This window comes from Cryptomeria japonica, chromosome 4 (genome assembly GCF_030272615.1).
Source record: "Cryptomeria japonica chromosome 4, Sugi_1.0, whole genome shotgun sequence".
Taxonomy (NCBI): domain Eukaryota; kingdom Viridiplantae; phylum Streptophyta; class Pinopsida; order Cupressales; family Cupressaceae; genus Cryptomeria; species Cryptomeria japonica.
In genome coordinates, this window is record NC_081408.1 from 606,360,108 (window position 1) to 606,504,286 (window position 144,179).

The window sequence follows — 144,179 nt, forward strand, 5'->3', positions numbered from 1 at the left end:
ACTCGTTCCCCTGAATTCAATCATAATATTTTCTTGCTCCATTAAGGTGATCAAAAAATAATTGTTCCTTAATCTCCCACTTAATGTGATCTTCCCCTATATATTTGATCCCCTTTTCCAAATTAACCCCTTCATTAGCAAGGATATCTGCTACCTTGTTACCCTCTCTAAAAGTATGGGTTAAAATAATGATAACATAGTTATTAAGGATAGTCTTAGCATTTTTAATAATATTAGCAATATTCCAGGAGACTGAACTAATCCCTTTGAGGGCTTGTATAATATTTAAGGAATCCCCTTCAAGCCAGATTTTTTAAAATTTGAATTCCTGGGCTAACTGGAGGCTCTTAAGCATGGCCATAGCTTCAATCACATGGTTGTTTTGGATTCCAAAAGGGGAAGCAAAAGCAGAAATACACCTTCCTTGAGCATTTCTGATAACTCCACATCCACTAGCCTTTCCAGGGTTCCCTTTGGTAGCCCCATCAAAATTAACCTTTATCCAGTCATTATCAAGGAACCTCCAAACAATGTTTTCTCTCTTCTTCTTATTATCCACTCTATAGACCTTATCAATTAGGTTCCATTCAGTAATAATTCCTTTTTCCATATCATTCAAATTTATAATAGCCCATTGCTGATTATTCTTGTGAGGGATGTTGATGTTCTCCTTTATAGCCCTGCATATTTTTTCAAAGACAACCTGAGTATTATACTTTTCTTCCCTAAATATCTTGTTATTCCTTTCTTTCCAAATGCCCCAGCATATCATGGGGAGGGTCAGGGACCATAGGTTTTTAATAATTTGGCATTTGGTAGGAAAATTCCATTGCCATATTATATCCTTAATGCTTTTGTTCATGACCCAATTAATTTTCCATTTTTCCCATATTTTACACCAGATTTCCCAAGTGTAGGAGCAATGAAAAAATAGGTGATCAACTGATTCCTCCTCCTTCTGACAGAGCTCACATCTGTTAGGGAAATTGAAGCCCCTTCGAATTAAATTATCAATAGTAAGGATACTATTATGGGAAGCAAGCCAAAAGAACATGTTGACTTTTGGGATCAAGATGTTGTTCCAAACTTTATTCCAAAAAGGATTGCGGATTTGAGAAAAAGTGTTTTTATAAGCAGAAGAAACTGTGAATTCACCTTTAGGGTCACTTTTCCAGAGGAAAATATCATCATAGTTGTTGTTAGGGGAAAAGGACAACAACTCTTTCTGAAGAGAGGAAAGACCAGGATGGATGTCCTCAAGATTGACCCATTTATTCTCCTTCCAATAGTCACAAACCATCAGCCCAAACCTCCTTTTACATTCTTCAATGACTTGATTGTTGTTTTGATCAAATAAGGCTTCATTCTTCATCCAAGGGTCTTCCCAAAACCTTATTCTATCACCTTTTCCAAGGATCCATCCAGCTCCAGCTTTTGCAACTTTTATGGCTTTGTTTACACTATTCCAGATGAAAGATCCAGCCGAGATATCTTCATCATTGAGGATCCCTTGGATAGACTGATTCTTAATGTATTTATCAAACCAAATTTGGCTCCAGTCTTTCTTAATGTCAAAAGCTCTCCATAATTTCTTGGCAAGAAGAGCTTTATTAAAAGTTTTAATAACTTTAATCCCCAACCCTCCTTTGTTCTTTGGTCTACACACCTTGTCCCAAGCAATCAAAGGTATTCTCTTCTTGTCTTCAACTCCTAACCATAAGAATCTCTTCTGAATTCTTTCCATAGTTTCAACAATTTTTGCCTAAATACCAAACAGATTGAGGGCATAAACATGGAGATTTTGAAGAGTAGCTTGGAGGAGCTGCATTTTCTCAGCTTGAGATAACATTGAACCTTTCCATCCAGCAAGTCTCTTATTAATTTTATCAATGATCATATTCTAGAAAGAGTTTGGGGGAGCCATCCCTAACAGAAGACCTAGGTAGGTAGAAGGTAGCAAGACCACTTTACAACCAATTATATTGGCTATTCTTTGTTGTCTTATGACTGGAGTATTGAGAAAGTACATAGCTGATTTGTCCTAGTTAACCAGTTGACCAGTTGCCAAAGCATAGGAGTTGAGAGCAATTTTGAAGGCTTGAGCCTCCTTGACTGAAGAATATCCCATGATGATAGTATCATCAACAAACTGTTGATGAGTGCAGAACACATTGGCAGAAGAAGGTTGAAGACCTTTGATAATTTTGCTTTGTTTCAATTTATGAATCATTCTACTCATACTTTCAGCCAGAATGGTAAAAAGGATAGGTGATATGGGGTCTCCTTGTCTTAGCCCTCTAGATTTTTTAAAAAAAATTGTAGGAGATCCATTAACCAAAATAGAGAACATAGGAATAGTGATTAGTTCTCTGATTATTTTGATAACCTTACCATCAAAACCAAAAGCCCCCATGATTTTAAATAGAACATCCCATTCAACTCTATCATAAGCCTTAGCCAAATCCAACTTTATCAAGAAACCTTCTTTCTTTGCAGTGCTGAGAGAGTGTATGTTCTCATGAACAAGAATGATTGAATCAAGAATCTATATACCAGGAAAAAATCCTTTTTGCTCTTCAGATGTGATGAAGGGAAGCATCGCCAACATTCTTGTCATCATCACTTTGGATATTATTTTATAGAAAGAGTTGCATAGACTAATAGGCCTAAATTTTCCCATAGAATCTACCCCAGCAACTTTGGAGATTAAGGCAATAAAAGTGGAGTTCAACTCCTTAAGGATTCTTCTAGACCCAAAAAATTCTTTTACCGCATTAACCATATCCTTCCCCACAATATTCCAAAATTCTTGAAAGAAAAACATAGGGAATCCATTAGGGCCCGGAGCTTTATCCCCTTGAAAGGAGAAGACAACTTTTTTGATTTCTTCAGCAGATAGGATGGCAACAAGGGTCTTATTCTGAAAAGAGTTTATAATATTAGGAATATTGTTGACAAGATTGAGTTGATGGGTCTGGTCAAGCTCCTCATTACTAGACAATAGCTGCTTGAAGAATCTAACAGCTTCATCCCTGATTTCATCCTTATTTGTCAGAGTGTTGTTCTCAACAGTTAACTTGGTGATTCTATTAGCTGCCTTGTGTTTTAGGGAGGTCATGTGGAAAAACTTAGTGTTTCTGTTCCCTGCCTTCAGCCATATAGCCCTGGATCTCTATCTCCAATATATTTCTTCCCTTGAAATTATGGTATGAATAATGTCAAGGACCTTATCTTCCATGGCTCTGGAATACTTTGTGTAGCCCTCTTTCTGGATGGAGATTTGAATCTGGTTCAGTTCCTCCTTTATCTTTTTCTTTGAATCAAAAATATCACCAAAGACCTTTTTGTTCCAAGTCTTAATGTTGGTTTTGACATGTTTAAGTTTTTTGGCAACTTTATACATGGTTGTTCCATTAATATCAAGATTCCACCATTCAGCAATGGACTTTTCAAGATTGGGGTGGGATATCCACATCTTTTCAAAGCGAAAGGGGAATCTTTGATTTTGCTTAGAGTTCTCAGCAACAAAGGAAATGGGATAATGATCTGATCCAATTCTATCAATGACAGAAAGGGAACAACTATGAGAAAGAATCCAATCATTAGAGAGAAGAGCTCTATCAAGTCTTACCTGGATAAGATCTTCCCCATCTCTTCGATTTGACCAAGTGTAGGAGGCTCCACTAAGATCCAGATCAATGAGAGCATTGTCATTGATAAAGTCGACCAGGTCGGACCTGCTTTCAGGTTGAGCTTGACTACCTCCAAATTTTTCTCTATCTTGTAGAGGAGTATTGAAATCTCCCATAACAATCCAACTGTTCATAGAGAAATTTTTCCTTTTTTGCTGAACTTTTTCCCAAAATTTACTTCTAGCATGTTTGGAATTAGGGGCATAGATGTTAGTTATAACAAATTCCTTCTCATCAAAAATATTTCTGGCTTTTAAGGATAGAATATTGCCATCCTCTTCAATCATGTCTCCAGAAGTTGTGCTTTTATTCCAGAATATAGCAACTCCTCCAAAGGCATCATTTGAGCTACTACCACAGACTCCCCCATTTTTAAAAAACTTAATTTTCTCCACTTTTTCTTTGCTCATTTTAGTTTCTTGAATCAGGATAATATCCGGATTTTGATCTCGAATAAGATTCCTTAATATATCCTGTTTATTGAGACCATTTAGGCTTCTGATGTTCCATGATATTACCTTCATTTTAAGACCTGGGGACAGGACTCCTTGATAGTTCTCTGCCTTCCATCAGCTATGCTTTGTTTATACTCCTGGTCCCTGTGCCATTTCATGGTTTTGCATCCTGGTGGGGATCTTGATGCCCCAAAATTTGCCTTAGATCTGGTTCTGGTTTTTACTCCATTAGGACCTCCTGTCTTCTTGGTCTTAATTTTCTTTTCATTTTCTATCATGTTTTCTTCTTGTTGTTCTGCCCTGGATTCATCTTGTATGTTACTCCAAAGCTTTTCTCTCTTCTGGGGTGAAGTGGTCATATTTACTTCTATGTTCTGGAATAAGGCATTTAAGTTTGCTTGCGGTGATCCAAACTTGTTGCTCCTTCTCATTTCTATTTCCTATTCCTGAAGCTCTTTCCCTAAATAGGGTTCTTCTTTCTCTGAAATGGGTTCATTTCGTTCCTCATGATGTGAGTCAGTGATATCCTCAATCTCACCATCCTCAAGGGTCTCTGTACTGATTTCATCCTCCTTTTCTTGCAACTAAAGGGCTTCAAAGGTATTACCTATTTTGATCTCAAACTCCTTAGTTTCATTCTTCTTGTTCCCCTTCAAAGTAGGGTCTTTAGTTAAGTCACTGGATTCATTTTCCTGATTTTCTGTAAATAGATTTCCACTTTTTTCTTCTGCCTTATTGCAGACTTTGTTGTTATTTTTTTCTTTCCATACCGGTTTATTAATATTTTTGTCTTTAATCATAGGTCTTTTAGGGTTGCTGGGACAAGCCTTACCCCAGTGACCTGCTTTTTTGCAAGAAAAGCACACAAAAGGGAGAGATTCAAATTCAATGGTTTGTTCCCATACCCCAAGTTTGGAATTTATATCAATGGTGCTTGGGAGATCCATATTCTATGAAATGTTGACGCAGATGCATGCATACACAAGTCTCTTGCGAGCTACAGTCATTGGATCTATCGCAATAAGCTCCCCAAAGGAGTTAGCAATTTCTGAGAAAACATCCTCCACCCAGTATTCCAACAGTAGTCCAGGTAGTCTTACCCACACCGGGGCAGATTCAAAAACGGAATCATTTAGTTCCATGTTAGGGGTCCATTTTCTTAAAGAAAGAGATGATTTACCAAACATCCAGGGGCCTCCACCTAGAACTGCTTCCAAACCTTCCCCGCATGAAAAAGAAAACACAAAAAAACCCCTTGGCAAGGTAGAAACTTCAACCTGTCCTTTCATTCTCCATTTTCTTTTAACAAAGGATCTAACATCCTCAATATTAGGTCAGGGTCTGACAAATTTTCCCACCAAAGAGAGAGTCATTAAAGAAATGCTATGCTCAATAACCAAATCAGGAACCTCTATCACAAGTTTACCTATTCTATTGTCTGATATATCCTTCACAAAGGGGAGAGAGGATTTACCAGATGGTTTACTAGAGGCATGTCTAGCGAAGAGGCTATTCCATGGTTTAGGTATTCATCCCTCCTTGGTAGTACCTAAAACGGCCTGCACCACCTCGGGACAAGAATCTTGCATGTTTTTTAACTTTTTAGGATCAGGAGGAGGGTCCCATGTTCGTGGGTCCCCATCCCGTCTTCCATCCTCATCATCAGCTGTGTGTCCTTGAGTTGCAATGGATACAGACCCAGAGGACCCAACATTGTTGTTCCCTCCATTTCCTGAATTCAAATTTCCCCCTGCAAACGTTGTTCCCTCCGCTATTCCCTCCATGCTATTATGATATCACTTTGTTGAATGTTGTGCTTGGATGTTTTACTTGTTGTGGATGCTTTAAAATCATTTTGGATTGCATACATGGTTTTAACTAAACTGGTTGATTGTTTTTACCGGTTTGTATATGAAGTGCTATTATTTTTGCTATCACTGATTCACCCCCCCCCCTTCTCAGTGCTTTATAAGTCTATCAAACTCTTGACTCCATCATTGGTAAAATGACTGATTTTTAATTAAATGGTTATGATGGAAGTAATCAAAAATTAGAGTTTGCATTCAGAGCTTCAGTTTCAAACCCATCGGTAAGGAAAAGAAGAGAAGCTAGTTACAGTCATGAGTCTAGATCCAGTAGAGAAGTTGATGATAAAGATAGTCTGATTGAGCTTGAAGCATTATTGGCCAAGCAGTTACCAAGAGGTACCCATAAGTACAAAGGTAAATTACCTTTGAAGTGTTTTCCATGTAACCGGATTGGACATATTGTTGCTAACTGTCCAAATGGAGATAATGAGAAGAAACATGAGAACTATAAGAAGTACAAAGGCAAAGGAAAAAGAGATTGTCTCATTGTTGTGGATGGAGGAATTATAGATGAGGAATCTAAAGAAGATGAAAATGAGGAAATTGTCTTTGTTGCCATTAAAGAAGAAATTTGGTATGGGAGATTCTAAACCGATAACTACTCCTATGACTACAAGTGAAAAATTGACAAGAAAAGATGTTTCTGCACCGGTAAATCCTACAAGATACAAATCTATGATTGGAGGTCTTCTTTATTTGACTCAGATTAGGCCTGACATAATGAATGTTGTTTGTATTCTTTCAAGATTTCAAAGTGATCCTAGAGAAAATCATGAGAGTGCAGTGAAAAGGATTTTTAGATACTTGCAAGGTACATCAGAATATGGTTTATGGTACCCTAAGGATGATAACTTTACTTTATGTGCATATACAAATGTTGATTGGGTTGGAGATGATGTGGACCGAAAAAGTACTTCCGGTGGAGCTTTCTTTCTTGGAAAGAGGTTGGTTTCATGGATCAACAAGAAACAATCATGTACTTCTTTATCTATTGTTGAAGATGAGTATGTTGTTGCTACTACTAGTTGTACATATGTGTTATGGATGAAGCAAATGCTAAAAGATATAAAGGTGGAGTGTAATGCACCAGTAGTTATTCACTATGATAACTCAGCTGCTATTGATATATCAAAGAATCTGTTATTTCATTCTAAGACAAAGCACATATCTATCAAGTACAACTTTTTGAAGGAAAAGGTGGAAGCAAATGAAGTTAAACTAGTTTATGTGAACACTAAAGAACACATTACAAATATTTTCACTAAACCTTTGCCTAAAGAATCATTTGAGTACCCGAGAGATAGATTAGGGGTTTCTGGCCCTCCGATAGAGAATTGATTATGCGATTTGGCATCAGTCTGGTATGCATTATCAAAGATATTTTTCATTATAGCACTGATGTGGGGATGCTACTGCTCAGTGGGGATAGTCAACTTTGTGATTCAGTGGTTTATGTTTTTGCTTTGATATTTTTGTCAGATTTTTGGCTTTGATGTCAAAGGGGGAGAGATATTGATGTGAAAAAGAAAAAGTAAAAGGGGGAGAGATATTAAAAAGAAAAAGTAAAAGGGAGAGATATATGTATATTTCAGAGCTTTGTAGAGATATTATTCACAGGGGGAGTTTGGTATTTTCATTGCTATATCTTTGAGTAGGAGATTGTTGGTTGTCTTCCATTGGGGGAGACTAGTTTGGAATTTCTTGGTACTTAGATGTTTTTCACATCTAGTGTTTCCATCAATGCCAAAGGGGGAGATTGTTGGCCATTTTTAGGAATTGATTATGTGTTGCATTGATGTTTTGTCATTGATGCCAACACTAGCTATTTGGATGCTTTATCGACACTCTTCTAGTTCCAGTAATTTGAGTGGTTTCGGGGTTGATTTGGATCTAGAATGATCTAGTAGGCTCCAATATAGTTTGGTTATGGAACTCACTTATTAATGATACTCATGTTCACATCCAGTAAGTTAGTTTTGCTCTGATGATCAGATGCTATCCTGTTTGCTTAGAAGCTTGGTTTCTAGTTTTGATGACGGTTCCACCAATAAAGATTTTGATGAAGATCTTTGATGAATTGCATAATTGGTGTTGGTGTAGCTTTTGGTATGGTTTCTAGATGTTGTTGGTGATCATGTTTGAGACTTGGTGAATGGAGATCATTGTTGTAGCGTGTGGACCTCTATTGGGTCCCGGTTGGTCTAGGTTGTGGACCAGTTTAATGAAGCGTGTGGATTGGACCTCTCAATACGTGTTTGTGATGTCCTATGTGTTGGATATTATTATTTAATCTTAGGCCAACATGTTTTGTAACTATGTAATTGGTTTATTGTCTTGTAGTCAATCCAATTTCTTATGGTCGAGGGTTTGTATATATATTGTAAGATCTCATTGTAGATCATCATCGAATAAGATTATGGTAATGGAAAGAGATGTAATGTGAGAATAATGTAATATCATTCAGGTAGAGGATTTGCTCGATCATTGTAGATTGAATTGGGTTTATGTAAGAGGATTTAGTCCTCTGATATTGAGCTTAACCGGAACTATACTCAAGCATAGGAGATGCTATCTTTTGCAGTTCAACACTTCTTCGGATTGTAGTCTGGATTTATATGTAGTTAGTGAGACTCCTTTTGTGATGATAAGTGCACTATAGGTTGTTGGCCTCCTAAAAGTGTAGGTCCCTCAATTGTAATTCACATACTTACTACAGAAGTATTATCTCGCTGTGGGTAGGCTTCCCATCATGGGTTTTCCCTTACTAGGTTTTCCACGTATAAATTTTGGTGTCATGTGGATGGTATTTATTTTGTGATTATTGTTTATGCTTAACTTGTTTAACTGCTATTCTGGTATTTGGTTTAAGCATTCTAGTATTAAACTTTCATTTGCTAATGGTTCCAGTAATCTATGACAACTGATTTAGCCCCCCTCTCAGTTGTCTTCTGGTTATTTGAATTGGCTAGCACCTACATATCACCTCATACCGGTGATATCATATGTCAACTTAGAATGTACTTCTCTTCTTTATGTCGATTCAATCTTCTTCATACCAGTTGACATACTCTACCGGTAACCTGCAATATTGGTTGACATCAATGACAACTCAATGCCAACAGATCAGACCTTGTATAGATTCATGATTGGCACTCTATTGTATTTCACAGCTTCAAGGCTTGATATTGTGCAACCAGCATTTTTGGTAGCCATATTCCAAGCTAATCCAAAGAAATCACATATAAATGTTGTTAGAAGAATCTTTAAATATCTGTAGGGAACACTTAGCTATGGCTTGTGGTAACCAAACAAAGAACATTTCACTTTACAAGCCTTTACTGATTTTGATTGGGCAGGTTGCATAGATAATAGAAAGAGCACTAGTGGTGGAGCTTTCTTTCTTGGAGATAGATTAGTGTCATGGCACATTAAGAAGAAAGACTCCATCTCTCTTTCTACAGCTTAATCCAAGTATATATCTGCTACCACATGTTGTTCATAAGTTTTTTGGATTAAGCAGACAATAAAGGACATCTAGGTAGAGTATGTAGAGACAATCTTCATCAATTGTGATAATTCATGTATAATCAACATACCCAAGAACCCTATTATGCACTCAAGGACAAAACAAATAGCAATTAAGCATCATTTTCTCAGGGAGAAGGTTGTAGAGAAGGAGGTAAAGGTTGAATATGTTCCCACAAGTGAGAAGGTTGCTTACATTTTCATAAAGCCTCTTCCAAAAGATACATTTGAGTATCTAAGATACAATTTGGGTGTTGTTCCACCTTCCTTCACCACTTAAATGCATTATTGAGGTCTATGGTTCAGGTGGAGCATACTATTTTACAAATTTTTCATCCTTAAACTTCATGTACAATCTTAGGGGGAGTTTTGAAATTGTTATGAGCAGTATTAATGCTACTTTATATATTGTAATAATGGTTCATATAGTGAAATATATTGGCAATTTAGAGGAATTGATTATGTGTTGCATCGATGTTCTGTCATTGATGTCAACACTAGTTGTTTTGCTGTCTATCGGCTTCCGATAGAGTGGTTGGCCTATGATATTGATCTGGAGACCATCTTTGGTATTCTCTGATTTGGTTTGGCTTGTGGTATTGGCTTGGATTTTTTATTCATGTGTTCTTGATGCATATCACATTCAGTTGGTGTGGGATTTGATGATCTAGATGCTATCATTTGTTCTAGTAAGCCTTTTGGTCACCAGTAAGGGTTTTACTGCCAACGCTTTGATGAAGATCTTTAGATGAATCTGATAAATGGTGTTGGTGTGGCTTCTAGAAGGTTATTAGAATGCTAATTATTATCTTATTCATGTTCTAGTTGATCGATGGTGTTTCATTTGGCTTATGGAGACCTATTATAGGTTTTGTCTTATTCTGCTAGGTTATGAAGTGGTTTGATAACATGTTGGTTGATGCTCCTGATGCGTTACCCATTGGATTTATTGTTTGGATTATGTTGTTTCGGTCTTAAGACAACTTGGTTTATCATTGGTTTGTGGTATTATGTAACGGATCTATTGTATTATCTTTTGGGTGGTCGACCTAATTGTTTAGGTCCTGGGTTGGTATAAATATGATGTAAGATCTCTTTGTAGATCATGGTCTTATGGGATATAGGATTATCTATGTGCAAATAATGTTGTAATCATATGCAAAGGTTTTGGTCAATCATAGGTGATCGAATTGGGTTTTTTAAAGAGGTTTAAGACCTCCGGTATTGAGCTTAACTAGAACTGTACTCAAGCATAGGAGATGCTATTCTTGCAGTTCACTCATCTTTCCAGATTGTAGTCCCAATTTCTTTGTAGTCAGTGAGGCTCCTTTTGTGATGAGTAGTGTGCTCTAGGCAGTGTGACTTCCTACATGTGCAGGCCCCTCTTATTGTAGTCACATACTTGCTACAAAAGTATTATCTGACTGTGGGTAGGCTTCCCACCATGGTTTTTCGCTTTACCAAGTTTTCCAGTTACAAATCTTGGTGTCATGTGTTATGGATGGTTAGTTAATTATTCTGTAATTTTTGTTTATGCTTAACTATTACATCTGCTATTTTGGTACTTGGTTTATGCATTTTTATAGAAGGTTTTGTGAGCTTAAAGTTTTATAATCTTTTGACAACTGATTCAACACCCACCTCTTAGTTATCCATCGATTATCCTTTTTTAAAGAAGGTTAACCGCTCGAGGAAGATCCTATGACAACTAATAATTCAAATGCATCTATTTTTTGGAGAGAAACCCCTAAACTTGATTTGATAAGTTACATATGGAATATTTAGATGGAGACTCATTTGAGATGTATTGGGAAAGAAATTTGGGAGAGCATGAAGAAAGGCTATACTCCTCATAATCCGGCATCCCAAAAATCCTCCTCTGGCAAGCCTGGATAAGGACATTAAAAATGATTGTGGAGCAAGAGAACCACCCTTGAGCGCACAATTTGATCAGTAAATTATGGGATTAACTGACCAATATAATGCAAAGGATATATGGTATAAGTTGCAAGCTTTGAATGAAGGTGACCCTATTGTTAAAATTGCTAAACTTGATGGTTAATAGGTAAGGTATGAGAACCCAAAGATAGAAGAAGACGAAAGGATTACTTCTTTCATAGAAAGAGAATGAAATTGTTATGGGAATTTAGTGTTGTTGTGGATCTTTGAGCAAAGATGAGATTGTTTCTAAAGTTTTGAGAGATTTGCCACCGACTTAAAAAATGAAGGCTACTCCAATTAATAAGCTGAGAACAATGGATAACACTTTTGTTAACCAAGATAATTTGGTTGAAAATTTGTCTGCTTTTGAGCTTGAAGAATTTGGTCATCAAAGAGCTACAAAGGTTGAATCTGATTTTCATGCACCTATATCATTAACTAGCAAGAGTGATTGGAAATATTTATATGTGAAGGAACTGAATGAAATGAATAAAGAAGATGAAGAGTTTGAACAACTGGAAGCCCTATTTTCTAGAAGAGTGCCTAAAGGTCCTATTGAAAGTAAGTATGAAGGAAAATCGTGTTTTAAATGTTTTGCATGTAATAAGATAGTGATGAATACTAAGAGGGGTGGGGGTGAATTAGTATACCTAATAACTTCAATAAACACTTAAATAGTTTAACTGTTGACTGATGAAGAAGGTTAGAACAAAAACAAGCCAGATAGAAAATAAAGCATTCACCCAAAAAAGTGCAATCACCATAACCCAAGATGTTTTTGAGGTGGAAACACAAATGGGAAAAACCACATTGAGTAAACTCACAAGTCAACTATCTGCATAATAGTAACCAAACCGGTTAAGGTCATACCGGTTAAGGTCTTACAGTGTTCTTCACCAGAACAAATCCTGCTAAGAATTCAAATCTCTGTTAGGAGATAAGTCCTGTTAAAGACTACCCTATTAAAGGATTTCAAATTCACAACTTTGAATCACCTTGTTAGAGATTTTAAAAAAGGCTTGGTTGGGCCTACTCGGTTAAGGGTTTCAGACTTGTCGAAGATATTAGTAATCAACAAGTGAATGATCTAGATAGTAGCACAAAATGCTTGATTAGATCCTTGACAATTCCTTGTTAATGTATTCAAGCATTACTTTAGTCTTCTTATGTCTTGCACTCTCAATCTCAGTCATGAGATTCCTTTTCTTGATCAGACCTAATCTTTTTACAAAAGGTTTGCACATAACAACTTCTCTTCTATTTTTAAAACCCTAGACATGATGTCCTTATATAGGAACTTGATTTCATGTCAGTCCAATAAGATTAGACTATAATTTCCTAGGTATAGTGCATCTAGACACATTTGGTAACATGGCACAAAACATCGGCATAGTATCAGTGGATGGTAACTCATCACACATTACATGTATACCGGTTGATTACATATACCAATCATTGGTTAACAAGTTAAGACAAGAAAACTAGAACATAGTTGTTCTGATCAAAATATTAGCTATCGCTCGGGGTCTTCGTTCAGCTTGAGATCTTCATACCACTTGGGATCTTTGGTCATACTAAGACTGGTAAGCATTTTCTACACAACACCGATAGTCTCCAACAAACAAAGACTATACATACAATACCGGTTAGAACAACTATCGGTTGAGAATAATACATTCATCGAATAAGTGTGTGTCCATCAATGACAATCACAACTAAACATCATCAAAATACCAACAATATTTCCCTTTGGCATTGATGGCAACACCTAGGGAAATTTTTGACATCCAAGTGCTGAAACAAAAAAAAAGCCATGAGCAAAATTACTCCCCCTAAGCATATACACTACTCCCTTTGCAAAAATTAGAAGTAAGTGCAAAAATACTCATCAAAATTTGAAGATAGATACACTACTCCCCCTTTGCCAACAATGACAAAGTAAATGCAAAATTTTGCCAGTTTGCATAATGTAAAAATAGAGTATGTGTTTATGACAATAAAGAATAAAACTTTTGAAAAAGAAATTTAAAGTTTTGGAGGAAATCCTTCATGTCTGAGGACCACGAATCAAGAAGTGAGGCAACAATTTCACTCTTGGTCTTCATTTGGAAGGCTAATTCTTCCATCGCATCTATGGTGCTCAACTCCTCAGTCACAGTGATAGCTTCTAAATTCAGAAAGCATTTATGAAGAACCTGCAATTTTGGCAATAGGAGCAGCTGAAGGTCCTGCAAATCTCGAGTTTGATTATAGATCTCTGAGTCAAGCTTTGCAATCTGGTACTGATACTGATGAAAAGTGTGTCCATAGGCTGTGAATAGATCATAGGGCAGTTTGAAGTTGTCGATGTACTTCTATAACTCTATTTGTAATAGTGTCTTCTGTTTCAGAGCATCGTCACAAAATAGGTGTGATTGACAAATTTTAGTCAAGAGTAGGTGACCTTCACCCATAGCTAAACTTATATCATCTTTTTGTTTAAGAAATTTTTCTTGGTCATCATTCATGTGTTGTACTAAGGCAACTACGAGTGCCTTTTCATGGCTTTTCTTTGTAGTGGCTTGCGCAACATCTTCCAAACATTGTACCTAGTCATCGACTATAGTGCAAATTAGTTTGAGATTAGCCAGCAAGGAGTCGGTACTGGGGAGATTACTACCAGGAATTAGATTGGAGAGGGTGTCAATGACAAACTGAATGAAATCCTTCTCTTTCTTTTTCCTTAGTTTTTCCAATCTCTCCTGCACTAAATGAATGCTTCGTAGTAGCTCAGTTTCATTAGCCAATTGGGTTAGACAGGCAAGAGTCAAATCAGTGGAACTAGTGGAATCAACCTGCTTGGCTTGATCTCCAGTTGCCTTAGAAATTTGTTCTCCTTCTTTGGTCTGGACCTCCACTTGTCTTCTCTTCTCCTCTTCTTCTCTTTCTTGAGCTACCTTGGCAGCCTTCTCCTCTTATTTCTTCCTCTCTTTTTCTCTTTGTTTCTCCTCTTCCTTCTTCTTCGCTATTTATTTCCTCTTTTCTTCTTCTTCCCTTTTCTTCTTCTCCTCTTCTTCCTTCTTCTTCTTTTCCTCTTCTTCCTTCTTCTTTTCTTCTTCTTCCTTTTTCTTTTCCTGTCGTGCTTTTTCCACTTGCTCTTTCTCTTGTTTTTCTTTCTCTGCTTTATCTTTTTCAAGTTTCTCATTTTCCACTTTCTCTTCATTTTCTTTCTCTAATCTTTCTTTTTTAGCTTCCTCCTAATATGGAGTGGTATCCTCCATGTTTAGTGCATCAACATCAATGGGGTCATTTTGTTCTGCTATTTTTTCACCCATATCATCAAAGACTACATCGGGTTTGGTTGTGGATAGATCAGGCTCTTTCTCAGCTAGCCGATTAGCTTCGTATACTTTTTGCATGTTGGCAACAGTTTTCACCTTCAAATGGGTGTCTTTTTCCACTTCAGAAGATTTGCCTTCGAGTAGCTGAAGTCTTCTTCTTCGCATGAAGAAAATGCCTTTGTTCTTGTCAATGATTTCAAACAATTCTAAATTAGAGACATCTGGAAAGTATTGAGCAAAATATTTCTCCCTAATGTTTTGCTCTTTTTCAATGACAATGCGCCATTTGTTGTCCAAAGAATCATACAAAGATTTAGATGTAACAAATTTAATCTCAGAAGGTGACTGATCATTTATGCATAGATATTTAATAAGTTCTTGTTCAACATCCTCCTTTTCATTATCATTGAAATCATCAAAATAGTATTTTAAATCATCAAGGACTTTTCTTCTAATATTGTGTATGGTCCTTTGACAATGTGTCATAGGTTTGTAAGAAGAAATATCTAATTTTACTGGTGCAGAGATTGTCAGTACATTACCAGTTGTTTTCATTTTCTTGGAAGATTTCCTTGTCTTCTTTACTTCTACCTCTAATTTAGATTCTTCTAGATTTGGTGAGTTGTTCCTGGTTTTCCTTTTATGTTTGAACACTTTTGTTGGAATAGCCTCCGGTTTCTTTTTAGCAGGTAAGGTCACTTTGGGTTTAGCAGCAAATGTAACCGGTGCCGATGCTGATGGTACTGCTTTACCCTTTATCTCCTTTGGTATCTCAGTAGATTTGATCCTCTCTAAATAAGTACCGGTCCTCTTCTTTTTGGGTTCCAGTGGTGAAGCTAGTAGAGTTGAGGCATATCCTATCAATATATCATTTACCACCTCATAGCCCATAGACCCAACTACATCTTATCTGGGTTTGACTACTTCCATTATGCATTCATCTGTTTTGATGGTGAAACAAATGTCATCTTCATATTTCTTAACTAAATCACCAGATATTCTCATTCTTTGGTTCATTTTTAGTTTGAATTCATCAAAATACCTGTTCAAAGTCTCTAGATATGTAGTTCCTACTACTTGCAGACTCTCCTTTATTTGTCTAGTAACCGGTAGATCAGTTGACCATTCAACATCACCGACTCTAGGAAAGTAACTTTGAAAGTAGAAAAATAAACCAATAAGTAGTTGACCAAACTTAAACCTCTAAGTTTTATCTGATTTGACTGACTTCAGGTTATCTATGACTTGTTTCTGCATACAAGTACATAGATCACATTCTGCATTTTCCTTCATCATTCTATAAGCGGCATGCACCACAGTTGAAGGAACAAAATTCATTTTGCTAGCATAGAATATTCTATATCCAATTACCATACATGCATATTTCACCAAATCATCTCTAATGGTGTTGACAGTCATTGCTCTTTGGTCACTCATTGAACCCGTGAGCTCTGTTGCTTTGGATTTAGGGATTTTCTGAAGAACAGGCACTTCCCCAATATTGCAGAATCCGGTCACGGCATGAATTACCTCCGGTGTAATGCCATGAGTTTGTTCAAGGTACATCTTGTCACCGTGAAACCTATTGAGGATGATCTTGATGTGTTCCTTGATAAATTCTTTGAGAAAGTATACTGAATTGTGCAATTTCTTCTTCTCTATTATGATATATTCAGGTTTAATCTTTTTATCCTCTCCACAGAATAGACTCAACTGGGAGTGAATTACTAGGGACCCTAGGTCTTCTAGTTTGCAATCAATATATCCTAAAACATCGCCTTCGACAATGACTCCAGTGGGAATTTGAGATAGGGCATTATATCTGATCTTAAGAAGCTAAGGTGTGTCCTCAGGTTCAATAGAACTAGACGAGACATTAGATGCAGATGCCATATCAAACGGATTCCAAATGACAAGAATGTTTCAACAAGAAATACCTTTATTCTCTGAGCTTAGGGTTTGCCGATGACGAGCAAAACACACTTCTTCGGATGCTTGATTACCACTTTGACTTTCACACTGATAGTATGAAGTGGTTGCAAGATTTAAGATTCCTTTCTGAATTCTTTTTGAATGCGAGATGAATTGCTCTGGTTGCGCTTTTCAACTTAAACAAAGTTTCTCAGAAACTAGGTAAGTAGAAATGATGACAAAAGTCACTTTTAAACACGCTCCCACCTACCATAATAAATGCATCACTATTAGGGTTCAAACCCTAACTTTACTTTTTACCACTTCTATTCTTTTGTCAGTTGACAGGTAACAACTATCGATAAAAGTGTTTTATTGATAAACTCCAGGGGTTTCTAAATATTTATACCGATACGTTCCCCCTAAGCTTTTTGAAGCTCAATTTACTAATTCATGGATTTCCACATGGTGCGGAAACTAGTACATCATGTGGCTTCTCTTCAGATTTATTTTTCCAAGTTTTGTCCATATCTGCCTGAACGGTTTCAACATCAATCTTCCCTTCAGTGTTGATTGGTATGTCTCCTGATGGATTATTTCTCAGTCTACATGCTCTGGCGGTGTGTCCCGATTTGTTGCAGTGATAGCATACCATTCCAGGTGTTCTCCATGGTCCGTTGTTCACATTTCCATTCTTCCTTCTACATGTTGTAGTAGTGTGACCACTACTACGATAGATTAGACAGGTTGCTCTCCAACTAGTTGCCACTTCACAATAATTTGACCGGTGGTCATGGGTTCTATACTGGTTTGGGTTCTAGTTTATAGGAGGTTTAGGGACAACTCCATTGGATCTTGGTGGATAATTCCCAGAGTTGTTCATAAATAACCTGCACTCAAAAGATCTATGCCTAAACTTGTTGCATGTATAACAGTGACCATTAAATCTACCAGGTCTAGCCACATTGTTTTGAAAATAAGGAAAATTATTGTAAGGCTTGCTCCTACATACATTGGCAGTATGTCCTTCCTAAAGACAGTTGAAGTAAACAGGTTTAAACTTTTTCTTACCTTTACTTCCGCTGTTGTCCTTAGGTGCTGATTGCTTCTTCAGTGCATCATTCTTGGTTCCAGAGGTTTCACCTTCCTCGTATCCAGAGAAACAAGGTCCAGTGGTATCCTTTGATGGCTTTACCGATTCCCGCTTTTGCTCTAGCTTGACAACAGTCCGATTGAACTTAGCAAGTATTTATTTTGTCTCAACAAGTTCCTTGGAAAGAGCATCATTGCTCTTCATCAAGGTTTCATTTTGAGAGATAGTTGGATTCAGTTCAACTTGCATTTCTTCTTTCTCTTCTTTACCCTCCTACAGATAGATGGTAATGGTACCAATTTCTTGCTTTAATTTAAAGACCTCATGCTCCTTGTCTTTTACCAAATCTTCAGCTTTTCTTATGTTTTCCAGTTCCTAACTCATCTCGATACTCAATCCTTATAACTCCCTCCTTAGGTTAGTTTTGGATTCATTTAATTTATCCACTTCTCCAACTAGGGCATCCATGTTTGCTTAATCAGAAGAGTTGTTTTCAGTAAGTTCCAACAACTGCTCAACAAGCTCTCTTCTCTTGGCTAAAGAGGCTTTGAACTTGATCTTGAGTTCATCAAAGGCTTTTTCAGATTCAGCCAGATGGTGAGTGAGTTCCCTCATGCTATATTCCCCCATATCTCCTTTCAGTTGGTTAGAATTATGGAAAGGTTGTCTCTAATACCAATTGATGAATACTAAGAAGGGGGGGGGGTGAATTAGTATACCTAATAACTTCAATAAACACTTAAACAATTTAACTGCTGATCGATGAAGCAGGTTAAACAATAACTTGATTAGAACAAAAATAAGCCAAATAGCAAATAAAGCATTCACCCACAAAAGCGCAATCACCATAACACAAGATGTTTTTGACATGGAAACCCAAATGGGAAAAACCATGGCAAGTAAAACTCACAAGTTAACTATCTACAAAATAGTAACTAGATCAGTTAAGGTCAGACCGGTTAAGGTCTTACAATGTTCTTTGCCAAAATAGATCCTATTAGGAAACCAGATCTCTGTTAGGAGATAAGTCCTGTTAAAGACTACCCTGTTAAAGGATTTTGAATTCACAACTATGAATCACCTTGTTAGAGGTTTTATAAAAGGCTTGGTCGGGCCTGCCCGGTTAAGGGTTTCAGACTTGTCGAAGATATTGGTAATCAACAAGTGAATGATCTAGATAGTAGCACAAAATGCTTGATTAGATCCTTGAAAATTCCATATTAATGCATTCAAGCATTACTTCAGTCTTCTTATGTCTTGCACTCTCAATCTCAGTCACGAGATACCTTTTCTCCATCAAACCTAATATTTTTACAAAAGCTTTGCACATAATAAATTCTCTTCTATTTTTAAAACCCTAGACATGATATCCTTATATAGGAACTTGATTTCATGTCGGTCCAATAAGATTAGACTACAATTTCCTAGGTACAGTGCATCTAGACACATTTGGTAACACAACACAAAACATCGCCATAGTGTCGGTGGATGGTAACTCATCACACATTACATGTATACTGGTTAATTATATATACCAATCATCGGTTAACAAGTGAAGACTAGAAAACTAGAACATAGTTGTTCTGATCAAAAGATTAACTACTGCTCGGGGTCTTAGTTTAGCTTGAGATCTTCATACGACTTGGGATCTTTGGTCATACTAAGACTGGTAAGCATTTTCTACACAACACCGCTAGTCTCCAACAAAAAAGACTATACATACAATACCAGTTAGAACAACTATCGATTGAGACTAATACATTCATCAAATAAGTGTGTGTCCATCAATGACAATCACAACTAAACATCATAAAAATACCAACAAATAGGTCATTTTTCATCTAGATGTCTTGAGAGGATCTCAAGATTTGAAGAGAGAGCTAGAAGATCTTTTAGGCCTAACCATGATTATCATAACAAGCATAAGTATAGGAGAAACAAAGACAAATCATGTTACTATGCAGATGAGGAAGGTGCAACTGATTCTGATGATGAACCGACACAAGATTCAGCTAGTGGATCCGATAGTGGTAAGGAATGGGTATTTTTGGCTATTAAGGAAGATGCTCCGATACCTGTTATTCAAAACGAGGAAAAGGCCTTTGCTACTATAATTGAAGACAAGGATTAATGGGTGATAGACAGTGGTTGTTCACTTCATATGACTAGAGATAAAAGGAATTTTTTATCTTTGCAAGAATTTGATGGTGGACTGGTTAGATGTGGAGATGACAAAGCATGCATGATCAGAGGAAGAGGAACTATATCATTGGATAGTAAGCATAATACTGATAATGTTTATTATGTTGAAGGTTTAAGGTAAAATATTTTGAGTGTAGGATAGTTGGTGAATAAGGTATTTCAATTACAGTTAAAGGATGGAAAATGCAAAATCATTAATAAATCTAGTTTGGAGATTGCAACCGGTACATAGACTAAAGGTAACATCTTTCATTTGAACTCTAATGAGAAGACATGTTTGATTGCACACATTGATGAGAGTTGGATATTGCATAAGAGGTTGTGTCATGTGCATTTTGATTTCATTGTAAATATCTGTTCAACTAAGGCTGTTAAGATATACCTAAGATTGTGAAGCCTTATAATCCGGTATGTAAGGAATGTCAATTGGGAAAGAAAGTCAGAACTTATTTCAAGAGTATTCAAGATAAATTGAACTATGTTCTTGATCTTATTCATACTGATTTATGTGGTCCCGCTAGAATAAAGTGTTTTCAGGGTGATAGATATTTTATGCTAATCATTGATGACTATTCTAGAATTATGCGGGTTACTTTTTTGAAGGAAAAATATGAAGCTTTTGAAAAGTTTAAGATCTTTAAAGTTAAGTTTGAGATAGAGACATGGTTGAAGATTAAATTCTTAAGGTCAGATTAGGGTGGTGAATTCACATCTAGTGAATTTAACAGTTACTGTGAGAAGCATGGGATAAGGAGACAATTGTTTTCCCCCTCAAACACTTCAACAAAATGGTGTTGTAGAAAGAAAGAACATAACTATCTTGGATGCAGATAGAACTATGATGATGGAAGCTAATATACCTCATATATATTGGAGAGAAGCTACGAGCATGATGGTATACACATTCAACAGAGTTTATATCAAAGGAGACATTGGTAAGACACCTTATGAGTTATGGTTTGGTCATACACCTTCAATTAAGTATTTCAAAATATTTGGTAGTAAATGCTATATCAAGAGAGATGTTTCCATTGGAAAGTTTGATCCTAGATGTGATGAAGGGATATTTCTTGGTTATTATAATGAAAGAAAAGAATATAGATGTTATAACAAGAGATTACAGAGAATGTGGAGAGCGTTAATGCCAAGGTGGATGAGCTGTACAAAAGTCAAATCAAAACTTATGAGAGAGAACCGAAAGTGGAGATGATCATAATTGAACCAGTAGCACTTGTACCAAAATATAATGTTGAACCAGTTACTCTAGTAGTATCAAAAAATTCAATAGTGACTGAAGATCAGAACAGGGAAACAAAAAGTTAGAAGACTCCTTGGTATGTAAGGTTAAATCATTCAGAAGATCAGATCATTAGAGACAAGAACAAAGGAGTAATGACAAGAAGAAGGTTTGCAATTGATGAGGTATGCTTAATTTCTCAAGTTGAACCGACATCAGTCATTGAAGCTTGTAAAGATGACTATTGGATGAAAGCTATGGAAGAGGAATTAGATCAGATTAAAAAGAACAAAACATGGACTTTAGTTCCTCGACCTAAAAATAAGAATGTTATTGGAACTAAATGGGATTTGAGGAACAAATTGAATGAGGATGGACAAGTTGTGAGGAATAAGGCTAGATTGGCATGTAAAGGATATTCTCTGAAGGAAGGAATTGATTATGATGAGACTTTTTCTCTGGTAGCTAGGATTGAAGCTGTGAGATTATTTCTTGCTTATGTTGCCCATAAGAAATACAAGGTTTATCAGATGGATGTTAAATGTGCATTTTTGTAAGGAGATCTTGAAGAGGAAGTTTATATTGAGCAACCTGATGGTTTTTCACTTTCAGATGATAAAAATATGGTTTGTAGGTTAAGGAAAGAGTTATATAGATTGAAACAAGTTGTTAGAGCTTGGTATGCCAGATTGGACAAATATATTTTGAAGCTTGGTTTCACTAAAGGTAATGTTGATAGTAACTTATATTATAAAATCAGTGATGATGACATATTTATTATTGAAGCATTTGTTGATGATATCATTTTTGGAGGTGAGGATAAATTATGTCTAGAACTATCTAAAAATATGAAGAATGAATTTGAGATGTCTATGATTGGGGAGATAAAAAATTTCTTAGGTTTGCAGATTACTCAGAATGATAAAGGTATTTTCATCTATCAAAATAAGTATGCTAGAGAGTTGTTGAAGAAATTTTGTATGGAAAATTCTAAACCGGTTGGTACCCTTATGGTTACAAGTGAGAAATTGATAAAGAGAGATGCATCAACTCTGGTAAATCCTACAAGGTACAAATATATGATTGGAGTGTTGTTATACCTAACTTAGACTAGACCAAATATAATAAATGCTATTTGTATTGTATCAAGATATCAGAGTGATCATAGAGAGAATCATGAGTATGCGGTGAAAAGGATTTTCAGGTATTTGCAAGGAAAAATTGAGTATGGTTTGTGGTATCCTAAAGATGATGACTTTACACTATGTGCATATACATATGCTAATTGGGCTGAAGCTGTTGATGACCAGAAGAGAAAATTTGGTGGAGCTTTCTTTCTTGGAAAGAAACTTGTTTCATGGATCAACAAGAAGCAATCATGTACTTCTTTATCTACTGCTAAATCTGAGTATGTTGCTACTGCTACTAATTATACACAAGTTTTATGGATGAAGCAAATATTGAAGTATATAAAGGTTGATTGCAATGAACTGGTAGTTATTCACTGTGATAACTCTGTTGCTATTGATATATCAGAGAATCCGGTATTTCATTCTAAGACTAAGCATATTTCTATCAAGTATAATTTTTTGAAGGAGAAGGTGGAAGCAAATAAAGTTAGACTGGTTTATGTGAACATTGAAGAGCAGATTGCAGATAACTTCACTAAACCTCTACCTAAGGAATCATTTGAGTACTTCAGAGACATATTGGGAGTTTTTGCTCCTCTGGTAGAGACTTGAGTGATGCTAGTTGGCATAAGTTCAGTATACATTTATCAGTGCTATCATTCATTTTGGATTGATGTGTTGATATCACTCCTCAGGGGGAGTAGTCAGCTTTGTGGTTCAGAGGTTTTATGATTTTTATTTGATGTTTATGTCATATTTCTAGGATTGATGTCAAAGGGGGAGAGCTATATGTGAAAAATGGAGCTTTACTATGATATCATTCTCAGAGGGAGTTTGGTTTTTGATTCATAACTTCATTGTCATATCTTATTGGAGATTTTGTTGGACATCTTCCATTGGGGGAGACTTGTTTGGCATTTTCTTGGAACTTGGATGTTTTTCACATCTAGTGCTGCCATCAATGCCAAAGGTGGAGATTGTCGGCCATTTGGAGGAATTGATTATGTGTTATATTGATGTCAACACTAGTTGTTTTTTTCTCTACGGACTTTTGATAGAGTGGTTGGACTATGATATTGATCTGGAGACCATCTCCAGCATTCTCTAATTTGGTCTAACTTGTGGTATTAGCTCAGATTGGTTATTTATGTGTTTCTGATGCATATCACATTCAGATGGTTTGGAATTTGATGATCTGGATGCTATCATTTGCTCTAGTAATCCTTTTGGTCACCGGTAAGAATTTTACCAACACTTTGATGAAAAGATTTTGATGAATCCGATAAGTGGTGTTAGTGCAACTTCTAGAAGGTTATCCAGATGCTAATGGTTATCATGTTCATATTCTAGTTGATTGGTGATATGTCATTTGGCTTATGATGACCTCTAATAGGTTGGATCTTATTCTGCTAGGTTATGGACCAGTTTGCGTAATGTGTTGGTTGATGCTCCCGATGCGTCACCGGTTGGATTTATTGTTTGGATTATGTTGTTTCGGTCTTAGGCTGACTTAGTTTATCATTGGTTTGTGGGATTATGTAACAGATATATTGTATTATCTTGGCCAACCTAATTGTTTAGGTCCCATGTTGGTATAAATATGATGTAAGATCTCTTTGTAGATCATGGTCTTATGGGATATAGGATTATCTATGTGCGAATAATGTTGTAATCACATGCAGAGGTTTTGGTTGATCATAGGTGATCAAATCGAGTTTGTGAAAGAGGTTTAAGACCTTTGGTATTAAGCTTAACAAGAACTGTACTTAGGCATACGAGATTCTATTCTCGTAGTTCACTCATCTTTTCGGATTGTAGTTTGGATTTCTTTGTAGTCAGTGAGGCTCCTTTTGTGATGAGCAGTGTGCCTTCCTGCATGTGGAGGACCCTCTTATTGTAATCACATACTTGCTGTAGAAGTATTATCTAACTATGGGTAGGCTCCCACTGTGGTTTTTCCCTTTACTAGGTTTTCCACGTACAAATCTTGGTGTCATGTGTTATGGATGGTTGGTTAATTATTCTATAATTTATGTTTATGCTTAATTGGTACACCTGCTATTCTGGTATTTGGTTTATGCATTCTGGTAGAAGTTTTTTTGAGCTTAAATTTTTATAATCCGCTAACAACTGATTCACCCCCTCTCAGTTGTCCACCGGTTATCCTAACAGAATCTACATAAATATCAATTGACAGGCATTGCCTAGGCTAAACGTCTATAGGGGGAGAGGAAGTGTACAAGTTTTATGGTAGGTGGTATGCAAGTCCCTTTATCATTGTTGTCAAATGGGGAGAATGGGTTGCTTGTGTGTGTGTTGACATCAATGCCAAAGGGGAAGATTGTTGGCATTATTGTCATTGATGTCAATAAGTAATATGAAGAAACAATGTAGAAACAAAAAGTGTTGCAGGTTGCAGAGTTATCATGTAGAAGATCTTGTGTGTGTAGGGCTTTGGTTGATGAAGATGTAGTGGAGTGATCAGACAAGATGCAGTGGAGAGTTCAGATGGACAGACTAACATCTCGAGCCAATTTGGGTCTCTGTCATTGCCCTCAAGCTTAGGGCTTAGGGTTTATGAATTTTTTGATCAAGTCCTCTTGTGAAAACCCTTAAACCTGTTATATTTTACGTTACCTTTTTGACTTAAGTTCAAGGGTCATCTAGTCGTTGCGAGGGACCATGTCCTTTTTCCTTCCTTTTTCTAGGCTTTAACTTGTTTGGTTTGCCCCTTTGTTATTTTTTTCTGAAGTCTAAGTGATTTATTTTATTTCCCCGTGGGTGGGCCCCTTTGTTTCCTTTGCTGAAGTCCCTACACTGCCATGATGACCTGATTTGGCCATCCTTCTCATCACGCGATTGCAAGGAGCTATCATCTGTCTCAGAGCAGCCAAGTGTCACAATGTTGTTGACCGAGGCAGACATAAAAAGGGGTGTTAAATCACATTCAATGGGAATGAGTTAAAGCTCAGGCAAGTAAAGGTGCATCTTTTCACACATGTTGAAAATAGACACAAATGTTTTAATCAAAACCCAAAGGCTCTTGATGGTTGAGCAGTTAATGTTGGCGCTCACTATGGCAGGGAGATTAAAGTGCGACTTGGTCCCCATGATCTCGTGATTGAAGGTGCAGGGACGTTAATCTTTGCGACATCATGGGATGATGCCATGTGTCCATGCCGAGTGGTTAGAGTTGAAGGTGGGGCTACAGAGATGAGTTGTAAAGCAGTTTTTGATGTAGAGTTTTCCTATTGGCTAAGAGGGGTCATTTGCCAATGTGGAGGTCAATATCGGATTGACCATGTGATCTGGACAACACGTTTGCAATCCGATAGACTCAGTAATCAACGTAGAAGTCAACCAAGTATGACTAGAAATGCTGAATGACAAATTTGATGCCACAGATGCATGTCGATAGATACGAAGGCTTATGTGGCCGCTGACTGACATTGACCAAATGAAGTGGATGCAAAAAATGAAGACAAGTCGACCCCAAGTGGTAGATAGTGAAATCCGATATGTAGAGGCTGATGCTTACAAAGATGATGGCTGATTTACTGAGAAGGTTGATGATCTCTTTAGGGCAGGTCAAGAGAGGGTGGAGAAGACATTAATGGTGAACCAAGTGGAGATTTTTGTAGGGCTCGAGGTGATCGGAAATGGCAGAACTAAATCTGTAAGATAGATTGAGTTTTATAAATATAGAAAACTAAGTAAAGAGAATAGTTAGAGACCAGAGAAGAGTCATTTAATACAGATGGATGATTCAAGAGAGAAAATTTGATTTGTTGTTGACCAGATCCTTAGAGGAATAATGAATAATTTTAAAAAAATGCAAATTTGGAAGGAAAGACATTCTCTGGTGAAAAACTGATAGAGCGGGGCAGTAAATGCAATAAGATAGAGTTAGTTGTTACTGAAGAGACAAATATAGACGTGAAGTACTGCAGAGAGGGCATTGCTGTCTAGAAGTTGTTGTTGATCAGATAGTGGTTGTAATGCCAAGAAGAGTTGAGAGTGAGAGGTGTGAAGTGTGGAAGTGTGAGAGAGAATAGAGGGTGTGAGATGAGAGTTGTTGCAGAATCAAAGATAGAAAGTAGAAAAGATCAGCAAACAGAGTGCAGAAGAAAAAGACTACAAGAGGCCCAACAAGAAGTTGAGCAAAGGTAGAAAGAGTAGCATAAGAAGAGAAGACAAGAGAAAAGTACAAAAAGAAGAGAGAAGAAAGACATAGGAGTAACCCGTAAGGTGCTGTAAAACTTCATTTGTAGCGAGGTATCTAATTTGTATTATATTCAATTTTTCTTTGTAATCTCTGAGTGGGTGCTCAGAGTAGGGGTAGGTGATCCTTTGAGTAGGTTGTCATAAAACTAGGGGTTGGTGCTCCTTAAGTTGGTGCTCAGAATATTAGGGGTTGGTGCCCTAAAACATATTGTAAACTATTATTTACTGTGAGGCTAGATTGGAGCAATAGACTCCAATAGCTATTCTCGGCGAGGTTTTTCCCATAGTGGGTTTTCCTCATAAATCTGGTCTTATGTGATGTTCTCTTGTATGTGTGTGTGTATGTTTGCATTACATTTCTAAAATATGCACACCAAACTTAAAGTTTTAAAATAAAAGTTGATTCAACCCCCCCTCTCAGTGTCCATTTGTGTTCAACAAATGTATCTTCCCACAAAGTCCTAACATTTTTTGAAGAATATAGTTGAAAAACCATCCGAGAAAATGAGTTTTATCTAGAGATATAGAGATAACCACTTCCCAAACCACTTTCAATGAAATTATATTTAAAATAAATTTTTGTTAGGACAACTAAAGGAAGATAGCCTAAAAAAATATTTTCTCTTTTTGTTTTAAGATTAACAATCTCTACATCCACAACAATTGGTCTAGATAACATATTGGAGAAAAATAAATAGCCTCCTCTTGGATCTTTTCCTCTTCATCAATTACTTGGACTAATTTTCTTATTTGGTAGATAATTTATAGCATTTGAGACCCTCCAAATATTAGTGGAAGCATGAAAGAATTTAGTGTTTCTATCCCCCTTTTTCAACCATGTTTCTTGCAATTTTTGCCTCCAATAAATTTCTTCAATGGAAATAATTTATTCTAAATCCACATGGAGCCTCTTTTTCCTTTCAAATGTTACAGGTTTGGTTCTAGAGTGAATGATATGTTCGTAAATCTCTTGTATTTTTTATTGGATCTTCTATTTTTTCTCAAAAATATTTTTGAAACAACCTTGATTACAATCCTTAATTTTTATTTTAATAAATAGGAGCTTCTTAGACAACTCAAACATCCTAGAACCAATCACAAAAGGTTCCTTTTACCACCAATCTTTAAAAATAATAATAAAAAATTCTCTCTCTAAACCACATTTCTTCAAATTTAAAAGAAGATTTATGTTGATTCTTTCTTGAAAGTATTGGAACCTCATTCAGACAAGATAGAATTTGAGAAAAGGTACTCCTTTTCAATCCATGGAAGAGAGAAAATAAATCTATCCATTCTATCAACAATGAAACAAAAATATTTCCTTTTATTTATCCATGTAAAAAAACCCTTTGAAGGAAAACCATCCAAGAAAGCATTTTCTTAAATAAAAACATTAAAGTCCTTCATTGTTTCAATCATTGGTAGAAAAACGCAAAATTTTTCTTTCAAAAAAGTAATTTAATTGAAATCCCCTCCCAAGATTACTATCTCTTCTCTCAACAAATTTGAAATAAAGGTCATGGAATCCCAAGCACACTTCTTATCTAAAATTGAGGTTGGTCCATAAATATTAAATATCAATAAAGAAACCCGAAAATGATAAATCTTAGCAAAAATCTATTTTTTCTTAGAGTCAATTAATTCTACTTATCCCTTTCTTCTATTCCATAACATGTCAAGACCATTCAAAGCTCTAATCAATGAGAGTGCAACATAGTTACATCTACTTCATTTCTTAAAAATGTATTTTCCTCTCTTTAGATAATTCAGTTTCTTGTAACAAGACTAGTTTAGCCACACTTGAAACAATTTATTCTTGATTAAGAGTCTTTCATTAGGGGCATTAATGCCCATAATATTTCATTATAGAATATTCATTTTCCTCGAGGAGAGCAACATGCCCTCCTCAGTCTCAAATTTATATCCAAAGTTGATTGGATTCTAGCTTTGATTTCCACACCATTTTATTATGGTTTCAATAGTCATAGATTCACCAATATAACCGTTGTCACCACTAGTACAAAAACAACAATATATGACTAAAAAAACTACCAAAAATTACAAATAAATGACTAAATTTGATCACGTGACCACTGGTAATTTATTGCCAGTCATAAATGAATTTGATCACGTGACCATTGGTTGTTTTGACTGATCAATTTGGTCATCGATTTGGTCATCAATTTGGTCATCGATTTAGCCATTGATTTAGTCACTGATTTAGTCACTAATTTAGTCATTGATTGTTGTTATCTAGTCATTTATTTAGTCATGATAGTCACTAATTTAGTCATATATTTAATCATTAATTAAGTCATTGATTGTTATTTGGTCATTAATTTAGTCATATTAGTGATTTATTTAATCATATATTTAGTCATTAATTTGGTCATATATTGAATCATTAATTTAATCATTGATTGTTGTTAAATGGTCATTTATTTAGTCATCATAGTCATTAGTTTAGTCATATATTTACATCCATTGGTAGTATATTTTATCATTTTTATTTATTGGTAGTATATTTAGTCATTTTATAATACAAAAATAATATAACATTAAACTCGAACTAGATAATAAAAGAAAATAAAAATATTGCATATACGAACAAGCTACATGTTAGAATTAAAATATTGATTCAACATCATGATAAACAAAAATAATGTGCAATATAAAATATAATGAAAATATATATATTTATCAAGTTATAAGATGTCAAAGCTTCCTATACAATAAATGTGTATACAATGTGGAAACGTATTTTAATGCACTTAAACTTCACTACTTCTAATGACACCACCACGGTGTTTATAATTACATTGCTAGAGAAACGTATAGCCTGTGCACTGTTTTTGTTTTGAGATGTAATGACAAGTAATCTTCCAATGAAAATTCTTCATATAAAGCACGGTTAACTGTCACAAGATATACAATCTGAACTATAACCTACAAATGCATGAATTTGATGCCACACTGATGAACACCGCAATCCTAGAAGTGTTTGGCCATTTAATGGCACACTAACGATCACCACAATCCCAGAGGTTTTTGGGAATTATTGCAAAGAATCCTCCTTTTTTATTTGCAAATAGAAATACCCTAAAGAGCTATGAAACAAGATGGCCAAACACACAAAGGATTCAGTTTAGTAATTAATGAAAGCACGGTGATGGCAGATCTCTCCTGCACTTCTAGTGAGCACACCAATCTGCCCCATGTTTTCTACAAATTCTACGAATCCAGGAAAAAAGTTGTCAATGGAGCCTTCAATTAGTTGATCAATATAATATCTGAAGGTGGCATCAGTAAGAAGTGCAACATCTGATTTGAAAAGTCCCCTTCTTTTCATCAACAACTCATAGTAACTAATATCAAAAGTCCTATGGCTTTCAAGGTCCATTTCAAGTATTGTGGTATTGTCAGTTGAGCTCTTGCACTTGTATTTCTTCAGGTTGTCTAAATAATACTTGTCCATGGAAGGGTCCACGTCTGAATATCCTTTTCCACTGAAGTTGTAAAGACTTTTGCTGAAAGTGTTAGGCCTGTAAGTAGCAATTCCAATGGATGTATGTGCACCTGAAAGGTAGACAAGATCCTTTATATCCAAGCCCTTTCTTGAAAAATAAGCAATCAGCTGGGAGATGTTGAAAGTAGGAGGAAGTATATTTGCTAGTGCTTCAAACTCATCAACGTTCCAATATGGTCCTCCGTGTTGTCGAACACCTACAAATTTTAACATTCAACTTATTAATCAATTTATAAGTGAATAGACATCCACTATTCTTGCTTTTAGTTGAAGAGTTACTGAACAAATTCATGCACAATACAAAGCAATTCGTGAATGATATTCAAAAAAATTATGAAAAAAAAATCTAGAATAATTATATTTCAAAAGGATCTTTCATGCTGTCAAATGTATACAAATTTCAACTCAATTTATAAATTAAATTAGAAATCAATTCATAAGTGAATCCTGGTCAGAGTGTTAAATGCAGTTCAGAGAAGATCACAAAAGACACCAGATCCACCAACTAATTTGTTCAACTTCTAATGTATTTTGTATAAACTGCTCAATTATATGAGCTTCAGTGAATAAATGTTATTTAACTTCATATATTGTAGATACAGAAACAAAAAACATATCTAGATCAAATAGAGGCTTCTTAGAAACATACTATAGCGCCTAGAGCCTTAAGAAAAGTTTAAAAGCGATCTTAAAGACTAGAATTTCTTTGTCATGCCCCCATTGACAGCATTACATCACAGAACCAATTGCAACATTACTAACCAAAACCTAGACATCAAAATATGAAAATAATAATTTTCCATGTGGAAGATGGACCCAGATAAAAAGAACAAATAGTTTAATTAAAAGGAGGAGCCAACCAGTTAAGGATTTATAATTATCAAAAAGGGCCGACTCAATATGAAGATGAACAAAAATCAGATTAAATTGTGTTAGGGCCGGCTTGTTAATATTTAAACTGAATTAAAATTTATAAGTTTAGCCTCAGAGCCGACACTCATCTGAAAAATGACAAAGGGATGTGTATTTAAGAGGTAGAAAGGTGCAATTACCTTCAAGCAGAAATCTCATTATTTAATAAGATAAAAATTAAGGATAAGGAAGGGCGATCTGGTAGTTTAAGAGACAAACAACATACAACTGCTATAACTAAATTGACCCCAACAGTTGGGTATCATTTAAGGATGCAATTAAGCTTATAAACAAAGGGTAACAATTGAAGAGACATGTCCATTGCCTAGAAAGAAAAAGAACCCAAGTGACATTTCTCCTCATAGACACATTAAGATATTAAATGGACTACCAAAGAAAAGAGGCAGCATGCAAATAGAGTAGGCTAATTACAAGCAGACATAAATGAAATATTACAACAGACGTAAATACATTATGAAGGAGATTTGGAAGGTCGAATATGCAGACTTGAAGGATATCCCATGAAGGATCAATAAATAATCTGACCTGAATAAGATAAACATTGGACTTAGAATTTGGAAATAGTATCCATATAAACATAAATTTGATGCATGGCTGGCACCCTCAAACTACTAAGTTCATATATGATATGAATCAAGGAAGACAGACTGAAGAAGTACAATCATAAACATTTGATCCACAAGAGTCTTCACATTCAAATAAAAAATATATTAACCAACAACCTAGATATCTATCTAAATAGTGTGGTCTGAAATATAATGCAATATGTCTTGGCCGAATCATTATTGCAGAATATTATGTTACTACAATTATATCTATTCCTATGTAGATGTTCATGTTATAATTTTGTCAATAGAATAGATATAATGATTCCTCTAAAGCTAAACCCAATCTTCCACCCCATTAAAGAGGGGAGATGTAGGCATATAAGGAAAGCAAGTAGCCAGGTTCCATTCGAGTTAAGTTAGGAGGCCGGATCATGAATGCACTTCTATGCCCCTTAGGAGGTTGAATGATTGATGTACTTCCATGCCCCTTAGGAGGCCGAATGACGGATGTACGACCATGCCTTTGAATTTGATGGATAGGCTCAAGGCGCCTTGTATGATCTCCCATGGGCTTCATAGTGTGGATGAGTCATTGGGTAAAGCCTGAAAGGTAACCCACATGTATTTATGATTATTAGGATGACGAATAGATTTCTATTTGTAACTTGTTGGATTATATGTTTATCCTTTGATAACTAATTTGATTGCAAGTTCTGAAATAAGACATTAAGTCAGCAAATCACATTTCTAAATAGGGGACATTACAGAGATGCTTCATTCCTCATTTAGGTATTTTAGGGCAAACTGAGTTAAACGTTAAACCCTAATAAGGGACATTACAGAGATGCTTCATTTGATACATATTAAATATGCTATGTTTGTTTCATTTTGTTTAACATTCACACTTTAACTATTTATTTTGTAGTAAATTTAATTATTTTAATATGGTACACCTTTTATTATTATTATTATTATACCAATATGAGGTTGTTTAGACGCTTCTAGAATATGAGGTTGTTTAGATGCAAAAGCAAGATGATCCAAGATGCTCTAAATTTAACATACCTAAAAGTAAGAAGATATACATTGTAATCCATATGCCATGAACACTACAATACAAAAAATCAGAGGGCCAGCCACGGTAAATATGATGGTTGGTGCAAAATCAGAAGCCTTCATGTGGATAGCAAGATGCTCGAAATTCAAATATTAACAAGTCGGCCCTAACACAATTTAATCTGATTTTTGTTCATCTTCATATTGAGTCAGCCCTTTTTGATAATTATAAATCCTTAACTGGTTGGCTCTTCCTTTTAATTAAACTATTTGTTCTTTTTATCCGAGTCCATCTTCCACATGGAAAATTATTATTTTCATATTTTGATGCCTAGGTTTTAGTTAGTAATGCTGCAATTGGTTCTGTGATGTAATGTTGTCAGTGGGGGCATGCCAATCTCAAAAAACCTTCCATTTCATAGTTAAAAACTTAAAAAGTACATTTCAAGCAACCAAAATACATATCATAATGGGAAAAATGTTTGTAATCGAGTCACTGGGGGCATGACAATCTTAGAAAAACTTCCATTTCATAGTAAAAAAGTACATTTCAAGCAATCAAAATTCATATCATAACGGGAAAAATGTTTGTAATCGAGTATCATGAAAGTGAGTTGTCTAAGATGCTGCCTCTTCAGGCATTGAATTATTAGTATTTTTGTTAGCTACTATGTCATCTATAATGTTCTAACTGGCAAGTTCTTATTCACATGTGGTTTTCTTTGGTCCCTATTTTGCCACACCATCTATATCTTCTAGGAATGTATTGTTCCACAATATAAATTTGCACGAAAAACTAGAAGAAAAATTGCATGTAATATGGAGTATGATAGAAAGTTTGGAGAGATTTTAAGAGGGTTTTGTTACTTTCTTTTTTAAATTTACATTTTTTTTTTAACTTTGCTGCTTTAGGAAGCATTTAGCATATCATTGATGTTTGAAACCTTGAAATCGAGATTTGGTGAATCTTAAAAGCATTTGAACTAAGATTTCATGATTTTCTTCATTTTTTGAATAGGTGGATCAATTCTCTTTGGTTGGGTTTGTTATTGGATATACATTTCCTATGTATAGATTTTATTGGAGTTGAGGAAAAATCAACTCTACAGCTCCCAAAGATTATCTGCATGCAAACCTGTCACAAAAGGATAGAAGCAAAAAAAACTATGGAGGCCAGAGTACAAAGATCCAGAAAAGGGGAGTCATATTGATTGTGCAACAAGAATGCAATTCAATAATTACAGTTGTTATGAAAATACAAAGAGAGAATCTTTAAGAGGATACTCAAAACCCTAAAGGAGAAAAACCCTAAAGAATTATAAGATTCTTAAGTTTAGCTTAAGCATAAAGTATAATAGAGTAATAATTAAATAAATAATTATTAGCTAATAAAAGATTACTCTAACACCCCCCCCCTTAAGATGAACTTAGGGAGTAGCTAAAAAACAACTAAGGACTAAAAAAAAATGTAAAAAATGCAAGAAAACAACAATGGGTCCCGACAACTAGGCTTGATGAGGTACTCGAGTACAATAAAATCTCTGTAAAGTGGAGAAAAATGAGAAAACCCTATGGGAACAAAAATCCTCTCCAAGAAGAGATGAAAGCTCAAGTGAAGGACTAAGAAGCCTCCAAACAAGAGTGTTTCAAAAGATAGGAACAAAAAAAAAGAGCATGAAGAACACCACTGAAGCATGAAATAGCTGCAAACATTGTCGAAGAGTAACTGCTGGTCTGAAGAACCTCCACTGAAATAGAACATGACCAGTTAGAGAAGACTGTAATCTGCATGAGTGCCCTCAAATGACACTGCTCGAATCAGATGGCAAACAAAGGCAAACAACTGAACTCAAAGATACACATGATGTGAAACACCAAAGCCTGAAGGTTGATCAATTGAACCAAGGAAGCATTAGAACCAATAGGACAAATCTCCCCATAATGTTGAAAAGGGAGAGGGATAGGTACATCAAAAAAAATGGCCAACAAGAACTGCATGACGAAGAACCAGGAACATCGAAGGTGCAAAGAAAGTACAGTGTCGTGGAAGGAACACTCACTTAACACACATCATGAGGCTAATGTCATGGAAAGAACACTCACGTGACAAAGGTAGATGGAAAAAAAAGGGCAAACATCAACCCCCCCATGGCACTTTATAAGTAGTGCATGTACAATAAGGCACAAGATGTGCAAGATCCTAAGTATACAATGCATGGTGGCACTTTATCTCAATGCGTTTGCATAAATAAAATTCTACAATGATCAGAAGAGACATAAGACTGGAAACAGAAAGAACAGCAAAAGACGAGACATCCTACTCAAAGAAAGAGATCCCAGGACCTGAAACATCCAAGATATTCACTAAAGTGTTGAAAAGCAAAAAATTGAATAAAATATACTTGGAGCAGAATCTGGAAAGAACACTCATATTAATGGAAATTACATAGAACAAGCTTTCCAACAATATAAACTTTTCAAAAATTGGAGTTCGAATGCTCAAATGATGTCTCCCTGAGTGCAAAAAGGAACCTCTGACTTTGACAGCAAAAAAAAGTCATAAAAAAAAAATAAAAAATTCAAACCTCTAGATCTAGATAGAGCTCGAAAAGAGATTTTCGAAGATATAAGGTTTGTCGAAAAACGCTTCCGTATGAGCAAGTTACAACCAAAAGAAAAAAATCCCTCTTGTAGGGCATAAAGAGGGTTAAAATTTTTGATGATTTTTTTTTTTTTTGACAAAAATTTTCTAACGCATTTGCAGGTACAGCCGTACGGATTTTCGTGCCTAAAAAATGTGCCAATAAAATATCATGCCCTAGATGCCCCTGTCACCGAAAATAAACAAATTATAAATCAAAATTCATAGAATCAACCTCCTGAATCCAACCATGAGGTCCTTTTTGCACCACAATGTACCAAAAAATTAGCTACCCCCAGAAATGGAAAAAAATAATTGCACAAACCCGTGAATACACAGATATGAAGAATAAGGCCCAAAATCTCTCATGAAGAGAACATGGCCATGCAGATCTAGAGCTCTGATACCATATTGGAGATGAGGAAAAATCAACTCTACACCCCCCAAAGATCACCTGCATGCAAACTTGTCACAGAATGAGAGAAGCAAAAAAGCTATGGAAGCCAAAGTTCAGAGATCCAAAAAAGAGGAGTCATATTGATTGTGCAACAAGAATGCAATTCAATAATTACAGTTGTTATGAAAATACAAAGAGATAATCTTTACAAGAGGATACTCAAAACCCTAAAGAATTATAAGATTTTTAAGTTTAGCTTAAGCATAGAGTATAATAGACTAATAATTAAATAAATAATTATTAGCTAATAAAAGATTACTCTATTTCTTATCTTGTAATTGCATTGTGTTCCATTTATACAATCCTATGATGATTTGAGTCACCCATAGGCATTACTATCGATATCATTCATAGATAACATAGGCATTAAAGTTTTCTTATATTTGTTTTTACTTATTTATATTTTCAAGTAAGAAAAGAAATGTTAAAAGGAAATATTGTCATGTTTTGGTCCCAAGTCAACTCGTTATTTTATGTTTTGCATTTCTCATTTCATGGTAGCAAACGTTGTTATGAGGAATAAATATTCCATTAATGTGGCAAACTCTCTTCAAATTACCTCTAGACCATGACTGTTTGATTCCTTTTGTTTTTAATATGTAGCTAAACATAAATGAATGGTTCTTTAGCTCACTTAGTTAAAGAAAATTATAAGGAAACACTACCTTATCATCTAGAAAATAATATTCTATTTTTTTTGTATTTTGGACAGATGAATATCTCCATTTGTTAAAATTACAGTGAATTTGAAGGGTAAATTTTGTTACAGTTTTTTTAATTTGGATTTTACTCCTGATTATGCTAAAAAAATCATCAACTGAAATATTTTGTTTGTCACTATGGAGTTATTCTCGTTGGGAACGTTTATCTGATACCTGAAGCTCTTTACTTTTATGCATAGTAGTACAGGAAAGTGGATAAGTAGTTTGAAATGGAGTCCAATTTTAAATAAGTGAACAAATCTTGTCATGAAATTGCTTAGAAAATTTCAACTTCAAATTTATAGGAAGATTTTTCTACATGGTCTTAAGATTTCTCTAAATATTAGTCCACCTCAGCATTAGATTTATTGTTAGACTACTCCTTTTCAGCTTCTGATAAATTTGAAGATTATTAATCTCTAGCCTCAGAATGTTCATCAACCTTACATTCATCTAAATTTTATTCCCCATTGGTGTTAGATTCATGCAAGTTTTCTTCCTCTTCAACCTCAGATTCATGCATAGTCTATTCCTCAACAGACAAAGGCAAATCTGAAGATGAGGGTTTAAATGAATTTACAGTAAGTGAAGAAATATAGCCTATTCATTGTGCAACTATGAGTATAGCTAAGAAAGCATCGAATGCATGTCTTCCATTTCCTATCGGCATGGGTATTGATTCCCTTTCAGAAATAATAAGTTAAGTTTCTAAAGAGAGGTTGGACTCTCCAGAATGTCACAAGGTTCTTCAAAATATGCATGATTTATCAGTGTTGTTGCTCATCAATTCATCATTTTTAGACATTTGAACGAATCTGACCTTCAAGATCCTAGTTTGGCATCTGCAATCTATTTGAGTGTCTTATGCAAAGTAGACTTGTAAATCAACAGATGTATGAATTATTTATTTATATTTTTTAATGTTAAATATTTTGAAATTTGATATCTTTTATGGAATTCTACAAATGTTTACAAAAATGTAGATATGCTAGTTTCAAATATTATTTAAAAAAAATCAATTATATCTTACCTATTCTTAAGGTGGATAGATCCTAAAAAGAAATTGAACTTGGTCCCCTGCTTTTGAGAACAATATATTTATTTTATTTTGAATCTATATATAGAATTGATACGTCACTGTAAACTGGTGATTCAGTTCATCCTGAATTTATCATGACCAATTTGAAGCGATATTCTATGACTCTAATGAGTAAGCTCATCCAAATAAATTTTTGAGCAAATTTCAAAGTAAAACTTTAATGAAGCCACAATGAACTTATGTTGATGTCTAACTTGTTTCCTAGATGGTTTACACTAAAATAGGATTTTTGAAGTTTTCTATTTTTGGTTTCTTGTGGAAGAATGTTTCCCAGGGTAATGTGCAAAGATGTCTAGTTTTGTATAGTTTTGTCTACAAAAGTCTTTTATCTCTAAGTAATTTTGAATAAAAGAAAAAGAAAATTTTTTAAAAATTCAAATTTACATATACTCCATGGTGTTTACAGGGAGTTGACACAACAAGTTATGTTGCTTTACATCCAAATCTGAAGGGAGTCAGTCACAGGTACTTTTCTGAATGCAACGAGGCCACAACAAATCCATTTGGCAGAGACCGAGATATCGTGCAACTTTGGGATTTTAGAAATAAGCTTGTTGCATTATGTTGGAGGCACTCACTTTGAGCTTACCACACATCCTCAATTATTGCAGACTTATATTTGAAGGAAATCCTCCCATAAGGAAAATTGTCCACTTTCCTTTTATTTTAGTCCAAGTTTTTTATTTGGAATGATAAACAATGCTTGCACTTGAATTCATTGTTGTTCTTTATTACTTCTTTTATATACTAAATTTGTTGCCATTATCTGATTAATTTAATCTATTTATTTATGCATTCCTTGAAATGTGAATCATGAACATTGAGTATTACTGCATTAGGTATACTATTGTGGTTGCATTTGTAGTTTCTAGAAAACTTGAATTATTTTATGTGCATGGACTATTACTATAGATTCAATTACATAGACTATTTTCATTAACAAATTTGGTTCATTTTCTTTGATTATTAGATGGGGAGTTCTGGTTCAATCCATATAACATGGAATTGAAATTCTTGTCAAATGATTACTCAGATTTCTTTCATTATTGAAAGAAAATGATTACTCAGATTGCTTCTATTCTTGAAACAAAATAATTTTCCAAAAAGAATCTACTGAGTTTATTTATTTATTTTTTATATTGTAACTATGAACTTATCAAAGTGTTCTCCTATTTGTTATTGTGTCCAGAATGTTTGCAAAAAAAAAAAACCAAAACCAAGACTGTTCTTCCAGTCTTTGTCAAGAACTATGTTTTCTTACAAGTGTTTACAAAGGGTCCCATGTAGACATTTATTCTTAGTGCCAACTGAATCTATTCTAGGATTTATTTAATGCTAACTCAAGTTGTTCCTGGTTTTAATCTATCTTGGATTTATACAACTCCATCTTAGATTCTTCTAGAAGCATGCAAGGAAAAAAATTCCAATTGCTTTTCCTAAAAGCTAGCCAATCGTTCTTATCTTGCAATACATAAATGTCTTCTACACTCACAATACTTTCTTCTTGAATTCTTATCCTATCTTAGATTCTTATGCACTTTCTTCTATTTATGGTGCAACTAAATATATCCCAACCTTGGTGCTTTATTGAAATGTTCAAACTATTACAATTCTGGTGCCAACAGGGCTAGATAATATGCAGTAGTCTATTTTAGAGGATGCATATGTTCAATACCCACTAGAGGAGTATGACTTTAAATTATTTATTTGCATCAACACTATAAATTCTCCGAAAAAATGATGTTTTCCAAGAAACAATGACTTGATATTGTCTAAACTAACTATCAAAACAACAGAGCAAAATCATCCTGGCCAAGCATAGACATATCCAATGCCTTCAACTTCCCTTGAAATTTTAAAGCAAAATCCTAAAATCCTTTTGTATGGAAGAACCAAAATTGACCTACAAGATCTCGATTGATTTTCCAGAAAGATAGTTAGCATTCCATTTCAGATGCTGCCACGTCCTCTTCATACACAAAATGTGGAAAGGTGTGATCTCTTGTTAATAGTTATGTGAAGTGAAATGCTTCTCAGTAGAGGCAATGAACTTACTTTTTCTACAAGCAAATTGATGAGCTTTTCCTCCTAAAGGATAATAGCTTGTTATTTTATATGTAACTAGATATTGATTACAAGGACCCTATGTTGTAACTTTGTACATCAAGAATCCCGTGCTCTTTAAATTCTTGAATTTTTTATAACCTTTATTCTGACCGTTGTTTAGTTTGTTGGTTGGTTGTAGAATCTCTAGAACCTCTTTGCACAACCTATCATCGAGAAGTTACAAGCCTCTGGATTCCATCTCCATAAAAATCCCACATGCCTCTTTCTCTTTGCTTGCATTGCTACATGCCTTGATCAAACTATGAGTTTGTAAATCACTGAAATCTTGCAGTCCATTTTATTTCCATAGCAAAACTCAAGGTTTAGCAAAGTTTTCCTAGTATGTTTACATGTATATTGAGGCCACGTCTATGTTTTACATACATGACTACCAAGCTACTGGGAACAATAACATCTAGCAAAAACTTTGATAAAATAAAAAAACAAAATTGTTCTGCCATTCTTTTGGCAGGAACTTCGCAGCTCTGCAGCTCTTGTTTGATGGTGACAAAGCTTGCAAACATTAGAATATTGTGAGAAGAAGGACAAGAACAAAATAAGTAATTGCTTTAAAAAACTACACGTTCAAAGCCATATCAAGTCAAGTAACATCGGTAAGACACTTTAGATTTGTCTATCACCATAGCTGAAACAAATGTTGGAGTAGGAGCCTACCTCACTAATCACATGCCAAATTTGTATCAAAACTACTAAGACAGATAGAAAATTCTTGAAATGTTGATATTAGATAGCGATAATTCATTGTGAAAATTTCCTTTCCAACCATGCCAAATTGAAGAATAACCTTGTCATGGTCACTTTGAGACATAGGCTGAGTGGGATCAGTAGCTGAAACAAGCTAAAAATTTCTTAACAGAAGAAATTGTAACACGACCTCATAAATTCAAGTACCACCACTGTGGCTGTTCATGCAAAATATGACAAAATCATTTTACAATAAAATAAAATAGAACAAAAAAAAATGATCCAATTGCATACAAATTTCAAACAATAAAATTCATTCAAACTCTTGTAACTTCTATAATTTCAAGCTCCTGTGATACAAATTCACAAATATAAGATTCATCGCCACCATAACAACTAACTTACCCCAAGATTCTACATAATTTTTTCCTTCAGTGCTACTGGTGAGAAAGAATGGGCAAAGTTTGCAAACAAATTTTACAAAACCCTACAATGGGCAAGACAATAGCTCAAAAAAAACCCCAAAACATTCACTTCCTACCACTCCTCTACCTTTATCGCCTATTAGTTGAAAATGCATGTTTATTTTGTCTTAATTTTTAAATTAAGACAATTAAAGTAATTTTAATTTTTAATTTAAAATAATTACAATAGTAATTTAAGTATTTAAGATGAAATATTAATTTGGTCTTGAAAAATATCTTAAATAACCCTTTTATGCAATAGTGCTTATTCACTGATTTCTATCAATTGATAGTATATTCATTCATTATTAGAAAGATTATGAATGTTGAATTATTTAAAAAGATGTTTGTAAAATCTTTAAGTAACTTTGATACTTTAGCATAGCAACTTATATTACACTCATCTTGTTTCTGTGAACTTACCTACCCATGATAAAATCTTAGCTACACCTTGGCACCCTGCTACTACATTTTAAAGATACTAAAATGGACACACCAACTCTTATAGATATATTTAATAAGCCTCGCTCAAAGTACAAAAAAATCCCCTATAAAGCCATGGAGATTAACCCCACAGGAGAATTTTCTAAAGTACTTGGAGACCGTATTTATATATATGAAAGATGTTGTAAGATATATTCATACTCTAATCATAGAGATTGATCATAAATTTTTTGAAACCCTTAGCATTATCCTACTCTAACCTAACACAAACAATTATCTTCCCTATTATAGAAGAATTATAGAGAAGAAGTTGGATTTATGGAGGAAATTTTTATTCATCACACAAGACAAGTGGGTCTACATAATTTTTTGAGCCATTTTCATGATGAATACATATATGTAAGCAAGCCTCATTAGATCAATAAATAAGTAATTAGGGTGGTATAAGAATATGGGCACAATAAGAAATATCATCAAAATAAAGCAACAAAAAATATGGAGGTCACTAGAATCACAAAAGATACATGTGATGGAAATTTTTTGGATGTTACCAAAATTATAAATCTGACTATTAAATATTCAACCATGTCCATCACATACAAGGTGTATTATACAAACTAGGATGACTCTTCTACCACCACTACCATCCATACTACTTAATACATATTCATAGAGGGGAAGGATATCAATCTATGTTTATCTGGTAGGAGTTACTTGATAATATTCACCACAAAATGAAAATCAAGACAAGAGTTTCCACGGGTAAATAGAGAAATAAAATTATAACCTTATTACTTTTGAAACTCAAATTATTAATGTAATCTTTCTATGCCCTTAATTTGCACAATCCATTAGGGCTGTGGTTGGAAGTTTTTTAAATGGGAGTTAAAATAATGTATATTAGTGATATATATATATATATATATATATATATATATATATATATATATATATATATATATATATATATATATATATATAGACATATATATACATACATACATACATACAAGCATACATACATACACACATACATACAAACATATATGTATATATATACATATATACATACATACGTACATACATACATACATACATACATACATACAAACATACATACATACAAAATGTATGTATGTATGTATGTATGTATTTGTGTATGTGTGTGTGTGTGTTTACATATATATGTGTGTGTGTATATATATATATGTATGTATACACACACACACACATATGCAAATATATAGATATGTATGACTATATGTATATATATGTGTGTAAATATGTGTATATATATACATACATATATGTATGTATATATATAAATATACTCACACACATACACACACACACACACACACATATATATACATATATATATATATATACATATATATATATATATATATATACATATATATATATATATATATACACACACACACATATATACATATATACATCTACATACATACATATATATATTTACACACACACACACACACACACACACACACATGATGGACTTATAAAGAACTGAGAGAGGCGGGGGTGAATCAGTGACACCAAAAACAATACTACTTTGAACACTGACGGTAGAAATAGTTAACATGTTTAATCAACAATATGCATGCTATCCAAAATGATATTAAAGAATCCACAATAAGTAAAACATCCACCATAACACAAGTGTTTATACATGGAAAACCCAAATGGGAAAAACCATGGTGAGATGAGAATCACAAGTTGACTATCTACAGTAATAGGTAACTAATCGATTAAGGTCTACAAAGGTGCTCTGCTAGGAGCGAATCCTATTAAAGATCCCAAAGCTCTGTTAAAAGCTATACCCTGTTAAAAGTAGTACCCTGTTAGGAGTAACCTCGGTAGAGGATTTTTGAATCCAAACTAATGGATCACCTTGTTAAAGGATTTGTACAATGAAGCTTGTTAGAGCTTACCCCGTTAGGGGATTTAACTATTGTAGTGTTTAGAAAACAAAAGGTGTTGTGATCTAGAAGTAGCACAACTTGTTTAAATAGATCCTCTTCTACACATTCAAAACTGCATAACCATCATACTTGTGCAATGTCTTTAACAACTTAACACTTCTATCTTCGTATCAAATCATCTCATATCACATATATTGTCATATCAACATAGTGTCATTATATAGACATTTTGATTTCATGTCGGCCTTAAAAATTATATCACAATTTCCTAGGTGCAGTGTATCTAGACAATCAAACATAACTCATCACAAATTACTGCTAAAATTTGTCGGTTAGGACAACTCATCACACAATTAGTGAATACCAGTTCGAACACTGATACCTGTTGGAGTTAACCATATCAACTTGTAAACCGATTTTCCTTCATTGCATCTTTGATAATCTCCTTTGGATCTTCAAGTTGGTGTAAGGTCAATCTTGTATATATTAGTTGTCTATACGTAACAGTTTGACACTCTCTAAACCATTACAAATAAAACTTCTAATACTAGTTGCAATACAAGTGACTTTGAAGTAATACTGGTAGACAATGTGATCATATGTGTGTGTATACATGTTCCATCAATGACAATATATGAAGTCATTCATTACAATCATCATCAAGCCAACAATCTCCCCCTTTGGCATTGATGTCAACACTTAGAAAATTTACAGCTATACAACTAAGTGTTCTAACAAAAAAAATATACACATATCAATCTACTCCCCCTTAACAGGTCATACAAAATTTTTCACAATACACATATACATATTTCTACTCCTCCTTTGACAACAATGCCAAATTGAAAAGCAAAATACATATATATATATATATATATATATATATATAGTAAAATGTTTACATATACAAAAAATTGAAAATTTGAATCAAGATGTATGAACTGTAATTTTCAGAATAATGTCACTAAAGTTATTCTTCAATTGAGAAAAATTATGTTCTCATGTCTCCAACAAGTTTTCAGTGATCTTAATTGTAGTCATGATCAGAGTACAAAACTCTTCCATAGCATCAAGTGTACACGTCTCTGGAGTAGCCAAAATGGCTTCTACATTCTTGTATGCTCTTTGTAACATATCCACTTGTGGTCTAAGTAGATTCTTTAACTCCTTTAGAGATCAGAGTCTTTATGCCTGTTCACAATCATAGGTATCTAACCGGTTTTGCATATCATCCACATATTTGCCAAAAGAAAAGATTGAATCTTGTAACAGTACATAGGCACTACATATCTTTACTAGTTCTTGCTTGGTCTCTATTCGCCTTTGATTGGTATTAGTACAAAAGAATGAAACGTTAGATGTAGATGCAAGAATTCTCTCTCCTATTTCAATATCTTTTCTTAACAAATCTTTATTAAGAGATAGAGAGATTCTTCGTATAGCAATATCTTTCCTGATCTGTTCTCCATGCTTCTTCCTGTAGCTCTTCTCAACATAGGTCTGTGTTGCTTCCTCTAGGGACTTAAGTTGGTCAATGACATCAACAACCAACTAGCCAAGCTTGCCAATGGGAGTTGACAAGTACCCTGTAGCAGTTTCTGGTAGAAGGCTTGATAGAGTATCATGACATTTTGAATGGTTTCAGCTTCCATTCTCTGTTCTTTAAGCCTCTTCTCATATGCCCTAGATTGCATGATTGTTGTAATCTTCATTAATTTTGATGCACTCGTATTGTCAATATCTATAGGCCCTGTGATGCCTAATGAGTCATCATCATCTTCATCAGCCTATTGTTTGACTAATACTTTTACCGGTTCAACAGATTTCACCATCTTAATTGTCTCTTCCTTTTGTTCTTTCTCCTTTACCTGTTTAGAGGTTTGGGTAGCCTTTGAAATAGGTTGGGGTTTCACTGGTTGTTATTTTGCCAGTGGGGGTGGAATATCCACTCTTGGTTGAGTTGTCGGTATCTCAGTAATTTCAAGTGGTTGCATATCTGGTGAAATAATATTTCCAAATAAATCTATAGTATCTTGTATATCGTCAACAAAAATTGCCGATTGGGAAGTATTGTCATCCGGTTTCTTGATATGAGAGACAACATCAGCTTGCAATATTTCTTCCTCATCCATTTCTGGTCATACTGCAGGCTCAACTTGCTCATCATTAGAAGACTTTAATTTTTTTGCATTCGTTGAATATTTTGAGCTATCTGATGAGTCTTGACTTCAACAGATTGAATTTTCTCATGCATTAACTTCAATCTTCTTGCCTTAGACATAAATTATCTTTTGTATTTATCAAGTAAAGCAATTAATTCATTCCTTGATAATTCAGAAAATATTAAATAAATACATTATCAATAATTTGTTGGTCTTTGTCAACAACAATTTACCACTTATTTGCAAGAATAGAATACAAAGAATCAGAAATATCATCTTTAACATCTTGAGGTAATCGATTATATTGACATAAATATTTGATTACCTGTTGAACAATTTGCTCCTTCTGATCTTCATCAAATGAATCAAAACATTTCTTGACATCCTCAAATCTATTTCTTCCCAATGATTTGACCATCTTCTCAAAATCAGTCATTGGCTTGTAAGATAAGATATTAATAGGAACAGCTGCCTCTGGCACTTCTTTCATTGGTTTAGTTGTTTTACTAGTTGCTTTCATTTCCTTGGGTTCCTCCTTGGTACCAGTATCGTCAGATTCTGCTTGGAGAATCAGTTGACGACCTCTCTTATTTGCTACAGTCTGCTTCGTCGCAGCCACTTTGGGTACCTGCTCCTTTTTTATTTGGACACTTCATGTCACTCTAGTACTTTTTGTCACTGGAGGTGCTTGCTCAACCTTGTTCTTCTTACCTTTATCACTACTTATTGGAGCACTACTGGTTTCAGCTTTTGCAGTTTGCTCCTCAATAGTATCGAGTCTTTTCTTCTTTTTATCCACTGGAGATGCCAACAAGTTATTGGCATAACCGATCAATAAGTCATAATTGATTTCATAGCTCATGTCTTCCATTTCTTCTTCTCTTGGCTCAATAGCTCCCATCAGACAAAAATCAGTGGTTCCTCTAAAAATGATGTTCTTGGCAAAGTTTCTCACCACATCCTCAGGTAGTCTTACCCTCATTCTCATTTTCTTCTAAAATTCATTGAAATATTTATTCATTGCAGCCGAGAAAATTTTCTTGACATCCTTAATGTTGTTCTTGATCTGGGTAGTTACCGGTAGGTCTTTAAACCATTCAAGGTCACCAATTCTCGGTAGGAAAATTTAAAAATAAAAGAATAAGCCAATTAATAACTGACCAAATTTAAAATTCAGACAATTTTCCTTCTTGATAGACTGAATATTTAACATTAATTGGCTCCTTATGGCCTCACATAGGTCATAATATGCATTCTCAACAATCACTCTATAGGCATTATGCACTGCTGCAGATGGCACACTATTCATTCTACTCGAATAGAATATCGTATAGCCTATAACCATAGTAGCCAGTTTAACCACTGGGTCCTTAATGTTATTGACATAAAAAGCATGCCCATCAGAGGTAGATGAGGTTAAAGTGGTTACAGTTTCTTTTGAGATTCTCCTCAGCTTGGGAACTTAACTTCACTAGTTGACCAAAAAATAGTAACAACTTGAATAGCCTCCTTGGTTATAGTGTGTGTCCTTTCCAAATACATATTTTCCCCATGAACATGACTGAGAATGATTCAGATATGTTCCTCTTCAAAATCCTTGAGAAAATAAGTTGCATTATGAAAACCCTTCTCATAAACCCTAATATACTTAGATTGAATCTTTCCATTCTTATCGCAAACAGATTTCAACAGAGAATAACTTAACAACAATCCTAAATGTTCAATTTTACAATCAATGTAGCTATACAAATCACCTTTCACAATTACACCATTAGGAAATTGAGATAAAGCATTATGAGACTCAATTGGTTCCGATTCTACAACCTCCATCAGTTCTAATGTGATCATTAGTCTCTCTACTTGCTTAGATGATGAAGCCATTCAAATAAACTAGATTTGAAACAAGATTTACAAAGAAATACGTTAATTCACACGCATTGCCTTGGTTATCAGTTGATTTCTCAAGTGCATACTGATGGTATGATGAAAGAATAAGTATCTGGTAGAATATTGAGAGAGTGGGGGGGGAATTAGTATACTGAAAAACTGATACAAAGTTCCCAAACTCAAATTCAATCACACAAAGTAAACATATCACAGTCAAGATCAATATTCTTAAGAATACTTGACATCAACCGGTTTGACTGTTATGACAACTTAACAGTAAACAACTCCAATCTTGTAAACATCAACAATGCTTAATTATATCTCAACATATTCATCTCTCAAAGCTTCTAGTTATCATGTCTTATCAGAAGTTAATCAAATCAAAAAATAAGATCATAACCAAAAAAACATTCACCACTTGACCCAAATGTTTATACATGGAAAACCCAAATAGGTAAAAAACCACGATGAGATGAGACTCACAAGGATAGCTATCTAAACTCTTCTGAAGTTCGCCCTGTTAGGAGCCAAGCCTATTAAAGCTTTACAATAAATCTTGTTAAGAAATAATTCCGATTAGGAATCACCCAGTTAAGGGATTTACAAATATGTCTTGATGAAAAGCACAATACCCTGTTAGGAGTAACCTTGCTAGAGGATTTAAGAATCCAAGCTAATTGACCACCTTGTTAGATGATTTAATAAGTAACCAAGCTTGTTAGAGCTTACCCAGTTAAGGGATTTCACTTTTGTTGTAATTGTTAGAAAACAACAAGTTTTCTTGATCTGTCCGAATAGCACTACATTTTCTTGATCAGATCCTTTTAAGCTTCAATCTGCCTTTACTCAAAGTGCAGATCCATTCACCAGTTAGCCAACTACATACTCAACAGGTTTCTGCCAATCTTGCCAACAACTTTTACAAACAACTTCATCGACCTTAAATACAAATCAATTAGGGCAGTAACACAACAAAAACCTAATTCTCATCATCGAGATTACAAACAAGTCAGAACAATCTTGACAATTAGAAATTATAACAATCTCTTCACATTCTTCAAGAAAATTCCAACCGCTGCATGATAACCACTTCATCAGACTTTGTAACTCATCACGCGCTATGCATTAGATGCAATCCACTTTGCTCCTTCCCTAGACAAAAAACAAATGCGCCAAAACAATCTGAACTTATCCTCATACAATGATCACACGTCTCCATCATTACTGCTCATCAGATAATAAACCAACAAACTTGATCAGTTAGGATTTATCAACTGATAGGGTTTACCAATTACATTGCATATAAAGGTTTAACCCTTTACATCGGTTTACCGGTTCAACTCACAAACTTAACCTACTGGTTTATGACATCTTCCACAAAGCTCTTCCTATTGGTTACTAGCCAATATAAAAAACAACAATATCAACAATAACATGAATACCATTACCGGTTCAATTGACATCAATGACAACATGTCATTAATGCAATCTATATGCAAAATGCCAACAAACTAAAATACCAACAATCGCCCCCTTTGGCATTGATGGCAATATAAATATCAACGCCTCTGATTGTTGTTGAGATTGGTGAATAGGAATCTTGGTTTACACTACCAAGTATTCACCTTCCTCTGTCTGTCTTCAACCCATCGCTAGTTCACTTAATCAAATATATAATTCATCTCTTCAATCACATAATTCTTCTCCCCCTTTGAGAGAAATGCCAAAGTGAAAGTAAAAACATGTAATTCTGCTCTCACTATGCATCAACAACATAATGCAACTTGATACTCCCCCTGTGGAATACATCCACTTCTTCATCAATCTATGTAAGATTCTACAAGTAATTCAGGGACTGATGCAATCAGCATCATGCTCAACTAACTTCATGAAGAGGGACAACCCCCAATTGACTTCTAAAATACTCAAAAGTGGTCTTAGGCAGAGGTTTGGTAAATATATCTGCAAGATGCTCCTTGGTAGAAACATGCTTCAAGATAAATTTTTTAGAAATGTTTATTGCACTTGTATTATCACACAAAATCTTTATTGGTTATGAGATTTTCATCCTAAAACCTTCCAAAATGTGTCTCATCCAAATAGCTTGTATGCAATTCATATAAGCTTCTACATACTCAGCTTGAACAGTAGATTGTGAAGTACAACTCTGCTATTTACCACTCCATGAAACTAGCCTTCCTCCTAGAAAGAATGCTCCATTGGTAGTACTCTTCTGGTCATCAATATTTCCTACCCAATCAGCATCCGTGTATGCCTTCAAATCAAAATTTCCACCATATGGATACCATAACCCATAGTCAACAGTACCTTTTAGATATCTAAAAATTCTCTTGGTTGCCATCAAATGTGATTCCTTTGGATTCTTTTGTAATCTAGCAACAATACCAACTACATGGACAACATCCAGTCAACTATGAACAACATAGTGTAATTTGCCAATCATTGACCTATATTCCTTTTCATCTAGAGACTTAGATGCATCTTCCTTGGACAACTTACAACCTGTAACCATTGGGGTTCCATCTGGTTTACAATCACTCATACCAAAAGTCTTCAAAACCTCTTTCACATACTTAGATTGAGTAATGAAAATACCAATCTTCATTTACTATATCTACAAGCCTAATTTTTTTAAATTTTCCCTACTAATGACATCTCAAACTCAGTCTTCATTTCATTTGCAAAACTATTGCTCATGTCATCATTACCTCCAAATATAATGTCATCAACAAATACTTCACTAACCAGTATTTCATCTCCTTCAGACTTGAGATAAATATTGTTGTCATCACTGGTTGTAGTAAAGCCTATCTTCATCAAATGTGTGTGAAGCCATTCATACCATGCTCTGGGTGTCTGCTTTAATCCATACAAAGCTTTATGAAATTCGTATACCACGTCTTCCTTATCTGTCAATGCATAACCATTAGGCTGCTCTACATAAACCTCTTCTTCCAACATCCCATTAAAAAATGCAAAATTAACATCCATCTAGTATACCTTGAACTTCTTATGAGCTGCAAATGCAAGTAAAGTTTTGACACTTTCCAGTCTTGCTACTTGTGCAAAAGTTTCTCCATAACCTTCTCCTTCTTCTTGCGAATAACCTTTGCAGACTAATCTTTCCTTGTTGCAAACTATAACACCATCTTCATTTAACTTGTTTCTGAACACCCATTTAGTACCTATAACATTCTTGTTTACTGGTTAGGGTACCAGGGTCCAAGTGTTTTTCTTCTCAATTTGATCGAATTCCTCCTCCATAGCTTTAACCCAATGATCATCACCAAATGTCTCCTTAGCACTTCTAGGTTCAAAGGTGGAGATCATGCAAGAGTTCTCTCTTATTCTCCTTCTAGTTAGTACTCCTGCATCCTTATCCCCAATAATCTATTTAGGATTGTGATTTAGTCTCACCTACCTAGTGGTGCAGAAGCACCAAGTGAACCAAGTGTACCTCTTGGTTCCAATGACCTATATGGGGTCAAATATGAACATTTTTAATTATAGATGGTTTCTTGTGTTAAATAAGGTCTAATGAGATCAATAGCATGGTAATAAGGTCATTTGACCATTCATGTAACCAAGTTGTCTAGTTGGTCCTAAGAAGGTCTTGATTTGGAAAATACTTTGCAAAATGGGTCAAATTGATGTAATAATGTACAATTTGGGTTCTAAAGGTCCTTTCATGTCTATTTGGACCTATTTGTGTTATTAAAATATCATAGGTTGGGTCTAGGAGTTAAAATTGGCAAAATTGCTCACATTGTCAAAAATGCTTAAAGCAATTTTTGCATTATAAGAGAAATTAGGAGTTTGTTTGTTAAAACAATTACAAAAGGTGGTTGTAATTGATGAGGAGGCTTATAAAACCTATAAAAAGGCCTATCCTCATTCATTCATGGTTTTTGTTGATACATGTGAAGAAAAATCAATAAAAATTGAGAAATTCCTGCACTAAATTCTGGAAATCACCATATTACAGTCTGTTCATGCTCTTGGTTCGCCATTAAAACTCATTGATCGATCTTTATAACTGATTTTTAATTGAAGGGGAATGAATTTAGTTTCTTGTGCCTTTTGTTTCATTTTATTTGATCAAGTATTGAAGGAGAAATCATAACTTTTGTGAAAACTGCCAAAACCCTGCCTAAGGTTAACCCATTTTGGTAAAACAAGAATATATTTTGTTTTAACCGTTGGATCTTTCTAAAACTTTGGGAAAAGTTCTGTATCTAACCTATCTACAATCTTACTAGAGAGATTGGATTTATTTTAAATATGTAAAAATTTATTGATGACTGTTCATGACTGCATTTTTTTGCTCCCTGGAATTGGACAGGGTACTTTCAATTGTTGGCATGTATACTCATGAATGCAGGTTATATATGGCTATGGAAGGAAATTGGAGATAGTATTTAAGTTGTTTTAAAACCATCACACTATGGTTCTATGGTTTTTGGAGAAATAAAAAAAGCCTAAATCATGACTGTCCCCATCTTGCACATGACTGTCCTAAAGTTGATGTTTGTCCCATGAATAGAATTGAGACAACAAAGAGTTGTAATGTTGCCTTGGGTGATTTGAGGGGGTTGAGTCAATTATTTTGTAAATGGAAGGGAGTCTCCATAATATCTCTATGAAGGTCTTTGGTTTGGTGTGTGTCTAATGGGCATGAAGAGTTGTGTGAGTAAGTCATTGGTAGTCCTCATTAGGAAAGGCCTAGTGTTGTTGGCCATTGAGGGAACCTATCATGTATGGAGTTGAAATATTTGATATTGGGTCTTAACATGTTGTTGTGACCTATTTAAGGTATGTTCCATGATTGGATGAGGTTTGTGGAGTAGAAGTGTGTCATTGGTGGGCTAAAGCACATTGAATGGGGTTAGTAGCCTAAAGTGAGTTTGTGAGTTTGTGAGTTTGAAACCTCTTGACTTAGGTGAGTTAGGAAAAGGACCTCCCTAAGTGGTTGAGATTGGTGGATGCTCCATATCACCTAGGAATAACATGATCATTCTCTTCAAGTTCAACTTCTTCATTATCATCTTCTTCTGAATTTGTTTGTTCCGGTTGAACAAGTACATCAAGATTTGCTTTACCAGTTTCTGATTTAACAGTTTCAGGTTCCAAAAGCCAAATGCAAGGATCTTCATCCTTTTTCTCTAAATTTGTTCCTTCAAAGACTTTAGGACATTCATCTACATGAACATTAGCACTCTCAACAATTTTCTATGTCCGGTTGTTGAAGCATTTATAGGCCTTACTCTTGGTGGAATAGCCAAGAAATATGCCTTCATTACTCTTAGTTTCAAACTTTCTTATGTAATTACCTCTTTTAATAAAACATTTGTTTCTGAATATCTTAAAATATCTAACATCAGGTGATCTCCCATACCAGTATTGATAAGGGGTCTTGTCCTTTCCTCTTTTCACCAGAACTCGGTTAATTGTGTAGACAGTTGTACTTATAGCTTCTTTCCAAAATGTTTTCGCTACACCTCCTTGTATCAACATAGTCCTAGCAGCTTTAACCACTGACTGGTTGTATCTCTCTGCTATACCATTCTGTTGTTGTGTCCTTGGTGCAGAAAGATGCCACTTGATACCATTCCCATCACAGTACTTAGAGAATTCCTCAGAAGTAAATTCACCGCCTTGATTTGTTCTCAAACATTTTATCTTTTTGCCACTCTCTTTCTCAGCTAAGGCCCTAAATGCCTTGAATTTAACAAAAGCTTCATTCTTATCCTTCAAGAATGTGACCCACATCATCCTTGAACAATCATCAGTGAAGATCATGAAATATCTGTCACCTTGAATGCTTCTTGTTGGTCCACATAGATCTTTATGAACCAAATCTAACAGGTTCTCCGCTGAGAAGGACTTGCTCTTGAAAGTTGAAGAAGTCATCTTTCCTAATTGACATTATTTACAAAGAACATTAACCAATTTGTCCAGCTGAGGCAGACCTATTACTATCTTAGATTTGCTCACTTTAACAATATTGTCAAAATTTATATGACAAAATCTCCTATGCCAAATCTAGCGATCATCTATCTTTGCAATCAAACAATTGCTAATTTTAGGATTAAGATGAAATAGATTACCTCTGGTCTGTTTCCCATTTGCAATCAATTCACCTTTGTTGAGAAAGATTTTGCACATACCATTTCTAAACCCGAGTGGGTATCCTCTGTCATTAAGTTGTACCACACTCAAAAGATTGTGCTTTAGGCCTTCAACCCAATAGACATCATCAACATTGCTCTTCCCATTAAGAGAAATAACTCCCTTACCTTTAACCATACATGGTGAGTCATTTCTAAATCTAACAATAGCGCCATCTAATTCTTTTAGGAAAAGAAATTTGCTCTGATTACCGGTCATGTGATGTGAACAACCACTATCAATGATCCAATCATCAAAGTTATCCATCCTGGATACCAGTGCCTTCTGATTTGATATTTCTTCCTTAATAGCTACAAACACAATATCTTCACTTGCATCATCATCAGAATCTTTATCAGTAATACCACTGTAAATAGCTACAAGACAATCTCTCTTGCCTTTACCCTTATACTTCTTAAATTTGTCTCTCTTGTATTCATTTTCACAATTAGGGAAATTAGTTTCTATATGACCAATCTTGTTGCATGCAAAACATTTTAAAGGTAGCTTACCTCTAATTTACCAGTGCCTCTAGGTAGTCGTTTTGCCAACAATGCTTCAAGTTCCACTAAGCTATCTTCGTCATCAACATATTTGCTAGATCTAGATTCATAGCTATGGTTGGTATCTCTACTTCTTCTCACAAATGGGTTAGAGACAGAAGATCTGAATGCAGATTCCGATTTCTATAGACTACCATCATAGCCATTTAATTCAAAAGCAGTAAGTTTGCCAATAATAGAGTCAAGAGATACCTTTGTCTTGTCAATCAATTTCAGCTCCTAAATAGCTACAACTCGGATAGCATAGACTGGTAGCAAGGTTCTCAATACCTTACTGATCACTATGACATCTTCCACTTTCCCTCCCGCACTCTTTATTTCACCAACTATCTCTTTTATCCTTTGACCATACTGCGGGATATTCTCACCTTCAAACATTCTCATGTCATCAAACTTTCCTCTTAGATTCTCCTCTTTAGCAATCTTAACATGTTCATCACCGCTATAAATCTCTTCAAGTTTTTTTGATACTTCATATGCAGTTTCAAGACCATGGATATCTACATATTCAACATCAGATAGAGAACTGATAATAGCCTCTAATGCTTGATTTTCTTGTTGTTCTTTCTTCTAATCATCAATCAGGGTTCTAGTCAGTGTAATATACTTAGTTTCTATATGATCCCAATACTGACTACCAAGACTCTTAATGTAAAACTTCATTCTGTCGCTCCATATTCTATAGTGATCTTTGTTGAACTTCAGGCCTTCTTTCTTCATCATGATATACAAGATCTTTTCCTCAAGTTGTTAGGCTTTTAGATTAAATGGGACCTAAGAAGCTCTGATACCAATTGATGGCATGATGAAATAATAAGTATCCGGTAGAATACTGAGAGGAGGGGGGGTGAATTAATATACTGAAAAGCTAATACAAAGTTACCAAACTCAAATTCAATCACACAAAGTAAACATGCCATAGTCAAAATCAATATTCATAAGAATACTTGACATCAACTGGTTTGACTGTTATGACAACTTAACAGTAAACAACTCTAATCTTGTAAACAACTCTAATCTTTAGCACACTCATATGTTGAGTCCAACTTGATAAATATTATTCTTCTACCTAAATATAATCTCATTTTTTGTAATAAACTAATTTGGTATGGGCACAAATGGCTCATCCTCCTTAACCTCAAATTTCCAACTATCTTCATATGCACTAGAATTTGTTCATTTTTTATACTACCCACCACCACATCACAATATTTATCATCTGGTTCCATTGAGTCTTGGATAAAATATTCTTTTGTGTTGGCTAACCCATCATACCACACATTAAGTCTCTTTGTAAAACTAAATGAATACTCATACTTTGGATCCCTAAGTACGTGGCCTCCCATTGTTAAATGTAACCCTTGCATTAATTTTTTTTTCTTTCCTTAACAATAAAATTATGTTAACCCTTACTTGTCACAACTAACATATATTAATTTTTAGGATTTCATTCCTTTCCCTTCATATCCCCTTTAACCTTAATAGGAATATACATCACACTCCTCTTGAGCCTCTTTATAGTGAGCATCTTCTACTCTTTCATATTTGTAATAGCTTCCATGACCATCTCTACCCTTGTAGTGGAGATCACAATCATATCTCTTATTGTCAGAATAGTTCATATTATCTTCTTTATCTCTACAATAAGTCTTCTCTATCATTGCAATACTAGTTACCTTTTCCTTGATCTTATAGTCTTTGTACCCTATCACTAAATTTCATCCCACTTCTTCTGTTATCTTTTCTTATTCCTCCATGTGGTTCTCCTTATCCTCCTATTTTTAGTTTAGATTATTCTATATATTCAACACCACTTGGTATGACTCCTCAACTATCTAGATATTTGAATAGATACCCAAGTCATCTTGATGGATTCCCTCAATCCATTTGCAAAGTTTTTCACTTTCTTAACACATTCCTCATGATTCTCTGGCATAATCATTATCTTGTAATATTCCTGAGTGTCCTCATTTACAATCATCTCTCATTATAATATATTGTGTAGCTTCTACCATAGTTCCATTTGGTAATTGGCTAGAACAAATTTAGATTTTAGTTTCTCCACCTTGTTATCCCATTTAGAAATGCCAAGAATTTCATTTATATTCCTTTCAAACTAGACTTCTTTATAGCATATAACTATATGACCTTTCAACTTGGTCTTTATAAATTTCACCCTATCTAGGTTTATAATATCCTCATACTAAAAATAGTCCTATAGATCATTGATCCATATTGTAAACTCCTCATGATTATCCAAAATAGTTTGTGATGTTCACTCTGATGAATACTAAGAGGGGGGGTGAATTAGTATGCCAAAAATCTTTGCACGACTGATAGTAAACCTGTAAAACAATTTAGTAGACAAACCGGTTAACAAACATGAAAACCAAATAGCTAATAATGCATTCACCCACAGAAGCACAAACACCATAAGACAAGAGATTTTGACGTGGAAACCCAAATGGGAAAAACCATGGTGAGATGGAACTCACAAGTAACTATCTACAGAATAGAAACCAGACCGGTTAAGGTCTTACAATGTTCTTTACCAAAACAGATCCTATTAGGAATCTCAATCTCTATTAGGAGATAAGTCCGATTAAAGACTACCTTGCTAGAGGATTTTAGATCCACAGATGTGAACCACCTTGTTAGAGGATTTACAAGAGGCTTTTGGGCCTACCCGGTTAAGGGCTATAGACTTGTCAAAGATGTGAGTAATCAACAAGTGTTTGATCTAGCAAATAGCACAGATTGCCTGGTTAGATCCTTGATAGCTCGATCTTAATACATTACAACATTACTTCAAACTTCTACCCATTCATACTCTCTCTAACTCTTCACCTACCTTGAACCCTACTAACAACATCAACCTCAACAACAACAACCACATCAACAATCTAAAACCCAAGACATGATGTCCTTATAAAGGAATTTGATTTCATGTCGGTCCAATAGGATTACAATACAATTTCCTAGGTTCAATGCATCTGGACATATCTGGTAACATGACACAAAAAGCATCGCCAAAGAGTCGGCACCATTAAATGATCGGTGGATGGTCACTCATCACAAAATGCCAGTTGGTAACTCATCATAGAGTATTACTGGTTCATACAAAATACCGATTGCGGGTTTGTCAAAAATGAAGACTGGTAACAATGTGTTATGCTGCTTTAATCCCTCATACCGCTTGGTATCCACGAACCACTTAGGGTTGACATGCCACTTCAGACCGGGAAACACATTTTGCAAAACATCAATAGTCTAAAGACTATAATACAACATACCGGTTGGGACAAATAGCGGTTGTTCTCTAACTCATACATATAGAGAGGATCTTAATGCAAGTGTGTGTCCATCAATGACAATCACAACATAAACATAAAAAATGCCAACAATCTCCCCCTTTGGCATTGATGGCAACACTTAGGAAAATAAAATTTTGACATCTAAGTGTTTTACAACAAAATCATGCCATTAGAAAAATTGCTCCCCCTAAGCATATACACTATCCCTTTAACAATACAATGTATGACAATTTTGCATATAGAAATATTTAGAGCATATATCAAAATTTTGATACCAGATACTTTTCCCAATACTTCTCCCCCTTTTCCAACAATGACAAAGTACTGCTGAACAAACCTGTTTCCATTTGATATTAAAATAATAAAATTTTATAACAATAAGGAATAATACCTGTCAAAAATAGATTTGAAGTCCTACAAAAAATGTTTCATTGATAAAGACCAGGACTCAAGTAGGGAGGTGGCTACTTCTTTCTTTGTTTTCATCTGGGAGACCTGTGCTTCCATGGCATCAACTATGCTCATCTCTTGTGTAACTGTCAAGGCATCTAGGTTCAGATAAGACTTCTAAAGAATTTGCAGACATGGGAGTAGAACCAGTTGTAGCTCCTACAAATCTCTAGACCGTGTGCTAATCTCTTGCTCCATTTTTGCTGATTGGATGTGAAACCGGTGAACAGTTTGCCCATAAGTTGCAAAGGAATCATAAGGTGGCTTGAATGTGCTCATGTAGGACTGTAAGTCTGTTTGAAGCTTTTGCTTCTGAGCTAGCACATCATCATAGAATAGATGGGGTTGACAGATTTTGCTAAGTAGCAGATTTCCCTCATCCAAAGCATCCCTTATATCCTTTTAGTCTTTTTGCAGTTTAGATCGGAGCTCATTCAACTTCTTCACCAGAGCAATGTTAAGAGATTTTTGATGCTCTTTCTTGACATTTGCCTTAGCTACCTCTTCCAGGCTCTGCACCTGATCATCCACAATTGTGCATAGGAGCTTAAGTTTGGCCAGTGATGATTCAGTGCTTGGAAGGTTAGTACCAGGTATCAAACCGGTAAGTTTGTCCACAGCCACTTGAATAACATCCTACTCCTTCTTCCTCCGTATATTTTCAAGGCACTCTTGAGCTACCTTGATGCTCTGCATTACCTCCGATTCACTTGCAGACTGGAGATTGATAGGACTGGTGAGATCAGCCGGTTTGGCTTGACTCCCGGTTGCCTTTAGAGTCTCCATCTATGTGTACTTCTCTGCTTCTTCTGCCTTATCCTCTTCCACTTTCTTCTTCTCCACTTCTCTCCTCTTCTCTACTTCCTTGTCTTCCTCTTCCTTCTTCTTCCTCTCTGCTTCCTTCTTTTTCTTTTGTTCCTTATCTTCCTCTTCTTTCTTTTTCTTTTTATCTTCTTGCTTCTTTTTCTCCTCTTCATTTTTCTTCTTCTTCTCCTCTTCATCCTTTTTCTTCTTCTCCTCTTCATCTTTCTTCTTCTTCTCTTCATCTTTCTTCTTCTTCTCCTCTTCATCCTTTTTCCTCAACTCTACCTCTTCCTTTGTCGCTTCCTATCCTATTGCCTTAGATGGTATCTCCTGGGTAACATCTTCTCCATCCAAGGAATCGACATCAATAGTGTCGATTGGTTCAACAACCGGATTTCCTTCATCATTAGATACTTCACCCGGTTTGAATATAACCAGTTCTTTCTCATCTTGCCTGTTGACTTTAGCCACTCAATGCATCTTCAGAGCATCTAGAGCACAAGTGTGTGTATCCTTGAGCACTTTCTTACCTTTTCCTTCTAGTAACAGGAGTCTTCTTCTTCTCATGAAGATAAGACCTTTGTATTTGTTCATTACATCGAACAATTCCGAATTTGATACATCAGGAAAATGTTCAACAAAAACTTTTTCTCTCATTTCCTGTTCCTACTCTATGGCAATGCGCCATTTATTGTCTAAGGACTTATACAAAGAATCCGATGTTTCAGATCTAATTTCTGAAGGGGACCAGTCATTAACACATAAATATTGAATTATTTCTTTTTCCACCGCCTCCTTTTCATCATCATTAAAGTCATCAAAATAATCAATTAAATCATTCAATACTTTCCTCATAATGTTTTTGATAGTTCTTTGACAATGTGTCAAAGGTTTGTAGGAGGAGATATCAATATTTACCGGTGCAGATGTGTAAGAAAGCAAAGGTGTGCGGAAACGCTTCCTACGCTAATCTTGAGAGGACGATTTTGCAAATTTCAACTTAACTATCATAGAGATCACAAGAAGCAAATAAAGTAGAAATAAAACAAGAAACACATAACACAATGATTATTGTGGGGAAAACCCATACGGGTGAAAAACCCCACACTCTAAAACCTACATAGTATATTAACAAATCAACAAGAAATTATAATACACTTGCAATGCAAGTTCTTACAAGAGCATCACCTCAACTCAAGCTCAGAGAGACTTCATTAGCATCCTTCTAGCACCCAGCCTTGCAAACCAAAACTCCATGATACAAACTCCTCTCCAAGCCCTCATTATATAAGAATTTTACAACCTGGAAACCATTTGTGGTTTTATAATACCATGGGCAAAACCTCCATGACATGTGTTGCCCACCCTTGACATTTGTTTTTCCAAGATAAGAAAACCAGGTTAAAAGTAGTTACTCACGTCCAAACTCTTATCCCCTATTTTTGACCCTCATAACCAACATGAAATGTGTCATATAATCTCTAAAAATGGCCCTCCTATATTATACTATGGACAAGGCATCTTTTAACAACTCTTATACCTTTTTCCAAGGCACCGACACATGGGAAATCTCCCAACTACATTTGGAACAATTTACCAAAAATTGCAAGGTTGAGACACATGTATCGCAACATTCTCCCACTTGTCGAATACCTTGCAAGAGTTAGGGGATCCATATTACCATGGACTCAACAGTCAGGGGCCAAGAGGCCCATAGACTCCGAACACCATCTGAACTTCTCTGTGCTCATGGGCTTAGTTAATGAATTAGCAACATTCACCAAAGTTTCTACCTTCTCCAGCGTCACCCTGCCATCCTCAACCATATCTCTCACAAAATGATATTGTACATCAATGTGTTTGGTCCTGGCATGAAAAGTTGGGTTCTTTGCTAGGTAGATTGCACTCTGACTGCCACTATAAATTGTCACTGCACCCTGTTTAAACTCTATATTTGAACACAATCTCTTAAGGCAAATGGCTTCTTTGCAGGCATGAGTAGCTGCCATATACTGTGCCTCTATAGTGGACAAAGCGACCACAGCCTATCGCTTGCTCATCCAGCTAATTGCACCACCAAATGATGTAAACACATATGCACTGGTGGATCTTCTTCTATCAACATCACCAGCCCAGTCCGAATCCACAAAGCCTCTAATATGCAAGGAATGTTCATTTCCTGTTCCATGAAAACATATATAGTACTCCGTGGTACCCCACAAGTATCTTAAAACTCTTTTTACTGCATCCCAATGTGCTCTTCTTGGATTAGACATATAACAGGAAAGAACTCCCACTGCTTGGGCAATATCTGGTCTTGTACAAACCATAGCATACATCAAACTTCCAACAACACTTTGGTATGGTACTCGACTCATCTCTTCCATCTCCAATGGGGATGTAGGACACTGTGAACTAGAAAGCTTTGTTCCCATTGTAACAGGAACACTCAATGGTCTAGAATCTTGCATATTAAATCTTCTCAGAATAGTACCAACATACTTACTCTGGCCTAGCCAAAGCTTTTTGTTTTGTCTATCTCTTACAATCTCCATTCCCAGAATGTGTCTTGCTACACCAAGATCTTTCATATCAAATTTTGCCAAGAGTTGAGATTTTAATTCTACAATCAAACCTTTTCCTTTCCCAATAAACAACATGTCATCAACATACAAGGCAATAACCAGGAAACGATCACCATCAGATTTGAAATATATATAGTGATCAGATTTAGACTGCACAAACCCCAAACTCAATACATATATATCAAACTTCTGGTACCACATCCTAGGACTTTGTTTTAAACCATACAAGGATTTCTTCAACTTACAGACCAAATTACTTTTACCTTTTACCACATAGTGCTCTAGTTGTGTCATATAAATTTCTTCCTCCAAATCTCCATGAAGGAAAGCAGTTTTTACATCCATTTGTTCAACCTATAGATCATAAGCTGCTGCAATAGAAAGTAAGAAATGAATGGATGTCATTTTGGATACAAGAGAAAAAATCTCACCATAATCTACTCCCTCAACCTGGGAGTAACCTTTTGCAACCAAACATGCTTTGTACTTCTCAATTCTTCCATCTGAACCTATCTTCCTTTTGAACACCCATTTGCAACCAACAGACTTTCATCCTTTAGGCAATGGTACAAGGTCCCATGTGTCATTCTTCTTAAGGGCTGCCATCTCTTCATCCATGGCAATTTTCCAAGACTAAATCATTCATACCAAGAGCCTCTTCTACAGATTTCGGTTCATCAATATTAGCATTCAAAGCAAATATGCATCTCCAATCATCAGGAGAATATCCATACCTTTCAGGTGGTTTTCTTTGTCTAGTAGACCTTCGAACAAGTTCAAGTTCAGGTTCTTCTTCTTCCTCTGATGATTCAGAACTTGTAGAGCTTTCATCAACTTCCTTTCTTTCTAAGGGCCTCGATTCAACTTTTTCAGGTGTAGCAGGCAGTTGAATCACATCTTTCTTTTCTTCCTTTTGTTCTGTCTACACTGTAACAGAAGAAGACTTAGTTTCTCTAAAAATAACACTTTTGGAATAAAATACCTTTTGTGCAACAGGATCCCAAAGCTTGTATCCTTTCACACTATAACTGTATCCAATGAATATACATTTAACAGCTTTGTTATCCAATTTTGTCTGCTTCTCCTTTGGCACATGAGCATATGCCTCACAACCAAAAACTCTCAGATGACTAAGTGAAGGCTTGTGGCCCGACCACGCTTCCATTGGCATTTTATCAACAAGAGCTGATGTAGGAGACCTATTTATTAGGTAGCAGGCAGTGGCTACAGCTTCAGCCCAGAACTTTTGTTCTAGACCAGCACCACTTAGCATACTCCTAGCCTTCTCCATCAAGGTCCTATTCATTCTTTCTGCAACTCCATTCTGTTGTGGAGAATACGGAGTTGTCTTCTATCTCTTAATACCACAATCTTTACAAAATGTATCAAAATCATTGGAGCAATATTCACTGCCATTATCTGTCCTCAAACATTTTATTTTCTTTCCAGTCTGCAACTCAACCATTGCTTTAAATTCTTTGAAACGACTAAAAACTTCAGCTTTACTCTTAAGAAAATAAACCCATGTTCTTCTACTAAAATCATCAATGAAAGAAACATAATAAACTGATTTACCAATAGAAGAAACATCAACTGGACCAAATACATCCGAATGGATTAGATCCAAAACACTTGAAGACTTATAAGAACTGGAGTAAAACTGAATACGGTTTTGTTTTCCATAAATACAATGCTCACAAAAATCAAATTCAAGATTGCAATTATTCAACCCATTAACAAGGTTCTTATTTTTCAAAGTTCGTAGACCCTTCTCACCTATGTGGCCGAGTCTCAGGTGCCACAACATTGTCTTCTCTGCAAGCAACTTTGATTCGGTAGACAGAGCACCCTTGGGTACCCAAAAACCATGACCATCTGTTGAAAGAGACACCCTCTCCTTTTCCAACATAGTCTTTATCATAGTCTTATCAGAAGTGCTATTGCACTCAACTGTGCATGCATCAAGCTGGTACAATGTACCCATTCTGCTTCCTCTTGCTATTACCATAGCACCTCTCACCATTTTCACACCTGCTTCAGAAAACTGTACATGCACACCCGCATCTATTAGTTTGCTAGCAGATAACAAATTTCTTTCTAGTCTTGGGATATGCAAGACACCATCAAATCTTCTAGTTCTACCATCAGAAAATTTAACATGAACACTTCCACGACCAACAATATCAAGAAAGGAGTTATCACCCAAATACACCTTACCACCATCAAACTTTTCGTACTTACTAAACTAGTTTCTAATAGGAGTCATGTGGAAAGATGCACCTGAGTCTATCAACCATGCATTGTCACCTGCACGAGTGGCCAAGGCTGCAATAAAAATATCTCCATCTTCCTTCTTGGACTCAGAATCAGAATCTTGCTTCTTCTTCTTTTTCTTCTTTTCTTCTTTTCTTCTTTACAGTCCTTTCGGAAATGTCCGGGCTTTCCACAATTCCAACAAATTACCTTGGACTTACCAGGAGATTTTGATCTCCCCTTATTCTTGGACTTAGAACGGCCATTCTTCTTTTCATTCTTGCCTCTTTCTTTTGGTCTTCCTTGAACACTCAGAGCCTCTTTGGCATTCAGAGAAACCTTCCTTCTCATCTCCTCAGAAAGTAGAGAACCAACAACATCCTCCATCTTCAAGACGACTGCAGTGCTCCCTATGGCCATCACAAGGCTGTCTCATGAGTCTGGCAACGAACATAGCAGGATTTAGCACCTTTCTTCTTCATCCATTGGTACCCCAACTGACGTCAACTGAGTCACCAACATATTAAAACTTTCCAGATACTCAGAAATTTGTCCACCTTCTTCCATTCTCAAGGAATGCAACTTATTCCTCAAGAAAATTTTATTCACAAGTGATTTTGCTTGGTAGATCTCACTTAGCTTCTTCCAAAGCTTCTTCGCAGTAGATTCTTCATGGACATTAATCAGAATTGAGTCTGCAAGGCACAATCTTATGAGACCTTTAACTTTTCTATCCATTACATCATATTGTGTAGCTAAAGTCGGATCTGCGGGCCTCAACTTATTCTCATCGACTACATCCCATAGATCTTGATCAATCAACATATCTTCCATCTTCAGCTTCCACATTTCAAAGTTTGTGCCAGAAAACTTCACTACATCAATCCTCCCTGATATACTTGCCATCTTTACAATCCTGCAATACAGAAATGAAATACTCTACACAAGCTCCCACTCAAAACTTGATTAGCTCAAAAAACCCTCTACCCAACAAATAGAACCAAAACTGGCTAGGCTCTGATACCACTTGTAAGAAAGCAAAGGTGTGCAGAAATGCTTCTTGCACTAATCTTGAGAGGACAATTCTGCAAATTTCAACTTAACTATCATAGAGATCACAAGAAGCAAATAGAGTAGAAATAAAACAAGAAACACATAACACAATGATAATCGTGGGGAAAACCCACACGGGTGAAAAACCCCACACTCTAAAACCTGCATAGTATATTAACAAATCAACAAGAGATTATAATACACTTGCAATGCAAGTTCTTACAAGAGCATCACCTCAACTCAAGCTCAGAGAGACTTCATTAGCATCCTTCTAGCACCCAGCCTTGCAAACCAAAACTCCATGATACAAACTCCTCTCCAAGCCCTCATTATATAAGAATTTTACAACCTGGAAACCATTTGTGGTTTTATAATACCATGGGCAAAACCTCCATGACATGTGTTTCCCACCCTTGACATTTGTTTTTCCAAGATAAGAAAACCAGGTTAAAAGTAGTTACTCACGTCCAAACTCTTATCCTCTATTTTTGACCCTCATAACCAACATGAAATGTGTCATATAATCTCTAAAAATGGCCCTCCTATATTATACTATGGACAAGGAATCTTTTAACAACTCTTATAACTTTTTCCAAGGCACCAACACATGGGAAACCTCCCAACTACATTTGGAACGATTTACCAAAAATTGCAAGGTTGAGACACATATATCTCAATAAGATGATGTCGGTTCATTCTTTGTTTTCTTTCTTGTCTGTCTCGCCTTCTTGGGCTGCTCCTTAGACACAGTTTCTTCTGAGTCTGGAGAGTTGCTTTTTGTCTTCCTCTTTCTCTGGAACACTTTAGCCGGTGCAACTTCCAGTTTCTTCTTGGTTGGTGACCACTTGGTCACTATTGGAGTTCCAGTAGTAACCGGTGTGGATGCTACAGGCACTGCCTTTACCTTCTTCATTGCTAGTTCCTTTTCTTTCATTGCTGGTGGTTCCTCAATCGGTGCTATCCTCTCTAGGTATGTGTCGGTTCTCTTCACCTTAGGATCAAGAGGTGAGGCAATAAGGGTAGAGACATACCCTTCCAACATGTCATACATCACCTCATAGCCCATTGGCTCCACTTCTTCCATTCTAGGCTCAATAGCCTCCATTATGCATTTGTCCACTTGGATGGTGAAACATATGTCATCTTCATATTTCTTGACGATATCACCTGAGATCCTCATCCTTTGGCTCATTTTTCATTTGAACTCATCAAAATACTTGTTCAGAACTTCACGATAATTAGTTCCCATTGCTTGCAAGCTTTCCTTTATCTGTTTGGTAACCGGTTGGTCCATAGACCACTGAATGTCTCCCACTCCTGGGAAGTATCTTTGAAATTAAAAGAACAATCCAACCAATAGTTGTCCAAACTTAAACCTTTGTGCATTATCCTATTTGATCGATTTCAAATTCAACAGGAGTTGTCTTTGCATATCAGTGCATAGATCAAATGATGCATCCTCCTTTATCATCTGGTAAGCAGCATTTACCGCTGTAGTAGATACAAAGTTAATTCTACTGGCAGAGAATGTCTGGTAGCCTATCACCATGCATGCATACTTCACCAGATCATGCTTGATTAAATTGATTGTCATGCCACGTGAGTCACTCACTGAACTGGTGAGCTTGGACATTTCAGTTTTGCTAACCATCCTTAGAGCTGGCACATCCCCTGTATTGTAGAAACCGGTGACTGCATGAATTGCCTATGGCATGATATCATGCGTCCTCTCCCGGTACATCTTGTCACCGTGGACTCTACTCAAAATGATCCTTATGTGATCCTCTATAAAATCTTCCAGGAAGTAGACAACATTGTGGAGTTTCTTCTTCTCCAAGATATTATACTCTAGTTTGATTTTATTATCCTTGCCACAAAACAAACCTAACTGGGAGTGGATAGCTAGAGACCCCAGGTCTTCAATCTTGCAGTCTATGAAGTCAGAAATTCCCTCTTCTACTATCACACCAGTTGGAACTTGTGATAGAGCATTATACTTGGACTTTCATTGAATAAAACTTTCAGACTCAATTGATGCACTAGAACTAGTATGAGATGCGGAAGCCATGATAGAAACTTTAAGAACTTCGAGAAATACCTTTTAAAACACGTGAATTTAGGGCTTTCTGATTCTCCTTCACTCCACACTCCATCGGTTGCTGAATCACCGCTTTGTGTTCTCCACTTGACTGTTTGCAGTTTGAATTTGAATCTCCTTTGCAGTTTGTCAATTTCTCAAGATCTTAGCTCAAATCGCCTTTTCATCGCTCTGCTCTTTGAAAAAAATTTCATCACTCGAAAACAAATAGTGAGAAATGATTTGAAAAATGCCTTTAAACATATCTCTCACCTACCACCATTAATGCTCCTCTATTAGGGCGTAAACCCTAATTTGCCTTTTTTATTGTTTCCGATCTTCTGCCAGGTGATAGGTATCACATACCGGTTAAGGTCTTTTATCGATGTTAACCGAGGGTTTGAAACATTTTGCTGTTTGTTCCCCCTAAGCTTTTCTGAAGCTTAGTTTGCCAATTCTATGATTTCCACACTAGGTGCAGAAATTGGTTCCTCTTGTAACACAACTAGTTTCTTCTTCCAGGTTTTGTTCATATCTGCTTGAACTATTTGAACATCAATATTTCCTTTGGGAGTGATCGGTATGTCATCAGATATGTTCTTTCTTGATCTATAGAATCTGGCAATGTGACCTGGTTTGTTGCAGTGATAGCAGACCAATCCAGGTGCTCTCCAAGGTCCATTGTTCATGTTTCCATTCTTCCTTCTGCATGTTGTAGTAGTGTGACCATGATCATGACAAATCCAATAGTTTTCTCTCCATCCGGTTGCCGCTTGATAGCCATCGCTTCTTGGCTGATGATTGGAGACATTAAACCGGTTGTGATTCTGGTTTACAAAAGGTTCAGGACCAACTCCTTGGGTCCTCTGATGATATCTTCCAGTGTCATTCATGATAGACCTGCATTCAAATGCTCTATGCCCATACTTGTTGCATGCATAACAGTTACCATTGAATCTATAGGATCTAGGCTTATCATTTAGGAAATAAGGAAAATTGTTGTAAGCCTTACTCCTACACATATTTGTAGTATGTCCTTTAAGACAGTTAAAGCAAACAAGTTTAAACTTTTTCTTACCTTTATTCTTTGATGCCAGTTGTTTCTTTGATGCTCCAGCATTTGTACCAGAGGTCTCACCTTCCTCATGACTGGAATAACCAAGTCCATTGGTATTCTTGACCAGTTTGGCAGATTCAAGATTTTGCTCAAGCTTGACAGTACTCTTGTTGAACTTACCAAGTATTTCCTTTGACTCAGAGAGTTCTTTGGAAATAGCAGCATTTGCTTCCATCGGGTTTTCATTCTCAGAGATGGCACTATTCATTTCACCTTGCATGTCATCCTTTTCCACTTTGCTAGCATGGAGTTGAGCAGTTAGGGCACTGATCTCTTGTTTCAGCTTGGAGATCTCATGATCTCTTTCTTTCACTAGATCTTCAGCTTTCCTCTGGTTCTCAAGCTCTTGACACATCCAGATAGTCAGTCCTTCCAACTCCTTTCTCAAGTTGGAGTTTGATTCATTCAACTTATTTACTTCTACAATTAGGGCTTCCATGTCTGCTTCATCTGCAGAACTATTTACAGATAGCTCCATCAGCTTTTCTGCATGTTCTCTCCTTTTTGCTTGAGATGCCTTGTATTTGACCAAGAGATCATCATAGGCTTTCTTAGATTGAGTGAGTCATTGAGTAAATTCCCTCAAGGTGTATTCCCCCATATCTATTTCCAAGTGGTTAAACTTATAGAAAGGTAGGCTCTGATACCAATTGATGAATACTAAGAGGGGGGGTGAATTAGTATGCAAACAATCTTTGCACGACTGACAGTAAATCGGTAAAACATTTTAGCAGACAAATTGATTAACAAACATGCAAACCAAATAGCTAATAATGCATTCACCCATAGAAGCATAAACACCATAACACAAGAGATTTTGATGTGGAAAACCAAATGGAAAAAACCACGGTGAGATGGAACTCACAAGTAACTATCTATAGAATAGAAACCAGACCGGTTAAGGTCTTACAATGTTCTTTACCAGAACAAATCCTGTTAGGAATCTCAATCTCTGTTAGGAGATAAGTCCGATTAAAGACTACCTTGTTAGAGGATTTTAGATCCACAGATGTGAACCACCTTGTTAGAAGATTTACAAGAGGTTTTTGGGCCTACCCGATTAAGGGCTACAGACTTGTCAAAGATGTGAGTAATCAACAAGTGTTTGATCTAACAAATAGCATAGATTGCTTGGTTGGATCCTTGATAGCTCAATCTTAATGCATTATATCATTACTTCAATCTTCTACATATTCATACTCTCTCTAACTCTTCACCTACCTTGAACCCTACTAACAACATCAACCTCAACAACAACAACCACATCAACAACCTAAAACCCTAGACATGATGTCCTTATAAAGGAATCTGATTTCATGTTGGTCCAATAGGATTACAATACAATTTCCTAGGTTCAATGCATCTGGACGTATCTGGTAACATGACACAAAAAGCACTGTCAGAGAGTTAGCACCGTTAAATGATCGGTGGATGGTAACTCATCACAGAGTATTACCGGTTCATATAGAATACCAGTTGCCGGTTTGTCAAAAATGAAGACTGGTAACAATGTGTTATGCAGCTTTAATCCCTCGTACCGCTTGGTATCCACGAACTGCTTGGGGTCGACATGCCACTTCAGACCAGGAAACACATTCTACAAAACATCAATAGTCTAAAGACTATAATACAACATATCGATTGGGACAAATACCGGTTGTGCTCCAACTCATACATATAAAGAGGATCTTAATGCAAGTGTGTGTCCATCAATGACAATCACAACATAAACATCAAAAATGCCAACACACTCTAATCATCGTACCAATTCTAATAATGGACTTCATCATTCTCTCCTCTTTATTCTCTCCATTTGCAACTAATTCCATAAGACCTAATTTTTTTCCTCATCATTTTCCTTGGCCCTAAAATTAGGTTCCTTTTGTTGGTATGTGGCGACTGATCATGCAAGTGTTGTTATATGGAGCCTAATCAGACTCAGAGGTTAAATTTTCCCTACTTCTATCGGCATGGTTTCCACCTATATTGTTTTATGGGGCTTTGGGGGTAGTGCCCCCAAGGTGGGGTCAAGGGGTATCGCCCCTTGTGGGGTCAAGATGTAGTGCCCCTTGCGCGCTCCCTATTGCGATACAAGGCAGGGTCGAGGGGCAATGCCCTACAAGGCCAAAAAGACTTATTATTTTATAAAGCTATCGAGTTTTATTTTTCTATTGGATGAAATGTTGTAACCCTAATTTTGTAACCAACATAAGTCTTGATAAAAAGGGTAAGGGTTAGGGGTTTTCTATAGAGAATTTAATAGCATTTTGCAATGGTATTGAGTTGCAAGAGATTGCTAGTTGTAATCAGTTTTGAATTACTGGATTATAATATTGGACTCTCTATTTGGTGGATGTAGCTCGAGATTGGGAGAACCGTGTTAAATATTATCTCTTCATTGTTATTATTTCAGTATTTTTCATTCATGTGTTAATATTTATCTACATATAATTGATATTTTCTGCATGTAATTCCTAACAAGTGGTATCCGAGATGATTGTGTTCGATTATTATCTGCAATAAAAATCACATGGATGAGTGAGAGTCACACATTGAAGTGGGCGCAATGAAAGACGAGGGTAAATTGAAGATAGAAAAATTCAATGGGCAGAACTATTAGTTATGGAAGATGCAGATAGAGGATTATCTCTATCAGAAATATTTATGGAGGGTGTTGGAAGGAACGACCAAGAAAGGCACAATGAGTGATGAGGATTCGAATATTTTGAACATAAAGGCACTAGGAACCATTCGGACTTGCCTAGCATCATCTGTAGTATTCAATATAACAAAAGAAACGATGACTACATAACTGATGTCGAAACTAGCTAAATTTTATGAAAAACCCTCAGCCTCAAATAAGGTATTTCTCATGAAGCGTATATTTTATCTGAAGATGGTTCAAGGTGGATATGTGACAAATCATTTAAATGAATTTAATATGATTTCTAGTTAGTTGTCTTCCCTAAAGGTAAATTTTGATGAATAAGTTAGGACTCTCTTGATATTATATGCTTTGTCTGAAAGCAGGAATGGTTTTGTAGTGGCAGTTAGTAACTCTGTTTCTAGTACAAATACCTTAAAACTTGATGATGTTGTTTGTGTTATTGTGAGTGAGGAAATTCGTAGGAAAATCTTAGGTGGATCCACATCAAGTAGTGTTTTGAATGTAGAAAGCAAGGGTAGACCAAAGGAGAGAGGAAAAGGTTTTGTAGGTCATGGGGGTTTTGTAGGTTGTGGAAAGTCATGAGGAAAATCAAAGGACAAGAGATCCTAATTCAAGGGACAAACATATTGTTGGTACTGTAGGAAAACATGTCATTTGAAGAAAGATTGCTAGTCTTAGAAGAATATAGAAGGAGACAAACAAGAGGATAATAAGGAGGCAAATGTGGTAATTAATAAATCTGAAGAAGATGTTTTGATTCTTTCCCTAGATAATGTTGATGATTCATGGGTTTTAGATTCAAGGGCTTCATTTCCTACTACCCCCCATATAAGTTATTTTCTTGATTATGTCCAAGGGGATTTTGGGTTGGTTTATTTGGGAGATAATGAACCCTATTAGATTGTTGAAAAGGGAAGAATTAAGATTAAGTTGTAGAATGGGAATCATTGGCTACTACAAGAGGCAAGGCACGTTCCAAAGCTGAGTAGGAATTTAATTGTAGTGGGGTAGCTAGGTGATGAAGGTTGCATTATTTTTAATGATAAAAATTGGAAGGCTTCAAAGGGTGCCTTGATAATAGAAAAAGGTGTGAAAGTAGGCACCTTATATATTTTTACATGTCATATTGTTCCTTCTACTTTGGTTGTTGCAGAGGAAACCCAAACACATTTAGGAATAGTTGTTGCGGATTCATGGGAAGAAACTAAAATAGTTGTTGCAAGTTCTGAGACAACATTGTGACACAAATGACTTGGGCATATGAATTAAAATGGTATGAAGGTATTTCATTATAAAAAGGTTTTACCAGGTCTGAAATGCATTAATATAGATTTTTGTAAAATTTGTGTCTATGGCAAACAAAAGAGAGTTAGTTTTCTCAAGGATGGGAAGAAAAAGAAAGATGAAAAGTTGGAGCTTATGCATACAAATGTATGGGGATTGGATCAAGTATCTTCCCTCGGTGGCTCTCAGTATTATGTTAAATTCATAGATGATGCAACTAGGAAGGTTTGGGTTTACTTCCTTAAGCAAAAATCAGATGTATTTGAAATATTTAAGAAATGGAGAAGCTTGGTTGAAAATGAGATAGGTAAAAGATTAAAATGTCTCAAATCTGATAACTGTGGTGAGTATTGCAGCAAAGAACTTGAAGATTACTTATTCTTTAATATAATTCATAGGAAGAAAATGGTTTGAAGAACTCCATTGGAAAATGAGTGGTTGAGCACATGAATAGGACAATAATGGATCATGCAAGGAGGATGAGATTGTATGTTGGGCTTCCTTTAAACATGTGGGCTTCAACTCCTCTGGGTTGTGGTTTCCTAAAGGAAGCATGGATAGGTAAGAAGGTGAGTTATTCTTTTCTCAAAACCTTTGGATGTGAAGCATTTGCATATGTAGATTTTGAAAATAGAACCAAGCTTGATCCATAATAAAAAAAATGTATTTTTATTGGATATGTCATGGATGAATTTGGTTATAGGCTCCGCGATGTTCAAAATCTGAAAATTGTGACAATCAAGGATGTTGTATTCAATGAGAAGGTATTGTACAAAGATCAGTTGCAACAACATGAGAAGAAAGAAATGGATTTTGTTGTGCTGGATGATATTCTAGATAGTAATGTTCTAGTGGTTGCTCATGCTCCGCAACAACAACCAAAAATACCACAAACTCCAGTGTGTTAGACGATCAACAAGGCTAAGTACACCTCCTGATAGGTTCTCTCTCTTTGTATTCTATTTTGTTAATAGATGATGGCAAAGAATAAGGATATGATGAAGCTATGTAGGTGGATACATAGGTTCAATGGGAGCTTGCCATGAAATAAGAAATGGACTCCTTACACAAAAATCAAACTTGGAAATTATGTAAGTTGCATGTAGGTAAAAAGGCTTTACAAAACAAATGGGTTTATAGGCTGAAAGAGGAAGATGGAGGTCAACATAGATTTAAAGCTAGACTAGTTGTTAAAGGATTTGCACAGAAAAAGGGAATTGATTTTGCTGAGATTTTTTCTCCAGTTGTTGAGATGACTTCTATTCGTATTGTTCTAAGTATTGTGGCTACTGAAGATTTGCATTTGGAATAGATAGATGTGAAAAGTTCCTTTCTCCATGGTGATTTGGAGGAGGAGATATATATGGAACAACCCCAAGGATATTAGGTCAAAGGTAAGGAAAAATTGGTGGGTAGATTGCAGAAGAGTTTATATGGCTTGAAACAAGCACCTCGACAATGGCACTTGAAATTTGATAGTTTTATGGTTGAGCAATGCTACAATAGGTGTAATTATGACCATTGTGTTAATTTTAAGAGGTTTGATAATGAAAACTACATTATTTTATGTTTATATGTTGATGACATGTTTGTAGTGGGGTCTAATGCATGGATCACATTAGAGAGTTAAAATAATAGCTAACAAGATCTTTTTGCTATGAAGAATTTAGGGGTAGAAAAATAAATCCTTGCTATGAAAATTTGCAAAGATAGGCAAAACAAACAATTCACTCTATCTCAAGCTAATTATGTTGAAAAGGTGTTGCAAAGATTCTGTATGGAGAATGCAAAAGTTGTCAGCACACCTTTGCCTAATAATTTGAGATTGACTAAGGAGATGTGTCCAAAGACACAAGAGGAGAAAGACAAAATGTCCAAGGTACCATACGCTTCAGCTGTAGGAAGTTTAATGTATGCCATGGTATGCACGAGACAAGATATTTCACATGTTGTTGGAGTCGTAAGTAGGTATATGAGTAATCCCAGATTGGAGCATTGGAATGCAGTAAAATGGGTGATCAGGTATTTGAGAGGTACATCCAATAATAACTTTTGTTCTAGGGGCTCTAATAATGATTTAGCTGGTTATGTAAACTTAGACTTGGTAGGGGATATTGATACTAGGCGAAGTACTACATGTTATGTCTTTACTGCTGATGGGACAACAGTGAGTTGGCTCTCTAGGTTGCAAAAGGTGGTTGATTTATCCACCACAGAGGAAGAGTATGTAGATGCAACAAAGGCAAGCAAAGAGATGACATGGCTGCAATATTTCATGGAAGAATTGGAAAAAATATAGGCTAATAGTTACTTGTTTAGAGATAGCTAGAGTGCAATCCATCTTCCAAAGAATTTTGCCTTGCATTCAAAGACAAAAAAACATACAGTTGAGGTATCACTTCATTCGTTCAATGTTGGTATTTTGCATATAGATTGTATTAATGTTATGTTGTTATTGATGTCAATTGAACCGGTGAATGGTACTCATGATATTGCTGATGTTATTGTTGTTATTTATTTTGTCTTATAACTAGTGTGATAAACTTTGACAAAGATGTTGGAAAATGGTATGGTAGTTTGTAAGTTAAACTGGTGTATAAGGTTAAACCTTTCTATGTTATGTAACCAATAAATCCTACTAGTTGTTTTTGTTAAACCCTAACCGATCAAAGTTTGCTGGTTTAAGATTTGATGTTGAGTGGTAATGATGGTGACACGTGTCGTCATTGTATGAAGATAAGTTCAAGTTATTTTGGTGCGTTTGATTGTCTTGGGAAGGAGCAAAGTGGATTGCATCAAATGCATAGCGTGTGATGATTTACAAGTCCAATGAAGTGGTGATCATGGAGCGGTTGGAATTTTCATGATTAATGTGAAGAGATTGTTATGATTTCTAATGGTAAAGATTGTATCGACTTGTTTGTAATCTCGATGATGAGAATTAGGTTTTTGTTGTGTTACCGAACTAATTGATTTGTATTTAATGTCGATGAAGTTGTTTTATTAGTGAGTTGGCAAAATTGGCAGAAATTCATTGAGTGTGAGGTTGCCTAATTGGAGAATGGATTTGTAGTTTGAGTAAAGGTAGATTTGAAGCTTAAGAAGGATCTAATCAAGTAGATGTAGTGCTATTCAAACAATTCAAGAAAAACTTGTTGTTTTCTAACAATCATAGTAGAATTGAAATCCCCTAATTGGGTAAGCTCTAACAAGCATGGTTACTTTCTAAATCCTCTCACAAGGTGATCCATTAGTTTGGATTCTCAAATCCTCTACTAAGGTTCCTCTTAATAGGGTATTTTTCTTTTCATCAAGGCATTTTTGTAAATACCTTAACCGAGTGATTCCTATCAGAGTCAGTTCTTAACAGGACTTATTGTAAAAGCCTTAACAGACTTGGCTCCTAACATGGCAAACTTCAAAAGAGTTCAGATAGCTATCCTTGTGACTCTCATCTCACCGTGGTTTTTACCTATTTGTGTTTTCCACGTATAAATATTTGTTTCAAGTGGTGAATGTTTTTGTGGTTATGATCTTATTTGTTGATTTGATTAACTACTTAACTATTATGATAAGGCATGATAACTAGAAGCAATGAGAGTTGAATATGTTGATATTTGATTAAACATTTTTTGATGTTTACAAGATAGAAGTTGTTTACTGTTAAGTTGGTATAACAGTCAAACCAGTTGATGTTGGTAATCTTTGAGATATTATCTTGATAGAGGTAGTTTGTTGGTAAGTTTATTTTGAGTTTGGGAGTTTGTATTAGTTTTTCAGTTTACTGATTCAACCCCCCTCTTAGTAATATACCAGATACTTATTCTTTCATCATATCATCAATTGGTATCAGAGCATCTTAGGTCCTCTTAGATCTTTAAGCCTAACAACTTGAGGAGAAGATCCTGTAGATCATGATGAAGAAAAAAGCTCCCAAGTTCAACAGAGAGAACTATAGAATATGGAGTGACAAAATGAAGATTTGCATCAAGAGTATTGGTAGTCAGTATTGGGATCATGTAGAAACTAAATATATTGCACCTACTAGAACTCTGACTAATGATCAAAAGAAAGAACAACAAGAGAATCATCAAGCATTAGAGGATATTATAAGTTCCATGTTTGATGCTGAATATGCAGATGTTCATGCTCTTGAAATTGCATATGAAGTATGAAAAAAACTTAAAGAGATTTATAGCGGTGATGAACATGTTAAGCGTGCTAAAGAGGAGAGCTTAAGAGGAAAGTTTGATGACATGAGAATGTCTGAAGGTGAGAATATCTAGCAGTATGGTCAAAGGATACAAGAGATAGTTGGTGAAATAAATAGTACAGGAGGAAAAGTGGAAGATGCCATAGTGATTAGTAAGGTACTGAGAACCCTGCTACCGGTCTATTCTATTCAAGTTGCAACTATTTAGGAGCTGAAATCCATTGACAAAACAAAGGTAACTCTTGACTCTATCATTGGCAAACTTATTGCTTTTGACTTAAACGGTCATGATGGTAGTGTACAGAAATCAGAATCTACATTCAGAGCTTTTGTCTCTAACTTATCTATGAGAAGAAGTAGAGATACCGACCATATCTATGAATCCAGATCCAACAAAGATGCTGATGATGAAGACAGTTTAGTGGAGCTTGAAGCATTGTTGGCAAAATGACTACCTAGAGGCACTGGCAAATACAGAGGTAAGCTACCATTGAAATGTTTTGCTTGCAATAAGATTGGTGATATAGCAGCAAATTACCCTAATAGTGAAAATGAGCACAAGAGAGACAAATTTAAGATGTATAAGGGTAAAGGAAAGAGAGATTGTCTTGTAGCTATTGATAGTGGTATTACTGATGATGAAGCTAGTGAAGATATTGTGTTTGTGGCTATTAAGGAAGAAATATCAGAACATAAGGCTTTAGTGTCCAGGATGGATAACTCTGATGATTGGATCATTGATAGTGGTTGTTCACATCACATGACTGGTGATCGGAGCAAATTTATTTCCTTGAAAGAATTTGATGGCAGTTTTTTCAGATTTGGCAATGAATCACCCTGTATGGTTAAAGGTAAGGGAATTATTTCTCTTAATGGGAAGAGTAGTGCTAACGATGTCTATTGGGTTGAATGTCTAAAACATAATCTTGTGGGTGTGGCATCGCTGAATGACAAAGGATACCCACTGGAATTTAGAAATGGTATGTACTAAATCTTTGACAACAAAGGTGAATTGATTGCAACCGGGAAGAAAACTGGAGGTAATCTATTTCATCTTAATCCTAAAGTTAGCAACCGTTTTATTGCAAAGATAGATGATAGCTGGCTTTGGCATAGAAGATTTTGTCATATAAACTTTGACAACATTGTTAAAGTGAGCAAGTCTAAGACAGTAAGAGGTCTACCTTAGATAGACAAACCGATTAATGCTCTTTGTAAATAATGTCAGTTAGGAAAGATGAATTCTTTTACTTTCAAGAGAAAGTCCTTGTCAATAGAGCACTTGTTAGATTTGATTCATACAAATCCGTGGACCAATAAGAACTAGAAGCATTCAAGGTGATATATATTTCATGATCTTCACTGATGGCTATTCAAGGATGATGTGGGTCACATTCTTGAAGGATAAGAATGAAGCTTTTGGTAAATTCAAGGCATTTAGGGCCTTAGTTGAGAAAGAGAGTGGCAAAAAGATAAAATGTCTGTGAATAGATCAAGGCGGTGAATTCACTTCTGTAGAGTTCACTTAGTATTGTGATGAGAATGGTATCAAACGACAACTTTATGCACCAAGGACACCACAACAAAATGGTATAGCAGAGAGAAACAAATGGTTAGTGATTGAAACTACTAGGACAATGTTGATACAAGGAGGTGTGGTGAAAACATTTTGGAGAGAAGCTGTAAGTACAATTGTCTATACAATGAACCATGTTCTAGTGAGAAGAGATAAGGACAAGACACCTTATGAATATTGGTATGGAAGATCACCTAATGTTAGTTATTTTAAGATCTTTGGTAGTAAATGGTTTATTAAAAAAGGTGATTACATTAGTAAGTTTGAAGCAAAGAGTGATGAAGGAATATTTCTTGGCTATTCTACCAAGAGTAAGGCCTACAAATGTTTCAATAACCAGACTCAGAGAATCGTTGAGAGTGCTAATGTTCATGTAGATGAATGTCCTAAAGTTTTAGAAGGAACCAGTTCTGAGAAAAAGGATGAAGATCCTTGCATTTTGCTTTTGGAACTTGAAACACCTAAATCTGAAACCGGTAAGGCAAATTCTGATGCAGTTGTTCAATCAGAACAGATAATTTTAGAGGAAAAAGATGATGAAGAAAATGAACTTGAAGAGAATGATCATGTTATTCTTAGATATTTGAGACTGAATCACAGTCTTGAGCAGATTATTGAGGATAAGGATACTAGAGTACTTACTAGAAGAAGAATAAGAGAGAACTCTTGCATGATCTCCACCATTGAACCAATAAAGGCTAAGGAGGCTTTTGGTGATAATCATTGGGTTAAGGCAATGGAAGAGGAATTGGATCAAATTGAGAAAAACAACACTTGGACCCTGGTACCCCAACTGGTAAACAAGAATGTCATAGGTACTAAATGGGTGTTCAGGACAAGTTGAATGAAGATGGTGTTGTAGTTCATAACAAGGCAAGATTAGTTTGCAAAGGTTATGTGGAAGAAGAAGGAGAAGAGTATGGTGAAACTTTTACACCAGTAGCAAGACTGGAAGGAGTCAGAATATTACCTTCATTTGCAGCTCATAAAAAGTTCAAGGTATACTAGATGGATGTTAAGTCTGCATTTTTGAATGGGATATTGGAAGAAGAGGTATATATAGAGCAACCTGATTGTTATGCATTAACAGATAAAGAAGACACGGTATGCAGATTGCATAAATCTTTATATGGATTAAAACGGGCACCCAGAGCATGGTATGAAAGGCTTCATACACATCTGATGAAGATAGGATTTGCAAGAACCAGTGATGACAACAACATTTATCTCAAGTCTGAAGGAGATGAAATACTGGTTAGTGAAGTATTTATTGATGACATTATATTTGTGACATTATATTATATTTTGGAATGAGTGATTGTAAACCAGTTGCAACACCAATCGTTACAGGTTGTAAATTGTCCAAGGAAGATGCATCTAAGTCTGTAGATAAAAAAGAATATAGGTCAATGATTGGGAAATTACACTATGTTGTTCACAATTGACCGAATATTGCCCATGCAGTTGGTATAGTTGCTAGATTCCAGAAGAATCCAAAGGAAGCACATCTGATAGCAACCAAGAGAATTTTTAGATATCTAAAAGGTACAATTGACTATGGGTTATGGTATTCATATGGAGGAAATTTTGATTTGAAGATGTACATAGATTCTTATTGGGTAGGAAATGTTGATGACCAGAAGAGTACTACCGGTGGACCATTCTTTCTAGGAGGAAGGCTTGTTTCATGGAGTAGTAAAAAGAAGAGTTGTACTTCACAATCTACTACTGAAGTTGAGTATGTCTTAGCTTATATGAATTGCACAAAAGCTATTTGGATGAGGTACATTTTGGAATGTTTTAAGATGAAGATCTTAGAACCTATAAAGATATTGTGTGATAACACAAGTGCCATAAATATTTCTAAGAATCTTGTTTTGCATGCAAGGACTAAGCACATTTAATTGAAGTATCATTTCTTGAGGGAGAAAGTTCAAAGAAAAGATGTTAACATAGACTATGTTTCAACCAAGGAGCAACTTGCAGATATTTTTACCAAACCTCTGCGTAAGACTATATTTGAATGTCTTAGAAGACAACTAGGGGTTGTACCCCTTCATGAGGTTAGTTGAATATGATGCTTATTGCATTAGTCCTTGAAGTACTTGCAGAATTTTACATGGATTGATGTTTTTGGAGTGGATGTATTTCACATGGGGAGCATCAAGTTGCAGTTTGTTGATGCATGATGTGAATGTGAAATTACATGTTTTACTTTCCATTGGGCATTGTTGTCAAAGGGGGAGAAGAATTATGTGATTAGGGAGAATAATTTTGTGTTTGATTAGGTGAACTAGTGATAGGATGATGATAGACAACATGGTGAATACTTGGTATGTAAACCACAATTCCTATTCACTAATCACAACAACAAATCAGAGGCGTTGATATTTGTATTGCAATGAATACCAAAGGGGGAGATTGTTGGCATTTTGCATATAGATTGCATTAATGATATGTTGTCATTGGTGTCAATTGAATCAATGAATGGTATTCATGATATTGCTGATGTTATTGTTGTTATTTCTTTTATCTTGTAACTGGTGTGATAAAATTTGACGAAGATGTTGGAAACCGGTATGGTAGTTTGTAAGTTAAATCAGTGTATAAAGTTAAACCTTTCTATGTTATGTAACCGGTAAACCCTACCAATTGTTTTTGTTAAACCCTAACCGAGCAAAGTTTGTTGGTTTAAGATTTGATGTTGAGCGATAATGATGGTGACATGTGTGGTCATTGTATGAAGATAAGTTCAAGTTATTTTTGCATGTTTGATTATCATGGGAAGGAGCAAAGTGGATTGCATCAAATACATAGCGTGTGATAAGTTACAAGTCCGATGAAGCAGTGATCATGGAGTGGTTGGAATTTTCTTGATTAATGTGAAGAGATTGTTATGATTTCTAATGGTCAAGATTGTACCAACTTGTTTGTAATCTAGATGATGAGAATTAGTTTTTTGTTGTGTTACCAACCTAATTGATTTGTATTTAACGTCGATGAAGTTGTTTTATTAGTGAGTTGGCAAAATTGGCATAAATTCATTGAGTGTGAGGTTGCCTAATCAGAAAATGGATCTGTAGTTTGAGTAAAGGCAGATTTGAAGCTTAAGAAGGATCTAATCAAGTAGATGTAGTGCTATTCAAACAAATTAAGAAAAACTTGTTGTTTTCTAACAATCACAGCAGAATTGAAATCCCCTAACCGGGTAAGCTCTAACAAGGTTGGTTACTTTCTAAATCCTCTCACAAGGTGATCCACTAGTTTGGATTCTCAAATCCTCTACTGAGATTACTCCTAACAGGGTATTTTTCTTTTCATCAAGGCATTTTTGTAAATCCCTTAATTGGGTGATTCCTAACAGAGTTTGTTCTTAATAGGACTTATTGTAAAAGATTTAACAAGCTTGGCTCCTAACAAGGTGAACTTCAGAAGAGTTCAGATAGCTATCCTTGTGAGTCTCATCTCACCGTGGTTTTTACCTATTTGGGTTTTCCACATATAAATATTTGTGTCAAGTGGTGAATGTTTTTGTGGTTATGATCTTATTTGTTGATTTGATTAACTATTTAACTTTTCTGATAAGGCATGATAACTGGAAGCAATGAGAGTTGAATATGTTGATATTTGATTAAGCATTTTTTGATGTTTACAAGATAGAAATTGTTTACTATTAAGTTGGTATAAGAATCAAAGTGGTTGATGTTGGTAATCTTTGAGATATTATCTTGACAGAGTTATTTTGTTGGTAAGTTTATTTTGAGTTTGGGAGTTTGTATCAATTTTTCAATTTACTAATTCAGCCCCCCGCTCTTAGTAATCTACCAGATATTTATTCATTCATCATATCATCATGGAAAAGATACATACATATGAAAATCCAACGGATATGTTTACAAAGACAATGACAAGGGAGAAGTTGAGCTCCTCTTGAGCTTTGGTTGGTCTTCAAGACTAAAAACGATAAAATAGAACAACAGAGTCCAAGGTGTTTTATTCCAGTGGGAGCTACAAGGCTAGCGATGTTATGGTCAGTCTCCAAGTGGGAGATGATATGTTGTGGAGTCTGACCAGTCTCCAAGTTAGAGATTGTTGTTGTATGGATCCTAATCAGACTCAGAGGTTAAATTTTCCCTACTTCTATCGGTGTTGTTTCCCCCCATATTTTTTGATAGGGGTTTGGGAGCGGTGCCCCAAAGGTGGGGTCAAGGGGCATCATCCCTTGTGGGGTCAAAAGGTAGAGCCCCTTGCATGCTCCCTATCATGATACAGGGCGGGGTTGAGGGGCAACACTCTGCGAGGCCAAAAAGATTTTTATTATTTTATAAAGGCGTTGGTTGTTATTTTTCTATTGGCTAACATGTTGTAGCCCTAATTTTGTAACTGACATAAGCCTTGATAAAAGGGCCAAGTGTTTCGGGTTTTATGTAGAGAATGGAATTGCTGGTTGTAATTGGTTTTTATTTAGTGGATTATAATATTGGACTCTCTATTTGGTGGGTGTAGCCCAAGATTGGGTGAACCATGTTAAATATTTTCTCTTCGTTGTTATTATTTCTATATTTTAAATTAGGTTCCTTTTTTTGGTATGTGGCGACTAATCATATGCAAGTACTGTATACTCATAGTGTATCCTTGTCAGGGTTCAATTTTTTTTGGCATTTTTTTTGTTGAAAAAAACCAGCATTTGAAAAAAGCCCTAAAAAGATGACTTTGTAGATTGGCCTAAAAATTGCATGTTATAAGCGGCTAGAATGAAAACGACATCATAATGGTGTTGTACTATTTTACTGGATAATAAGAAAAAGATTGGACGGTTGTGTCCTATGGATGTAGCCCATCTTGGGGGAACCATGTTAAATATCTATGTTATTTGGGTTGTGTATTATTCTTCATCTTTTGTGTATTTGAATTTGCATATAACTGTTAATTTGTATTTGCTTCGGATCTACCAAAACCCTAACACCCTTGGTTGTCTTATTGTAGCTCATCCATTTGGTTTTTATATTTCTTTCAACATCTCATATATATCCTTCATTCTTCTTGTAATATTTAGGATTCATCACTCTCTCTTGGTTAAAATATTGACAACTTGTCTTAGTTGGCAGTCTTTCCACAATCACCACTCGCAAACTACCTAATGATTGATTCTTTAATTTACATGGCTCCCATGATACAAACAATTTTAATACAAGTTGATGCTCTTACAATAGGAAGGTCTAAATAAGGGAATTCTTATTAAGTAGTCAAACACAACAAATTCTACAATAATATAAGATCTATAAAAAACACAACCAATTATATGGGATTTATCCAAGGTCAGATTACAACAACATGGGCTATTGGAGTGAGCCCTCTTATACACTAGGACATAGAAATTCAGCTACAATAAGCTTTCACATTTGGATAATCACCACTATGGCTTCTACGTTCCCAAATCTCTAACTATGAAAACATCATTTCTAGATAAGAGACCAAACAATAATTTTTAATGCAGTTAAATTTAATTATCTATACTAAACAAAACTCTGGCATGCCACATTCACTATTTTGGACAATATCAGGTATCGTAGTATCTACTTTGTCATGTAGTGTTTCTTGTGTTTCATTTAAATTATTTCTTTCTAAAATGGTTAAAGATCAAATATTATTGAGAATTTCTCTTCTCCCAAAAATTAAGTAGGAAGTTGTCTAGCTATAATATTGTCTTCCTCTCATGACCAAGTGATGCATAATAATATGATAATAAACTTGTAATAGAAATTCGTTAGTTAAGTTGCACAATTTGGTGATGTGGCATGTAGTTTGTCTATCTCAAATTAGTTTGATTTTTCTAGGTTTGGGTGGATGCCTACATAATTGCTTGATGCAACATAGATATTAGATTTGTGTTGTGTTGAAGTTATATTTGTTGAAATTGGCTTGCAACTTGTGCTATTATAGTGTCTAAGACGCATAATACATGCTTCACATGTTCCTCCCATTTCTTGTTGGAGATGAGGATGTTATTTAAGTAGACGATCTTGCAAAACAATTGGAGAAGAGGCAACATAAATATTATTGATGCATTAGTTATGCTAAATGACATAATTGTCTATTCATGAAGTTCCTCTTTGATTTTAAATGTTGTTTACCAAGTGATTTCAAGATGAATATTACATGACAATATTCTAACTTTAAGTTAATCTATATTATAAAACTAATTCAAAAGATCATCCATATATGACATGATGTACCCATTTTTCTTCATAATTTTATTAAAATTACGACGACCAATATAAAATTAGATTATTCTCTAATATTCCTCAATTCAATAGTCAAAGATAAATTCTTAAATTTAGCCTGTAGGAAATCATATTCCACTGATGTCATTTCCAAGCGTCATAATTCTCGATCATTTTGCCGACAAAAGTGGTCGACATATCCCACCGCAGTGCAATGTAAGATTAGAATAGATGCCATTAGAAACAGTTTGAAGCAAGATTAGAATATGCATCGCCTTTCTCCCCATTACAAAAACCGGACTGAGCCTCAAATTGAAGACTATCACAGGCGAATTCCTCTCTATGTGCTGCAAATCTGTATGTTCCAACAGTGTGTAATTCTTTTGTAATCTTATTGTATATTAATCTTTTATCAATATTTCGAATCAAAATCTATGAGTAACTTCTTCTCTTTTTAATTTTCGAGCAGCAATCTTTTAATTGATTTTATAAATATTTAGAACAATTTTCACCCATATAAATTATATGAACTTCTCAGAACTATGGAGACGGATCTATTTGAAGCAGCTAAAGCAGACGATGTGGAGCCATTTGAACAATTGCCATTGCATAGACTGAATGAAGTTAGTGATGCAAGGAATAGTTTTGTGCACATCGCTGCATTTCATGGTAGTAAAAGAGTTATGGAAAAGTTGCTTGAATACATACGCTCAAGTGATTTGGAAGGACAGAACCATGAATTGTTGAGGAGACAGAACCGCCATGGAAACACGGCGTTCCATGAAGCCGCCCGTGGAGGGAAGGCTGAGGTATTACAAATTTTAATCACCCATTCACCTCAGCTGGCGCGTGAGCTTGCGAGTGTGCGGAATAGAGCCGGTGAAACAGCTGTATTCAAAGCTGCATTTGCGGGTCATACGGACATCATTGATATGTTTGAAAATTTCTTGCGCCCTATGCCGATGGAGATGTACAGCAGGGGATCCGATGGCCAAACATCATTACACTGTGCCATCTTCAACAAACGGACAGGTATGTTAAGACTACGGACCCTAAAAAGCTTTTTCTTCTACTTTAATACACACGGTCAAAGGTGTACTCAGATTTCTACATAATTGTTTTTTGTGATCTCAATTAATATCTAGGTTATTGTGTTGGGAATGACCCCACAATGCAGTGGTTAACTGCAAGCCTTCCACATGGGAGGTCTTGGGTTCGAGTCTACTTGATTGGTTCTTAGCTTTAGGGAAAAGCTAGAAAATACAGTTTCAGTTATGACTTATTATGACATCTTGCCTCTCTTAAATTTATCTTTTTTGTTATTTCAATTGATATCTAGGTTATTGTGTTATATTACTCTATAGAATCTCACATCTCTCAAAGTTATCTCCCCTATAAAACAATCACGACCTATGACTAACCATTGGTGTGTATGTATGTATGATAATCATGGGCCCTATCTATATTTAGGGCTCCTCACATCACTCAAATCACTTTGATTGCATGACTCCCATTGCTTTGTAATCATAAACCTCAACCCACTTGCTTTCTAATCATAGTCCCCACTTTATTTTCTCATAACCCTTTTTCTTTTTAGCTTGTAAAAATTCTAGAGACAAAGGGCAAATAACTTGCATGCAAGGGTTCTACCAAAAATTAATGTGGAGGTGCACTTTAGGGTTTCTCAATAGGTAAATTTCAATTTTGAATTAAACACTTGTGCTAAAGTAGAGTTAGTCGGTGGACACTAGCTTATAGGTGGCACTGGTGTCATTAAAGAACTAGAATGTGAACGTTAAACATAGGTTGGTTGCATATATGGGAATTTAACATGGCTTGCATGTCACATCATAGATAGGTCATTGGGACTCCAAATGAGTAAAGTGATATTTAAAACAAGTATAAGGAGTGGAAACTATAATAAGTAGAGAAAATAACTTCACTTGATCAATTATTTGACAAACCAAAAGAAAAGAAAACTTATGATAAGGACCCTCTTCAATCTTCCTAGGAATCAAAATATTTATGATTACAGTTGGAAAATTTCACATTTGGACCAAGTGATTCTTTGGATATTCTTAATTAGTTTGGTCGTCATGGTAATCCACTCATTTTCAAGTACCTAATCATATAATTTGATGCATCAAGGGCACACTTTAATTTAGAACTCATTATACAAAATAAAGGAACCTATGTTGTAATATTTAGAACTTTACCTATGACAACATTTTTCTCTTAGGTTTATCTCAATTAGTTGGAGGATGAAGATTTAGGATTATATCTCCTTATCTACATCCAAGGTAGAATACTATTGTTCTTGCAACTTTTTTAATTTTATTCTAGAGGCATCCCTCGACCCAACTTGGTTTGTATTACTTCTAAGTGGGGGCCAACAAAGGGCAAGTTGAGGCAAGGCTATTGCTCTAAGGATGCACACAACCATGTGCAAGCCACTTGCATCAAGTGAACCAAACCTTAAATTCGAACTCAAGACCAATAGGGAGCAAACCCAGCGTCGAAGCCAACTCCGATACTTGTGCAGGTTTTATATTACAATTTAACTGGTAATGGCTAGTTAAACCTTTTTTCTAGTGAGAAAAAATATATTAATATACTTCATTATTTATTATTGATCATAACAGTCATAATTTTTCAAAGAAATACATGAGAGTTAATATATATTAGTAGGATTTTAATTTAGATATTAATAAACAAAATGTAAATGAGCAAATTTATCATGATATAAGAGTTATACCAAACATGCCATATTGCACTCCTATGTCAAAAACTTGTTATAATATACACTAAAAATACACCTAACAAACACCAAGACCTATTATTGAGGTGTGCATAAGTTTCCAAGTTCTTAAGTTGCAAGTCCTATTATTTTCATACCAAGCTACTTTCCTTACAACTTGGTATTCATTGAGGTAGGAATAATTTACACCAACTTGAACTTAAACGTCTAGGAACACCTTTGTAATATCTTTAAAATTAGGGTCCATATTACACAAGCTTGGGCTTCAATATACTATGTATATATATAACAAGAATCTTGAAATTTTGGTTTGAATCACACCTATCAAGAATATTGAACATGGTTTTATGTGCACAAACTTAGGTTGCAAATCTTAATATTTACTTTATCAACAATTAATATTTTGGCTTCTAGGCCTAGGCGAGAATGTGACCAGTCTTCAAACTGGTTTCAAAAGGGATGACTTGCCAAGAATTTGGAAAGAGACAACACTGCTCTTGATGAAATTTGTCACCCTAGACGGATGTTTTAAGTGTTTTCACTCCCAATTGTTCCCAATTCTTAATCACTTAAGGTATGGCCTCAAGATGAACTTTCCCTTTTAGATTTTCTCTTCCATTTCTTAATCTATTGTGGTGGCAAAGTCTAAAGGTACCCTTCCCTAGCACCAAGGTCTCATTTGGCACCTTTATAATTTTCATTTTGGTTTAACCCCAACTAGTGACCCTGCCATTAATCCTTTTTCCCTTGGCCTCTATGTTGAGTTACCGATCAACTTGGTTGATTATAAAGATTTCCCGAAGCCATAAAAGAATCCCACCCATGTTAACCCTTTTAGGACTAATAAATAAAAATACCCTGTGGTCCCCCTTGGTCAATGCTTCATAAAAAAAGGTAGTTATTGTTGAACAGGATTCAAAGGAGACAAATTATTCCTTGTCCACTAGGTTGATTGGACCCCTGATAACTTTGTGAGCAATGTTGCTACCCATCCCTCCCCATCTCCCCCTAGCTCCCCTCAATCTTCTCCTCAAGATTATCTATTTAAGGAGGAATTTCCCCTCTTTCCAGCCAAAGTGAATTTAAAGGATTAATGGCTTCTAGAACAATTTGAGGTGGTAAAGAAGAAAATCAACATGCTTGAGAAGCCCTTACTAAAGTAGATGCTAGAGCCTCAAGTTGAGATATAGATGATAAGAAACATGGTGTTTGGATGGCGATGGGTAAATTAATTGCTATGGTTAAAAAGCGAGAAGGGTTGGAGAAGAATGTGAAGGAACTTAATGAGAAAATTAACCACAATAATGACATGAAGAATTTATTGGAAGTGTTGGAGGTGTTGCATGATAATCAAGAATCCATGAAAAGGAAAATAGAGAATTTGCTTGTGTAGAACATGGAGATGATCGAGAAAAAAATTGTTGCTCTCAAGGCTATGTAAGACAAAATCGCAAGGAGTTGAGAAAAGAAGAGGCACCATTTGGATTCATCCACTACCATTGGGTTGGAGGCATCTATGTCCAAGGTGAAGGCAACCTCAGACTCCCCAACCATCTCATTTTGGAAAGGTTTGAATAGAAATCTCTCTTTTCAAAAAAAGGCAAAGAAATTTGCCAGGATAGGAAGTTGGTGTTTTCCCCTACTATGTAGGCCATTGGTTCATGCTTTCAGTGGGGGTGTGTCCTATTTTATTTTTTATTTGTTGGGTATAGTTGTGTTGTTTTCTCGATTTTGTTATTGGTGTTGGAAGCTTGTTTGGTTTTGTTCCATTTTGGTAATAGGCTTTATGTTCTTGGGCCCTTACCTCTCAAGAGCCCTTGGTTTTTTTTCACTCCCTAGTTTTACGATTATGTAAAGGTTTGGGCCTTTCATGATTTAATATATTCAGAACATTTAGTTTAATCAAAATCAAATTAAACTTTAGAGGAACTACATCTATTAATGAGAAAATGTGATATTTGCTTCTTAAATATAAACTTAGGGAGTGTCAAGTTTAGACATCTACATTAGGCTTTAGAGTTTGACTTTTCAAGTTGCAACAATTAATAATCCAAGTCTAAATTTGACTAATATATGAATTAGACTTTGGAGTCTAATTATTAACTTAAAATGACAAATTTATTAGTCCAAGTCCAACTCCAACCAACCCATTTATTAAACTTTAGGGTCTAATTAGCATTGGGTGACATGAAAACTATAAGAAAATTCCTAATCTCACATAGAATAATAATTAAAACTTTATAGATTGAATTACATAATACCATATTTAAAATTCCAATTGAAGTTTGAACTCTAACTTGAGACTAAAACTTCAAGGTTTAAGAACACATTTATAGATGCAAAAACATACACCAAGCCTTAAAACCCACGTATTCTAATACTTAGACTGGGGTGTCACATAACATAGTTACAAATGTAATACTTTTTTAAAGTATAAATTTCCACTAGCCTGTAGTTAAAACCTTTGGGTTTGAAGTGCAAACTTACAAGTTAAAGATAATAAGATTAAACTATATGAACACAAAGAATAAATTTCTCATTTTTCATAAAATAAAATAATTGTTTGGGTCACACATATACGTCCTATTTTTCTCAAATGAGAAATTCCCCAAAGCCTCAATGACTAACTAAACATAGTGTCAAGCTTGCTAATCACACACAATTACTCATGGCAAGTAAGTGAAAAAGAACCTAAAAGAAGGCATTCTCTCAAGGAGAAGTAAATATTTCCAACAACATTAGTAACATACATTCATATAAAAATATGATCTATAGTTTCCTATTGTTTTATTACATGGTTATTACTAGGAGACATAAATACTTCTTACTAACCTTAATTATCAATTTAAAATTACATGAGAAATGCATAAAGCATACCATACCATACACACTTTTATTTGACATAAAGAAATGATATGGTTGAGAATAGCTTGCAAATTTTGTCACTAGATATAAATACTAGTTTACTTTGTAGTATGTGTCTCTTCTTTTGTTGAGATTTTCTCCCTTTCCGGGCTAAGATTGATTTTATCTTCTGTTCATATATCTTTCAATCGATCTTAGCTCCTGAATCTTGGGTTGGGCTAGTTATTTTTTAATTATTTTAGTTACCCTTTGCTAATACTTTTGGGTCTGGATCATATCTAATATTTGTAAATATCTATGTAATTTTCATATATATATTTAATATATTTACATGTAGTACTTTTTACTCAAGTTTTTTTTATCATTATTTCTACGTAAAAAGAAATGATAAAATATATTGTGCATAACTATATACATATGAAATTAGGATCCTCCACTTTTTGTTTTATAAGTTTGTGTTTGTTTATAGGTTTGCTATCAAATAGTTTCTCTTAGAGTCTTATATGTTACTAATCTCTACATTTAAACTATTTTCAAGAAGAAACAAAGGAAAATATCTATTGTTGAAATAGTTTATTTATTCATGTATTGTGCACCATTCAATAGATAATTAATTTATGGATAATCTTCTCCATTACTTCAATCTTTTTTTTTTAAACCTTCTTTGAATAAAAATTATACACCAAATGTTGAAGTGTAGTAGGTCAAATCATTAAACATTTCAAGTATTTTGATTTCAAAATTAAATGCATGAGTGTGTGTTAGAATATATCTTGCTTAGATATATCTTCCTTGCTTACGTTATATTTTTTAAATCTTTTCAAATTGAATATAATCTTTAAGGGATCTTATTATCCTTTTTTATTAATTTATAGACTTATAATCAACTTTAAAAAGAGGAAAGTTGATTAATTACTCTAAACAATTTATTTTAATCTTATACAAATAATTATAAGAATCTAATTTACATATTAAAGCACTCTTTTTGACATTATCCCTAGAAAAATTTCTGACCAAGCATACAAATTTCCTTACTAACTTAGATTAGAAAAGTTCTTATTCCACAAAATATTATAAATTTGAGGCATATTTAAAGCTTGGTGAAGTTAAATATGTTCATATCTATATCTCTTTAGAGTATCCATATTCTTCCTTAGTCTAAGGATTCTAAGATGTCACGTTCTCTCTCCAAATTTATAAGAGGATGGTCAAATATTTTGAATTACCATCAATATTATATTTTCACTTGGTATTAATTACATTTCTTTGATATGATTGTATATTATTTTTTTTTAGAAAGAAGTAGAATGCATGTTTTATTTATTTGATTTCATGTTTAATTACATTTCTTTAATATGATTGTATATTATTTCTTTTTAGAAAGAAGTAGAATGCATGTTTTATTTATTTGATTTCATGTTTAATAGGTATAAGGATTATTAAAAATGATTAATTTAATTATCTTAGTCAATATGACTTTTATAGAATAATAGATAGTTTCTATTGTATCGAATATTTTAATTGTTGTATTAGTGTAATATTAATGTAAATTGAAAACGTATGAATGTCTAACCAAAAATAGATTAAAATAAACATTTTTAATATAATTCATTATTTTAACTATCTAAAATATAATATATGTTTTTATAAACAACAATTAAATAAATAAAACAATAAACATACATTAAAAAATTCAAATTATTGAATAATTATATATATTTTGTAATTGAAATCCTATGAATTTAAATAATTCTTATAGTGAGGCCTCTGTTTTTGCAGATGTAGTTAAGAAACTTCTATTTCATAAGCATGAACTCATTTCAACAATAGATGGTTTGGGAAGGACACCCCTACATGTTGCTGCTTTAATCCCTCCATTCAAGGAGCTTGTGCCACCATTTCATCCTTGGTTGACTACAACACATATTAAAGAAAATGAGAATATTGCAGAACTTCTTCTAAGAGAAGACAAATCCTTATGCCATAAAATGGATGATGGACGACATAATCCTCTGCATATTGCAGTAAAAGAGGCAAATGATAAAGTGATGAAGACAATATTACGCTATGGTGGAGATTGCATAGAACAAGTAGATAATGAGGGGAGAAATGCTTTGCATCTAGCCGTCAAAAATGCAGAATTGATATATGAGAGGATTCCAGAGAGAATGGAGGATATGCTAGAGTCCCTAGTATCTGCCACAAAAATGTTGATCAATGATTGTGACAACTATGGGAAAACAACATTGGATATTGCTATTGATAGCATGCATAAAGATGAACTACTCTTCTCTGGGGTAAGTAATCTATTTCCTTGCATTCTAAATCTCTAAATGTATTTGATTAATCTTTAACATTTCTTATATTTCAAAAATATTATCAAAATCAATAGAATTTGTAAATAGGTATTTCATATGTTGTAATAATAGGTATTTTTTCCTTATTTTATGTATATGGTGGATGATGAAAACATTTAATTTTTTATTATCTTTAAAAAAAAATTTAAAAATATATATATAGTAAATTTAAGTTCGTTTTTAGAAAGAAAATATATCCTTTTTTATTTATACATATTTTTATAATTTATATGCATTTAATTAATCAATCTCATTTTTTATTAGAAAGGAATTTATATTCGACTAAAATTAAATTTATAATAATATGTTTCTCTTAAACAATATAGGATAATAGGCAATGCAAACGATGGCAGTTATTAAAATGGTAGTTAAAAGGATGAAAAAAATATCCATGACCTTTATGGTATGGTCAATAGTAATCAGCACAAGAAGGAATTATGTAATTAAGTTTATTAAAAAAATCCTTAAACCCTTCCATGTTTGTGACACTTTCTATAAACAATATTTAATCATATTCAATCCATCTCTCTTACCCCTTTTAGTTCATTATTAGTCAAAACATCCATTAGATTAAGTTGAGGATGACCTTCATACTTTTAATATTGGAAAGCTTAGATATTTGATTCTTCCAATTCACATCCAAAATAATCATAAGTAAATAAACCACCTATTTATATTGTTTTCTCTCTCTTGAGCTATGCACCATTTAATTGTTTATACGAGATAATAGTTTTCTTCATTAGTACGGACTACATAAATGCAATTGAAGGAAAATTTATAGCATTTGTAGTTTATAGATATTGATCCTAAAAAAGGGACTAGTTCTCTTCATCAAATGATTCATTGACCACTAGTTCGGATAAACTCTCTTTAAGGGAAGAGAGTGATCTATTTTTTTATCTAACTAATAAATAAAACTAATCTAGCCAAGCCTACTGTGTTTTACCCTTGAAAAAGTAGATTTTCTACAAATTAAAAGTTGATAAAAAGTGACAAAACTATTGGTTCACAACAGATACAAATTATAAATATATCATGTTGAGTATAATATAACTAAAAATCTAAAATAGGGAACCTAGGAATAGAATCTAGGAGCATTTGAGAGGGATTCCAATGTATAACAAATTTTTGTAGCTCATTTTTTATTTTGTACATGATAGGAGTTAGAATAATTTATATTTTTCATTTAATAAACATGTCTATTTTGCACAAAGATTAAAATAGAATGACCAGGTGAAATACCAAGTCATAAGGTAAATCAAAATAAAAGGTTTATCTTATCTATCTGAAAGACACCAATTAAATGGTAATAAAGGGTATATATTTATATAACTCTTCTTTCATATCAATATATAAATGAGTTATTTACTTCAAATTGCTCTAGTTCAAGACTCCAAAGAATGCCTAATCCCAACACTACTTGAGTGGTAGTCATTTTTTCAACAAATCATCTTTTTATGAAATCAACACCTTTTTGTTGGTCATATATTTTAACCACTAATTTGGCCATGTATCATTTGTTTCCACCATATTATTATTTCAATTTGTATATCTACCTATTTTTCAAATCTTTATGATTTGGTGGAAGAGAGATTAAATCTAAAGTGAATTTTACGTTAGCAAACCTATTTCTTCTCTCATGGCATCCACCCAATGTTTGCAAGCTAGAACATTGCAAGATTATTCAAAACTAGCACTAATTAGGAAAATACCTTTTAAGACTCAAGAATACAATAGATGCAAGAGACTCAAATTTAAAGTTGTTCATCTATAGTCAACCCAGTTTTTTTGTCTAGCTCTCTGAAGTCACCCTCAGAATTGCACTACCTTGAACGGTTGCACTACCTTGAACGGTAACAAGAACGTTGTGAAAACTCCTCCATTTTATCTCCATAGATTTCCCTGGTTAGACAACAAAATTTCTGAAAAAAGAATTTTCTTTTTGAAATTCCTATGAAATAATTTTCGGGTTCAATGATTCTCCAAATTGCATTTTGATTCTACTAAAACATAGCATTTATAATGTTTAAAGCATAATTTAGTAATTTTCGAAATTTAAAAATTATGTAGTACACAAAATAATGAGTACCTCTTGTTAATCCTCTAGGTTAAATTACCGCTAATAATATGATGTAATTCTGCATGAGGAGAATAAGACCAGAAATTTGTCTAGCTATGCTGCAATTATCCAAGGCTCTAAAACAACCAAGCAAATTATTAGTCTATTATTTGATAGATTCCCAAATAACACAAAACCATCCATTTTAGTGTTTTTTTAAATTAATACATTAAGACAGGGATCATAAATATAAAAATTATCAATAAATTACAATGCAACAAATCATCGTAAATAACTTGCTATATTACATACAAGAGTAATTTATGATAGCTAAGGAGCAATTTTTGGTTAAAAATCATTAGCGTGGAGGGATGGTCATCAATGAAAATGAAGAACAACTTGTTTCCTCATTAAGGGTTCCAATCCAAAGGCAAATAGAGGTCATAGTGGTAGAGACGATGTGGGCTATGATGCATACAAAGGGAAGGATCACAAATGATAGTATATGGATGTGAAAGAAAGTTAATGGACAACTATGAACCCATATCTACAGGTCACAGTGGTAGAGACAATGTGGGCTATGATGCATACAAAGGGAAAGATCACAAATGATAGTCATATGGATGGGAAAGAAAGTTAATGGACAGCTATGAACCCATATCTACCTTGTCAAGAATACAACACCATTGATGATGACAGTTGACAGTGGAAAAATCAAGACTAATAAAGGGAATAGTAGTGATGCTTCACTATGTATTAGGCCCATGAGATAGTCAACATGCAGGGTTTGATACAGTTTCAAAACAGTCCATGAATATCATACAAGGGTAACATTCTAACACAAAGGCTATAGTGATAAGACTAATTATCATGTGATAACATTTATGAACAACAACATAAGGTTGGAGATCATTATTCTAGGTGACAAATTCATCTTGGATGAATAGAAGACATCACTATTATGAGGAGAAAAGAAGATAATACTGTCAAGAACATAACATTGAGAAGCAAATGACAGTTACAAGGGCCTAATAGCAACAGTGAGTACAATGTCATGATAGAGCAAAAGGAAAAATAGGTCTTAGAGAGCAGAAATACAAATATCTCTTGTTTAGATAGCATCACACAAAATAAAGAAGCCAAAATGCAAAGAATGCATTCAAGGGTTTTGTTGGCAACACTTGAGAAATAACAATCATTAAGGACAACAAATACATAGCACAGAGGTCCTGAATGAAGGGTATGTGAAAGAAAACAAGGTTGGCTTAATCACTGACATAGTTGCAAAATAAGGAGTCATCACAATGATGTGCATGTGTTCAATAGTAATATCTCAAAGATAATGAATAGGGCAGTCCTATGGATATAATACAAAGACTGTAAGCATGCATAAAAGAAGACTCCAAGCCTAAAAAGTCCTATACAAACCCTATGACAATCACACATTGGGGAAAATAGAAAATCACAAGTTTGTAATAAAGGAATAATTCATGAGAGTTGAAAATGTACGAGTCATGATGCATTATATGTTTTATTAGACTCTTATGGCATTTTGGTTCATTGATTTCACTGAAAACATAGTTGGGACGATCCTATTTTTGGGGGTCATATGGGCACATTTTAAAAACCTATTTCTATCCAAAGTAGCCATTAAAATATAGTTTCTAACCCAATTTGAATTTTTCAATTTGTATAACCAACGAAAAAGATGTGGCCAAAATACCCACTAGGTATCACCCAAGAAACTTAGGGACAAGATACGAACAGAGTCAATTTTTGGATGACCAAATTGTTGAACCTCTAAAACCTGTTGCTAAGGCATATTCTCCTATGAATCTAGTTTATAACACAATTTGAATCACCCAATTTTGATATCATATGAGAAAGTTATGCCCAAAATACTGACTGCCTATCGTAAATTTGCACTGCTAAAACTCACATTTCCCTGTTTTTCATTGTCAAATTATACCAATCAATTCTTCTTTTCTTAAAAAACTGTTTCTATTGGAGATAAAAAAATTGAATCTAATTTTATCTCCAATTGGAATTACACCATCCATCATCAAACGAAAAAGATGTGGACAAAGTACCCACTAGGTGTCACACAAGAAACTCAAGGACATAGTAAGAACAGAGTTAGGGCAGTAAATTTTTGGATGACCAAATTGTTGAATATCTAAAACCTGTTTATAAGGAATATTCCCCTATGAACCTAGTTTACAAAACAATTTGAATCACTCAATTCCAATATCGTATGAGAAAGTTATGCCCAAAATACTGACTGCTTATCCTAAATCTGCACTGCTAAAACTCACATTTTCAGGTGGTTCATTGGCACATTCTACCAATCAATTCTTCTTTTCTTCAAAACCTGTTTCTATTGGAGATACAATATTGAATATACTTTTATCTCCAATTGGAATCATGTAAATCCATCATCAAACGAAAAAGTTAATACTAAAAATTTTGACTATTTGTCTAGGTGAGAATTTGAAAACTACAGCGAATGCCAAGGACAAAGATCAAATAACCACAAATATAGCAGTGGAAATGCAGTCTCAAAGGGATAGGATGGTTGTCCCAAGCATTCAATGTTGCAGAAAACAATCTCTTTAGTGGTTGTGAGGTGTCACATAGTGAAAAGAGTAGTGTGCAAACAATAGAGTGAAGCCCTGGACAAAGTTTAGAGAAAAATCAACACAAAAGTATCTCATGAGTCTCAAAGCTATATCATGCCATACTATTATAAAATAAAAACGATTATTCATGCTCCATATTGTGTCCTATGTGTCGTAATGTGTTGATTCAATTCTACAATGCATGCACATTTTTCTTGTAGGATGTAATATGGTGTGTGTCTATCTATGAAGTTGGTATTCTGCATCGAATAAAATAGAAATTCACTAAGAAAAGATATATATGAATATTGACAATATACCAAGATTAAATTACTGTTATCTATAGAGAAAAGAAAAAGGATGGTGAAATTTACTTGATCTGCAGTTATCAACAATGATGGTTCTGCATTTATTTCACCATTGTTAAAAGTTGCAAGCTTTGACATAATAGCCTCTGCATGTGGAAGAATTGTTGCATCAATATGAGACTGATAAATAAAAGGCATGAAAACTAATAAATAGTATTTTGATCCAAACAAAAATCCCCTGGTTACATTCCGCTTTTGGCATGATTTGGTAGAAAAATAAAATAGCAAGAAAAATTAAACCAGAAAATTGTCTATTAAATAATGTTCACATGCCACAACTTAAGGAAAATTAGACCAACTGCAGTAGAGAGTATCATCGGGTTGAAGTATAATAAACTTAAAGGTATTTCCATTGCAATAAATACCAAATGTGGCTCATCACATTTGAATGCTTGATAAAAAAATGTTCTTGGGTTGTCTACTTGGACAAGGCGTTCTAAGGGCAAATTCCTACAATTAACAGCAAAATACTGGTATTGAATCCATTCTAGCACTATTGGAGTAAAACTGAACAGATTCCTGAATAATGAATTTTAATAATATAATATCAGTATGACAACATCAAATAAGAAAAAAAATTGCAATATATGCATAGTTGAGTTTCATTCCTACACCTTTGAAGTAAATCTGATCCATGAACTTGATACAGTGATCTACATAATTAATATAGTGGGAATCAACAATTACAGTATGTATTCTGAGGGCATATTTCTACAATCTAATAGCAGACAATCATATTCAGAACATTCCAGCATTGTTGGAGTAAGTCTACAAAAAATGCTTGCAATCTAATAAGTAAACATCACTGATATAGAATCAAATAGTGGGAAAATGTGTCGATTGAATAGTTCAAATCCATATTCCTAAATATTTCAAATTATCTCTGATTTATGCTTGATGTGGTGTGGAACTCATACTTGTTGTAGATTAGAACATATATTCAAGTGGCAGATTCCTACAATCTAATAGAAAAATATCAAATTTGCATCTTCTACTCCATGTCTGAATTATGTCAGTGTAGATTCTTATAATCTTTAATAGTAATAAAAAAATATCACTAAGACAACATCACGTAGGTGGAACTTTATGAACAGTTTAGATCTATACTCGCATCTTTAGAGCGAATCTGCTTGATACAGTGAGCAACATCCAAGATACTTCACTAGACTAGGTGTTTCTAAAGGGTACATACCTACAATCTAATAACAAAACATTAGGGCTAGAACCATGTCTGGCATCTCAAGAGCTAATCTACACAGTTTGTTACAATTGAACAACAAAACAAATCACTTAGACAACATCAGACAGAGTGGAAAATATTCTAGGTGGTTCAGATCCAGAACCATATATTTGCAGTTAGTGTCTACCATTTGCTCGATACAGTGAGTTGTATCTGTAATACATAAAGCATCAGCATTAAACTGCGTACTCCGAGGGAGGATTCTTGAATATAATAACAAATTTTGAGGTTCATATTTATCACAGCACGATTAGAATAAATCTGAGAAGATTCCTACAATCTAATAACAAAACATCACCAAGACAGTCCAATAGAGAGGAGGAAAACGACATGGACAGTCCATATCCATTCTCACACCATTTAAGCAAGTCTCTACCATACACATCATACAATAAGCAGTGAGCTTAATACTCTTGAGTATCAGCATTAAACTAGGGCAGATTCTTACTATCTAAGAAAGATATATCAAGTTAAGGTCCATGTCGGTATATTTGAACTAAGCTTGCATCGTCTATTTGATACAGTAAACAGTATAATTTCTTTAACACCATGTCGTTAAAATTACTTTTACAGAGGATTGAAACGAAGGAGAGTTTTGAACGTACCTTTTCAATTGATAGCCACTAGGTCGTCGGATCGAATTCCCAAAGAGTATCTCGTTGCACAACATAACCTATCCAAGTATTTTAATTTGCGAATAGCAGAACCAAGGGGACAAGGATCGCCAAACCTAGAAGAGTTTTCCCGTCCAACGGGTGGAGACGATGGGACAACATTTGAGCCAAGAGCAGAGCTCCCAACACCACAATCTGAAGAGTGTCGTGGCCGATGAGCAGGAGGCAACCCAGCCACCGAAACACCAACCCCATGCCACGTAGCCTGCAAGTAACTCCCAGTGCCAACACTGATGGAAGAAGAGTCCAAAAAACATCGCAAGTTAGGGTTTGCTGACACGGCCACGATTCTTAAGCCCCTCTTTGGCAGAGCGCACTCTCACAGGAGATTCCCGACCGTCCCGCACCGAAAAAACCCCTGAGCGATCTAAATCGCCAACACCTATCAGAGTAAGAGCAGAGGAATTGGCAGCTTTGCAAAACATTTAGGAGCTTTAAGATTCAATTATACTGCAATATTACAATTTTCTCTTTAAAAAACGTCTTAAATTGTCTCAATTACAATCCCCTCTTACCTGTCGAAGGGCTTCTTTCTTCTACTAGAAGCCTTGTTTACAATATGCCATCATTAGGGCAACTATGGTCTAAGAAGATCGAAAACATCTTTGTGGAGCCACAAGAAGTAATTTTACGGGGAAAGGTTGAGCATTTTGGGTATGTCCTGAAGCAAAAGGGCCCTTTTCAAATCGGAATTTGAATATGACAATGAATTCAAATAACCAATTACCAGCTATTACGACTCAGTCGTACCTGCTCTTTCCCCACATTCATTGAAACAACATCTCTTTAGAGGGAATCTATCAAATGATCCATATAAATGATCTACAGGCACTAAGAAGACACGTTCACGTATTACAGAACCCTACCAAAGAAGATTTTTTTTTAAAATACACGAACTTGCCTGTGTCTTAGCTGGTGATAGTGAGCAGTAGAAGCCGATGGGAAAATATGGGCAGATCAGATTGCAAGAAGTGGGCTGTCCGACGAAGGGCCAAGATGGAAATTGTAGTGGCTATGCGCCCGGTGCCATGCATCCATTGAAAAACCCCTACACATAAAAAACCCTTACATTTTATCCTGTCAGTGAAGCGGATGAGAAAATATGGGCAAAGCCTAATTCTTCCTGCGTTGATAACTGCATGCCGCTGCCGCCGCGGGAGGAGGGAAGAGGGCAGATGATTGAGCGCCAAGAAAAGAGAGGGAAAAAAATGTTTTATTTTAGAAAAAAGTTAATTTCTATTGTCTTAGTTTGAGACAATTAAATAATTAAAAAAAAATTTAAGACAAAATTAATATTTTGTCTTAAATTAACGTCTTAAATCCTTCATTTGTGTAGTAGTGTAGTGAGCTTAGCTTGATGGGTTTCTTTGATCCCCAATAGTCCCCCTTAACTAAGGAATTTGCACTTGTAAATTATCTTGTGTATTTCCATTCTTAGATGCATGAGTGATTCAATCATGTTGCTCGACGTTGTGAACATTTGGTGAGGTTCATGATTCTAAGGCGAATCGCTCATCCAATATTCATAATAGAGTTGGAAGATATATGGTATTTAAACAAGAATTTCCCATAGCCTATAATAGATATAAAGGACCTTGAGTTAAGTAAAAAAGGTGATTAAAGGGTTGCATACACTGTATGTCACAAGGTAAACCAATATGTTGAATACCTTGTAAATAAGGCAAGTAATTGAATACCTTGTAAATAAGGCAAGTAACTGTGTCTTAGGTAGAAAATATTGAATATACATTTATGTTTGATGATGTGATCTAGTGAAACATATTCTTTTATAGTCATCCCCTGTTTTGGAAAAATTGCCATTACCTTTTCATTAAAAATTACATCTCAACTTCAAGTAACATATTTAGCAACTAGATCCCAAAAACTATAACCAAATTGTTCTTCCCTATAACAAAGAAAAATACACCATTTTAACTTTACATCAAGCTTCATCGATTTTTCTAGTGGGATATGAATGAAGGCTTCACACTTAAATGCCAACATGTGAGTAAAATTATCCATCCCTACCACTCCTCTAGAATTTTAGAATTTAACCAAGAAAATGGATCTCAATTTGAGAACATACTATTTAGCCTCATTGTTGCATCACTTTCTTGATAAATAATTTAGCAACAATTTTGATTCTTTAAATAGCATCAATTTTGATTCTTTAAATAGCATCATCTGGACAAAACTAATCAAATTATATGAAATAAATACTCACCACCATAATCAAAATTTAATCACTTAATTTTGTTACTAATGTAATTTTCAACAATTTATTTGAAATTATTTAATTTTCCAAATACTTTAGGCTTCTATTTAACATATTACCCAAACCTTTCTAGTAGAATCATATAAAAAAGTAATTTAACACATACAATTGAAATAAAACTAATTTAACTAGTAGTTATAAGAATTGATACCAAGAATATCATTGAATTGGTTTTCTGTCCACAAGTATTTTTGATTCAGAAGTATGTTGACCGATAGGAACTTAATTTACATATATTTTGTTGTAGGTTAAAAGGCTTCTAGAAGAACATGGGGCTATCCGCAATGCCAACATTGTAATGGAGTTGCAGTTACCAGGGACCAAATCGAAGTGGAAAAGTGAAATAATTTCCTGGAACGCAGTACTGATTGGGACAGCTGCTTTCGCAGCTCCCTTCGCTCTCCTCCAAGGAAATTCAAATCCATTGCATGCAGAGTGGAAAAATTATGAGACACAGAGCGAATATAATTTATTTTTATTACTTTTCTATGTCTTCTTCTTAGCTGATACAGTGGCGTTAGTCACTTCTGTTGCAGCAACAGTTCTACTCTTGTTTGCAATTATTGGAGAGAAGGAAGACAAACCCATGGTTGAGATCAGTTTCATGGCTGTTATGAAGGCCTTACTGGCAGTACTGCTTGCATATGGTTGCGCTGTAGCCCTACTTTTGGGACCAAAATATCTATGGCTCACAGTAACAGTTTGGTTTATGTTGCTTGTAACACCCCTTGCAATTAGGGTTACAACTTTCCGTTCCAAACTATATATCTTCACACAACCTCATAAATTCATCTGGTTTATAGTGGAGGATACTCTTGGGCTGATAATTACTTTGATCTACCATGTCCTTGATATAGTTATCCTCTTGCTTTACGATGGGTTTAAATCTGCAAGAAGATCTATATTGCGCAGAAATCTTTGGTAAGGATTTATTGTATAATCATTCTAATAAACACAATAAACACTTTCAATATGTAATTTTGACTGATGATATAATGTAATTGAAATTCATTCTGTTAAGATAAATAGATTATGTCTAGAATGTGATTGAAATTGACTTCAGTCAGATAGATAATTATTTGACTATTTCCAGGCCAAAGCAAATTGTGCAGGGCAAGTATCTCCTTTACTTTTGAGTATGGCTCCTCTTCTTCTACATTTTTACAGTGTAAGGCTGATGTTATTCTTAGTTATCCTTTCTTAAGGGTTGATTTATCAATAATGCATAGAGATCGAGAACAATAAATTAATGCACAATTAAATGTTATTGGAGAGATTTCAAATGTATCGAGCAAAGTTGTTTTTTATAGCATGATATAGAATACACCAAGATATATAGATCAAGACATAAAAGTATTGAATGACTTAAATCATATGTACACTAAGCTTACACTTCTAGGCTTAAAAGTGTTAACATTTAGAGTTGTCTGGCATTCTCTAAGCTTAATATGTTGCTTAGTGTATGTGGGTTAAGGCTGGCCTAAAAGTACTAACCCAAAAATAAAAATAATAAATGAAAGGTAAACAACAAGTCATGATGTGATTAGGTAAATAAAAATAAAATTAAAGGAAGAGATATCCCAGGCACATGTTTAGGAACAACAATCACCTAATTAATTAATTATTAGGTTCCCCCTTTTTACTTTATCATACTAAAGATAAACTCAAGTAATTTCTTCTTTATTCTTAGTTCATGAGATTTCTTGTCTCAAATCAATTGATGGGTTCACTTCTCATGATCTTATTCAATCTACACCTAGGGTTTCATTTATTATTTTTATTTTTTTCTTACTATAAGGATTACTTATATTGTGCATTTTAATCTATCCAGATACCTTTTTGGATTGATACAATTTAATCTATGTAGAAAATTAGTTATTTTTCTCTCTTTGTGATAGGCGTTTTAGGAATATATTCATTTTAAACCATGGAACTATAATCATGAAATATGACATATCTAACACTTCAAAGATATTAAGACCACTTTAATAAACCATTATCAAATGTTCCTAAGTTAATAATTCTATAATACAAGAGAATCCACTCATCCCTAAAATATAGCCAATACCAATTTCTCTTAGAATGAACCACATGAAATCATCTTACATACATATTACATTTCATACAAGGTATGTGTTACAAGTATACATTTTACATCACAAATAGAATATCATGGTACACCATTTACATGGATAATATCCAAATTACATATTACAAATATATTTCTTGAACATATATATTGTGCAAAAATCTTTAGTAAGGATTTATTGTATAATCATTTTAATATACACTTTCAATATGTAATTTTGACTGTTGATGATATAATGTAACCGAAATTGATTATGTTAAGATAAATAGATTATCTCTAGAATGTGATTGAAATTGACTACAGTAAGATAGATAATTATATGATTAATGTCTTTAATAAAAATATTTGATTTTATTTGGTAATAAATATAGAAAATAGGAGAAATAATAATCTCAATGTATTAAGGTAAAACTTGTTTCAACAAGATCAAAGAGTGTATCTTAAAAAACTATGATGCCTGTTTCAACTAGATCAAAGAGTGTATCTTAAAAAACTATGACTACATGAGACTATATGAATGATGATGATGTATGATCATAAAGTGCACTTCAATTAGAAATAGCATATAAATGTGTCCATGTAAATTTTGTTAATTTATATTCATACACAAGTTTTTGAGATGTTTTCATATAGTTTTATTTATTATTAATTTGTTCTTTTTATAAGAATATAGAGTTAATCATATATCTTTTATAGCCTTTATGACTATGATATTCTTTAAACACCTTTGCTTGTTCTACTAGATAATTAAAATCTCTTTGATGAAATCTTGACAACTTATCTTAAGAGATGGTCTATGCGCAATCACCACTTACATATTGCCTTGTAATCAATGCTCTATTTATAAACCTCTCATAATCCAAACAACTCTAATACAACTTGATGTTGTCATAATAAGAAGATCCAAATAATGACTATCTAATCATATAACTAACATAACCAATTCTACAATAACACAAGATCTACTAAAAACACAACCAAATGTATAGGCTTCTCTGTTTATCCTTGAGATTACAACCACATATCCTATTGTAATGGGCCCTCTTACATCCTAGGCCATATCCAACTTAACCCAAAAAAGATTAACCCTGATTTGACATTGATCAATCTGTTCCTTTGATGTGGAACTCCATCATTCCGCCCAACGTATTTACTGTTCAAAGGGCTATGGAAAAAGGGGTCCAGGAACCCAATAACACTGCAGGATAATACTTTTAGACCATTAATATTACAGAAAGCGACGTGGTCTGCGAAATTTAGATAAAGCAATATGGCATAATAATACTTTTACTAAAGCAGACTCGTCTGACGTTTTTCCCAAGCGTCACAAGTCTCGATCACTTTGCCAACAAAAGTTGTGGACATCCCAACTAGGAATTGTCTGAAGCAAGATAAGAATAAGTCCTGCTTTTTCTCCCAGTTACAAAAACAGGGCTGAACCTCAAATTGAAAATCAACACTTTGGGAACTCCCCCGTATGAACTTTCAGAGCTATGAACAGGAAGCTCTACAAAGCTGCTGCATCAGACGATGTGAAAGCACGTCGATATATATAGCGAAGTTAGTCGTGCAGGGAACACTGTTCTACACATAGCTGCATTTCATGGTAGCAAAAAGATTATAGGAAAGTTGCTACCTCCACCTGATTTGGAAGAAGGAAGCCGTGGATTGCTGAACAAATAGAACGTCCATGGAAACACAGCGTTGCATGAAGCCGCAAGTGGAAAGCAGGCTGACGTAGTAGATATCTTACTGCAGCGTTCCCCTGAGCTCGCGAGTGTGCTTAACAGAGCCGGTGAAACGGCTGTATTCAAAGCTGCCTTGGCTGATCATACGGAATCATTGATAAGTTTGAAGATCTGTTGAACCCTGCGCCCATGGAGATTTACATTAGGGGATCCGATGGCCAGACATCATTACATTGTGCCGTCTTCAACAGACGCACAGGTATGCTATTAAGACTACGAATCCTTAAAAGGCTTTTCCTTCAACTTTCGTAGAGAAATTAATAATTGCTAAATGTGGGAAAAGGTGAGAGAATTGTTGTCAGCACAAAACTTTTGGAATCATGTTTTCTCATCATTTCATTTGACCAAAAAAGGAAAACATCCCTCACAAATTTTTGAAAAAAATGTGTTTTCCATTAGATACACTTCAAATTTTGCTTTCGAAATTCTACTATTTGCCTTCCGTTTAGATTGATACCTAGGTTTACTCCTTCACATCTCCCTCTCTCAAAGTTATCTCCCTGTTGAGACAATCATGGCCTAAGTTATCTCCCTCTTAAGACAATCACACTTTGTGGTACATATGATACTGGGCCTAATTTGTGCACCAACTTACCTAAGCTGATGAGAGAAGAAGTTATGCATCATTGGCCCTATCTATATTTAGGGCTCCTCATTGCACTCAAATCACTATGATTGCAAGACAACCCTTGCTTTCTAATCACAGACCCCACTTTGATTTCCCATTTCTTATAACCCTTTTCTTTTTAGCTTATAAACGATCAAAAGACAAGGGACAAATACCCTGCATGCAAGGGTTCTACCAAAATTGATATAGAGGTGAGGTGCTTTAGGGTTTTGAAATAGTTAATGCTCAATTTTGAATTGAATACTAGTGCTAACACTAACTTGTAGGTGGCACTAGTGTCATCAAGGAACTAAGATGTGAAACCTTAAAGAAAGGTTAGTTGCATACACCAGTTAGTGATTTGTGGTTTCATAGGGGTGATCTAGATGACCACAATTAGGTTTAATGAAACTCAATTGGTGTCAGTTGGAGATCATGTTTCATTTCTAAGTGACTTTTTTATATAGCCATTCGAGTTGGATGAGTAGATAGGTCATCACATCGGTAATGTGGTGCAAGTCCATCCCACCTAGGGCCATTCTTGGGCATAAGAGCCAAAGTGTTTGAGTCCTTTCCCTTTGATCGAATCCCAGCTATTTAGTTGTTTCAAGTATAATTGGGTGATGGTACCACCGCTATTCACATTGATTCTATTTTTTGCTGAGCGTCTTCCTCCCCCTCCCTCCTTTCCCTTACCCAAAACTGTCTAGTGGGATCAATTCATGTCAAGTACCATATGCAACAATAAGGGGATGAATACCCCTATCCATAGTTATTGGGATGGTAGGATGGTTTGGTGGGGATTATTCTACCTACAATATAACCCTATAATCCACTGAGGAAATTAGAGTTGTGGCAACTTTCCATAGTAAAGCTTCAGATGGGACCTTCTCTCCCCCAATCAATTTGGATCAGGTAGCAAGGTGCAAAGGTGTTAGAGATTGAAGAAGAGAAAGGCTTGGTATAGAAAGCCATTTGTTCCTTCCCATCCATAGCCAGAGCCATCAAACATAAACATGACATCTTCTTTGCTCATGACTAGTTCAACTTTTTTCCTAGCGAGAAACAAAATATTATACTCCATTATTTATGTTGATAATGCTAGAAATAAGTAGGAACTAATATTAAATGTTACAACTTTTTTTTGTAAATTAACAGATAAAAAGTAGACGAACAAATTTATCATGATATAAATGAAGGAACACAATGGACCACTCAGAGGGGGGGTGAGTCAATGGTAATCTAAAAGCTTTAACTTATTGGATTTTAATAACTATAATCATAGAGCTATGAGTAGAGAGATGAAATACATTTACACGCACACACTAAGCAAACTCATAAGACAAGAATATACGAGGAACACCCTGGGTGGGGAAAACCCTCGATAAGAATTGCTGCTAGAGTCTACTGCTCCAATCAACCCTCAATGTGAAAAAATGATTACAACTTTAATGTGCACCAACTCAAAGGTGAACCAACCCCTAAAGTTTATGGACACCAACCCAAAGGAGTGCCAACCCCTAGATTTATGGGCACAAACCCCTAACTCTGAGCACCCACTCAAAGATGTACGATAAAAAGGTATTCAATAACAAGTAAGAACCTTGTTACAAATCAGGTTTTGTAACTCACAAATGTTCTACTCTTGAGATTGATCTGATTCTTTTATGTTCTCTAATCTTAGGCCTCAATCTCAACTCTTTGCTCTCTACTCTTTGGTCTCTGCTACTCTCTAATCTCTAATCTACTTTGGTCACTTTTTCTACCCCACTCTGAATGACTAACCTTCTTTGGTGTTTGCCTTGACTCTGCACCCTTTGATATTTAATCTCTTCTCTTCACCTTTGTGCCCTTTCCTACGTGCAGTCTTTTTTGCAATGTTAGGCCTGGACTATCATCGTGTTATTGACACCTGCAAGAGCTACTTCTTTGCATTCTCTCTATTAGTAGCCTTTGCATTTACAAAGCTTCTTCTCATGCACGCCAATCACACACCTCTCTCTTTTCTCTACTTTTTCTACTCTCTGCTTGTGCTTCTTGCTACCTCTACTCTTCTCTCCACTTTCAAATTTTTCTTCACACAAATTTTTTGAGATGTTATTGACCGCACCGACTTCGTGTTATGTGCACCTACGAACACTACTTCTCTTTGACCTCTATTTTTTTACAAAGCTTCTCTTTCTTGCACACAAACCACTCTACTTCTCTCCTTCTCAATAGTACACTAAGTTCACTTAGTGGTTATTTTCATTCAGCTAAGATTTTCCCTCCAAATAGATATTCACAAAAATCTTTTTGAGCTCCTTACAAATCTATCCTGTAGGTTGATTGGATGCTATCATTTATTGCACCATCTTCCATCTTCAGAATGATCTCTGAATTCATTTTACTCTTTAGTAATATTCACCTAACTAAAATTGTGATGTCTTGTCAATTGGAGGTATTTCAAATCTTTTTTAGGGCGGTGATATCTTCTTTCTATTTCTCGAGCTACTAAATTATTTGATGTACTTTGAGGCGATCTTCTTGAAAATCCTATTGAGCCCCATGCCTGTTTGCATTCACCAACCTCTTGATTTGATTGGATCACCAATTGCCTCATTTGAATGCACAGTCTATGTAGTCACTGATTATTTTTGTACCCAGATTACTAGACTTAGTAATCTCCATTTGATGGAAGACATCTAGTATCCTTCCTCGAACTACTCAAACACCTTGAAACATAGTTGTCATTAATGCAGTCCCCATCTTCTTTTCACCTTCCCAAAAATGATTGACAACCACCTCCTTTGAATCTAGCATCATCGACTTCTGCATATCAAATATCCTCTTCGACCTCTGGAAGCCAGTTGTCTTCATTTTTAGTATCCAAATCACTTGGTCAATGTCGGTCATCTACCATGCAAAAATTTGTGTCTATCACTATTAATTGTGGTGTCAAAATCCTCTGAATCGATGTTCAAATCATCTGGTCAAACTTGGTAGACTGCCACATGGATCAACTTGCCTATTGGGCTACACACGTGGCACCAAAATCTACTATTCGAGTCATATGTTTAATGTCCACGTGGATTTTCAGGCTCCACCAAAATGTTCATTAATTAGATCGCATAACGTGCTTGTTATACGTGTCCTCTGCATCGCATGTATACCTGTGGGCTAGCAGGAACAACTCTCTTCCTTCCCATTATTTGCCCCGTATTGTCATTCATAAGTCTATTTTTTCATGTGGGCTAGCGGGGTGGTTCACCCTTCTCTCATTTTCTTATCTCGCACAACCTTCTTTCTCTTCACTTGCTCACTGTGGGATAGTCAAATGTGCATCACATCTTCTATTTTGATACCCCGCATGGCTACTTCACACCAATCTTGCATGGTATGGGATAGTGTGATGCACTACCCTTTTCTCAGATTTGTTATCTCACATGGTTGTCTTGCTTCATCTTTTTCCCAATGCAGGATAAGCTCATGTTTGTTCCATGTCCTCAACACTCTTCTATGTCATCAGGTCAGCCTTGGTTAGTAGCCACATGGACCATTCATCTCTTGGCATGCCTCCCTTTAGTCATATCCTTCAATTGGACCCATTTCGCCAAGACTTTGAGTGCACCACAGAGAAAAGAAATTTTATCATTATAGCTTATATCGGCCACCGAGAGAGAAAATGTGTCATGCCGACAGACCATGTTACTGAACGTAACCCTTATCGACGAGAGCCTCTAGTTGTTACAATGAAGCATGAGACATGTTGTCAAGATACATCTAACATCACAACGAAGAAGGACTTTGTTGGTGAAACCACAAAGGACCGATAAGAGACGAGATTGGTCTTCCCGAACTGCATGGTCACACCAAAATACACCATGTCGCTAAGACAAAACCACAATCATGTCGAAATGAAAACTTGTCGCATTATTGACTTCTTTTGTCAAAAGACCAACATGACTAACATGTCATATTACGGACAACTCAATCACTGTATGTAGCTTTGTAGATTGGGATAACCTACGTGTTATGCACAATTTCAACTTTACTTTTTCTATGTTAGACAAACTTGCCCAATGCCCATAGAACTTTATGACCTCCATATTCTATGTCCAAAATAAAGACCAAGTGACACCCTCCATGCTTGATTTCTATATCTTCTTTATGTTTAATAAATGCAAATTTCATGCTCCTTCAACTTGCTCAAACACAAGCTCCATCTGTTCACCTTCCCTTTGTGAGTTACCCGCTCTATGACACCTTGATCTTTTCCCTCAAGATCATTATATGGAATTGCTACATCTTTATCTCCCTTTGGGGCACATATCGTTTTGCGTCCCTATACTTTTCCAACCTAATGTTTGCATGTCTTTTCATCTCTAAGTAGTGGGAGTGAGGCTATCATTCTATCTAGTGACACTTTCTCTTAGTGGAACTTATCATCTCTGCATCTTTGTCCACTATGCATATTTGTCCACTACATCATCTTAATGGTTGACATCAATGACAACTTCAATGCCAACAATAGATGTTACATCAAACATGCCACATTGCACTCCTATGTGGACAAGGTTCCAAATTCTTAAGCTACAAGTCCAATAATTTTCCTACCAAGCTACTTTCTTTACAACTTGTGATTCATGATGGCAGGAGAAATTTATACCAACTTGAACTTTAAGGTCTAGTAGGACCTTTACAACATCTTAAAAATTAGGTTCAATTTTACACAATTTTAGGCTTCGAGGTCCAAGAATTTTGTACTTTTGGTTTGAAGTGCACCTATCAAGAATATTGGACATGATTTTATGTGTAGAAAATTAGATTATGAAGTTTGATTTATACTTTCTGAACATCTTATATTTTAGGGTTTAATCGAAACCAAATTAAAATTTAGAGTAACTTACATCTATTAATGATAAAATGTGATATCTTATTGTTTGACATCGTATGAATTTTAATAATTTTTTATTGTGAGGTGTCTATTTTTGCAGATGTAATTGAGAAACGTCTATTTCGTAAGCGTGAACTCATTTCAACAATAGATGATTTGAGTAGAACACCCTTACATGTTGCTGCATTAATCCCTCCATTCAAGGAGATTGTGTCACCATTTCATTCTTGGTAAAAAATAAGACATATTAAAGAAAAGGTGAAAACTGCAAACATGCTTCTAGATGTGGATGAATCCTTATGTGATAAAATAAATGGTGAAAATCAAAATCCTCTTCAGATTGCAATAAAGGAGGGAAATAAAAAAGTGATGCAGTTTATATTAAAAAGAGGTGGAGATTGCATAAAGCATGTATATAATGAGGGGAGAAATTCTTTGCATCCAGCCATCATATATGTAAAATTGACATATGAGAGGAATTCACAAAATATGATGACTATGCTGGAGTCTCTACATCTGTGACTAAAATGTTGATCAATGATTGTGACAACAACGAGAAATTGCATTAGATATAGCTATTGATAGCATGGACCAAGATGAACTACTCTTCTCTAGGGTAAGTAATCCTTTTCCTTGCATTTGAAATAAGAGAATAGATAGAAATAATAATATTATAAATATAATTGGTCCATTTTGTCAAATATATAAATTGGAGGTGACCGAGATGCGCTTTGCACTCTGCTAGGGTTTGAGGTTACGTATTATGTATTACTTTCTTTAGACAACATTTACTATAGGATTTTGCATTTATTATGGCTCCGACCAACTTTAGCCCAACAGTTGATGTTGGTGCTCGAGTTGCTGCGATGGACCCCCATGGCACCTAGAACAAGCGCCCTCATAAATTTATTTCGAAAGTGTTTCACGAGGTATGTCCTCGCTTGATGTTGTTCTTCATGTTCAAGATTTTGATAATTCCTATGAGTGGCTTGAAAAATGCACTTTGATAGGCTATTTTGTGGGTAGGATCCCTCATGAAAGCATGCTTCGTGATTGGGTCACCAAATCTTGGTCTTCTCATGGAGTCCAACTTCATGGTGTCCAAAGTCTCACGAAGTGTTTCTTTTTATTTCACTTTTCAAACCCTTCCCATGTTGAGGCTATCTTCTCTCATGGGCCATGGACCATTTGATCTTCCCTCCTGGTTTTTCAGCATTGGTCTCGCGACTTTTTTTGTCTCAGATCACAAAAAATTGCGAGTCCTGGTTTGGGTTGAGTTTCTTGGTCTTCCTTTGCCTTGTTGGCCTTTCATGCAAACTATTTCTCGGTCCCTTGGAAAAGTTGTTCGCCTTGAGCCAGACTTATTTTTTTATGCTCGCTCTCCAAACAAGGTCTGTGTTGCGATCAACCTTTCACGCAACCTGAAATAAATTATTGATATCCAAGTGGGAGGCAATACATTCACCCAGAAGGTACTTTATTTGAACCTTCCCAACACTTTTTCTCAGTGCTAGTCGGTGGAACACAAGATCGAGATTGTCCTTTGGCTATTCCAAAAATAAAAACCCCTATTATGGAGTCTATCTCTCGACTTGTGGAGGGAGATAAAAAGGATGGATGAACCACTGTAGTTCAAAAAGTAAAAAACTTTGTGGCTTCAACGCAAAAGACTCCCATCATTTCCAATTCCCAGTTGACTGCAAAGCCTCCTACGCAGAGACCGTCTACCCAGGCGGTTTCTACGCTGCTCACTTTGGTTTCAAACCCTGACCAGCAGGGGAAGGAATCTTTTGATGGTGTCTCTTGACCCTCTTGGGTGCACACTCTGTAAAGCGGAAAAATCGCGATCGAACCCTAGTTGTTCTCCCCTCTTCCGACTCCGAGGAGAGAGAAGGGAGGTTCGCTAGGATTCGATGGTTTTTCACTTAGGGGAGAGACTTTACATTCAAAAGAGGGGTTGAAACTCATAAGATCCAATCCCACGCAATGCAAGATTGGATGCTAAATGAATTTCAAGGGTTAGGAAAGTAAGGCTACCCTCTTTTGTAAAGAATGTTGTTAAGGAAATTAAGCTAAGCATGCATAGAAAGTCATAAAGATTCGCTTATAAACTGAGTTCGGGTTATAGGATGAAGCTGCGGACCTGGAATTAGCAGTAAAATGTCGATACGGCGCTGTCCTGCAAATTTGAGCAAAAGTTGTCAAGACGATGGCGCCCGGTGCCACGGTCCTCCGAAAAATCCGCGAAACAAAGGGGGATCTGTTCGTCTCTGCACAAGGATTCCAGATCTTCAATTTCAGCCGCGTACCTGCAACCTACACACAGAAAAGCGAAGACGATTGGGGGGTTAGGGATTGGGGGTTTGCCTTTAGGTCAAACCCTGGTTTTGGAATTAACCAAGAAATGAGCAAGAGCTGTAAATGTAAATGACTGTAAAACAAGTACTAATACCTTGTTCTAAGGATGTTTGTATCCTTATGTGCGAAGGTTTAGATGTTGTATGTTGTATGTTGTAGCATGTAGTATGTGATCTCCTCTTCAATGGTTAAATCCTTGTCTTGAATGCAACACTTAGCCTTGAATGGAGACTTGAGATGATCAATTGCTTGAAGGAATGCTTGAATGCTTGAATGCTTGAGTATAATTTCCACGCCTTGTACACATATCCTCTTCATATATCCCAAATGAGAGAGAAAAATGTAGTTTATATACTTGTCATTTAGGGCTGATAGACTGATTTTCCCGACCTTAGGCCGACCAGGAAATGTGATTTCCAAATTGCAAACAAAAAGACCTGAGCCCCTTAGGAGACCGGGCCCAAAATAGGACCCAGGGACCAGGGCGCTGGGCGCCATGGTCCTGGGGACCAGGGCGCTGGGTGCCCTGGTCCTGAGGGACCAGGGCACTGGGCGCTCTGGTCCCACCTCCCGGGACAGCAGGGTGCAAGGAGGTTCAGGCCAGGGTGCCTGAAAAATGCAGTTTTCAGTGTCGTGAGCAAGTTTCAGGGTCTCCATTCAGGTTGCATGTTGCATCGCCATCGTGAAGACCGAAATGCAGTCAAAATTGCAAGTGTCGCAATTTTAGGACGCTACACACTCCTCAAGTTGCATCTGTGATTTATGCTCCACACTATCTGCGCCACTCTCGCAGCCCTTTTGGGCATGCTGAAATTGTAGATGGTGGCTCAAAAAAATGACGAGTTATTTCTAGTGGGGACCTCTTCCCAGTATCAATTCATATTTTTGCATAATAGATTCTCGTCTCTTTGGGACGAGGATGATATGCAAGTTTTCTCATGAGTTACATCCCCTGGAATGTTTGAAGTCTCATAGACCTCACCAGAAAGTATTATGATCGAGATACTTGTCAACATGTTGTAGGCTTGGATGTTCTCTCCCTTCTAGAAGTCCAAATTTCTAGTTTCATGCTCAATGTTGCATGTTGTGTTATCTAGCCAAGTAGCCTTGTTTTTGCCTCCCAACATGAAGTTGGTCAAGGTGGAGTTCTTACACTCATTTCACCTCATTGGCTTTTTGTAGTTATTTCTCATGATTTTGATCCCATGCAGTACATTGTATGGGTGTCGTTGTCAATTGATAATCATTCCATTGGGACCGTTTATGTTTATGCTCCCAATGATGCGGTTGATAGATCACACTTATGGCATTGGATTGTTGACAATCTTCAACCTCCAACTTGGGTCATGTGTGGGGACTTCAATATGGTTGAGGTGGCAACCGATAAGGACGAAAATTTGCCTTTTCACTGGACAGTTGGTGAGAGGGGAGCTTGGTACTATATGCATAATAAGTTAGGTCTTTCCGACCTCAACACCAACCTCTGCCACCTTGGTGGGGTCTAGCACATTTGGTCTAATTTCAGAGCTGGCTTTGATAGAATTCTTAAAAGGCTTGATCATGCTATGATAACTATGAAATATTTTTTTCTTTTTCTGAAGATCAAGATTCACCCGTCACTCCTCTTGTTGATGTGATGTTGTCTGATCACTTCCCCATAAAGTTTAGCATTGAATGGAAGCTAGCTAGCCAACATCCTTCTAAGATGTAATTCTACCTCAACACGTGTCTCCTGCATCATCAAACCACAATGGCCCACATTCAAAGGTTTTGTAATTTATAGGGAAGGCCTCATCATCACACTAGTTGGATTGCGTGGTGGAATGACATCATTACCCACTCTGCGAGATTTCTATGCATTTATTATAGACAACTTGCCATGTACCGTAGGCGGTCATATGGAATGACCACCAAAGATCTTTGTGTTGCCACATAAGCTTTGGCCTTGAATCCTTTTGAGTTTAACTTGTAACTTAGATTATCACAGCTTCACCATCAGAAACAAGTTGGATATAGGTATTCTACCAGAGGAGCTCAAATCAAAGCTAGTTTACATTGGCTCAAGGTGGGCGATAGAGCGTCCAAGGAATTTCTCCTGGCTTTGCGCGCCCATCATACCTATGTAGGGATCAATAAAATCAAAGAGGGGTGGGTTATTCTCATCGAGATGCCTCATATTCTGCAATCTTTTGTCTTTCATTATGAGAAGGTGTTTATAGCACAGGGAGACTCTCTAGCTAGAGCCCAAGATTTACAAGATTGCTTAGTTGTGGTTCCCAAATGGCTCTTAGAGTCTCAACAAACCTTTTGTGATATCTTAGTGACCATCAATAATCTCAAAGAAGTCATTTTTTCAATGGCGGATGATAAATCCCCTAGGTGTGATGGCTTCCCTTGTGAATTCTACAAAGCCCTTTAGCCTTGTGTTGGTCCTGACCTCCATAAGGTTTACCTTGAAGATTTTCATACCCAGTCCCTGGGAGCAATGCTTAATCAAGGTAATATCAAATTTATCCCTGAGGATGGGGACCTAGAGGAAATTTGCAATTGGAGGCCAATTACCTTGCTCAATGTCTCATACAAGATCATCACCAAAGCCTTGACTCTCAAGATTCGTCATGTCTCGCCTCTTATTGTTCATTCAAAGCAGACTGCATTTATCAAATCCAGGTTTATTCTGGATAATAATTTACTGTTGTTTGGGAAAGGATGGACTAGGCCAGACACTCTAAACAATGGTTAATATTTCTTAAGATTGACTTCGCTAAGGCATATGATTGCATTGAGTGGCCATTTATCTTGGCTTTGGTCCCAAATTCATTCAATCTGTCTAGATGTTATTCGGAGATGCCTTGGCCTGTATCACCATTAATGGATGATAGTCTAAGGCTTTTGAACTTTTCAAATTTATTCACCAGGGATGTCCTTTGGCTCTTGCTTTATATGTTCTTGTGGCGGAAGGGTTTGGTTAGTTACTTTCTAATACTATCTTTGTTGGGCATGTTTGTGGTATCTCCCTGCTTGAGTCACCTTCTCAACTTTTCAATGGTCATTTTGCGGATGATTCCTTCCTCACTCTAATTGAAGAAGAGGACAATTTACAAACCACTCTTCAATGTCTGGACACTTTTTTCTTGGCTTCTGGTTCAGCCATTCAATGGCACAAGACACAATATTATAGGAAGTCTTTTCTTCCCACCCCACTTTGGATTCTTCAATATGACTGGAAATGGCTTCATCATGGCAAAAAAAATTTCTTTTTGGGCATTCCCTTTGCCTTTCAAGCTTTGTTTGTGGATCTTTGGAATGTTCTTTTAGCCAAGATTGAGGAAAAGTTGGCCTATTGGATTACCAAGCCTCTCTCTCTTGCTAGTAAATTACAAATTTGTTCTAAGGTTTTGACTGCCACCCATATCTATTACTCCTTATGTTGGGATCCTTCTAAGGCCTCTTACATGAAGTTGGAAAGACTTAAGAAGGATTTTCTTTGGGCCTCTAGGTCTGACCATCAAGGATTCCACAGGTTTGCTTGGGAGTATTGTTGTCTTCCCAAGGAGTTTGGAGGTGGTATCCTTGGACTACTTTCACCAGCTATAAACCCAAAATGGATTATGTCTGGCTAGTTCCCCAGTTCCCCATTTTCTTATAGTCCATATTCTCAACCACAAGTGGCACTTGTAGTCTTCTTAGACTTCCTAGAGATTCAGGTTTCTTACTGTCTGGTCTGCCACCACTAAACCCAAGATTACACACTTTGCTTGGTGTATGCTTTTCCAAGGGATGCCTTTGGGTTCCAGACTTAAGCATTTGGGATTTCCTGATCCCCAGTGCCTTTTTTGTGGTCACCCAAAAACTTTTATGCACATTTTTTGGTTTTGTAGAAGAGCTTAACAGTATTCGAGATGGATCCATGATTTATTCTAGCCTTTTCAACCTGAGCCCTTTTCTTGGCATATGGCTCTTCTGGACGATTCGCCTAGAATCCTTTTCAAATTTTCTCAGATATGGCATGCTTTCATAATGGAGATCCTATTCACTCTTTGGAAGGATAGAAATGCAGTTCTTTTTACTCACATCTTTTTGGATATTAATGTCCTACTTTATGCTAAAGCTTGCATCTGTAATAATGTATTAATGTAGATTCAGGTACAAGCTAACAAAGTGGCCTTGGAGGTGGGCCACTTATAGGAGCTCCTCCAGCACTGGGGCAATGCCCCTTGTGCGGTTGCTAGAGTTTCGTTGGATTCTATCTCTATTGATCGCACTCTGCCCCATGGCCATCGTCATGGCTGCAGTTCCTCTGTTCGCCGCTCTCAGACCCCATGGTCCCAGACTCCTTGTCTCTCCTCTAGCAGGAGAGATGATGCATGGAGGCGTTGCTCAACTTCTCCTCCGTGTCGTGGCTCTTCCTCAGGGTGGCCTTCTACTTCTCCCGTGACTTTGGCTCCTCCGACCGGTGTTGGCTATGGGTGTCCTCCTTCTACCACCTCCAAGTTTCCCTGGCTGGCTCTAGTGATTTTGCCTCCCAGGCTGGAGGAAGGAGAAGTTCATAAAGATCCTAAAGATGCATGGTTTATGTTGGACCCGACTCTTGACCCTGTTGATGTATTGGCAAGAAAGATGATCCCGATCCTCCTCCCTCGGTTGCCTCTTCTTTGGCTACTTGAGGAAGTTTTTTGATGAATAGCTTTATTTTTTGACTCTGGCTTCTGGCCGTGTGACTCTTGTGGGGTGATCTTGTATCCCCCAACCTTTTTTTGTGAATATGTACTTTAATATTTTTAATTAATAGAGAAGGCCTATCCATCAAAAATATATAAATTAAATTCATTTTCCTTGCTCAAAAAAATTATATATAGCAAGTCCATGCTATATATATATATATATATATATATATTTAAATTTATAATGACATATTTTAATGCATTTTATTTATATTGATAAACTCAAATTACTTAATAGTATAATTTTTAAACATCTAAAGGTGTTCGAAGTATAATGATAGGTAATTGAAAGAATGGTATTTATTATGATTAATTAAAGTGGGATAGACCCGAACCTTTATATCCACTAAAGAGTAATTACTTGGGGTGCATGAGGAGTCCACACCCAGCCAACATACTAAAACCCAACAAACCACTAGGACAAAATCACTAAACATAGAAACAAAAGACAAACAACATCAACTATCCACCAAAGTCATTAAGGAATGGTCTACTAAGCGAGGGAATTATCATCCTACCATTCATGGCACATAACTTTAACTTTTTAAGAAAAAGATAACTTTTTGTTAGAATATTTCCCAAAGGCTAGATTGATCGAATACGATGTAGTGTTGGCAACAATGGTAAGGGCGTATGTCACTACATAAGGAGACTTCAGGTGTCTCTTCCTCTTCGCCTTCCTTCATTCAATCTCCTCATGGAGAGCATGTAGAGAGATAGAATCTTCATTGGCATTTCCTGACTCAGAGTTGTCATTTCCTCAACCTTTCTTTTCAACACCTCATGATTTTATTTCAGCTCTACCACCTCTCTCCTCTCATCCCTTTGAAAAATTTTATACTAAGATCCTTGATCTTCTCCTTCATATACTCCCATTTTTTCAATTTCCCAACCATGTCATTAGCGGCCATCCAAACTCTCTTTTCCTTTTCATCTAGTACCCAACCGTCACCTCAAAGTTGTACCTGAACCACCACTTCAATCCTATTGATCTTTGTTTTCACCACATTCAACTGGGAGAAGAACCAACGAGTGACAACATCCTATCTATCAACTAGCTCAACCAGCTTAGCCACTTTCTCTACTTAGGGGACTTGGGTTTGGTGTTAGAAATGTTATGGGCCATGAAGTGGACTCTAAAGGGGGAATGAAAGGGTTTTTATCATCAAAAGCATGAGACCAATTTGATGTTGTGGTTGAGGAGGAATCAAAATCCTCCAAATTCACATCCACTTCAAAGTCCACAAAATCAATATCCATAGAAGATGGGGTAGGAAGACTTTTCTATTTCACCCCATGAACAATGTTGAGCTAAATAGGGACAAGTTTGGTCTTGGACGAGGAAGCCAAATTGAGGTCCAATTTTGAAATGTGGGTGCTAGAAATCTCCACAACTAGGTTATAATTTGGCGAAGAGCCAACAAAAATCAATGGGGTCAAAGAAAAGTGAAATCTAAAAGACTTGAGAAGAAGGATGGTAGTTGTTAAAATGGTAAGTAAAAAGATGAAAATACTATTCATGATCTTTATAGTATGCTAAATAGGAATTATTGTAGGAAGGAATAACTCTTGGATAATGAAGTCCAAATGTCATGTCTTTTCAACTTATATCTTTGTTCCCTCCATCAATGCCTTCTTGTTCTTCCTTGGATACTTTTAATTTGAGTGTTGTGGATAATGTATAATTATTGTTTTATTGTTGATGCAAATTGTTGTAGTTGTAATTATACAAATATAATTAACAAACAAAAAAATTCCCTTACTTTTCTCATGGATGTAGCTATTATAGGAAACCACATAAATTTGTTCAATATTGATTTTGCTTCCATGTCTATTAATTTTTTATCTTTATTTTATCCTTAAATATGAACAATTTGTATTAGAGTTGTGATTGAGAAGCTGGCCATAAAATTATGAAGAAATACAAGAAAATGGAGAATTAAAAAATTATTGAATTTTTTTTTGGAATTTGGATGGTACAAATGGAAGTGTTTCTGATTTAGAGAGACCTCTCAATCACACTAGAAGGCAAAGCAAAGAAGCCAACTAGAATGGATAATGAAGAGTGTGAGAAAATGGATAAGAAGGCAAGGACAACAATTATCCTTTTCTTATCAAATAATATGTTATTTAATATTGTAATGAGAATCCAATGAAAGGATTGTTGGAAAAATCATTTCATATGTATGACATGGCTTATGCATGAAAGAAAAATTTTCTCATGAAGAAATTGTAAAAACTTGAAGATGAAGGAAGGAGGTAATGTGTCAAAACATTTAAATGAATTCAACACACTTGTTAGAAAATTAATTTGTATGAGTTTAAACATGGATGATGAAATCAAGACCACTTTGTTATTATGGTCTATACATAATAGCTAGGAAAGAGTAGTTATGGCTATTAGAAATTCAAAGTTTGGCAAGAAGGGAAGTTTATTAAAATTCAATGATGTTGTTGGAATTCTCTTAAGGATATGAGGAAGAATCAAGGAACTTCCTTAGGAGATATTTTAGTATTAAAAAATAGAGGGAGATCCCAAGGAGGAGGTAGAAATGACAATAGAATAAGGTCCAAGTATAATAAAAGATCTAATGTAGAGGTAGAAAATATAGGTTGTTAGTTTTATGAAAAAGGACATAAAGAAAAAATATTGGTCATATTAGAGGATGAAAAATCAACGAAATGAAAATGAAATAAATACTACATATGAAGAAGATGAAGGTGCATTAGTTTTGTTTATATATAAAACTACAACTAATGCATGGGTGTTGGATTCTAGTGCTCATTTTCATGTGACTTCATGCCAAGAAGTCTTAAAAAATTATCTAGATTGGTGACAATAAACCATCTGACATTGTCAATAAAGAGGATGTGATGTTAAAATAAAAATGGAAATAATTTGTTCTTGTGAGATGTTATACATGTTCCTCAAATTAAGAGGAATCTAATTTTCGTGGGAAACCTAGATGCTCAATAATGTAGAATCACTTTCCAGTCAAATACTTGGAAGGTTACCAAAGGAGCCTTAGTATTTGCAAGAGACAACAAATTGAGTACTTTGTATGTGCTAGAGAGTCATCCTGATGTGGGAACTACGATTATAATTGTGGGCAATGAAATAGAGATTTTACACAAGAGGCCTAGCCACATGAGAAAGAAGGGATTTGGAATTTTTCTCAAAGGAGATCAATTTTTCAGGTTATAAATCTATTGATTTAGAGTTGTGTGAGAATTGTATCTATATAAAACAAAGTAGGTGTAGCTTCTCTAAAACTAGGAATGACAAGAAGATAAACCTATTGGAGCTCATGCACTTAGATGTATTTGGTCTCATGAAGGTAACCTCTATTGGTGAATCAAATTATTATTTTTTTCTTTTGTTGAAGATTTCACTTGCAGGGTTGGGCTTTATATATTAAATATAAAGTTTAAAGTATTTGAAAAAAATTAAATTTTTTAAAGAAATAATTCAAAACTAAATCAAATGCTTGAAAATTGATAATGGTGGATATTTTTTTTTATTTGAAGTTTGATAAATTTTTGTAGATAATGGTATATAATATATCAAAATTATTTCATTTCACCTCTTAAGAGAATGGTGCAATTGAAAGGTTGAATCTAATAATATCGAAGATATCTCACAACATGCTCTCTAATGTAGGATTGGGTAAAGAATTTTGAGTAGGGATAACTAATATAGTGGTGTACCTAATTAATCAAGATCCATATTCTCAATTGGACTTTGGGATTCTAGAGGGGAAGTGGTTGGAAATTAAAAAAATACAATCAAGTTTGTAGATTTTTCATTGCAAGGCATTTGTTCGCATTCCTAAGGAGAAAAGAACAAAGATACATCTCAAGTGAAAAAGATGTGTTTTCCTTAGATATGAGGAGGAGAAATACAACTACAAGTTGTGGGATCTATTTGTCAAATAAATAATTAGAATTTGAGATGTGATATTTATTGTGAAAATTGTGTGTCATCTAGAAGATGAAAGGACATAACCAAAATAATACGTGTCACTAGCTCATATCACGAATAAAAATTATGCATTAAAAAACCAAAGACTAAATTCCCAAGCATGAGTACAAGTGGGAAACTTTCAACCTCATTCACCACACCCTTCCCTTATGAATTCCTCATGCTCTACACAAAGATTTTCTAAAGAGAAACATTAAATTGTAGTTTTTCATCCCATGTAGGTTGTTTCACTACCCATGTACTCTCTTTTACTGGCCACACAATCACTATGATCACTACCTATGCAATATTCTTACCATATTATATGATATCCTCCATAGCATGACCCACCTCAAAACTCCCTAACACTTTATTTTTAGCACCCATAACATTCAATTCGACTTAAGCAAAGGCTGACTTTACTCCCATGTGGTCCTCTTTAGTTAAAGATTTTTAATATACAATGGAGGAGCCACCAATTTCAGACTTGTGGCCTTTGAATAGCTTAAGAATATAACCCACCTCTTCACATCAGTAATCATAAATATTTTTTGATAATTTGGGGATGCAGGACACATCAACATAGGGGTTTCATCAAAATAATTAATCAAAAACATAGGGGCTTCATCAATCTCTAGAGTATCTAAATAATGAAAAGAAAGGAAACCTGGAGAGAACTTCGTAGGAGTCATTTTTTTAATTAAGGAGGTCAATTAGGGAGAATTAACTATCTACTAAATTTAGTGATTTATTTCCATCATCAATTAGTCTTTGATCAAGTAAAGATGGCCACATTAATAGATTCTTGCAGAGAAATAAATTGTAAGAAATGGATAGATACTATGAGGGAAGAAATGGATTTGTTATTGGTGAATCTTTCACATTGGGATTTATTCCACCTTCTACCCAATCAAAAATAATTAAAAAGTAGATGGTTGTATAGATTAAAATAAGTAGGAGGCAAGAAGTGATGCCAAGATAGATCGGAGGTGAAGGAACTTGACTAGTATAAGGGTGTTAACTTCAAAGAATTTTTTAAGTTCTTGTGAAGATTACTATCATTTGGGTAGTATTTGGATCAATAGTTTTTTATAAATTAAATTAGAATAGATTGATATAAAGACTTATTTCTTACATGGTGACCTAGAAGAAGAGTTATATATGCACTAGTCAAAAGGACTCAAAAAAGATGACAATAGAGTCTAGTTTGAAGATTGAGATGAAGCTTTTATGGGCTCAAATAATTTCAACAACAATGGTGCCTCAAATTTGATTCCTTCATGACTGAGAATTTAGTCCATATATTTATTATAAAGTGTTGGAAAATAGCGACTTTATTTTATTGTTTTCATGTGTTGACGATATTCTAGTGACAGACACTAGTATGACTGTTGTTAGTAATCTAAAACAAAAATTAGCTAACAATTTTGTAATTAAAGGTTTCAAGATAGAAAAAGGGATTATTGGCATGATAATAATGAGGTATAGACAAATAAGAGAGACAATATTATCACAAGAAAAATACATTAATAAGTTATTGGACAATTTTAATATGAAGGGCACAAAGGTTGTAAGCACACTACTTGTTGATCATTTCCACCTATCCTCTAAGATGTCTCTTGATAAAAAAAGAATATAATGAGTATAAATATTATAGGAATTTCTTATTCATTTTTTATTTGGAGCCCAATGGACGTGTTGGCATACATTGGTCCTAACAATTCTAATGCATTAGGAGAAGTCACAAGATACATGAGCAGTTTGAGTAAAACCAATTGACAAGTTGTTAAATGGATTTTTAGATATTTTAAAGGTGATTCTAACTATGTTTTTTTCTTTGTACAAAAGATGCACAAGTATACTTGCTTTCAATGATTCGAAAAAATGGAGATTAGCTATTGGTTATATTTTACATTTGTTCACATAATTATCAATTTAATTTCTAGATTGTAACAAATTGTTGCATTCTCAACTACTAAAGTCAAAAAGAATTCTCTCATTGAAGGTGCTAATAAAATAATATGGTTGCAATAATTATTGGTTGATCTGGGATTTAAACAAGAATTTTTTACTTTATTTTGTGATAGCAACAATGCTAATTCATTTGGCCAAGAATGCAAAATTTCATAATTGAACAAAGCATAATGAATTAAGATATCATTTCATTTGAAGTGTTCTTGATGAGGGAAAACAAAAAGCTGACAAGATTCATACAAAGGTGAATCTAGGAAATGCATTGACAAAGGTAGTCTCAAAGGAGAAGCTTGAGTTTTGCAAGGCTTCTCTTGTGATTGTCTATATGTGACAATAAGCCTAGAAAAGTGGGGGAAGATCTCTGAGAAACTTTATTTGTAGCACTAGTTAGGCTTGAAGTGGGAGATTGTTGAATGATAAAGTCCAATGGTCATGTTTTTCCAATTACTCCCTTTGTTCCTTTCCTCACCGGCCTCTTGGTCTTCCTTGAAGGCTTAAAATCTGGGTGATGTACATAATATGAAATTATCATTTTATCGTTAATGTAAATTGTTGTCGCTATAATTGTACAAATAAAATCAATAAAATAGTTTTCTCGTTCTTTTCTCATGAATGTAGCTATTATTATATGGTGAACCATGTCAATATTATGTGTTGTGTTTATTTTTCTTTCACATATGTTGCTTGTGTTATCTTTATTTTTTTCTCTAAAAAATTATTAATAGCATAATTATGTCTATTCTCTTGACAAGGGATTTCTAAAATCCTTTAAACACAATTTTGGGGACATGAAGTTCATGTATAAAATAGTACCAAAATTAGTTAATATTGTTTTTAAAGAAAGAAAGAAATTCTTAAGCCCCTTCCATTTTTGTGACAATTTCTATAAATAACATTTTATCCTATTTAATCCATCACTCTTCCCCATTTTAGTTCATTATTAGTAGTCATCTCTATTAGATTGGAACACTAAGATCTTTTATTCTTCTAATACATATAGAATGCAGTCTAATTTCTAAAACACTAATTTGTTTTACAATTTGATGAATGAGTAGAAAAATATAGCCAAAATACCATACATTGTTTTTTGGCAAAAAGGGATACACTAACAAAATAAATTAAAGATAAAAACCTTAACATATGCAAAACATGAAAAAAAAATTGTTAGATATCTAAGAGGGAGCTTAATGTCACTGTGCTACTTTTTAAAATTTAAATAAAAACATACAAACTTGAGGTACTAGAGAACACCCAAAAATGTGTGAATTTTTTTCTCTAAAAAATATGTCTTTGTCATGAAATATTAGTCTAACACTTTCGGTTTGATGGCCAAGGAAAATCAAACCCAAATGTGTGTTACTTGAATGCATTTTCAAAATGTTAGTGCCTCCTCACCAAATAATGTCTACATGTTAGGAATATGCATTGGTATAACACTAGCAACAAATAATGCTAGCACATTATTGTCTAAATTGGATTAAATCTCTCTCTCTCTCTCTCTCTCTCTCTCTCTCTCTCTCTCTCTCTCTCTCTCTCTCCCATGTTGATTAAGAATTAAAGTTTAGGGTTTACAGCTAATGATGGATAGTAAAGGTTTTGCATTTCACTCCCTTCCAACCTCCTCCCTCTCTCTATATATACTTCCCTTTATCTCTCCATACATTCTTTCTCTTACCTCTCTCTCCCTTCTCTAGGTCCCTCCAACCTCTCTCTCTCTCTCTCTCTCTCATCTCTCTATGTTCTTGCAATCACTTCCTCTACTTCCACCCTCTCTCTCTCTCCATTCTCTCTAGGTATATCCCCCCTCTTTATCTTTATACCTCATTACCCACCTCTTTCCTACTTATCACTCTCACATATACTTATTTCCCCATTTATTTGTACCCTCCCTAGTTCTCCATCATTTTCCACCTCTCTTTCTCCCTCCCCCCTTACAAATCTCAATTTATCAACTCTCTCATTCTCTTTTCTCTCTCCTCTAACCTCTCTATCTCCTCCTTCTCTATATATCTCACTCCATCTATATCTACTTCTCCCTTCATCTCATCTTAGTCCTCCTTCTCTCTCTTGGTTCTTTTGTCTCTCTTCTTCTCACTCCTTCCCCTCTCTAGGTCTCTCCCTCTTTACCCCCATCTCTCTCTCCCTCCCCTACTTTCTCTTATTCTCTCTTTATTTTTTATGTCATCACATTTCCCTCCCCTCCCTCTCTCTCTCCCACCTCTCTAGGTTTGTCTATCCTTCTCTCTCCATCTCTCTACCTCTACATCAATGTCTCACTATCCATCTCTCTTTATTTCACTCTCTCTCCCCATATAAGTTCTCTCACTTATCTCTTCACCTCTATGTCTCTCCCCTCTCTAGTACTCTACCTCCCTCTATACCTCTCTCTAACTCCCCAGTTGCCACTGTCCCTATATGAAATCTCTTATTTTATTCTCTCTCTATCTCTCTCCTCTCTCCTCTCTATCTCTTATTTTCCTAGATATCTCACTCCATCTATGTCTATTTTTTCCTCCATCGCTTCTTAATCATCTCTCTTTGTTATTTTTTATATCCTTTTCTCTCTTCCTCCTCTCTCTAGAACTATCCCTCCTTTATTCTGATCTAGGAGCATCCCCAGTTCTTGCCAATCTTGCATCAACAGAAAAAAAGGAAAAAAAAAAAAGGTCTTTTTGTTTTCTTTTATGTTTGCAATTTTAGTATTTATTTATGTATTTCTTGGATTTGGCTCATCGGAACCTATGGAGTTGGATTTTTCTTGAAGACTTGATCATCTTGCTTATTCCCAAACCACGGAGCATTTGGATCATTTTCTAACAAGTTATCGCTACCTGTTTCTGAGATAGTTTTTTGTTATCAGTTGCCTAGACCTATTTGCATTGGTGATCTACTGGATCCTTTCCATAGCTTGTGGAGCCCTAAGCATTGATTTGATTGTTCCTTGGTGTGTGGCCAATTTTCCTTTTTATTCTCACTTCGTCCTTTGGATTTTTTGGAGGAATTTCTTTGGCAGTGGCTGACCTTGTTCGTTTTACACATTAGGTCTTGTTCTTCAGGTTTTGATCCCTTTCTTGGTTGACTGGATCCCCTTGAATTGTATAAATCATTGTAATAAAGTATTATAATTTATCTAAGGAGTTAGACATGACATAGAAGCAAAATCTTAAGTTTGAGGTCCTGTTTGTGAACTCTTTTGTATTTTGAGCATTTTTAATAGGCCTTTGAGCCGGTTTATGTAACCCAGTTATTACTGATTGGTTGTAATCAATTTTCATGATATAATTTAATTCGTTTTGCATTGCCTCCATCATATCCTTGTATTTTCATTGTTTTCACTCTTGCTGACTGGTTCACACTGATCTCTTTAAGGTCCCTCTTAATTGGTGACTGCACCAAGTGGTATCAGAGTGATTTCATTCTAGAGATTGTGTTGTCCTAATAAATTTCATTGTGGGGTACCGGATTGTGTATCCGACCTATAGTTGTAGAGGACTGGCGTGAAGATGACACAAAGAGGAAATACAAATGGTGGAGCTTGTGGGAATACACACCCCATTGTGATGGAAATGTTATGAGGAATTGCAGCCCAGTTGGAAGCCATTGAGACAGCTTACGGAATATGCCGACATATTGAAGATGTAAGTGAAGATGAAGGAGAAGAAGCCCTAACAAAACAAGTAAATCTACCGGTGATCGATCCGGATGAAGAAAGGTTTTTGAGAGTTTTGAGTAGGGTGAATACTAAACCATATTTTACCCCATCAGAATATGATGAGAAGTTGGATTCATATAAATTGATAGATTGTATCTTGGAAATGGAGAAATATTTTGATTTTGAGAACATCTTAGAGGAAAGGAAGGTGAAGTATGTTTGTACCGAGTTGAAAGGTCATGCATCTCTTTGGTGGGAATATTTGCAAGTTGATAGACAAAGGAGAGGTAAAGAGAAGATGAAAACATGGGATCAGATGGTTGCAAGGTTAAAATCAAAGTTTATGCTAGCTGATTATCAAGTGAATGTATTTTGAAAGTTGTAGAATTTGAAGCAAAAGGAATCTAGTTTGAAGGGGTATACTGAAGCATTCTACAAGTTGAATATCAGATCCAGACATATTGATGATGAAGTTGAACAAGTTGCAATATATTTGAATGGATTACGGATTTCTATACAAGATTAACTCAATTTGATTAAGTTGCGAAGTGTTGAAGAAGCTTACCAGTATGGCCTGAAAGAGGGAGAGAAGATAAACAAATGACATGAGCAAAGATGGAGAGGTGGAGGTGGAAGGTTTACCAAAGGAAGATTTCAAGGAGGAAGAGGATATACCAGAGAAAGAGGTACATGTACAGATTAGAATAAGGACAAGTAAGAAAGGATGGTAGTTCATACTAGAAGGATGATAGAAATTTCTACCAGAGGAGGGAACTTGATGGTTATCAGAATGAGAATTTTGGAAAAGATGATAGAATATAAGACAAGAGAGTGTTTAGAGGTTCTTTCTTTAAGTGTGGAGGAGAAGGACATCATGATTTTGATTATAAGAAGACTGAGAATACTAAGAGAATAGCCTTCGTGGAAGAAATCCCCACTGGATCAACTAACAAACCGAAAGATGGACAACTATTGATGATGCAGAGAGTTTTGTGTCATACCGGAGAAGATGAGGAGCCCTTGCAGAGGAGGAATTTGTTCAAGACTAGATGTAAGATATCTGGTAAGTGTTGTAAATTTGTTATTGATAGTGGTAGTTTAGATAACCTTGTTTCAGAAGATATGGTGACTAAGTTGAATTTGGAAAGATTAAAACACCCTAAGCCTTATTAGATATCATGGACTCGGGATGAACATAAGTTGTTAGTAAGTGAGAAATGTTTGGTAAAATTAAAAATTGGGATTATCATGATGAATTCTTGTGTGGTATTATGCTGATGGATATTTGTCACCTTTTGTTGGGTAGACCTTGGCATTTTGATAGATAGGAAATACATGATGGGAGGAAGAACATATACACTATTATGAAAAAAGAGATGAAGCAAATCATGTTACCCTTAGAGGACCCTTTAAAGAGTGAAGTATATACGAATGATAGGATCTGTTTGGTGGATGGAAGGAAATTCCTGGATGGAATGAGACATGAGAATGTATGTTTTACCTTAGCTCCTAAGAAGACTGAGAACCTGGAACCTAGAGAAGAAGAAGTGAAAGAGATAGAGAAGTTATTGACAGAATATGAAGACATCATTTCATAGAATGTGCCTGATGGATTACCACTGGTAAGGAGTATCATTCATTGTATGGACCTCATTCCCAAAGATAGCTTACCTAACAAAGATGCCCACCAGATGAGACCGACAAAGAATGAAGAGTTGAATAGACAAGTGTAGGAGTTGTTGAAGAAAGGTCTGATCAGAGAAAGTCTAAGCCCCTACGTAGTATTAGCAGTGTTAGTACCTAAGAAGAATGGAGAATGGAGGATGTGTATTGATTTTCGAGTAATAAACAAGATCATGGTGAAATACTGGTTTCCTTTGCCTAGGATGGATGATATAATGGACTGTTTGAGTGGAGCCAAATAATTTATAAAGATTGATTTGAAGAGTGGATATCATCATATCAGGATTAGAGGAGGATATGAGTGGAAGATAACATTCAAGACAAATGAAGGGTTGTGTGACTGGTTGGTGATGCCTTTTGGGTTAACTAATGCATCGAGTACTTTCATGAGGTTGATGAGTGAGGCATTGAAGAAATTCTTGGGTAAGTTTTTTACTATATATTTGGATGACATTTTGATTTTCAATAAGACAAAAGAAGAGCATTTGTTGCATTTGAGACAAGTTTTGTAGAGGTTGAGAGAAGAGAAGTTGTTGATAAACCTGAAGAAGTGCACTTTCATGAAGGAAGAGTTAGTCTAGATTTGGGATTTGTAATACCTGTTGATGAAATAAAGATGGACCTTGAGAAGGTGAAAGAAATTGTTGAATGGCCTACGTCGGACAACATTGGAGAGGCAAGATCATTTCATGGATTGAATAGTTTCTTCCAGAAGTTTATCAAAAATTTCAGTTCTATTTGTAACCCTATGATTGAGACAATGAGAGGGGATAAGAAGGAATTCAAGTGGAATACCGGAGTAAAAAAGTTTTGAACTATTGAAATAGAAAGTGACTAAGTGGCCTGTGTTAGCTTTACCAAATTTCAACCAAGTATTTCAAGTTGATTGCAATGCAAGTGGAATAGAAATTGGAGCAGTCTTGAGTCAAGAAGGGAGAGCAGTAGCTTATTTTAGTGAGAAGTTGAATGATGCACAAAGGAGATATTCAGTGTATGATCAGGAATTCTATGCCATAGTTCAAGCCTTGAAGAAGTGCAGACATTACTTGTTGCCTAAGGAGTTTGTGTTGTATACAAATCCCCAAGCCTTGCAGTATTTGAATAGTTTGAGTAAGTTGACTCAAAGACACATGAGATGGGTAGAATTTTTACAAAGTTACACCTTTTTGTTGAAGCATAGAAGTGGGAAATCTAACAAAGTTGTTGATGCATTGAGTAGTAGCTGAAATTTGCTGATAGAGATGAAAGTGAGAGTATTAGGATTTGAGGAGTTGAAGACCTTGTATGATGATGACCCAGATTTTGTAGAACCTTGGAAAGCATGCAGAGAATTAGTTATGGCAGATAGGAGTGAGTGGTTGGATTATTTCATTTAGGATGGGATGTTATTCAGAGGAGTTCAGTTGTGCATACCTAAGAGTTCTATTAGAGAAAAATTGATAAAGGAGCAACATAGTGGAGGATTAGTCAGACACTTTGGTTTTGACAAAATAGTAGCATTGGTGAGTGAGCATTATATCCGGCCCTAGATTCATAAGGATGTTAGGAAATTTGTGCAAAATTGTAGAATTTGACAAGTTGCAAAAGGGAGTAGTCAGAATGTGGGACTGTACAAACCTTTGACAGTACCGATAAGACCTTGGGAGGATATAAGCATGGATTTGATACTTGGATTGCCTAAAATACAAAGGGAATGATGCTATATTTGTGGTGGTGGATAGATTCTCAAAAATGGCTCATGTCATACCTTTTAGGAAGACATCAGATGCAGTGCATGTAGTAGACCTACTTTTAAAGAAAGTGGTGAGATTACATAGATTACCTCAAATCATTGTTTCAAATAGAGATACTAAGTTTGTTGGTTATTTTTTGAGAACACTTTGGAAGAAGATAGAAACAAATTTGGGATTCAGTTCTATTTTTCACCGACACACTGATGGATAGACAGAGGTAGTTAACCAAAACTTTGGAAATTTACTGAGATGTTTAGTTGGAGACAAAACCAAAAGTTGGGATTTGATTCTTACACAAGTAGAGTTTTATTACAATCATTTAGTGAATAGGAGTACAAGAAGAACACCCTTTTAGGTAGTTACTGGGGCACATCCTATAGGTATATCAGAGTTAAGAGATATCAACAGTGAGGATAAGAGAAATGCAGAAGCATAAGACTTTACTGATCACATGGAAGCCTTGCATATCGAAGTTAAGCAACATTTGGAGGACATGATCAACAAGTATAAGGAGAAATCAGATGAGAAGAGAAGACATAAGGAATTTGAAGTTGGTGATAAAGTGACATAAGAGAGATTCCCGATTGGAACCTATAACAAGTTGCAAATGAGGAAGTTTGGACCTTGTAAGATCTTGAGGAAATTCAATTCCAGAATTGCATATGAAGTGGAGTTACCAGATGATTTGATTATTTCACCTATATTCAATATTGCTGATCTACATCAGTATCATGACCCATAATTTAGTGAGAATGGCATTACAAACTTGTAGAAACAGTTGCCCCAGAAGGAACCAGATCAATTTGAAGACATTTTGGATAGTAGGATTGGGCGTAGTACTCAGAGAAGTCAGTATAAGGATTATCTTGTGAAGTGGAAAGGCAAACCAGTTGAAGACTCATCTTGGATTTCTCAGGAAGAGGTAGAATCACTTTTTCAACAACCCCATATGTTTGATGTAGGAGCATCCCCGATTCTTGGCAATCTTACATCAACCAAATATATATATATATATATATATATATATATATTTCTTTCTGTTTTTTTTTTTATGTTCGCAGTTTTAGCATTTCTTTATGTATTTCCTGGATTTGGCTCACCAAAACCTATGGAGTTGGATTTTTCTTGAAGACTTGATCATCTTCCTTATTCCCAAATCGTGGAGCATTTGGATCATTTTTTGGAAAGTTATTGTAGGCATCTAAAAATGGTCAATGCTTGTGGTGTCATACTTTAACATGTCTGTGTGACCTTATTTTAGGGTTTTCACATCCTATTAACATTTCTTCTATGTCGTGCACTTGATCTTCATCATTTGTCGACATCTTGTCATTATTCTGCATTTCTTCCCTCTTCAATTATGTTTCTCGCATTCTCAATTAGGTCTTGTCGACATCATCATCAATTATGATATTTGATCATTATGAATCTTATCATGTCAATTGGACATTATCAAACCTTCTCAATGTCGAATTGGGGTTTTTGTCCTTATCAATCATCAATTTATCAATCCTTTATCAATTTACAACCAATATGTCATTGGTCTTTGGTCATTCCAACTTCATTAAGTCAACCTTTTATCAATCTTCGATCGATCTCAATTAATCATCATTTCTTGTCAATTTGGATCGATTAGTCATTAGTCCTCATCAACTGACATCTATCAATTTCATCCTTGTCAATTTTGATCAAATAATCATTGATCTTTATCAATCAACTTCGGTACTTTATCAATTGTCCAATTTTCATCATGATCATATCAACCCTACATCAATTATCTTTTGTCAAGACCTAATTGTCGTTCTTGCATTTCTAATTCATCTCCTAGGGTTTTCTAATTTAATCATTTAATCCTTTTGTCATTATCCTTCTAGGTTAAATAAATTTATTTATTTTATCCTAGGTCCCTTTGTCACAATTAAATATTTTTATTTAATTGACTAATATGAATTAATGAATAAGGAATATTTATTTATTGATTCTTTCTAATTTATTTTTTTCAAATCTTTCTAATTCTTAATTTCTTCTCATTTTCCTAATTTTTAATTCATCAATATCCAACTAGTTCCTCAACTTTCCATTTTGATTTTGCCAACTAATATCCTTCCTAAAATCTATCTTATTTTATGGATATTTTGGAAGATATTACTTCTATAATTTTCAAATTCAAGGATTTGGAAATCTTATCTTGACATGATCTTATCCTCTTGCATGGGAAAGTGTGTCATAGCTTTCCTTTTTCAATTTGATTTTTCCCTTAATTGAAGTAAATTGCAAATTTTATTGATTTTATTCCAATCTTTGATCAATCTCTCCAATTTCTCTATAAATTGGATGCATTTTTCATCATTTTTAACCACACTTCTAGTATCCTCGTGCTATCAAAATCAATCTTGCTTCATGCTTTTGCACTTGTAGGTGAGTTCCACACAAATCCGCTATTTGGAGGAGAAAGGAGAACAATGGAGGTCAAGGAAGGAGTTTTCTTCATATGGTTTGCATGTTTAAGTTGAAATCTTGCTTTTCCTTCTTTTATTGCATGTATTGGGATTTCTTTCATAGCCTGTTAGTTTTTGTGGTTAGCTAATATAGTTTATGAATCTTATGCTCAAATTCCCTATTACAGTTATCACTATCAGTTTCTGAGATAGTTTTCTATTACTAGTTGCTTGGACGTATTTGCATTGGTGATCTACCAGATCCTTTATGTATCTTGTGAAGCCCTGAGCATTGATTTCTTTGTTCCTTGGCATGTGCCCAACCTTCCCTTTGATTCTCACTTCGTCATTTGAATTTTCTAGAGGAATTTCTTTGTGGAGGCCAACTTTGTTGGTTTTATACATTAGGTCTTGTTCTTTGGGTTTTGATCCTTTTCTGGACTGATTGGATCCACTTGGATCATATAAATCATTGTAATATAGTATTAGAATATATCTAAGGAGTTAGGTAGGGCATAGAAGCAAAATCTTAAGTTTGAGGTCCCGGTTGTGACCTGTTTAGTATTTTGAGCATGTTTTAGCAGACCTTTGAGCCAGTTTCTGTAACCCAGGTTTTTACCGATTGGTTGTAATCAATTTTCATGATATAATTCAATCTTTTCTATATTTCCTCCATCATATCCTTATGTCTCCATTGTGTTTACTCTTGCTGACCGGTCTAGACTGATCTCTTTGAGGTCCCTCCTAACTGACAATTACACCATATTCCACTTTCCCTCTCTATCTCCCCCTCTCTCCTTACCCCCATCTCTCTCCCTAACCCACTCTTTCTTATTCTCTCTTAAGACTAGGCTTGATTAGAAAAAATGACTTCCTTTGATCATGAGAATACATCTAAGGAGAAAAAGCACATATGCTATAGGAGAACATAGTAGAAACAAAGAAAAATTTGTTTTTTTTTTAAAAGAAAATTTTCTAAAGCATGCTTCCATAATCAAGTGTGCTATGCTCTAATGGGTTTCAAAAAGTAAAGTGGCAACTTGTAGGTTCCCCATCTTGGTACACTTACCCTATTTCTCTAATTGATAGAGATAATTAATCTAGCTAATATTAATATGTTTTAACCTTGAGAAATTATATATTTCCAAGTTTTCTAATTTTTCTAATTTAAAACTTCTACCAATTATAAATTTATCATATTAAGTGCAAAAATAAAAGTCTAGAGTAGAGAACAACATAGGAATAGAATCTAGGAGCATTTGCGAAGGATTCCAATGTATAACATAAATTTACATAATTCATGGTTTATTTTAATACATGTTTCATTTAATAAACATGCCTAGTTTGTATAAAAATGAATCTTGAATCAAAATAAAAAGATTTAAATTGTCTAATCACAATAAAATAATAGAATTATAAAAAAGGGAATATATTAACAAACTTCTACATGCTTGAATATATTCACAAAAATAAGCTATAGCTGCAAGGAATAAAAAATGTTTGGGGAAATATAAGATATTGTCAATCATGAGAAAATGCAATTTTTTTTTGTCAACCTCCATAAGTCTGCATTGCCTTATGGATTGTTGGTAGTCATATTATGGATACCTTACCTCTTAATCAAGTTACATAATAATTATTGTTATATATAAGTAGTTCTTGTTGTAGCTATTATATCTAGGTATTTAAGTTATCTTGGGTGGAAGTCATAAGTTTGTTATAATCATTTGTATGGATTGTGTTCTCTTTTGAAATAATTAGAGGCTTTCTTCTTCACAATGACTTTCTATTACCAATTATTATGAAGCATTTTAAGTATATTTTTATTACTCTCTATAATTTATTTTATTACAAGTGGTATCGAAGCTTGATTTTAGCACCATGAAGGCAAGATTGTTTTTTCAATTTTGGAGGTTATTTGGGGAAGTTCATATCTCTCTATTATTTGTGAATTTTTTCTTCATTTTTAAATGATTGTTAAAGATCATATAAAATTTAATATATTTAATAAATTTGAAGTAAATTAGATAAAAATTGAAGGAGTTGATGTAGGATTAGGGTTACATTAGGATTTCTACCCGATTCTCTCTCAAAGCTTAAAATTAATGATTTTTTTTCATCTTTAGAAGATTCAATTAGAGTATATTCTACAATCTCAATTTGAGTACTTTGGAGTGATGTTTGAGGATTTACTACAAATTTAGTGTTTCCACAAATATTCACTCTCAAAAGCTTAAAAACAATGAATTTGTTGAACATGTTTTCTAGGAAGTGAGAAAAGACTATGGTATATTACAAAAAATGTAAATATTATTTATTTCAAGTATGATTTAAAAAAATAATTTTCTCCAACATAACATGGCCTACAACAAGGCACAAAAAGTTTAATCACACATAGAAATTATCTAAAAAAAGATGAGACAGGAAATGAGGAGATTGGTTCTATAGATATGAAATCTATAAGGTTAAAAATAAGTGAAAAAAACAAGAAGTTTATGGATGACATACATCACTTGATAGGGAATATGTTTCCCATTTATAGCACATTGGCTAATATCAACTCTTATATCTAGAATCCATCAAGTTCACATGTGGATGTTTCAAGAAACAAAGGTAGATCATCTAGCTTAGCTAATATGGATTTAAATGATAACTCATATGGGATCTAGGAACTTGATATATAAGGTGGATATGTGCAAGTTTTATGGAAGTGATCCAATAACTTAGATAGGTCAAATGGATAGTTTTATGATGTGCACTAAATTTTAAGTATATAAAAGGAAACAATGACTTCCTTATATCTAGAACTAATGCAATTTATTTGGTATCGGTGCCTATGGGATAAACAAAATAAAAAGAGTCTCACAATCCCATGGTTATCTTTTACAAAGGAGATATACAATCACATTATAGCAATAACATGGTAGATAACTACTTTAGCCAACTAGATAAATTAAATTTCAAAAGAGTTACATCAATAAAATTTGTCTCTATAAAGTTTTATAGCGCTTAATTACATCTACAACCTACAAAACAACTATTTTTCCTTCTAGTCCAATTTCAATATATAGCCAAAATTTATTAAAAATATCATAAATAGCATCTATTACAACGAACTTAAACTATAAGTCAAGTAGTCTACATGTAAAAGATTCATGACATGTGTCAAGGAGTTACACACATTTATTGTAGCTTCATGTGTTTTCTCAAAAACTTAGGGATTCAACCTCATTAGAAGAAAAACATACTCCACTAGAAGACAAAATCATAACTCTTTATGTCTAAATATAGTCTTACATTTCTTATAATGTCATAGATGCTTCTTACACTATTATAAATAATGAGCTTATTCCACTTCGTATAAAATGTTCAAAAGTGTTCTCATTGACCACACTAATTGTTATCACTCACTAATACCCAACTAAAAAATATTCAAAATGTCTAATTAATACTATTTAATTATAAAAAAAAACTTTTCTCCCATGTGAGAAATTGAAGTCCCATCAAATAATTCCTAAAATCACATGAATTAATCATCAAAAGATATAATTTAAGATTGCAAAATTAATATCAGTTATCCCAATAAGTGACACATGCACTTCTGTCTTATGCAATTGTATTCACCTCCAATAAACTTGTTTCATTTTCTTCACATCCAAACTCATGCAAATGAATCTGTAACCCACATTTCCTATACACTTAATTCATAATGGAAGAACCGTCATGGTTTTCTTCTGGGCCATGTAATTCAAGGGAATAAGATTACTTTAAAAAAATTAGGGAGGTTGTTTTTGATTAAGGTAAAAACAAGTTTTGAAGGGGCCTCGAAACCCTTTAACAAATAGAGCTTAACAGAAAAAGCACCACGAGACAAAAAGGAACAGGCCAACTAAAAGCCAACAGAAAACCATAAAAAACTAACAAAAGCCCCACAAAGCCAACAAAACCAGCCAGACCCAAAAAGAAAGACTAATTGATTTTTTCCAGGGCATTAGCCAAGGAGATGCTAATCCCATGCATATCTTTGATGTTATCCCTGAGATTAGGGAGATCCATAGCTGAAGAAGCCACGACTTTCTTGACACTCACCCTAGTCCTCTTAGTAGCACCACCTACCAGAGTAGCTTCACTGCTACCAATCTGGATAGTCTCATCATCCATGTCAAGATCCACCACTGGTTTGGAAGAGCTGGTATGATAAAAAACCTTAGCAATATCCTCCAAATTTTTTGTGAAAGCTGATAGGATATTCGGGATAAAGCCCAGTAGATTTTTCATTGCTTCTCTCCCTTCTTCCAGTGATTTGATCTTCTCCTCCATATCCTGCTTCCATTTTATCTACTCCCTGTCTTCATTCTCCCTCTTCCCATTCATATTTTTCCCCTTTTTTTCTAGGTTCTTCAGGAGTTCATAGGTCCACCTGTCATAATCCAGTCTTGCCTCAGTGAGTTTTTTGAGGTTATTCAGGAATAACCCTTTTTCCTCACTTTCCTTGTCCCTGCTTAAGTTGTCCTTAGTCATATCCTTCTTAGGATCTTTGTTCCTTTCCCTCTCGGGATTCACATTCATTTCCTCATTATCCTTGTGTTCCACATCCTCCATAGGATAGTTGTAGTCCTTGCCAGGGCAGTCACTGTGGATAGAGATTTCGTTGCTAGACTCATTATCACCACTTTCTTCCTCAATACCCACCTCCTCATCTTTCCAGCTATCTTCACCATTGGAATCATCCGTCTCCATTTCGCTACCATCTTTTTCAATTTCCTTTGTTTCCGTCCCAGGGGTGCTCTTTCTTTTTTTGCTAGAAGACGCCTTTTCCTTGCCAGAATCTCCTCCCTCCATCTTTCTCTTCCCCAGAGAGGCGGATAACCTCTTATTTTCCAGTAAGGTGAGGGTTTTATAGTGTTCATAAATGAGCAGCAAAAGCCCGCAGTGGAGAACCGGGCTCGAGGGATTCTTACTATGTTTATTGAGGGACCAAGAAATGGACCTAAAAAGGTAGTAGGGCATAGATACCTTTTTGTCATGTTTAAAATGGTTTAAAAGAACGAAGTGGTAGGTGTGGGCCCTGGAAAATCGGCCCTCAACCATGATATATTCCATTATAGCGTTCAAAACCCACCCCTGGATTTTCTTGATATTAGTTGCTTCATAGTACCCCCCTGTGGCTTTGCCGATTCTTTCCCTCTCTTTTTCCTTCCACGGGAATAGGTTAACCACATTGTTAGAGACTTTAAGGTCTCTGAAAAAATTAAGCCCAGAATGGGGCATGCCAGTCATAGTAGCTATAAGGCTAGCGTCCAACTTAAACTTAACCCCATAGATTTTAAAAGAACCATTACACCAATTTTTAGAGATTTTGGAAATGGCAAGATTAACCCTACCTTTGTCATAATCCACAAGCTTCTCCATAAAGCTTGTGAGGGACCCTTTCTCCAGCTTCACCCACACTTTCGACATCGCTTTCCATGTTGACGTATTGTCTAGTTCCTCCCTCCTAAGATCTCCTCCCATCTTCGAATTCGGATTTTTGGCATTGTTCTTCTGCAAACTCAGTGCTTCTTTCTTATTGATGCTCAAGATTTTGAACTGGGTGACCCACAAAGCGTGCGACATATTATAAGAAATGGTTGAGGATCTGTCGCTTTGCCAAGTAATGATTACCTTACCATCAAGGCATAAATTAATCATAAACTCTATCATGATTGAGTTCTCCCTCCCTCCCTGTATATTTGTCCTTTCTAAGGAGCTCTTTTATGTTTGAGTTGACATCTTCCCCGTGCCAAATTATTTGGGAATCAAAGTTAACTCCAAGGTTCGCCAAATAGTCCGCCACCACATTTTTTTCTCTAAAGGCATGTTGAATTATAATATCTTTAAAACTGGCAATAATTTCCCTAGCTTTCATGATAATATTTCCAATTGACCATGATGGCTTAGACTCCCCCTTCAAACACTTAATAATATTAAGTGAATCTCCCTCAAGCCATAATTTCTCATGATTAAAATTCTTAGCTATAATTAAGGTGTTCAGGGCAGCAGAGGCTTCAACAAAGTGACTAGTTTGACTCCCCAAAGGACCAGCCACCGCCATTAAGCAACTTCCAGCAAAATTCCTGACAATGCCCCCATATCCATCTTTACCCGGATTCCCCTTAGAGGCCCCATCAAAGTTAGCCTTAATCCACCCCTGAGGAGGAAAACACCAGACAAGTCCTTCTCTTCCCTTCTCCTTGCTAGTAGTAGTAGTAGAGATGTTCCACCTGTCAGTGAAGTCTTCTTTAGCAGCTAGTCCATAATCAGTACCATAGATACACTCAAATATACTCTTGTAAATTTTATCCACCACCACTTCAGGAATGAAACTTTTATCCCTAAAAATCCTATTGTTGCGCTCTTTCCAAATATTCCAGATAACATTCGAAAGAGTGAGTCTCCAGGTTTCCACAATCTTAGGATTAGAACTTGGGCAGTGCCATTGCTGCCAGGAATCCCCTAGGGAGTTCGGAAAAACCCAGCTCAAGTTCTACCTGCTTAAGATGATTTTCCAGATTTCTTGGCTAAAAGAGAATTGATTAAGAATATGGTAGATAGTCTCTTCTTCCCTACAACAAAGAGAACATTTGTTAGGAAAAACAAAACCTCTCTTTTGAAGGTTGTCCAAGGTTAAAACCTTATTTTGGATAAAAATTCAAAAAAAGATATTAACCTTAGGAACTAACTTCTTGTTCTAGACTTTAGCCCAAATAGGAATTTCTTCCACAGACTCATTATGAATAGCCACGGCTGAAGAAATAGAGTAATTCCCATCCGGGGTTTCCCTCCATATCAATATGTCATCTTTGTTGTCTCTAGGAACTTTAGCAGAGAGAGCAATCTGAAGGAACTTAAGCCCCAGACTCTGCTGGTTAAAATCAATCCAATTCCCATTTCTCCAGTAGTCACTGACCCACTCCCCAAACTTGCTTTTGAACCAGTCTTTCCACTCATGAAGGATAGGAACTTCATCCAGAGGTTTGTCCAGTATCCACCTATCTTCCCAGAATCTTATTTTCCTACCATCCCCAAGTCTCCAAATTCATCCAGCAATAGCCAAGCTTTTGGAAGATTGAACAATATTCCATATAGCTGAACCTTCAACAATAAAAGTATCATCCAAGAATTCTTCCTCGGAAGGTTGCATATAGAGATATTTATTTTTCCAAATAGAGTTTCATTCTCTTTCCTCCCCTTTCATTCGCCATATTTGTTTAGCTAATAAAGCCTTATTCATGGACCTAATATTCCTTAAACCCAACCCACCTGAGGCCTTAGGAGAGCAGATTTTATCCCAGGCTATTAGGGGAATTCTTTTTTTGACTTCCACCCCCGACCAAAGAAACATTTTTGAGATTCTTTCAATAGCTTCTGTAAATTTTCTGGGGATTTTGAACAAACTAAGAGCATAAACAGGTAGATTTTGGAGGGTAGCTTTAAGCAGAGTAACTTTGCCCGCTTAACTAAGAACAAACCCTTTCCATCTAGCAAGTTTTGAATTAAATCTATCCACCAGCTTATTCCAGAAAGAATCCTCAAGCTTAATACACAGAGGAAGCCCCAAATAAGAAGAGGGAAACTCAGAAATTTTGCATCCAAGAATTCTTTCAGTCCTTAGCTGCATTTGAACAGGGGTGTTGATGAAGAATAAACAACTTTTATCCCAATTAATTTTTTGACCTAAGGTAGATTCATAAGTATTCAACACCTTCTTCATATTTTTAGCTTCCAAGATGGAAGCTTCCCCCATAGTAATTGAATCATCAACAAACTATTTGTGAGAACAAGTGACATTGGATGAAGATGGTTTTAGACCCCTAAGATTGCCATCTTCCACATTTTTAAGAATAAATCTACCCAGACATTCAGCTAAAATAATAAACAAGATAGGGGATATGGGGCCCCCCTGTCTAAGATCTCTAGAGCTTTTGAAGAAACTAGACAGGGATCCATTGACAATAACAGCAGAAGAGGAAGTTTCCATAAGTTGAGAACAAAGCTAAATAACTTTTTCTCCAAAACCAAACGCTTTCATTATCCTAAGGAGAAACTGCTAGTTCACTCTATCAAAAGCTTTAGCCATGTCTAACTTCAAGAAGAAACCCTGATTATTCGCCACTTTCAAGGAGTGGATGTTTTCATGAACTGAGATGATGGAATCCAGAATTTGTCTGCCAGGGACAAAGCCATTCTGCTGGATGGAAATAATTCTAGGAAGAATTTCCAGCATCCTAGTAGTTAGAACCTTCGATAAAATTTTGTACACAGAATTACACAGGCTAATGGGTCTAAACTTATTGAGAGAGTCAGCACTAGGGATCTTCAGAATGAGGACAATGAAGGTAGCATTTAGTTCCTTTAGGAGCCTTCTAGAGCCAAAGAATTCTTTTACACCATTGTTGATGTCAGCCTCCACAATGTGCCAGAAATTTTGGAAGAAAAACATTGGAAAACTGTCCAGACTAGGGGATTTATCTCCTTGAAAAGAGAACACCGCCCTTTTTATTTCCTCATTAGAGGGAATACAGGATAAAAAGTTATTATCATCAGCAGTCAAGATAGCGGGAATTGCTTGCAGGAGGATGTTTTGATTACTGATATCCAAGTTATCCACTTCTCCCAACAGGGTTCTGAAATATTCCATAGCTTCCTTTCTAATGTCATTATCCTCCGTTAGGATCCCTTTATTGCAAGATAATCTGGGTATCTTGTTAGCCGCCCTGTGCTTAAGAACAGTTAGGTGAAAAAACCGGGTATTTTTATCACCTTCCTTCAGGAACAAGGCTCTTGATCTTTGTCTCCAAAACGTCTCTTCATTAGAAATAATGGTATGGTATTTAGACAAAAGAACATTTTCCTTCACCCTTAGATCTTCAGACAGCCCCTCCTCTTGTATTATATCCCGAACATCTTTGATTTTAGTTTTAATTTGAATTTTATTCTTGAAAATGTCCCCAAAAATCTCTTTGTTCTAGATTTTGATTTTGGCCAATATAATATTGAGCTTTTTGGCTATTCTAAAGAGAGTCATACCCTCAACCTCCGAATTCCACCAATCAGTGATGCTAGCTTCCAAAGAAGGGTGGGATAACCAGGCTTTTTCAAATCTGAAAGGGAAGTTTCTCTTGGCCGAAAAAGAGTTGGCGGTAAAAGAAATAGGATAATGGTCGGACCCAATTTTGATAACAGAAGCAAGGGAGCAGCTATACTTGGTTAACCACTTAGGAGAAATTAAATTTCTATCTAACTTAACTTGGATCGAGTCAGCTCCGGTTCTTCTATTAGTCTAGGTGTAGTTAATGTCCTGAAGATCCACATCTATAAGAGCTTGATCATTGATAAACTCCATAAGGTCTTGTTTTTCATCAAGCTGCAAGGGGAGACCTCCCATCTTCTCTTCCTCCTTAAGAGGAGTATTGAAATCTCCCACTATAATCCAGCTTTGATCAGCAAAATTAAGTCTGTCATCAGCAAGGCTTCTCCAAAATTTAACTCTCCCGGATTTGGTGTTAGGCGCGTAGACATTAGTTAAAACCCAAGCAAAGTTATCCTTAATATGCTCAAGTTGCACTGAGTTCCTATTTAAAGTTGAGATAATTTCCTTACCTTTTATGGTTTTTTGGTTCCAAAAGATTGCAGTTCCTCTAGAAGCTCCCTTCGAGCTAGATCCTATGACACCATTATTCTTAAAAATTCTAATCTTTTCTACTTTTTCCTTAGACATCTTGGTTTCCTGAACAAGGACCACATCCCGTTTATGATCTTTTATGATGTTTCGTAACACATCCTGCTTATGAGGGGCATTCAACCCTCTGATATTCCAGGATATTATCTTCATACTTTAACAGGTGATAGGGCTGACTTGATGGAACACTATGTTCCATCAGCACGGTTCTTCTAGCTTTCCTGTTCCCTTTGATGTTTTAGAGATGGCCTTCCCTACTTTTTATTTCGGCTTCCCACATCTGCCTTTTTCTTATTCCTGCTTCTGGTTGAGATCCCTCCGTTAATTTCCTCCTTATTCATTTTTCCTTCTTTCGAACCAAGAATCTAGAGATTCCCTTCCAAGATATCCATAACCATACTATGAGATGGGGTTTTACATAGAGGAGGCTTTGGGCTTCCATTTGTTAAAAGCAACAGGAGCTCAAAGTCAGAAGGGTTAAGCTCTTGAGCTTCATTAAAATTTTCCTCAACTGATTTTGAGAAAGAAGAAATAGGAGCTACTTCAAAGGGGCTTGCCTCTTCCTTCTCCTAACTAACAGAACCAACCTCTTGGGCCTCTAGGTTATTTTTGTTATTTAACTCTGTACCTTGCTCCCCTTCTTTGGAACTCTTTGTTTGGTTATTAGAGAAAACGTAATCTTGTTTTTCATTATTACTATTCTTAGCTTTCTTAACTTCATTTACTAGTTTCATTACCTCCTTATTTTGATCACACTCAGCTGATGAGTCTCCTTTATTATCAATTGTTTGCCATATCTTTTCAAACTTAACATTGTTATCAGTCTTGCTTTCCTTACTCTTCTTAAGAAGACATGATTTTGCCCAATGCCCTGATTTCTTGTAGTGGAAACAAACAAATGGTAGAGATTCATATTCTATAGCTTGAGTCCATTTTCCTAGTTTAGAAATGATATCTATAGATTGGGGCATATCAGTCATTTGATTATCATTTATACAGATGCAAGAAAAGACCAACCTTGATTTAGTCACTGTCATCGGATCAATCAAAAGAAGTTCTCCAAAAGAGTTCACTGTACCCTTAAAGACTTCCTCGTTCCAAAATTCTAGCGGGAGGGTGGGGAGGCGAGTCCAGACTGGTGCAAAAACAAAGAACGAATCATCAAGGATGAGGTTCAGGACCCATTTCTGAAGAGCCAAAGTTGACTTGTCGAACATCCATGGACCTTCACATAGAGCCGTATTCATATCTTCTTCAGAGTTAAATGCAAAGGAAAAAAATCCCCTGGGTAGTGCTACTACATCCACTTGTTCTTTTAAGATCCATTTCCTCCTTATGAAATTCTTAACAACATCACTGTTAGGCCTAAAACCAGAAAATCGACCCACTAAGGTCATGGTTAAACCTGCTACAATCAGATCTACCAGTTTATCCAGAACAGAAATAGCGACCAGCCCTAAAGCTGGATCTAAAATATTTGTAACTTCCAGAAATCCTGATTTACCAGTGGCTTCACTCCAAAGAGTGAAAACCATTTTTTACCTTTTCCTCTGTCATGTGGGTCCCCGGTTGTAGAATCTTTGTCCTCCCCCGGTTTGACTGTTTCCTTGTCCTCTTCTGACCCTTGAGATGCCTGTCCGCTTGCCTGATTGCCAGATCCGACCCCATGCACAAGTTCATTTTGGCCATGTTTATGAATGGCCCATTTCCACTTGGTCCAATTTTCATCTTACGAAATTGAAGATTCATCAC

The 144,179-nt window shown here is 35.3% G+C and overlaps 1 protein-coding gene and 1 long non-coding RNA gene across 4 annotated transcripts; one reads left to right on the forward strand and one right to left on the reverse strand.

Moving 5' to 3' along the window:
• Positions 1-29,282: 29,282 nt before the first annotated feature.
• LOC131061101 (uncharacterized) lies at positions 29,283-99,483 on the reverse strand. Of its 3 annotated transcripts, none has more exons than XR_009372362.1 (5): positions 99,104-99,483; positions 98,520-98,970; positions 96,681-96,760; positions 35,628-35,756; positions 29,283-30,321 (listed from the first exon to the last, which is right to left on the reverse strand). It is a non-coding gene; the product is annotated as an uncharacterized LOC131061101 (long non-coding RNA). The 3 variants fall into 3 exon arrangements; XR_009372361.1 differs by lacking the exons at positions 29,283-30,321; positions 35,628-35,756 and adding exons at positions 93,372-93,531; positions 93,719-93,825; XR_009110495.2 differs by lacking the exon at positions 35,628-35,756.
• Positions 83,939-102,098, forward strand: LOC131061100 (ankyrin repeat-containing protein NPR4). The gene is made up of 5 exons (XM_057994615.2): positions 83,939-84,006; positions 84,188-84,681; positions 91,052-91,569; positions 101,111-101,784; positions 101,957-102,098. Exons 2-5 carry the CDS (start codon positions 84,192-84,194, stop codon positions 101,997-101,999), a joined length of 1,725 nt encoding a protein of 574 aa, XP_057850598.2. The 5' UTR covers positions 83,939-84,006; positions 84,188-84,191; the 3' UTR covers positions 102,000-102,098.
• Positions 102,099-144,179: the final 42,081 nt, after the last annotated feature.

Bases quoted from the DNA above. Each gene is read 5' to 3' on its own strand.
- LOC131061100 (XM_057994615.2), top strand. From the start codon at position 84,192: ATGGAGACGGATCTATTTGAAGCAGCTAAAGCAGACGATGTGGAGCCA. The intron at 84,682-91,051 runs GTATGTTAAGAC...CTGTTTTTGCAG, and splicing joins CATCTTCAACAAACGGACAG to ATGTAGTTAAGAAACTTCTA. The intron at 91,570-101,110 runs GTAAGTAATCTA...ATTTTGTTGTAG, and splicing joins ATGAACTACTCTTCTCTGGG to GTTAAAAGGCTTCTAGAAGA.